We start from the raw sequence: 144179 nt of genomic DNA on the forward strand, positions 1-144179 counted from the left end.
GATAGTGACGTCGGATATCCGAGGTCGAATCGGATATTCGATTAACTCGAATATCGAACTTCGATTGAATTCGGATAGTTTACTATCCAAATTCGACCAAACTTGAATAGGATAATGGAGGTATCCGATCAACACTGCACTACACTACAACCAACAGTATTCAGACTTACAGTACATTAATACTTAAACACTATACTATCCTTAAAGAGTAATCAAATATTGTATATACTGATCAGCTATCTAAATAATTTAATTCTATAATTTTTTTTTTTATGAAGAAATCATTAATTTTATAGACTTATAAAAGATTACAAAGAACCACCAGATGGCAGTGTACTATTATGCATTAAGTGTAATAGATAGCGGAGATACCACCGCAGAGACAAGCAGCATGGTGGCTATCTCCGCGTATCAGCCAGCGACCTCTGCCACGCAGTTACATGCTGATGCTTTGCCTGGTCCTTCTATCACTCATAGACTTAGGGCTATGCGCGCACGAGCCGAGCGACAGGACCTTTATGCATCTAGAAGGGGAGTCAGCTGATCATTCAGTCAGCTGACTCCAGCTATGGTCCAGATTGGCTGAGTGACTGGGGCGGCGCTGTGAGCGCGTTTAGTATATATAGGACAGGCCTGTCAGGGCCTATTATGTCTCGCTGCCTGCCCTCCTGCCTGCTGCCAAATGCCAGTCTGCCACACACTCATCCTCCTCACGCTGCCTGCTGTTGTATTTCCTCCTGCTGGCTGTATGTTTCCACTGCCAGGGAACACATTACAAGGTGCTGCTGCCCATGCGCCACCAGCTATTACGCTCAAAAATAGCTGCCTCACTGCCTGCATTATTTGGAAAAAAATATTGTAATTTTAGAGGTGTCCGGGTTGACTTATGCAATGCGTAGCGGGCAAAATTTGTCTAAAAGGTCGATGGTAGCATACTGTTATAAATTAGAAGCTTTTATGAATATTTTCAGCGAATGCCTTTGTTCTTCAGATTAATAGGCGTTTGAGCAAAGTAATCTTTTAGTGAGGTTTATTGTTTCAGATAATACAAATATAAAGTCCATAGTACACATTTTCTAAGTGAAATAAAGAGTTATTAAGGATCTTAAATAAAATAAGAATTAGTTTATTTGTCTTGAAATGTCTGTGAGAGTAACAGGACTTAAATATGTGTGCTTGAGTTTTTAGTCCCTCTGTGAATATCCAGCGTGTGTGACTCAACTTCCCTCCTCCTTTATTTAAATAACAACTGAGCTTCTGATGTCTCAGGCTCCCAGCTGCCTTCTGATTGGTTGATTCAAATGATACTAACTCCTATCTGCTAACATACTCAAACTCATATACTAAACAAATTTACTTATTAAAATCTATCTACTCATTACTATATATATATATATATATATATATATATATATATATATATATATATATATATATATATATATATATATATATATATATATATATATATATATATATATATATTCACATGCATTACACTAACCTAAAAATGTTATAGTATTTCAAATACAGTCCTATTAGAATTCCTATATACCTTTAATACAGTCGTTCAAAAGAGCATTTTACAAGCTGCTTTGTCCAGTCTTGGCTAAAGGAATTTCCCTCCCCCCAACTCTCCATAATAGAAGCCAGATGGCTTGGCTATCTTGTGGGGGAGAAGATATCTCATGTTACTATGGGGGCAGGGTGGCAAGCACTTCTCTTCCAAGTAGCTTTTAAGACAGAGGAATGGTGGTCAAAGACTTTTGTACTATAATAGAAGCAAAACCGCATCTCCATAAATCCCTAGCTCACCTTCCAATATTTCCAAATGGGAGATTACTTCCACTAATTTAACAACCTCAGACAAGTCTAATCAACAGGATCCTTGTCAATTAAACTTTATCAAAATATATTATTTCATATCTCCCCCTTGAAAATATTATAATATTTTTATTATAAAATCATTCACAAATCACATTCACGTCACATTCGTATCCATTCATACTGGTCTATGAAGATTTGGTAAAGCTCCCCTATCTCCAAAATCTCTGTCCACATTAATCAATTGTCTTAATTTCCTTTGAATCATAGTTCTGATATATAATTCCATTTCCCTAATTTCTATTTTGATTAATCTATAAAATTTCCTAATTCTAAATGCTAAAAGTATTTGACATATAATACAAAATATTATTATAAACAAAAGGAAAATAGGATGTAATAATTTTCCTGCAGCTGATAAAATTGAAGATTTTCCTAAAGTTCTTATCGATTTTTTTCAAACTATTCCAAAAAGACGTACTAGAAAATGTGATAAAATCATGTTCTACATTTTCCAATATTCCTTGCTGATGGTTAAATCTAATCTCTGCTGCATGCAACTCTTTAGTTAGGGTTAACAACAATCCTTTGTCTTTAATTATTTCTTGTGTCCATTTATCCCAGGGAAATTCATTTATTTGTGAAACATTATATTGTATAGGGAGACTATCAACATCTTCAGATATCAAAGATGTGATATTGATTCTTAAATTATTTAAACTAACTGCATTTATGTCCCCTTCTATACAGTACAAACCTCTAACTTTTCTGAATGAACACATGATTTAAAATGCCCTTTAACCATTTCTTCACTGGACATTACTTGCAAACATATCTTTCTTTGTTCTACGTGTGTAATTAGATCAGTGTAAGTGTTAACCCTTTCAATCCTTTTGGTGCACAGACTTTGATTGTGATAACATGAATGATAAATAGGTTTTCCCTGATTAGGCAGACAAATAACCTTTGATTGAAAATGTAAACACGATGATAAATCTAATTGATCAACATTACTTTCTTCATCCATGGCAAAATCATTATAAAACATTTGATAATACAATAATTGTGTATCACTCACTGGAACCCCTAATATAGTCACAGGCACTATAATTTGTTCTTTACCCGCTATTGGTATCATTGATGTACTAATGCATTTATTCTGATTACATCCGTACCATTTATTAATCCACAAATCTATATGATTCAATGCATATTTATATTTCTTAGGTAAATTTCGCAATCTTCCTAGAGGTGTTATTCCTCCTTGGAAAGCCTGTGCTATAATTTTAAAATTTGTTGAATATTCAGTTTGGGTTTCCAAACATATCCTTGCCAACTGTGATTTTTGTTCACTATCAATCAACATTAAGGCTATATCTTGCAAATGTGATACAGAAGGACCTAAAACAGATGCAGTTTGTATTATCATATGCTCCATCAATTGGTTTGTATTCCTTTGCACCTTTTAATCCTTTACCTCCTAACAAACCAACTGTTTCTAAATCAGAAGTTTTTACATCCAAGCTGTTAGTTATGGCACCAATGGTTCCTGCACCTCCTAAAATACCCTCGCTAATGCCTCGTTTGTTCCTAGGGAAAGTTTCAAAACTATTTTCAAACCATTGTTCCATTCCATGTATCGAATTTGCAAGATAATTTTGGCATATCGGATATCTTGTGGAAATTTTCCAACTTAAAAATATTAAACTTCCAAACAATTATCACAAATCTACCTTCTCTTAACAGTGGTTTGGTCTGGAAATGATTGAATTGAAAAGGACTTGCCTTGTAGAATTTTTTATCATTACAAATGGTCCTTTCAGGAGATTTGACTGTGATTTGAGTCATATCACATTTAGTAGGGAATCCTTGTAAACTAATACAACATTTATAAATTCTATTATCTTCCATAGCCACTTCATTTTAAATAATAAATCAGGTTAGACTCTTCCATTTTACACTCCCTTTAGCACCTTGATTAATTACCTTTGTAAAAATTTCCTAGAAATTCATTATATTTACTCCATGTTAAAGTCGCATTTGGAGGTAACAATACACTAGTATTGCATATCAATTGTATATCCTTATATCCTTTTCTGATTTCTAAAGAATGTGGCATAACTTTAATCTCTGGATACTCTATTTGTCACGGTCAAATTAATTTTTATATTTGCTACTACATCTCCTTTGGATATTTGAAATTTCCAAAATCTATTAATATCTCCTTCAGCATCACTTTTAATGGCATTACTATCAGGAAATAAGAATACCATTACACCTTTGGACAATAAAACATCCTTTTCCCCCTTTCCCCCTTTCTTATATTCACTTCCAGTTCCTTTGGTAAAATTTCCAGACCAAACTGCTGAGTCATTGCCCTTGATTTGTACATAACAGAAATTAAATTCAGTTAAACTACAACTTATATTTCCTGTTATTTCATTATGGATATATTGTCCTGTCAATTTAGTGAATACATTTCTTGATTCTATCACTGCTTGGACACCTATATTTGTATTATGTTGGAAAAACAATTGTAAACAACAATCATTATCTGAACCTAGGCAAAAACATCCTACAATGTCATTTGTGGTATCTACAGTACTTTCTTTAAAAAATTCTTCATAAGAATAGCCTTTTCCTCTGGATAGTGTATTTTCCTTTATCGAAACTTCAGAATTTAAATTTGTTTCTTCAGCTTGCACTGTCACTGTTAAACAATGGATCACTGAAGTAATCAAAGTCACATAAAAAATAAACATCAATAAAACGTCTGTTGCTTTGTCTTTCAAGGTATCCCCCTTTAATCCATTCTTTGGATTAATCTTCTTCCATTTGGATTTATTCCCAGACATGATGCCTGCAAAACAAATGCAGCATCATTATTTTGTAACTTACAATTTGCATTGATCTACATGAACCCACATTTCTTGCTGCCTACGAACATTTTTAGTAGAGATTTGAGGTCTCTTAATTTTAATCATCACTTGGCCCAGCGTATCAATAATTTCAAAAGGACCTTCCCAATTACTATGCCATGGTCCTGGTTTTTTAAATATTTTGACCATCACTAATGCCCCTTTCACAAATTTTGAATTATGAGGTGGCACCATTTTCTGCATATGAGATGCAGCATGTGGCAAAATTGCATTCAAATTTTCCTGCAACAACTGTAACCATTTAGTTTTTCTATAGCCTCTCTCTGTGGAGTAGACAACCTTGGTTCCTGAGGAAATAAAAGTGGCATTTTCCTTCCTGTCATCAACTCAAAAGGAGTGTATTTAGTAGTTGCATTAGGAGTGCTCCTAATACCCATCAAAACAAAAGGAATGGCATCTACCCAAGTATTTCCTTTCTCCATTAGCATTTTAGCAATTCTTTGTTTAATTGTCCTATTCATCCTTTTCACAATGCCTGCTGACTGTGGGTGATAAGGCACATGAAATTGTTGCTGAATTCCCAAAACGTTACACATTGCTTGCATTACTTTTCCTGTAAAATGTGTTCCTCTATCACTAGATACATTTTGTGGAATTACCCATGTTGCAAACACATGACTGACTAGAGCCCTAGCAGTACTCAATGCATCATCTTTTCTCAAGGGAATAACTTCTACCCATTTTGAAAAAAACCTCAACCACCACCAATGCATATCTCAAGCCTTGTTTACCCATAGGTAATAGACCTATAAAATCAATTTGCAATGTAGACCAAGGAACATCTGCGGGCGGAGTTCTCTGCAAAGGTGGTTTCTGTCCTTTTGGCCTGGGATTTATCTGTGCACAAATCAAACATGATTGAACTACATTCTGCACTGTTTCTTCCATTTTCTCCCAATAGAACTTCTCCTTCAAAACTTCTAACAACTTTTCCTGGCCCAAATGTCCTAAACTATTATGATTGAATTTAACAAATTCCACTTGCAAATGTTTAGGAATTACTGGATACAGAATTCCTCTCAGTTCGTAAAACAACATTTGATCTTTGCAAACAAAAGGAGATTTAGGATCTGTCATTTGAGCTACTAAAGAAGGATCTTTAGCCTGCTCTTCTGCAAAAGATACCTTTGTGACATCATCATCTCTTCTGGCAGCTGCGACAATCAATTTAGACTTTTCCTGTTCTATCTCTACACCTCTCATCGCTGCATCTTTGGCCAACATATCTGCCAAATTATTACCTTCAGACAACTCTCTATCATCTTTTCTGTGAGCGGGAACCTTTATAATCGCATAAGCTAAAGGATTTCTTTCTGCAATTTCAATAATCGATTGTAACATATCTTTATACACAAGAGCCTTGTTAGATGAATCTACAAAACCTCTTCTCTTCCAAATTGGCAAATAGTCTAGCAATGAACGTGTCAACCAAGAACAATCAGTGTAAATCACCTAAAGGATTCTTATTCTCCTTTTCATCCAATTCCAGCACTGTTTTGACAGCTTGCAATTCTGCTCTTTGTGCTGAGTAATGACCAGGTAATTTATGCTGTATCGCATAACCTCTCTTAGGATACCAGATCGCATAGCCTGTACAATACTTCCCATCAACTTGATGTCTAGAACCATCTACAAACACTGGTTCATCAGACCTTTGCTCCTCCCGCCGGAAGAAAGAAGGAAAAGTTTCTGAACCCTCACGGACATACATGTTCTTGCCCTTGATAATCCATAAGTTGAGGAAGAATGTACTTAGCATTGTGATCTACCTGGATTTGTTTTGTCGACAAAGCTAATAACCACTGATTGAATCTTTGGTTAGTCACGCCTGGCAAATTCCTCTCTAGCAAACGTTTCAAAGTAGAATGGGGAGTCTGCAAAATGATGTTATTAAATCCCACAATATGTTCAGTTGCTTTCACTGCATAATAAACTCCCAGCAGATGTCTGACACAAACATCAAATCCCTTTTCCACCGGTGTCAACAATCTAGAGAAATATCCCAATATTCTCCAATTTCCAATTTGTTTTTGCAAAAGAACCACTGAAATGGACACATCAGAAACATGCACTTGAATAGCAAAACTAGCTTCTGGTGACTTATCAATTGTTGCTAGTGCTGGTGCATTTTGCAAAGCCTTTTTCAAATTTTCAAATGCCTGCATATGTCGATCTTCCCATGGGCCAAAACAATCTTTACTTTCTCCATGCAACAACTCATACAAGACCGCTGCTTTTTCAGCAAATCCTTCTATGAATTCTGGCGAGTAATTTACAAGACCAAGGAATTGTCTCAGTGCTTTGTAATTGGTTGGAATGGGAAGTGACATGACAGCTTTAACCCTTTCTTGCAATGGCTGTCTTACACCATGGGCTATTTTCACTCCCAAGAATTCCACTTCAGTTTTCAAAAGTTTTACCTTGCTGGTATTTAATTTCAGACCTGCTTCTGACAAAATCATGAACAATTCATCTAGCAATTGCAAATGCTCACTGAAAAGTAAAATATCATCGATGTACGATATAATACAATCTGGCCTCGAGAATTTTGATAAAACCTTTGTCATAGCTTGACAGAAAATTGAACTTGAAGAATGAAAACCTTGAGGCAGACGTGTAAATATAAATTGTTCATTGTTGTAGGTAAAAGCGAATTTGTATTGACAACTTCTTGCCAATTTAATAGAGAAGTATCCATTGGCTATGCCCAGACTTGAAAAATATTTGGCATTAGCTGACAATTTTGACATGACATCTGGCGTGCTGGAAACTATTGTCGTAATGTTTGGAGTATATTTATTAATCATACAGAAGTCCAGCAAAAATCGATACGTTTGATCGCGTTTGATAATACTCCAAATTGGCGCATTACATACAGAATTTGCCTTTCTTATAACGCCTTGATCTAATAAATCTTTAATTAGTTTTCCGATCGGTTCAATCGCATCTGGCGGCAATTTGTACTGTTTTTGAGGGGGAGGGTCTTTGCCCTCAATGTTGACTACAACATCTTTCATAGTCCCCACTTCACTTCGAAACTGAGCCCATAACTGAGGATACCTTTGTATGACAGCTGTCAAACTTGGATTGTCATCAACCTCAGGCCATTTATGACAGGTGTTTTTGACTTCTGTCATGCAAATGCTTCCCACTTCATGGAAATCGTTAGGATCTATCAACACTGGTTTACGATTGATAGAATCTTTCCAAATTACTGCATTGCCCAGGTCCAAAACCCAGCCTCTTTTCGTCATTTCATTTGAACCAATTATCGACTCCGCCCCTTTGTAATGCCAAATATCAATTTCAGTCTGCAAATAACCTGGAATTTCAAAAGACACATTTTTGCACAAAGTAGCTCTGTTTCCTGTCTTCCCGTCAAAGCCCACAACTGCGCATGTATTTGCCCCAGGCTGTAATGGCAAATCTTTTGTTGTGACACTGATCTGAGCGCCTGTGTCTAACAAAAATAAAAACTCCTCTCCCTGTAAAATAGCTTTTACAAATGGCCTTCCGCAATTGTCTAAAAACAAAGGTGCTACAAATTCCAAGTTCCTGATTGGTTTAACCTCTGCTAGTCATGGAGTTTGTAACAGCCCCACTGACTGAAACCTGTCATTATCATCATTACCATCATAGCTGATCTTGATTTCATGTAACTGTTTGATCAGAGGTGCATATGGTGAAGATGCATGAACTTCTACCTCTGCAGCTGGTGCAGAAGGTTTGGATTGAAAATTGACCAATCCATTTTCTTTGCCGAAATTCTTCCTCATTTGCACATCATTCAAAAACCTATAACATTTCCATTTAGTGTGTCCAGGCTTATTGCAATAATAACAAACCATTGGAGATCTCTTGTATGCCTGCTTCTCCTGCTCATTCCTGCAGGGGGCAGCATCAGCTGGTTTTGTAAAAGAGACCTTACCCAAGTCTCCTCCCTGCATTTCAACATTTTTATTAGCAGAAATTTTAGCTTTGATATTCTTAGTTCTGATCTGCCTGCGGATTTTGTCAATGAACGCAGCTATTTGATTCAGATTCTCTTTTTCTACAGCGATAGTAGCTGAGATAGGATCCAAATACTGAAATTTCTTAACAAAAGCTTTTTTTAAAGCCGAATCTGACTCATCCTCTACTGTAAACAACATGTTATATATCTTTAAGAATTTTTGTTTGAACTCAAAAGGATCAGTTTCAAGAGTAGCCTTTAATGACTCTAACAAATCCAAATTTGGAACTTCATCTCCTGTCATGAACTTTAATAACTGTCTTAGTCTATCGTCCTCAGTGTGGTGTCTTTCGTCACCTCCAGCTGATAAAATAACACTTGGTTCTAAACGTTTACTCATGTGACTAGGTAACCACAAACGGAACACAGTATTTTTCTGTAATTGGGGCAAATTGAGCCTGTCCGTGAAATCTTCAAATATTGTAATCAATTCAACGGCATCCAAACTTTTATTAAAAGGTGGAAGCATCTTACATATCTTCATCAACTGATCATGTATTTTTAATTTTAATTTTCTAGCTCTATCTAGCATTTCTTTTTTAATTAGTTCCCTGGGCGTAAGTGCTTCTTCTTCTTCATCCTCTTTATTTTCAGCGTTCATGCTGCTGTCACCCTCAACACATGTCAGTGGATCTGGAAATACATGCTGTTTACTAGGACAACCACTAGGTGGAGCCCTTAATGGAGAAATGCCTGTATCTGTCCCAGATTTCGTTACCACAGAAATCAAAATTTTTTTCTGCATTTCTAGCATTTGTTGTGTTCTAAATTCTAATTGCTTCTCCAATTCTTCTAAGTATGCTGCTAAAATGTCACAATTTGGACAACCCTCTGACTCCTGCTGAACCGTACAAATCTGAGATGCAGATTGCACGTCTATGGTAACTTGTGACTCATTTGCCTCACCAATAATCAAAGAATTAAACATCTGTACTAACTTCATTACATTTTTCGTCTTCTTTTTAATCTTACACAAAGTAAATCTAGAAGAATCTATTTCTTCATTAGCAGCCATGCACTGGCTATACATAGAAATCCACAACTCAGAATCTTTAGTAAATTTCCCTAAATCCTTAAACATCAAATCACTCTTCTCTGCGGAAAAATTAATAAAATCCATACTTATCAGACTCTAGTCGGTGGACTTCTCAACCGCCTCTGGAAAACGACACTCCTTTGCGACCGTTACTTTAAGCTTCAATAGATTCTCTTGGAAAACCTCCAACACTTTCAGAGATAGGAAGATTTTTTCCCGCCAAAATCAAAGTTCAAAAATGAATAAAAATTCTTCAAAATATCAACCTTCCCCCGTGATGAAAGTGAAAATATCGTTTTTCCAATCCGTTTCTGGCTCGCCAATTGTTATAAATTAGAAGCTTTTATGAATATTTTCAGCGAATGTCTTTGTTCTTCAGATTAATAGGCGTTGAGCAAAAGTAATCTTTTAGTGAGGTTTATTGTTTCAGATTATAAAAAAATAATGTCCATAGTACACATTTTCTAAATAAAATAAAGAGTTATTAAGGATCTTAAATAAAATAAGAATTAAAGTTTCTTTGTCTTGAAATGTCTGTGAGTAACAGGACTTAAATATGTGCTTGAGTTTTTAGTCCCTCTGTGAATATCCAGCATGTGTGACTCAACTTCCCTCCTCCTTTATTTAAATAACAACTGAGCTTCTGACGTCTCAGGCTCCCAGCTGCCTTCTGATTGGTTGATTCAAATGATACTAACTCCTATCTGCTAACATACTCAAACTCATATACTAAACAAATTTACTTATTAATATTAAAATCTATCTACGCATTAATGTATATATATATATATATATATATATATATATATATATATATATATATATATATATATATATATATATATATATATATATATATATATATATATATATATATATATATATATATATATATATATTTTCACATGCATTACACTAACCTAAAAATGTTATAGTATTTTTTCAAAAACAGTCCAATTAGAATTCCTATATACCTTTAATACAGTCGTTCAAAAGAGCATTTTACAAGCTGCTTTGTCCAGTCTTGGCTAAAGGAATTTCCCTCCCCCTAACTCTCCATAATAGAAGCCAGATGGCTTGGCTATCTTGTGGGGGAGAAGATATCTCATGTTACTATGGGGGCAGGGTGGCAAGCACTTCTCTTCCAAGTAGCTTTTAAGACAGAGGAATGGTGGTCAAAGACTTTTGTACTATAATAGAAGCAAAACCGCATCTCCATAAATCCCTAGCTCACCTTCCAATATTTCCAAATGGGAGATTACTTCCACTAATTTAACCTCAGACAAGTCTAATCAACAGGATCCTTGTCAATTAAACTTTATCAAAATATAATATTTCATACATACCATTCAGTGTATTGAAACGGTTTCATCAAGTCTTGTATTTCTGGATCAGTAAAGTGAAAGCTGATAAAGTTGTTCCTGCAAAGTTGTTTGATGAAAGCTTGAACTTCTTTCCAGTATGTTTTAATAACATGGCAGTCCCAAATGCAGTGGTAGAGATTGGCCGAGGGAGCCAGGCATTTTGGGCACTGTGGCTGATAGTGTTGAAGTGGTAACTTATATTTAATGTCAAAGGCGTATTTGGCTTTATGAATGAGCTTTAGATGAGATTCTCTCCAGGTTTTGTTTTTTATTATTTGTCTGAAAATAGCGTTTCCAGAAATTATATGCTTAGGTATGTCTTGGTCCTCAAAAACTTTAGTCCATGTTTTAATGTTGCTTTGTGCTAGAGGTTCTAGTCTTTGGCTGCTAAGTTGCCGTTGAATGTCCGACAGAGGGAGCTTGATGATTCCAGGTTTTAGAAATTGGTCGAAGGAGTTGATAGTTTGCTCCTGGGATAAATCTCTTAGAGTTTTTGAGACCTATGATTTCACCTGCGCAAAATACAGAAAGTGCTGTCTCGGTAAGTTGTATTCTTGTCTGAGCTTTTGAAAAGATTTCCATTTGGCTGATTTCAGATCAAAAAGCTGACCTAACTTAGTAAGGCCTGCATCTTCCTATACTCCGAAACCTGCATGTGAGATGCTAGCAGGAAATTCAGGGTGACCCCAGAGCGGCATGTATTTTGATATGTGCATGGGTAAGTTTATATTTTTTTCGAATTTCCTTCCATGCCACCCATGTATCTATAACTTTGCTTTGTTTTATTTTTTGAGGTAGAGAGGAATATTTAGTATGGAGAATTGCTGAAAGAGACCAGGGTGCAGTAAGGGCCGATTCTAGTGTTGTGTTGGAAAATGTCTGTGTGTTGCATAGCCAGTCTCTGGCATGTCAGATTATAATTTCTTATGCTAGGAATGCCTATCCCTGCCCATTCCTTGGGGAGTTTCAGTTTTGCCAGGGCTATCCGTGGTTTTCTGCCTGCCCAGATAAATGTAGTCATGGCTTTCTCTATTTCTTTAATGTCTTTGTGTCTGATCAGTAGTGGAATCGTTTGAAGTGGATATACTAGTCTGCCAAATGTGACAGATTTTAATAATGCTGCCCTGCCCATGATGTTTAAGGGGAGAGATTCCCAATGGCCCAATTGTTGTTTGAGGGATTGGAATAGGGGTCCATAATTGAGGGAGTAAGTGAGGGGTCTCTAGACATATTGGTGCCCAGGTATCTGACTTTGGTACTTATCTTAATTCCAATACCTCCTGGGGAGGTAAGCGGATTTGTTAGTGGAGATAGCCATAAAAGTTCACTCTTATTTTTGTTGATTTTAAACCCGCTAAGTTCTCCTATTTCCCCCAATAGTTTAAATACTGAGGGAAGTTGAGATTGGGGGTGAGATAAAAATAGCAGCACATCGTCAGCAAACATGGTGTGCACCAAATTTTCTGAGCCTATAGGTATTCCCTTTATTCTGAGAGGGATTAGCCTGGCCAGGGGCTCCACTGCAAGATCAAATAGTAAGGGGGACAGAGGGCACCCTTGTCTGGTACCCTTTGACAGGGCCATACGGGGAGATAGGAAGCCTTGTGTGAAAACTTGTGCTGTAGGAGCTGTTTGTAGGGCTTTTAATAAGAGCATAAATGCCTCTGAAAATTTTTTGACAGAGGACCGCCTGTATCCGTTTCCAGCTTACATTATCGAATGCCTTCTCGGCGTCAAGTAATAATAATGCATAGTTCTTGGCTGTTATGGGATATAATTTGGCATAATCCAGGGTCAAAAGAACTTTTCTGATGTTTGCCACTGCTGATCTATTTTTAATAAAACCTGTTTGGTGGGGACCTATTATGGTGGGTAGTATTGTGGCTAACCGGTCAGCCATGATTTTAGTAAATAATTTAAGATCCTGATTTAACAGGGATATAGGTCTGTATGACTCAGGTAGTAGCGAGTCTTTGCCTGCTTTTGGTAACACTTTGATATGTGCATTATTTGCTGTATCTGGAAGGTTGCCTGTTTGTAGGATGGTATTAAAAAGTTTTTGCAGATGTAGGGTAAGTTCTGAGCAAAGTATTTTATAATATTCGGCACTAAGGCCGTCTGGGCCTGTGGCCTTACCATTTGAAAGCTGTTTTATGGAATAGGTAATTTCTTCAGGAGTTATCTCAGAATTAAGGAGGGCCAGGTCTGCTTCTGTAAGTTGTGGGAGGGCTTCCTCAGTCAACAGTGACCAAAGTTTGTGAGGATCTAGGGGATTAGAGGGGTCTTGGTATAGTTGAGAATAGAACTTATGAAAAATATTTATCTGTTTTGGATCATGTATCAGATGACCCTCCTTGTCTTTAAGGGTGGGTATGTCTATTATTTGTCTGGAGCCCCTAACCAGGCCGCTAAGCATTTTCCCCATTTTATTAACAAACTTATGAAATTTTTATTTGCAGTAGGTATGGTTTAGTCTCTTTCTGTCTAAGCACATTTTCTAGTTCTGCTTTGGCTATTTGCCATTCTTTACAATTTTCTGATAAGTGTGCTTGAAATTTAGTTTTGATTAGTCTTAATTTAGTGGCACTTTCCATGTATTGTTGTTGTGCTTGCTTTTTCTTTCCAGCTAGGTAAGAAATGAGTCTCCCCTCATGACAGGTTTAGATGTCTCCCAGAACAGGAAGCATTGACTGAGATGTGACTTGTTGTCCGAAGAGTACTCCATCCACCATTGCTGCATTAATGATTTAAATTCATCATCATCGTATAGCTGAGTAGGGAAGCGCCATAGTATATCATTGCCTCTTGGATTTGTTTCAAGGATATCTACGAGGATTGGTGTGTGGTCTGTAATAACCATATCACAGATGTCTGCCATCGTGATTCTGCTAAGAAGGGCAGATGAGGCTAAGAAAAAATCGATTCTTGTCCAAATATCATGGGGTGGGGAATAAGTATACTGATGTTCACATGGATGGAGTATTCTCCAGACATCTTCCAAGTGCAGGTTATCTCTAAATGATTGGGTTTGGGCGATTTTTTCTTTTTGTATAGGGCACTAAGATTTTTACCTTTTTTGTTCGATCTTCAGCTAAATCTAGAATGGAGTTGTAATCCCCTCCCACTATGCACTTGTCATTGGAAGAGGTGATTAGGAGATTGCTTAGTGACTGCAGGAATTTCAAGTTGTCATCGTTTGGGGCATAGAGATTAATGATATCCAGTGTATCAAAGGCCTGTTTTAGTCTCACTCTGACCCAGCGTCCTTCCCCATCATGACTGGATTGTACTATTCTTGAGGCAATTATTTTGTGTACTAATGTGATGACTCCCGCTTTTTTATTCTGTGCAGGCGAGCAATATACTGCACCAACCCACCATTTTTTTAGATACTTTGCCTGTAATGCGTTTTAAATGTGTCTCCTGTAGGAGTACTATATCAGCCTTCAGTTTAAGTGTCTGTGTAGCCCTTTAATGTTCCAAGATAAAATCCGGATTGTCATGATGTGATATTATGGTGGGTCAAAGTGAGAGATATTTTCATCACAACAACTGTAAGAGAGAAAAAGCAGACCGGCAGAGCAAACCTAATTGTAAAACCCTCCCCCCCCCCCCCCCTAGGAATCACACACCCAACAGAGCATACAGTGTAATAGAAAGAAAAATATAGGCATATAGATGCCAAACATATTAAACACAGAACATTGAACACCAGCATAGTTTACTTAGCTATGCGACCTCGCTTCTTCCCTGACTTTATGTTCAGAGAACATAAAGCACACGCTAAGTGGGCCAAGCCTTTCCTCTCGACTGCTTAGGGCCTAAATATAGGTTAGTTTGCTTTTTATAAAAGTGTGTAGCACCTACCAATAACTCTAATAAGATGAATCAGGTTGTTTCTTCTGCTTCTTCTTCAGCTCCCTCTGTGGAATCTTCTGCAGCGTGTTGTGAGAGGAAACGTTCTGCATCTTTGGCATCTCTAAATGAATGCTGTTTCCCCTTTGAATCTGTGAGCCGGAGGGTTGCAGGGTATGCTAGCGTAAACTTCCAATGAGTAGTCATTAAAAAGTTTAAGATTAGAACCTTGGTACTCCAATGGCTGCTTATCTGGTGAAAAGCTCTGATTATTTGTTCTTTTTCAAAATATTCTAGGTATTTGATCATTATTACTCGTGGGGGCTTGTCTGAGTCCGCGGGTTGCGGGGGGCCCACCCTGTGAGCGCGTTCCACTTTGACGGGTGATGGAAGACCCAGAAGCTGGGGTAGAACTGTGGAGCTGAAATGGTGTAAAGTGGAAGCAGCATGAGATTCAGGAAGGCCTACCACTCTGACATTGCTTCTGCGGGATCTGTTTTCCAGATCCTGGAGTTTGTTATACATGGTGGAATTCTCCATTTCCAGTCTCCCCTCTTTCAGTTTGCATTGGGTATGTTCATCTTCTACATTGGAGATTCTCTTCTCAGCCTGCTGTATGCGGCGGGTGTGAGCCTGCACCTCTTTTTGTATTTGTTTTAAGGACTGCGTCATGGCAGCCTGTATCATGGCCTGTAATTGTGGTGTTAGCTTTTTGACTACTGCTGTGGCCAGTTTATTTAGGTCTATAGGATCTGTGGAGGCATTACACTCACTGTGGGTATCAGCATGGTCTTCTCCCTCTGGACCCCAGTCCTGTGCGTGCTGTTCATTTGATTTCCAGGAGCGCAGAGAGCCCTCTGTGTCATCCTGGCTATGGGAGGCCACGGCCATCTTAGTTTTATGCGCCCGATCTCTTCTCCCCTTTTTGACTCTGAGTGAGTCAAATACCGGTCCATGCTACTGTGAGGGTGTAGCGGAGGTGTAGCGGCTTCTCCCTTGCACTTTCTCAGTCAGCGGTAGGTGCTTTAGTTGAGCTGGCAGTCGGATATCTTGGCCGTCCTAGCGGAGCTAGAGGATTACCGTCCGCTCATCTAGGCGCCGGAACCGGAAGTCCATACAGGTTCTCTTTAAGTTAAAATGCATCTCTGGTGTACATAAAACAAAAAAAGTTATGCGAATGCCTAAAAGTTAGTGTCTCAACACACTGCAACAAGATTCACTGGAACCATGCATCAGCTGGGTTCTGGTGCATAGATCTGCCCCCTTGCAGAAAATGGCCCTGTTCTTTTCAATATCAGATATAGAAAAAAAGTAGAGGTCTTTCTGTCAGGTAGCAGGCAGACATGCTGGAAAATGGTTGATATGGGGCTCCAGTGAATCTTATAGGACAACATATCGGGCATTCACATTGACATTTGACAATGTCAGGGTAAAGTGTCAGCTTCCTGGCCAGGAGCTTTTTTTTTTCCCCAAAAGCAGATGCCACCTTAGAGACTGAAATCTCATTTTTTACCAGTTTTTAGTGAAATCATAGCATTATAGCCTAAGTTGAATCACTGCAACACCGCCGCAAAATAAGTGTTACTTCCAGGGATGTGGAGTCAGAGTAATTTTTTTTTTCGCCTCCAGGTACCCAAAAATTGCTCTGACTCCTATTGAATTTAAACTAATTAAAATAGAAAATATGATACAATGTACTATTTCTCAGATAAGGTCCAAAAAAAACAAAGCTAGATCCTCACAAAGACCGCACTACACAAAGTATTAGCAAAAATATTCAAATGAGCTTTATTATCATATTAAATTACACAAGAATAAAAACAAAACCAGAGATGTCCGGGTATCACACACTGAATGAATCAGCTGGTGTGCGTGGCCACGTTCACAGAAGAAGGGCGCCACACTCACTTGGAGCACAGCGCTCCGTCCCTTAAAGAATGTCACAATTCAGGTTGGGGCGCCATCATAGTAACCTAATACAACTATGTAAAGCGCAATTGCGCTAGCACAAATGCATGAGGTAGGAGAGGATCAGAAGAAAATCTGAAACTATCTAGCAATGGGAAATCTTAACAGGAGTGCCAGAGCATGACACCAAATACAATTATATATGAAATAGATACATGAATATGCAAAAAGATTGAATAGACATTAAAAATGAATATCATTCAGAAATGGATGCTATGCAGACAAATGAGTACAGGCAGAGGGAGCCATCTAGTGGTCAAAAGACAATTCTACAACACAATAAATAGATAATTGATAGGATGCATTCAGATCCCACCGAATCCGGAGTCACAATCAGACGGCAATCTCATAAAGGTAGTCAACAACGTCATAGGAAGGAAGTACACATTACTAAAAGAAAACAAAAAAGACAACAAGTGTGAGTCAAACAAATACCAAACCTCACCTAATGTCTGCAGGGCTGGAAGCAGCAATAGCCATTTGACCTTGTTGCACTGGTGCTTGCCCATTTTTGAGGTATAACTATTTCTCAGATAAATCATAAATACATTTATATACAGCAAAGCTCTGCTTAGTCGACAAAAATGAAATCAATCAAAATAGTTACTTGTGCTGCTTCAATAAAGCAGTCCCCGTATTTTTTAAAGTGAGATATACAGATCTGATTGTGACTGTATATATATGATGTGTACACTGGAATCTCATATATACTAAATAACACCTATGCTGTAAGTATAAAGCCTGATAGCGCCGCAGAGACAAGCGGCATGGCGGCTATCTCCGCGTATCAGCCAGCGGCCTCTGCCACGCAGTTACATGCTGATGCTTTGCCTGGTCCTTCTATCGCTCATAGACTTAGGGCTACGCGCGCACGAGCTGAGCGACAGGACCTTTATGCATCTAGAAGGGGAGTCAGCTGATCATTCAGTCAGCTGACTCCAGCTATGGTCCAGATTGGCTGAGTGACTGGGGCGGCGCTATGAGCGCGTTTAGTATATATAGGACAGGCCTGTCAGGGCCTATTATGTCTCGCTGCCTGCCCTCTTGCCTGCTGCCAAATGCCAGTCTGCCACATACTCATCCTCCTTAGGCTGCCTGCTGCTGTATTTCCTCCTGTTGGCTGTATGTTTCCTTTGCCAGGGAACACATTACAAGGTGCTGCTGCCCATGCGCCACCAGCTATTAAGCTCAAAAATAGCTGCCTCACTGCCTGCATTATTTTGAAAAAAAAAATGTAATTTAGAGGTGTCCGGGTTGACTTATGCAATGCGTAGCGGGCAAAATTTGTCTAAAGGTCCATGGTAGCATACCATTCAGTGTATTGAAACGGTTTCATCAAGTCTTGTATTTCTGGATCAGTAAAGTGAAAGCTGATAAAATGTTTCCATTTTTTGAAAAAGGAATTTGTTTTTTGACCTTTATGCATCAGGGAGTCAGTTCTATCTAGATTTAATAGGTGAAGCAATTATTGTTGCAGATCCCAAGTAGTTGATGCGGATGGGTATATCCATTTATTATAAATGACACTTCTGGCTGCAGCTATAATGAGATGACAAATAGGTGAAGGAGAGTTGTTAGGATTATATTCTCCAGGGTTGTCCGTGGGGACTACAGCATTGAATAGGTATAGAGAAGGAGTAATCGGAAGTTCTTTCCTGCAAAGTTGTTTGATGAAAGCTTGAACTTCTTTCCAGTATGTTTTAATAACATGGCAGTCCCAAATGCAGTGGTAGAGACTGGCCGAGGGAGCCAGGCATTTTGAGCACTGTGGCTGATAGTGTTGAGGTGGTAACTTATATTTAATGTCAAATGGCAAACAGATCCTGCTTGTTTCCCTCTACGCTCCCTCCACCAAAAATGGGGCGTTTTATGCGGAGATACTAGAACGGATCAGGAAATTTAAAGCTAATAATATACTAGTAGCAGGTGATATGAACACTGCTAGTTACCCACAAAAGGACTGTAGTAATAGAGGGGGACAAAAGACCAGACCCGCACCACGTAAATCCTTCTTCAGTTTGTGGAGAGAGCTGAACTTGGTGGATACGTGGAGAGAAGCTCACCCCAATGAAATAGATTTTACCTTCTTTTCCCATCCCCATCTAAGTTCTTCAAGAATTGATTATATATTTGCCTCAAGAGCTCTCATAACAGGGATGGTAAATTCCAAGATTTGCCACTCCCCTCTATCAGATCACTCCATGGTATCCACCACATTCTCATCTCTCCGCAACACTACTCACAACAAGCTAAGATGGAGATTACCTCCTCATATACTAACCCACCTCAACAATGTGGAAATTTTAGAACACCACATCAAAGAATACTTTTCTTTAAATACAAAAGGAGATAACCTCTACGAGTACCAGATGGGAGGCACATAAAACATGTATAAGAGGACATATAATATCCCTTAATGCTCAAATCAAAAAGGATAAAAACAGAACTAGGGAAAACCTAGAACGAACCCTACACAGACTATACACTGATCACGCCCAAAATATGACTAAGAATATTCTGAGACAGAGAAGTCAGATTAAGGAACAAATAGATGCTATGCTAACGGAAGAAGTGGCACGTACATTCAGATGGCTGGGACAAAAGCACTACTACTTAGCTAAAAAAGCTAGTGCTACCTTGGCAAACTAGCAAACAAACAGAGAGCACAAAGATTTCACCCCCTGAAACTCCCTAATGGTGGGCTCACACACAACCCCAAAAGGATCACGAACATGTTTAAAGTATTCTATGAAAAGCTATACAGCAACAACGGATCGTCTACAGAAGAGAACATCACAAATGTTTTAAACAACATACATCTCCCACAAATTTCCCAGAACCAAAATAATAGTATGAATGCCCCCATAACAGAAGATGAAGTCAATAGGACTATAAAAAATCTGAAACACTCCAAGGCCCCGGGCCCGGACGGCCTTCCCTCCTCCTATTATAAATCCTTCAGAAATATTCTTACCCCACATTTAGTCCAATATTTTGAATCTATTAGAGAGGGTAATAAAATACAATTGGAATCTAACAAGGCTACAATAGTAGTGTTGGCAAAAGAAAACAGGGATGTAAATATATGCAAAAAGTACAGGCCCATATCATTGATAAATGTCGACCATAAGATTCTAACAAAAATATTAGCTGATAGAATCAACAAATTCCTGCCCCAAATAATAAACTCAGACCAAGTAGGTTTTATTAGAAACCGCCAAGGGCCAGATAATATTAGAAAAATGTGTAACTTAATATGGAGGGCTCAGCACTACAAAAAACCACTACTATTGTTAGCAGTGGATATCGAAAAAGCTTTCAACTCCTTGAATTGGTCATACCTGTATGCAACATTGCATAGATTTGGATTCCATGGAGATTTTGTCAACACACTAAGGAACCTATACTCAAATCCCTCTGCCTCCATTTTAGCAGCGGGATTTGAATCCGAAAATGTTCAGATAAAAAGGGGAACAAGACAGGGGTGTCCTCTATCACCAGCCCTTTTCTCTTTGGCTTTTGAACCCCTTCTGGAATCAATAAGATCTAATACTTCAGTTAAAGGCCCGACAATTAAAGGTTTGGAATTCAAGTGTTCTGCTTTTGCAGACGATCTGTTGCTGACTTTGGAAGACCCCTTCATCTCAGTACCGAATGTTCTTAAAACTCTGGGTAATTTTGCAACAGACTCAGGATTAAAAACTAACCAAGACAAGACAGAAGCTCTTCCAATATTGTTTCCCTCTATAGAGGAAGAAAGATTGAAGGAAAATTTTCCCTTTTATATGGAAAAAAATATACTTTAAAATACCTGGGAATTTAGATCACTAACTCCATAGATTCCTTATATAAACATAACCACTTACCATTAATAAATCAGATAAAGTCATACCTAATCAGATGGGATAAATTAAAAATATCCTGGATAGGAAGAATAAACACGGTAAAAATGGTAGTATTACCCAAATTATTATACCTATTTAGATCAATCCCAACTTTAATTCCCAAAGCACAAATTAAAGCCCTACAGAAGGAATGTTTAAGATTTATATGGCTCTATAAAAAGCCCAGAATCAAGGCCAGGATAATGTAGTATCACAAAAAAAGGGAGGGATGGGAGTACCGAATCTCAATAGATATCTAGAGGCCACAAGGACCTCTCAGCTTTTTGGAGCTTCATTTAGAGAATATGACGCAAAATGGAGAGTACTGGAAAATGCCCTCCTACACCCTTATAAAATTCAAGATATGGTATGGTGGACAAGCATCCCAAAAGATATAATCAATAACGGGTCTCTTATCACCCAGGAAGCATTTAAACTCTGGAACCAATTAAAATACAAATTCAAATTAATCAACCAACCCTCTATTTTATCTCCCTTCTACCATAACCCCTCCTTTAAGCCGGGGGAAACGGAGAGAAACTATGTATGGCGGATAAACAATGGGTTCAACAGACCTTCAGATATGATATCAGGGGGACATATTCTTTCATGGCAAGATCTAATTGAAAGTTGGGACATTCCTAGGAATGAATTTTTTAGATACATGCAGTTAAGAGCCTATATCATAAAGAATTGGGGACAATTTCCTTTAACGCATAGACACACGACCTTGGAGAGAGCATATAAGAACCACAATCTCTTTGGGAAAGCCATATCCGTAGTGTATTCTCTACTACAGGTAGACGAGACAACCTACAAACATAAATACCAGCTGGATTGGGAGAAGGACTTGGGTCTGACTATCTCAAGGGAGGAATGGGAAAAAAATTTTGGGATAAAACTTCGAGATGCTCTAGAAACATATCACTTACGGAAGCTTCTTTAAAAATCCTATTTAGAACATATCTTACTCCTGAGAGAATTGCCAAATTCTCCAAGTCCTCCTCCCCTACCTGCTTCAGAGATTGTGGCTCATCAGGTTCCTTCTACCATATTTGGTGGAAATGTAACATAGTATCTAAATGGTGGGATAAGATTTATGCACTAGGATCGGAAATAATAGGTAAACCCTTACATAAAACACCCCAAAACGCACTCTTAGATATGTTCTTGCCTTTACTCACAAACAAAGAAAATAAACTCCTGCAAAAAATTCTAACAGCTGCAAGACTACAGGTGGCAAAGAACTGGAAGAAGGATAGGATTGATTGGGATACTCTTTTGAACAAAGTTAACAATATTTGTCTAAACAAGTATTTGACAGATCTCTTGCAGGAAAACACACAACAATTTCTGGAGATTTGGAACCCATGGTTACAATCTAAATATGGCATCCACCTCCTAACAAACATCAAGGGTAGGAAGGAGATCAAATAGGAGCTGACAGATATGCTAAAAATGTCCAAGCGATATTTTGAATCTCCTGTAGGGAAGTATAGTTATTATCAAGAATTTACAATAGGAAAAATGGAAGGATGTATTAGGTTTAATGTTTCTGTTGATGTTAATTCTGAGTTTTTTAAAATGAATATAGATTAGACCACCAACAGGTCAGAAGGAGGACTCACACTTTTTCCTAATGGACCAGATTAGTGACTGGCTCTAATGGACACAGAGAGCATTCTACCATTATGGTAAAATCGAGCCCAATATATGGGCAATCTAAAAGTATGTTTAAATCTGTATTCAAGCTAAGAGCAAATTTGCAGCACAATTTACATACAGAATAGGTGTATAATTAGCTCAGACTATATAAACATGTCTAAGTATTCCTGTTTAGCTTTATGTATAACTTGTACTGCAATTTATACTTTTCTCAATAAAACTCTTTTGAAAGTAAAAAAAAAAAAATAAAAAAAAAAATATGGTGGTCAGTTATATAAACTGTGGTCCTTGGTAAAGAGGAGACTATGTACTTTATTCTATAGTATAGAAAAAAGTAGTTTGGATGGAGTCTAAATAGTATTTGTAGTTTTCCAAATGGCAGCATTTTCCCTTCATGGAGTATTTCACTTAACCAGTTAATTCCATTGTCATTCTACAGAGAGGTATTTAATCCTGGGCTGAACATTGATAAAGTAGATAATGGCACTTAGCGCTGTTGAGTTGGTTTTGTTTGGGGGGAACTTCAAATAGTGTTTCCATGCTTTAAGCATGGCATTGACAGGTGGATAAATTGAGGGTGGAAGTTTGTGGCCTAATGCCATGGCTAATAAAACTTCCCTTGGGTGCCTAGTAGTGATCTTAGATTCAATTTTTTACCCATGTTTTTTGTTGAGTATTACTCCACCAGAATTTTAGAGGTTCTAGGTTTGCTGCTAGGTAGTAAGACCATATACATGGGGCTCCGATACCTCTTTTTTTTGGGGGGGGGGGGGGGGGGTCGTCAAAGACTGTTTAGATAGTCTAGGCTTCTTCCCCTGCCATATAAAGTTATTTATTATTTTTGTGATATCCAGAAAGAAGCTTTTCTTTACAGGTATTTGTACTGTCCTAAAGAGGTATAAGATTTGGGGGATTATGAACATCTTTAGTGCAGCAATTCTACCTGTCCAAGATAGCATGTTTTTAGAAATTTTGGAGCATTAATTTTTTGATTTTTGTTAGTAAAGGGATATCATTAAGTTGGAATAGATTGCGGGAGTTTGCAGCAAGTTGAATTCCCAGATACTGTATTGATCCGTCAGACCATGTGAATGGGACTTTAGAGCTGATCTCATTCTTAACATAAGTTGGTAAGTTTAAACCCATTAGGATTGATTTGGATTGATTGAGTTTATATAATGAAACCTCAGAAAATTCTTGTAGTTTTCTGGAGTGAGTTGATAGGATCTTCTAGGGAGAGAATGACGTCATCCGCAAACATGCTTATTAGAAATGTCTGTACCTATTGAAGTTCCTTTAATAGCTGGTGTGCTTCTTAATTTTTCCGCTACTGCCTCCATGATTAAGGTAAAAATTACCGGTGACAGGGGGCGACCCTGATGTGTCCCGTATGTTACCGTATATACTCGCAAGTAAGCCGAATTTTTGACCCCCCCCCAAAAGTGGACCAAAAGTTGGGGGGTTGGCTTGCTTGTTGGTCCTTGGTTTGGTTGGTTTCTTTCCTGCTTTATTAGAATAAGCGTAATGACTTCCGGTTCCGGCGCCCCATGTGAATGGACGTGTGAGCGGGAGCTCCGGTCCTCACTTTTTCTCCACACATCTCTGATCCTCCATCCCCGTCCAGCATAAGCTTCAGAGGATCCTTACCAGCACCGGAAACAATCCCGCCGCCTGCCAAAAGTAAGTGCAGACCTCCGCGCCACACAAGCCCCAAACTCGGCCGCCAAGTCTACGCGAGATCCCGGCTCCTCCTGGCATATAGGCCTGAAAAGCCGCGCACAGTACTCTGCGTCACGGACCTCGGGACGCGAGCGAATGGGAGCTCTAACCCTCGCCCCACTCACGCCCATCCACTGGCTCTCATCCCTGTTCAATACAAGCCTTTAAGGGCCCCCAACAATCCGGACTATAAACCCATTTCAAGTTAGAGCGGACTTCCGCGCCAGCCGCGCGCTGAATCTGGCCACAGCATCTACGTGAGCCTCCGGCTTCTCTGAGCGCTCAGGCCTCAAAAGACGATATAATACATATCGATCACGGAACACTAGATCCACTTCAGTCCGGTTCAGCTACTACAGACACCAGACATGGATAAATTTATTGCCAAGGCCCAGCGCGCCAAAAGATCTCCTCTACGACCTAAAGGTCGCAATGGCCTTAAAGCTAAAAGCGTTCCGGCCTCAGACATGGAATCAGCAAGTGACAACGATACCCCAATCGTTCGCCAGGGCAAGTCATTTTCTATTAACTATAAGAAGCTGGCAGCGGAGGTTGCATTACATCTGCAGCATGACTTATCAGCAATAATTTCTAATGCACTTGCGGCACAAATGGCCCCCATCATGACACAGCTTAAGGAGCATACAGATCGTTTGCAGCAAGCTGAAACACGCATTAGCAAGGTGGAAGATACACTCGTGCAAGTACAGAATCAATCTGATCTATCTGACAAAAAGCAATTCATCCTAGCGGACCGCATAGATGATTTAGAAAATAGATCAAGACGCAACAACCTAAAGTTCGTAGGCATACCCGAATCGTTTAAACCGGATACACTACTGGAACTTTGCACAGAGGTCATCCCTGACAATCTAGGTCTTATGGGCCCACTAAAGGTTGAACGAGCTCATCGTTTAGGTCCATTAAAACCAAACGCCACCAGACCAAGAGTTGTAATCGCGAGGTACTTGGACTATACAGACAGAAATAAAATCTTACAAGCTTTTCGCTCCCGAAAAGATCTTAAAGTCGATGGCAATAAAGTTTTGATTTTTGCGGACTTTTCAGCAGAAGTTTCCAAGGCCCAGAAAGAATTTTCCCCAGCATGCCAACTCTTAATACGAAAGAAGATCCGTTTTGCTCTCGTCTATCCAGCAGTCCTTAGGATCTTTCACTCGGACTCCTCTGTTAAAACATTCACTGATGCCTCTGAAGCTCTTAAATATGTCCAAAAACTGCAGGCTCCAGAATCACCACCAAGCTCACCAGTTGCGAGAGGACATATTTCTACCATGGCAGATGACTTCATCGAAGCCCCACCAATTAAATCTCCACGGATACAAGATGACTCTTTGCAACAGAACAACTCAGGGGATGACACACTTCCATGCGACACAATATAATCTCCTAGTAACACTAAGCATGTTGTAGCTGTAACATACTGAGGGCGAAGAGAACACAGGGGGGTAAAGGGAAAAAGGAATGGGGCGAAGGGACGAGGCGAAAGTGTGTGTGTGTGTGGGGGGGGGGGGGGGGGGAAGGGGGAAAAAAAAGGGGTGATGGAGGTTATTAACATCAATAATAATCTTTTGCTAATATTGAGGCAAGCATTTATATCTTTGGGGTTAAAGTCTCTTTGAGATTATCCACCTCAAGATATACCAAAAATAATACAATACTTTTGTCTTTCATTGTGTGGAGAAAAAAAAATTACTGTTATTACTGACATTTTGCTTGTTTTTCAGCTATAGCTCCTACAAGGACCGGAGCAAGTCACGCATCTATTATGTTATGATGAGAACTACTGAGGTTGGCAAATGCACCGGACGTGGCTATGGGTGCTCCCCCTCAGCGGTTTCTGCTGAGGGGGATCACTCCGGTTTGCTCTGCGGAATATTTTTTCTTGCCAATGGTCTGTTTTCTCTAGTTCACAGGGGGAAAAAAGGGAGTGAAATGAGAAGCATTTACTTGCTGACATTGTATATAGTTTATTCTTGTTACTTGGTTAATGAGTTAATTTCCATCGCATCCTGTCCATTTAAGATCACACAATATAAACACGGGAAGTGACTGCGCTCTGCTGGGACGCAGCCCTCCCATCCTATCACATTAATAACCTTATGAGTAAACTATTTTCTATGCCTTCCTCCCTGAAATAAATTGCATTTCATGGAATGTCAAAGGCCTTAGAACTGGCGAGAAAAGAATAAAGGTTTTAAGACATTTACAGAGGCTGAAGGCAGACGTTGCTCTACTCCAGGAGACCCATTTAAGACCTGATGAATACAAAATGATGCAAAAAATGTGGGTGGGAACAGTTATTGGGGCACCGGCCAAAGGAAGAAAATCAGGGACATTGATTCTTGTCCATAAATCTTTACAGTGTCAAATTCTACATCACAAATCAGATATGCAAGAAGGTAGATGGATTCAACTAGACTTAAGGCAGCCATACACTGGTCGATGTGCCATCAGATCGACCAGCTGACAGATCCCTATCTGATCGAATCTGATCAGAGAGGGATCGTATGGCTGCCTTTCCTGCAAACAGATTGTGAATCGATTTCAGCCTGAAACCGATCACAATCTGTTTTGGTGGTGCTGCCGCCGCTCCCCCCGCCGGTATACATTACCTGAGGCTGGCTCCAGGGCGTGATGTCCCCGTCATGTGGCACCTCCGGCTCCGGCATCCGCATAGAACTTAAGCTATCACACCAGTGACAGCGGAAGTTCAAATAGAGCGCCCTCTAGTTGTACTTCCGCTGTCACTGTCATGACAGCGGAAGTTATACGAGGATGCCAGAGGTGCCATGACGGGAGCAGTGACGGACGGGATGCCCGGGAGCCAGCCTCAGGTAATGTATACCTGATCGGATCGGCCGCCGCTAGCGACGCGCTCCCTACCCGCGGGCGATCGAGGGTAATTTCCCGCACGGCGCGATCGACGGACCGATCCGATGTCGGGAGGAAATCGGATCGGCGGGTGCGTGTTGCGCGAACGATTGGCAGCAGATTCGATCCCAGTGATCGAATCTGCTATCGAAACTGCCGCAAATCGGGCCAGTGTATGGCCACCTTTAGAGATAAGAGGGGCACTCCTATCCATTTTTAATCTATACGGTCCTAATAATAACAATGGGCCTTTCCTGGCTGAGATCACGTCTCTTTTGTCCACTGTAAATCCAGCTGATCTTTGCATACTAGGTGGAGATGGGAACGCTGTTCTTAATCCAACAGAAGACAGAAAAAAATCAATAAATATGCCCCCCAAAGATTCAAATGATGATGACAAAAGAGTTGCTACATTTGCGGACTCTCTAAACCTAACAGATGTATGGCGTTTCCTGAACCCTCTGCAACGCGATTTCTCTTTTTACTCACCTGTCCACAAGTCACTTTCCCGTATTGACATGTTCCTGGTCACGGCTAATACCATGAGCGCAATTAATAAGGTCAATATTGCAGAAATTGTTATATCTGATCATGCCCCAATATCTCTAATGGTATATTTACCGGGCAAAACCCAAAATCGGTTTAAACAATGGAGATTCCCATCATTCTTATCTAATGATGAATATTTTTTAAATCAGCTGCAGTTATGGTGGCTCGACTATGCACGCAATAATGCTGAGCATTTAAATGACCCAATACTGTTTTGGGAATCAGGTAAAGCAGTCATTCGAGGTGAAATATTAGCATACGTTAGTAGACGAAAAAAAAAAAACATTTTTGAGTATTCACAGGCAAATATTACAGCAAGGAACACCTACAACGATTATACAAAAACAATGTCTGAAATAGCTAGGAAAAAATGGCTGGATGCCAAGGAAACCCTAGATCTACTATACAATAGATATGCAAATGTTCTGGAGGGCCCAGACAGACTGGTCCTTCTTCAAATTTGGCAATAAGGCCGGTAAGCTTTTAGCGAACATCGCACATGGAAAACGTAAAATGCAGCACATCACCCATATTAGAGACAAAAACGACAAAATTCTTACTGACCCAGCCAGTATTGCTAGAGTATTCCATGAATACTATCAAAAACTATATGAATCTCCCCTGGGACCGAAGCCAGGAGCCTTGACATTTCTTAATAAATTAAACCTCCCTCGTCTTTCGAAGGACGATGTTGATATACTTAATGCTTCAGTCACTGATGTAGAGATGCACTCGGTTCTTAAGGAGGTTCCCAGTGGCAAAGCCCCGGGCCCAGATGGGTTCTCATTTGAATTTTTTTTAAAAATCTAAAGAAAGCTATCGTCCCCTATTTAGGTAAAGTATATAATACTATCCTAAAAAAAAAAAAGAAATACCATTAACAAGCCGAGAAGCTTTTATCAAAATCCTACCCAAAAAAAACAAAGACCTCTTGGATCCGGGCTCCTACCGCCCGATATCTCTTCTAAATTGTGATATTAAACTGCTATCTAAAATCATGTCACAGCGCCTTGCCATTCTGCTTCCTAACCTAATCAAAGACTCTCAAGTGGGTTTTGTACAAGGCAGAGCAGCTGTGTTCAATATTAGAAGGGCTATAACTATCCTGGAACATAAAAGAATGGGTGAACCTTCTCGGCGCTGGGGGGCCATTTTGTCCTTAGACGCCAAGAAGGCCTTTGATAACATTAGGTGGGATTGGCTGGACCAGGTCATGACCAGAATGGGGTTCGAGGGGGATTTCCTGACATATGTCCACTCCATATACGAATCCCCAACGGCCAAAATAATAGTGGAGGGAGTTGCTTCTTCTGCCAGGGCTGCCCTCTCTCCCCACTATTATTCAATTTAGCTATTGAACCGCTGGCAGAAATGCTCAGAACGGGACACATTTTTCAGGGTATTATGTTAGGAAATAAACTTCTTCACTGCTCTTTATTCGCAGACGACATATTGGTATTTATAGAAGACCCCAAACAAGATCTTATAAAAATCTTTGATCTTTTAGAATATTTTGGGGGATTCTCAGGCCTTCGCATAAAAACAAAATCAGAAATAATGTTTGGATCCTTCCGCCCTTATCCCAGCAACTAAAAGGATAGTGACATCTCTGGGGATACAAATAACTACAGAGTTTATAAACTATCTGGGGATAAAATTAGCCAGGGATACAACAAAATTATATCACTTAAATTTTACCCCTATCATTACTAAAGTCATTACAGAACTAGGACAATGGAAACAACTTCCACTATCCTTATTGGGAAAATGCCATCTCATAAAGATGATTAGCTTTGGAAGGCTATTATACCCTCTTCAGACTCTACCACTGCTACTAAAACATAAAGACGTACACGCACTAACTCATGCCTTCAAAATAGTCTTGTGGAAAGGTAAAAGAGCCAGGATACCAATGAGACTTCTCCAGGCACCAAAAGAAGCTGCTGGAGCCAACTTTCCTAACATAAGGGCTTATAATTTAGTTTCAATCCTACGACATGTCAGGGACTGGCTGGGTCAAACACATTTTTACACAAACACTGACTTAGAACAAGAACTGTGTTCCCCCTGGTCCCTAACTGGTATTCTCCATTCAAAGAATACCAATCTACCACAACACATAAAGAATATCCTACTGCGCGACACCTGTTTGGCATTCAGAGAATTCCGCAAATTTATCTCACTTCCGGGACATGTTTCCCCATCTATGCCGCTCTGGTCATCCCCAGATTTCCCGGGGGGCCGGGGCACAATTTTATCTAGAGCATGGAAAGAAAAAGGGATAAAAACTCTTGAAGATATTTTGGACTCAAACAATGCTCTCTTAAGTTTCTCCACCATACAGAAAAAATACAAGATCCCATCAAACTCTGTTATGATATACCATCAATTAAAACATTATATCACCTCAGTTTTAGGCCCAAGAGCATCACTCTCCTCGCATAATAGATTTTATGAAATATTAAACCCTAAAACTGAAAAGAAATCAATATCAGACCTCTATAGAGACCTGCGCTACTTTAAGCTTGATAAACTACCCCCTAGACATATATCTTACTGGGCAAAAATGCTCTCTACTACTACAGAGGTACTTGAGCCAACAATCAAAAAGGGATGGGCGGAAGTCTGCTCAGTTATAACAGCAGAAACATGGAGGGAAATGCAACTTAAAATTATTCACAAAGGCTATTATGCATTTAACTTTAAGCAAATCAAAGACAACCCTAACTATTTAACATCCTGTCCTAAATGTGCATTTCCATTCCCAGATTTATTCCATCTTCTCTGGTCCTGCCCAATAATTCAAAAATTCTAGCTAACAGCGTATAATATGTGCTTTCGTTTAACTTTCATAAAGAGAGACATTAATCCCTTGGATTCCCTTTTCCATGCTCCAGATATGTCCATAACCCCACTTGAAACACCTCTGAAACCCATTGAACATCTGGTATTTCTTGCAGCTAAAAAGTGCATATTGACACAATGGGTCTTCTCCTCTCCACCAACATCCAAAAACCTAATTGATGTCATGAACAAACTTATGTTTATAAATTCGACGCGGAACAACGTAAATCTATAAATACAGCCAATTTTTTTAAACTATGGACTCCTTTTATTAAATTCTATGTCCCCAGATCCAATCTCATAGATTTCATGGAGCCATTCAAATATACCAAATGGTATCTTAACAAGCACATAGCTGGCACGATAGGGTTTCTGGATGTTGGAATATAAAAGATCGATTCGTACACTCTGACTCCTTCACTCTGACAGGAAGGCAATAGATTTTCACTACATTCTTTTCTTAAGTAACTGGAATATTAGGCAATATTTCAATATGTGTGACCAATGAATAATCTATGGTTAAAAAATAAAGGTAGGATGCGAATGGAAAAGTTCCTGAAATTATAGTGTTAGATTCTGTTACCGATAGGAATGCTTAGTACACAGGCAATCAGTTCTCCTCCGGGGAAGGAGACTCATGTTGTGATAGGTTGCCTGGTAAGCCTAGTGTTTATGTATCAATATATTTAGAGAGACAAGCACAATACATTCTGAGTGATATATTACCAAAGAAATGAGATTATTCGAAAAGTTTAATCTTATAGAGAAGTTTAAAGCAAATCTCTTCTTTATGTGTTTCTAAGAACTTACAAGTCAAATTATGTTTCTCCTCTATTTTTGACCTAATCGGTGTTTGTATGAAAAAAAAAAAAGTTTAAAAATGTATAGAGCAAATTCAAGACTGCTGTTTTCCATTCATAACACATGTATTCTAGACTATCATATCTTACAATAACGAAAATATGATGTGAAAAATCTGTCTCTTTATATTTTTATGTACTCTCTTGAATGCTCTATAATAAAAAATTATTTAAAAAAAAAAAAGAATAAGCGTAATGAGTAATTATTTTTTTGCAGTAGTAGGTCAAATTCATTGGTAAGGAGGTTTTTTGCTTTCAGTCTAAGGGCAAACAGCTTTTTTCCTGTCTCCCTATTCGGATTTAGTTCGTGAGCTTTTTCTAATGTCTTGATGTTGTCCAAAATTTTGTTATATTCATCAGTTTTTTTTTTTTCTTTTTGAATGCTCCCAGTTTGATCAGAAGGCCTCTTATGAATGCCTTATGGGAGGCCCGAACCATGGAAATATTGATTTCCTCAGTTTGGTTGACCTTGAAGTCAGATAATTCCTTGTTCAGATAGGAGATATCCTCTGGGTCTGCAAGCAAGGAGTTATTTAGTCTCCATTGTCGGTTGGGAGATCTAGGAGAAAGTGTTGCAATTTTTATCTGTATTGGGGCATGGTCTGACCAAAGGATATTTCCAATATCTGACATTACAACCCGCTGCAGCAAACTTCTGTCTACATAGTTACATAGTTACATAGTTATTTTGGTTGAAAAAAGACATACGTCCATCGAGTTCAACCAGTACAAAGTACAGTATAGATTACCAGGAAGAAATCTATTCTGGAGTACAATCCATGTACTGAAGAATAGAATGTATAATCCCTTTTGTGGGCCGTGCAAAATTCCCCAGGGGTCGAATAAATCATTCCAATTGAGGAGAGGTTGTAAGTAGTGTTGGGCGAACATCCAGATGTTCGGGTTCGCGAACGTTCGGCCGGTGTCCCGATGTTCGGTGCGTTCGTGCCGAATCCCGAACATAATGGAAGTCAATGGGGACCCGAACATTCCTGCTTTGCAAAGCCTCCTTACATGTAACATACACCAAATTTTCAGGGTATGTGGACAGGGGGGGGGGGGGGGGGGTGGGTATAAGAGGAAAACATTTTTTTTCAAAAAGACCTTATAGTTTTTGAGAAAATCAATTTTTAAATTTCAAAGGAAAAAATGTCTTTTAAATGCGTAAAATGTCAGTTTTTTTGGCACATGTAACAACAATCTTGTAGTATTTTAAAAGCAAAGCATTTTGTCGCCACGCAGTGATAAATATAATAGAAATGAGATATTCCGGAAAGTGGCAATGCTAACCCATCACAGATGTTCATGGTCCTTGGTCGGGGAGTGTTGCATAGTCGTTTCCAATCCACGATAGATTCATTTTAATTTGTGTCACACGGTCTGCATTTGCTGTGGAGAGGCGGATACGCCGATCTGTAACGATGCCTCCAGCAGCACTTAAACAGCGTTTGGACATAACGCTGGCTGCAGGACAAGCCAGCACCTCTATTGCGTACATTGCCAGTTTGTGCCAGGTGTCTAGCTTAGAGACCCAATATTTGAAGGGTGCAGATGGATTGTTCAACATGGCTATGCCATCTGACATGTAGTCCTTGACCATCTTCTGCAGGCGATCGGTGTTGGAGGTGGAACTGCACAATTGCTGTTCTCTGGGCTGCTGCATGGGAGTCAGAAAATTTTGCCACTCCAAGGACACTGCCGATACCATTCCCTTGTGGGCACTAGCTGCAGCTTGTGTTCTTTGTTCCCCTCCTCGTCCTGGGTTTGCGGAAGTCAGGTTGTCGGCGTGGAACTGGCTGGAGGAGGAGGAGGTGGAGGAGGAGGAGGATGTCAATCTCCTCTCTAATGTCTCCACAAGGGCCTGCTGGTATTCTTCTATTTTGACCTGTCTGACACTTTGTCCAATCAGTTTAGGAACATTGTCTTTGTACCGTGGATCCAGAAGGGTATAAACCCAGTAATCCACGTCGTCCAGAATTCGAAGAACGCGTGGGTTGCGTTCAATGCAGTCTAGCATGAATTGAGCCATGTCTGCCACAGTCCTAACAGAATCCTCATCATGTTCTGCTTGATTGTTGTGATGCACCATCATCATCACCAGCATCACGCCGTCGCCCACCTTCTTCCTCGTCTTCTTCTGCTGTCCATTCCCGCTGAATCGTGGAAGTCCAGCATGCATCGCTCTGTCCCTTGGCAGTGGGGGCATCCAAGTCCTGCTCCAACTCCAGCTGTTACTCGTCCTCTTCTTCAGCATAGCTGGGACCAGCGTTTCCTGAGGCAGATTGCCTGATGTTGGTATCATCATCACGTTGATTGTTGTCCTCTTGAGATTCCCCCACTTGCATCCTGACTGCGGCTTCCTTGATCTGCAACATTGATTTCTTCAGTAAACACAGCAGTGGTATTGTAATGCTGACTGAGGAGTTGTCACCGTTCACAAGCAACGTGGATTGCTCGAAATTTTGAAGGACTTCAGATCCACAGAAGCTTGGTAGCTGTCCGGATGTGCCTCGGTACCGCGCCGTCATGTACTGGACCACTGCACTCTTCTGCTCGCAAAAGCGTGCTAGCATGTGCAGCGTAGAATTCCATCGCGTGGTACATCACACACCAAGCGATGGTTCGGTAGATTGAACCGCTCCTGCATCTTGGCAAGTCCCTCCAAAGCGGTACTGGACTTTCAGAAATATTTGGCCACTCGTTGCACCTTTAGCAGAAGATCTGCCATGCCTGGGTATGTCCTCAGGAACCGCTGAACAACTAGGTTCATAACGTGGGCCAGGCAAGGGATGTGTCTCACCTTAGCCAACTTTAAAGCGCGAATGAGATTGCTCCCATTGATATACACAACCATGCCTGGTTTCAGGTCCAGTGGTGCCAGCCACAAATCGGTCTGTTCCAAATTTCTTCACCTGTGTGCTGCTTATCTCCATGGCAGATCAGCTTCAGTTAGGCTTGCTGACGCATGGCAACAGCTGTGCTGCACTGCTTCCACGATCCTATTGCTGGGTTACCGATGCCGGATGAGGTACAGCTTTGAGAGGCATTGGAGGAGGAGTCAGAGAGGTAGGTGCTGTCATCGACTCTGAGGGACGCCAGTCCAGCAGTTTGTGGCGTGGTCAACACCCTCGCCATAGCCGGTGAGGAGTCGCTGCCAGGCTCCACAAGGTTCACCCAGTGTGCCGTAAGGGAGATGTATCGACCCTGGACAAACGCACTCGTCCAGGTGTCAGTGGTGAGTTGAACCTTGCAGGCAACTGCATTTTTCAAGCTTCGGGTTATTTTGCTAACCACGTGCTCATGTAATGCTGGCACTGCACACCGCGCAAAAAAGAGTAGCGGCTGGGAACCAAATAACGTGGGATGGCCAGCGCCATCATGCACTTAAAGCTGCTTGAGTCCACCACTCGATATGGCAGCATTTTGCAGGCCAGAAACTTGGCTATGCTGGCTGTTAGTGCCATGGCCCGGGGGTCATTTGCTGGTAATTTTCTCTTGCGCTCAAACATCTCCAGGACAGACAACTGAACTGTAGGATCACACACTGAAGGGCAGTTGTTGTTGTCGTCGTTGTTGAAGTCTGGGAAACGTCAAGAGCACTGTTGCGGAAACTGACATCGTCGTCTACTATGGATGTTTGTGCACCACGTAATGGCTGGGCTGCTGCTGAGGAGGGTCTGGTGACCACAACGGAGGCAGTGTTGCTGGGGGCTGGAAGCGAGCCGGTACCCTGACCTTGCGCGTTTGACCACAGAGTGCTATGTTTGGCTAGCATGTGGCGGCGCATGCTGGTGGTGGAGAGGTTATTTTTCCCCCTGCTCAGTCGGGTCCTGCACACCTTGGAAATCACCATGGTAACATCCTCCCTGCAGTCTTCAAAGAAAGCCAAGAGTTTGGAGCTCCTGCTTTGCTGGCGAGTTTGGTCCGTGCCTCTTTTGCGTCTCACTTCTACGCTTGTTGTGTCCAAAATTCCCCGCCTACTTTGTGGCACACGGCAAACTCTTGCAGCAGTGGGTTCTTCAGCAGACTCCTCTGTACTGCTATCCCAACAGCGAGGTTCTACTTGATAATCCGGGTCTTTGTCCACATTGTCCAAAACCTCCTCTTCCATCTCCTCATCTGTGACTGTGTCTGTGTGCAGTGGACTAGAGCTTCCCAGAACACCCTCTGCGCACCTCTCTCCCATGTCTTCAAGATGTTCTCGTTAGACCTCCTGCAATTCCACTTCCTGCACACATTGCTCAGGGATTTAGGTGTCTTTGTCCTCGCTTTGCATTTCAGTGAGTGGTGAATTTTCCTCAGACAATGGTTGTGAATCCAGGCTCAACATTTCTGGCTGTTCCATTGAACTTTCACAGGTGGAAGTTTGTGGGGGTGGGAATAGCTCCTCCGAATAGCCCATTGTGTCCTGAAATAATTGTTCGGACTGGTTATTCGGCCATTGTATGCATGGTGTAGCTGCTGGTTGTGTCACCTTTGTGTCCACTGGCTCCTTGTAACTGGCAGAGGACCTCGTGCGTGACAAGGATGTGCTGGTGCTGCTGCTGCTTAACCCGCTGCTGGACGCTTGAGAGGTCATGCAATTAATTATCCGGTCCTGCTCTTGTGGATTAGTGAGGGTTGTTTGGCTGACACACATGGGTGATATTGAGTGGGTTTTCTTAGGTGCTCCACTGCGGCCTCTACGTGAACCATCAGGGGAAACACCTCTTCCCTTGCCCCTCCCTCTTTCACTAGATTTCTTCATTATGGTTGTACTGATCCCAGCAGTACATGCACGCTGACTGGCAGTACAGTGGCAATAGACAATGTTATATACTGGTGGCGGAAGTACTACTGATCCCAGCAGTACACGCTGACTGGCAGTACAGTGGTAATAGACAATGCTATATACTGGTGGCTGAAGTACTACTGATCCCAGCAGTACTCGCACCCTGACTGGTACAGTGGCAAATACACTATGAGGCTGGGGGGCCCTGGCTAGCCTGGCTGGTGAGTCCTAACCTGCCTGCCTGCCTACCCAAAGCTAAACCCAAACACAAGTGGAAGGACAGCACTCTCTTCTGTATCTCAAGCAGTAATGGGAATCTCCCCAGCTCAGTTCGGCAGGCATTGTTTGAGGTACTCTGATGGACATGGAGAAGGTGTTTGCAGAACTCAAGGTGGAATATGTCTGTTGGGTTGGATTCCCATTTGTTAATGTTTGGTTAAAAAGGTTCAATAAAGTTTATGAAAGTTAATGTTAATGCATTTCTTGCATTGCTGCTTGCTTTTTTTTTTTTTTTTCTTCTCTTTCCATCCTTTACCCTTCCAGGTGGACAGAGACCGGAACGACTGATCGACCAACCAGCTGCAGCACTGATGGTGCATCCTGACAGAAGCATTGCGCATCTGTCAGATTACACATGTCGGTGCATGCAGCACTGCAGGACAAGATTTCTCCTCTGCAGTAAGATATGTTTGCCAAGGCATATGAGCTGAGGGGGCGGTGTTGGAGTTTCTACGCTTTGGCAAGCAATTTGTATCAAAACTGGCAAAGATTTGTTTCATCCACATCGATCAATGTGAATGGATTAAATTGGGTTTGCCAGGGCATAGGAGCAAAGTGGGTTTGGAAAATTTTGTGGGCGGTGCTCCTATGTCCTGGCAAACGCCATGCCTCCCCCCCTCTTTTCACATATTTTGGCAGATATTTTTTCATCCACATTGATCAATGCAAATGCGAGAATCTTTGCCGTTCATTTCTCCTTTTATGGAAAAAAAAAAGTGCATCACCCATATGCCCAATATAAGGATTATAGCAGAAGCTCCGAATACTGGCCATACGTGTAATGATTGCAGAGAAAAAAAATTCCACTACCTTGTGACAAAAAAAAATCTGTTATGAACTCACCATACCCCTCACAGAATACCTTGGGGTGTCTTCTTTCCAGAATGGGGCCACTTTTGGGGTTCCTATACTGCCCTGGCATTTTAGGGGCCCTAAACCATGAGGAATAGTCTGAAAACCAAATGAGTAAAATTGACCTGTGAAATCTTGAAGGTACTCATTGGACTTTGGGCCCCTTTGCACAGCTGGGCTGCAAAAAAGGGTCACACATGTGGTACCGCCATACTCGGGAGAAGTAGTATCATGTGTTTTGGGGTGTATTTTTACACATGCCCATGCTGGGTGGTAGAAATATCTCTGGACAATTTAGTGTAAACAAAATAAAAAAGTTGTCCTTTACAGAGCTATTTCTCCCACCCAGCATTGATATGTGTGAAGACACCCCAAAACACATTATACTACTTTTCCTGAATACGGCGATACCACGTGTGACACTTTTTTGCTGCCTAGCTGCACAAAGGGGCCCAATGAGCACCCCATAGGGCTGGTGCACACCGAGCGGCTTTTTGGGCGTTTTCAGATCCGCTTGCGGCTGCGGATCTGCTTGGTCAATGTATCTCAATGGGGTGGTGCACACCAGAGCGGGAGGCGTTTTGCAGAAACGAAAAATGCCTGGGTGAGGCATTTTTTGGATTTCGGATGCGTTTCTGCCTCAATGTTAAGTATAGGAAAAACGCAAACCGCTCTGAAAAACGCCTGTTCAGAGCGGTTTTGCAGGCGTTTTTGTTACAGAAGCTGTTCAGTAACAGCTTTACTGTAACAATATATGAAATCTACTATACTGAAATCCGCAGCAGCAATCCGCAAAACGCTAGCAAAACGCCTCATAAAAATAAAAAAAAGCGTTTAAAAATCTGCTAGCATTTTGCGGATCTGCTAGCGGGTTTTGGTGTGCACCAGCCCATACAGAGGAGAATGTTTCTCCTCTGTATGTCAGTGTATACAAGCTGTGTTTTTCAGTTTTGTTCAGGAACCAGTCCGACGAAGGCTTTCTATAAGTCGAGGAAAACATTTTTTTTCAAAAAGACCTTATAGTTTTTGAGAAAATCAATTTTTAAATTTCAAAGGAAAAAATGTCTTTTAAATGCGTAAAATGTCAGTTTTTTTGGCACATGTAACAACAATCTTGTAGTATTTTAAAAGCAAAGCATTTTGTCGCCACGCAGTGATAAATATAATAGAAATGAGATATTCCGGAAAGTGGCAATGCTAACCCATCACAGATGTTCATGGTCCTTGGTCGGGGAGTGTTGCATAGTCGTTTCCAATCCACGATAGATTCATTTTAATTTGTGTCACACGGTCTGCATTTGCTGTGGAGAGGCGGATACGCCGATCTGTAACGATGCCTCCAGCAGCACTTAAACAGCGTTTGGACATAACGCTGGCTGCAGGACAAGCCAGCACCTCTATTGCGTACATTGCCAGTTTGTGCCAGGTGTCTAGCTTAGAGACCCAATATTTGAAGGGTGCAGATGGATTGTTCAACATGGCTATGCCATCTGACATGTAGTCCTTGACCATCTTCTGCAGGCGATCGGTGTTGGAGGTGGAACTGCACAATTGCTGTTCTCTGGGCTGCTGCATGGGAGTCAGAAAATTTTGCCACTCCAAGGACACTGCCGATACCATTCCCTTGTGGGCACTAGCTGCAGCTTGTGTTCTTTGTTCCCCTCCTCGTCCTGGGTTTGCGGAAGTCAGGTTGTCGGCGTGGAACTGGCTGGAGGAGGAGGAGGTGGAGGAGGAGGAGGATGTCAATCTCCTCTCTAATGTCTCCACAAGGGCCTGCTGGTATTCTTCTATTTTGACCTGTCTGACACTTTGTCCAATCAGTTTAGGAACATTGTCTTTGTACCGTGGATCCAGAAGGGTATAAACCCAGTAATCCACGTCGTCCAGAATTCGAAGAACGCGTGGGTTGCGTTCAATGCAGTCTAGCATGAATTGAGCCATGTCTGCCACAGTCCTAACAGAATCCTCATCATGTTCTGCTTGATTGTTGTGATGCACCATCATCATCACCAGCATCACGCCGTCGCCCACCTTCTTCCTCGTCTTCTTCTGCTGTCCATTCCCGCTGAATCGTGGAAGTCCAGCATGCATCGCTCTGTCCCTTGGCAGTGGGGGCATCCAAGTCCTGCTCCAACTCCAGCTGTTACTCGTCCTCTTCTTCAGCATAGCTGGGACCAGCGTTTCCTGAGGCAGATTGCCTGATGTTGGTATCATCATCACGTTGATTGTTGTCCTCTTGAGATTCCCCCACTTGCATCCTGACTGCGGCTTCCTTGATCTGCAACATTGATTTCTTCAGTAAACACAGCAGTGGTATTGTAATGCTGACTGAGGAGTTGTCACCGTTCACAAGCAACGTGGATTGCTCGAAATTTTGAAGGACTTCAGATCCACAGAAGCTTGGTAGCTGTCCGGATGTGCCTCGGTACCGCGCCGTCATGTACTGGACCACTGCACTCTTCTGCTCGCAAAAGCGTGCTAGCATGTGCAGCGTAGAATTCCATCGCGTGGTACATCACACACCAAGCGATGGTTCGGTAGATTGAACCGCTCCTGCATCTTGGCAAGTCCCTCCAAAGCGGTACTGGACTTTCAGAAATATTTGGCCACTCGTTGCACCTTTAGCAGAAGATCTGCCATGCCTGGGTATGTCCTCAGGAACCGCTGAACAACTAGGTTCATAACGTGGGCCAGGCAAGGGATGTGTCTCACCTTAGCCAACTTTAAAGCGCGAATGAGATTGCTCCCATTGATATACACAACCATGCCTGGTTTCAGGTCCAGTGGTGCCAGCCACAAATCGGTCTGTTCCAAATTTCTTCACCTGTGTGCTGCTTATCTCCATGGCAGATCAGCTTCAGTTAGGCTTGCTGACGCATGGCAACAGCTGTGCTGCACTGCTTCCACGATCCTATTGCTGGGTTACCGATGCCGGATGAGGTACAGCTTTGAGAGGCATTGGAGGAGGAGTCAGAGAGGTAGGTGCTGTCATCGACTCTGAGGGACGCCAGTCCAGCAGTTTGTGGCGTGGTCAACACCCTCGCCATAGCCGGTGAGGAGTCGCTGCCAGGCTCCACAAGGTTCACCCAGTGTGCCGTAAGGGAGATGTATCGACCCTGGACAAACGCACTCGTCCAGGTGTCAGTGGTGAGTTGAACCTTGCAGGCAACTGCATTTTTCAAGCTTCGGGTTATTTTGCTAACCACGTGCTCATGTAATGCTGGCACTGCACACCGCGCAAAAAAGAGTAGCGGCTGGGAACCAAATAACGTGGGATGGCCAGCGCCATCATGCACTTAAAGCTGCTTGAGTCCACCACTCGATATGGCAGCATTTTGCAGGCCAGAAACTTGGCTATGCTGGCTGTTAGTGCCATGGCCCGGGGGTCATTTGCTGGTAATTTTCTCTTGCGCTCAAACATCTCCAGGACAGACAACTGAACTGTAGGATCACACACTGAAGGGCAGTTGTTGTTGTCGTCGTTGTTGAAGTCTGGGAAACGTCAAGAGCACTGTTGCGGAAACTGACATCGTCGTCTACTATGGATGTTTGTGCACCACGTAATGGCTGGGCTGCTGCTGAGGAGGGTCTGGTGACCACAACGGAGGCAGTGTTGCTGGGGGCTGGAAGCGAGCCGGTACCCTGACCTTGCGCGTTTGACCACAGAGTGCTATGTTTGGCTAGCATGTGGCGGCGCATGCTGGTGGTGGAGAGGTTATTTTTCCCCCTGCTCAGTCGGGTCCTGCACACCTTGGAAATCACCATGGTAACATCCTCCCTGCAGTCTTCAAAGAAAGCCAAGAGTTTGGAGCTCCTGCTTTGCTGGCGAGTTTGGTCCGTGCCTCTTTTGCGTCTCACTTCTACGCTTGTTGTGTCCAAAATTCCCCGCCTACTTTGTGGCACACGGCAAACTCTTGCAGCAGTGGGTTCTTCAGCAGACTCCTCTGTACTGCTATCCCAACAGCGAGGTTCTACTTGATAATCCGGGTCTTTGTCCACATTGTCCAAAACCTCCTCTTCCATCTCCTCATCTGTGACTGTGTCTGTGTGCAGTGGACTAGAGCTTCCCAGAACACCCTCTGCGCACCTCTCTCCCATGTCTTCAAGATGTTCTCGTTAGACCTCCTGCAATTCCACTTCCTGCACACATTGCTCAGGGATTTAGGTGTCTTTGTCCTCGCTTTGCATTTCAGTGAGTGGTGAATTTTCCTCAGACAATGGTTGTGAATCCAGGCTCAACATTTCTGGCTGTTCCATTGAACTTTCACAGGTGGAAGTTTGTGGGGGTGGGAATAGCTCCTCCGAATAGCCCATTGTGTCCTGAAATAATTGTTCGGACTGGTTATTCGGCCATTGTATGCATGGTGTAGCTGCTGGTTGTGTCACCTTTGTGTCCACTGGCTCCTTGTAACTGGCAGAGGACCTCGTGCGTGACAAGGATGTGCTGGTGCTGCTGCTGCTTAACCCGCTGCTGGACGCTTGAGAGGTCATGCAATTAATTATCCGGTCCTGCTCTTGTGGATTAGTGAGGGTTGTTTGGCTGACACACATGGGTGATATTGAGTGGGTTTTCTTAGGTGCTCCACTGCGGCCTCTACGTGAACCATCAGGGGAAACACCTCTTCCCTTGCCCCTCCCTCTTTCACTAGATTTCTTCATTATGGTTGTACTGATCCCAGCAGTACATGCACGCTGACTGGCAGTACAGTGGCAATAGACAATGTTATATACTGGTGGCGGAAGTACTACTGATCCCAGCAGTACACGCTGACTGGCAGTACAGTGGTAATAGACAATGCTATATACTGGTGGCTGAAGTACTACTGATCCCAGCAGTACTCGCACCCTGACTGGTACAGTGGCAAATACACTATGAGGCTGGGGGGCCCTGGCTAGCCTGGCTGGTGAGTCCTAACCTGCCTGCCTGCCTACCCAAAGCTAAACCCAAACACAAGTGGAAGGACAGCACTCTCTTCTGTATCTCAAGCAGTAATGGGAATCTCCCCAGCTCAGTTCGGCAGGCATTGTTTGAGGTACTCTGATGGACATGGAGAAGGTGTTTGCAGAACTCAAGGTGGAATATGTCTGTTGGGTTGGATTCCCATTTGTTAATGTTTGGTTAAAAAGGTTCAATAAAGTTTATGAAAGTTAATGTTAATGCATTTCTTGCATTGCTGCTTGCTTTTTTTTTTTTTTTTCTTCTCTTTCCATCCTTTACCCTTCCAGGTGGACAGAGACCGGAACGACTGATCGACCAACCAGCTGCAGCACTGATGGTGCATCCTGACAGAAGCATTGCGCATCTGTCAGATTACACATGTCGGTGCATGCAGCACTGCAGGACAAGATTTCTCCTCTGCAGTAAGATATGTTTGCCAAGGCATATGAGCAGAGGGGGCGGTGTTGGAGTTTCTACGCTTTGGCAAGCAATTTGTATCAAAACTGGCAAAGATTTGTTTCATCCACATCGATCAATGTGAATGGATTAAATTGGGTTTGCCAGGGCATAGGAGCAAAGTGGGTTTGGAAAATTTTGTGGGCGGTGCTCCTATGTCCTGGCAAACGCCATGCCTCCCCCCCTCTTTTCACATATTTTGGCAGATATTTTTTCATCCACATTGATCAATGCAAATGCGAGAATCTTTGCCGTTCATTTCTCCTTTTATGGAAAAAAAAAAGTGCATCACCCATATGCCCAATATAAGGATTATAGCAGAAGCTCCGAATACTGGCCATACGTGTAATGATTGCAGAGAAAAAAAATTCCACTACCTTGTGACAAAAAAAAATCTGTTATGAACTCACCATACCCCTCACAGAATACCTTGGGGTGTCTTCTTTCCAGAATGGGGCCACTTTTGGGGTTCCTATACTGCCCTGGCATTTTAGGGGCCCTAAACCATGAGGAATAGTCTGAAAACCAAATGAGTAAAATTGACCTGTGAAATCTTGAAGGTACTCATTGGACTTTGGGCCCCTTTGCACAGCTGGGCTGCAAAAAAGGGTCACACATGTGGTACCGCCATACTCGGGAGAAGTAGTATCATGTGTTTTGGGGTGTATTTTTACACATGCCCATGCTGGGTGGTAGAAATATCTCTGGACAATTTAGTGTAAACAAAATAAAAAAGTTGTCCTTTACAGAGCTATTTCTCCCACCCAGCATTGATATGTGTGAAGACACCCCAAAACACATTATACTACTTTTCCTGAATACGGCGATACCACGTGTGACACTTTTTTGCTGCCTAGCTGCACAAAGGGGCCCAATGAGCACCCCATAGGGCTGGTGCACACCGAGCGGCTTTTTGGGCGTTTTCAGATCCGCTTGCGGCTGCGGATCTGCTTGGTCAATGTATCTCAATGGGGTGGTGCACACCAGAGCGGGAGGCGTTTTGCAGAAACGAAAAATGCCTGGGTGAGGCATTTTTTGGATTTCGGATGCGTTTCTGCCTCAATGTTAAGTATAGGAAAAACGCAAACCGCTCTGAAAAACGCCTGTTCAGAGCGGTTTTGCAGGCGTTTTTGTTACAGAAGCTGTTCAGTAACAGCTTTACTGTAACAATATATGAAATCTACTATACTGAAATCCGCAGCAGCAATCCGCAAAACGCTAGCAAAACGCCTCATAAAAATAAAAAAAAGCGTTTAAAAATCTGCTAGCATTTTGCGGATCTGCTAGCGGGTTTTGGTGTGCACCAGCCCATACAGAGGAGAATGTTTCTCCTCTGTATGTCAGTGTATACAAGCTGTGTTTTTCAGTTTTGTTCAGGAACCAGTCCGACGAAGGCTTTCTATAAGTCGAAAGCTCACTGTTTATCCATCTCTAAGTTAGCCAATAAATGGTATCATCCTGATTCAAAACTTGTTGCTTTTACTCATGGCTAACACGGTACAACACTTTACTGCTTCTACTTATTGGAAAAAGACATACAAATTTTAAAAGAACTTTAAGGCAGGACAGTCCACTGTTTCGGGCTCCTGCCCATCTTCATGCTGCCTAGTTCTGAAGTAACATACAAAAACACCAACATATATACAGAAAAACAACCAATCACTGAGTGTATACTAATTAGAGGACCTGATGGGAAACAGCCTATATACATATCTAGTCACACCTCCAACTCCCCCATTGGTGGATCTGAGCAAGATTTAAACATTCAAACAATAAGTCAATAATGGCTGAATAAAATATCAGGCATGCCTCTAAGATGTATTGGCAAAATATCAGCCATGGTGGAATATGCTGAATAGCAGAAAAAAGAAAAAAAATCCAAAAAGTAACATTTTATTAAAGAAAAAAAAACATCAAAATCCGCATGGAAATGACGCATAAACGCGTCAATAAGACGCGACGCCATACCCGCATATGCATACAGATGACGCAATAATGCATATCCTCTATCTAGACTACTGATGACCAAAAATACGCATCTGTGCCGGACGTATAAACGCATGAGACAAGCGCTCAAAAAAATGACGCATGAACGCATCAAAAATTATGCATCAATAAAACCACCTGGAAAGTGCCACATGAACGCGTCCTAACTATACGCAATCTTTGCGACTAAAAATACATGTCAAAATTAACCAAACACCAAAAAATGTCAGCCAAAAAAATGCTCCAAAAATGTCAAATGTCAAACAAATGCCATAAAAATGCCATATATGAAAAAATCAATTCAGCAATTTCCACCCATGGTATACAAAATCAGATGATTGGTAGTATAATAAAAAATATCCAATAAAAGAAAGAAAGCTAATAAGGCCTATAAATATAGATCTATGAGTTTATCAGTATCACCAATCTAGTCTCAAATCATACTCTTTATTTAACGCACTATTCACAGTGTCAAGTTCTCTGATCCCTTTAGATTCTAACCTTAATAATCTAGACAATCTATCACCCCCTTTATTATCCTGTTTAACCCCATCGATGACACAAACCCTAAGCTGACTAACATTGTGCCCAAAGGTAGTAAAATGCTCTGAAACGGCCTGATCCATATTCTTTTTGCGAATGGTAGATTTGTGCGAGGCCAAACGATCTTTCAATCTCTGTCGTTTGGCCAACATAGCACTTACCACATGGGCATTTGAGCATATAAACCACCCAACGAGAATCATAAGTGTATCTATCTCGTATGGCATATCGTTTACCACTCATAGGGTGAAAAAAGGTATCACCCTTAATGAGGTTATTACAAATATGACATTTTAAACAGGGAAAAATGACACATTGCTTTGGTTGTTTATTAATACTGATATCAGAATGAACCAATTTACTCCTAAGGGAGGGTGCTCTTTTGTAACAGAACATAGGGGGGGGCAATTAAATTCCTTAATATAAGGTAATGAATCCCTAAGAATATTCCAGTGTCGTCTAATACAACGTTCCACTTGACTACTGACTACACTATAAGTGGAAACAAATGCAAACCTATCTTGTTTGTCTTGTCTACCAGAGCCTCTCCTTCTCCTACCCCCACCTGGTCTATTATCAAGTTGGTTAAGAAGTAATTTGGTAGGGTAAAAGATACATGACATCAAAACAGATGAAGGTTACATAAATGTCTACAGGTGAGGCAGACCTTTGTATCCCTCTGCTTGCACAGCTCATCCTTCTCTTTGGTCAAATACCACATGGGCATATTGGGCATATTCCAGTAGTGGAAGCTTCAGTTTCTTCCTCTTCAAGAAGTTCCTCAGCTTCCTGCTGGAATATGGTAAATAGAACATTACACACTGGCTATGTAAAGAGCACAATCTCTGCATGTAAGACAAGCTACTGTTCCACTATGTAGTGTTTACCAGACCGACTTCCAACCACCGCAGGGTAATGCTGAAGACTTTTTTTCCCCAGCAGAAGACTGCATCTGAACTCTTACAAAACCTCCCTGTAAATGAGCTTACCTTCCAGAAGCAGGTCCTGCGGTGTCTCTGGCATGGTCCGGGTGAGCGGCGGGGCTTCTGCACTGGAACCTTCTGGCGGCATCCCCGGATTCCCTCAACTTGCAAGTGCACGGTGCGACCTTTGAGTTGCGCGCGAGTTCTGATAAGCCTTATAGGCTTAGGAGGAGGATTTAGGGGTGACATCACCAGGTGGGAGTGGTTTCCGATAGGGCATTCTTGTATTTAAGGCAAGAGCATTCATTGCTCAGCGACCTTGATACTAATCAGTTTGCTGGTTCTAGGTCTAGCTAGCTACTTTGAGCTACATTGATATATTGTGTAGACGCACACTATATATGTACTCCAGTTAGTCAGTCGTTTGTTATTTTTGTATATCGTCTTATGTTCTTATTGAACATCTGTTTGTATATTATTCTGTGTACCGACCTCTTGCTTGCCTTTTTGACCTCGCTCCTCTCTAGCTCCTCTGTACCGCTGCCATCTAATTTACGTTGCCGACTCGGCCTGTCCCTGACTTTGTTTCTGCCTGATCCACTCAATACGACTGACATCTGATTTACGTTTATAACTTTGCTCAATTATTGACTACAATTTAGCATATGGACTCTGTACTTTGATATAGTGGCTTGCAAAAGTATTCAGCCCCCTTGAAGTTTTCCACATTTTGTCATATTACTGCCACAAACATGAATCAATTTTATTGGAATTCCATGTGAAAGACCAATACAAAGTGGTGTACACATGAAAAGTGGAATGAAAATCAAACATGATTCCAAACACTTTTTACAAATAACTGCAAAGTGGAGTGTGCACAATTATTCAGTCCCCTTTGGTCTGAGTACAGCCAGTTGCCCTAAGACATTGCCTGATGAGAGCTGATGACTAAATAGAGTGCACCTGTGTGTAATCTAATGTCCGTACAGATAAAGCTGCTCTGTGACGGCCTCAGAGGTTGTCTAAGAGAATCTTGGGTGCAACAACACCATGAAGTCCAAAGAACACACCAGACAGGTCAGGGATAAGGTTATTGAGAAATTTAACCACTTAACATCTCAGTCGTTTTCAGCTTATGCATCCGAGCAATGTTCACCTCCCATTCATTAGCCTATAACTTTATCACTACTTATCACAATGAACTGATCTATAGCTTGTTTTTTCCGCCACCAATTAGGCTTTCTTTGGGGGGTACATTTTGCTAAGAGCCACTTTACTGTAAATGCATTTTAACAGGAAGAATAAGAAAAAAAATGAAAAAAATCATTATTTGTCAGTTTTCGGCCATTATAGTTTTAAAATAATACATGCCTCCATAATTAAAACCCACGTATTGTTATTGCCCATTTGTCACGGTTATTTCACCATTTAAATTATGTCCCTATCACAATGTATCGCGACAATATTTTATTTGGAAATAAAAGAGCATTTTTTCCGTTTTGCATACATCACTATTTACAAGCTTATAAAAAAAAAATAGAGAGAAATATTTCATCTTTACATAGATATTTAAAAAGTTTAGACCCTTAGGTAAATATTTATGTGTTTTTTTTTTTTTTATAGTAATGTTTTTTTTGTTTTTTTTATTAAACATTTTATGTGGGCATTTTTGGGAGGGTGGGTTTTAAAAGTGTTTTATTTGGGGAAATATTGGTGTATTGTAATGTTTTTGGGCATTTACATGTAGTTTTACATTTTGGCCACAAGATGGCAATCTCAATTTTTTTTTACATGACGTCACTCTAAGCGTACAATGTACGCTTAGAGGGACACAGCTTCAGAAAGAGCGAAGCTTCCGAGAAAAGCTGTCGCTTTTTCAGCGGGGGAGAGGAATCAATGATCGGGCTCCCCAGCCCGATACATTGATTCCGTGGCTACCGACTCCGCAGCCGGGAGTGCGCGTGCACGCGCGCGATCGGCCTCGGGAGCGCGCCTGTCCTCCTTGACGTTTTTATACGTCAAGGAGGACAAAGTGGTTAAAGCAGGCTTAGGCTACAAAAAGATTTCCAAAGCCTTGAACATCCCACGGAGCACTGTTCAAGCGATCATTAAGAAATGGAAGGAGTATGGCACAACTGTAAACCTACCAAGACAAGGCTGTCCACCTAAACTCACAGGTAGAGATGGGCCAAACGTGTTTGCCGGCGAACCCAGGGTGGTTCGCCTTCGCCGGCGAAGGCGAACTTTCCCGGGAGTTCGATTCACCCCATAATGCTCTGAGGGTCAACTTTGACCCTCTGCATCACAGTCAGCAGGCACATTGTAGCCAATCCGGCTATACTTAGCCCTGGAGCCCCACCCACCCTTATATAAGGCAGGCTCCGGCGGTCATTAGTGTGCCTGCTATAGACAGACTAGGGACAGCTGCTGCAGACTTGTTCTCCTAGAGACAGATTTGTCAGGCTCTTGCCTTCTTAGCTTGCTCCTAGCTGAATCTTATTGCTGTAATAGCACCAAGAACAGCTCTGTTCAGAGCTCATCCTGCTCGTGTGATCAATTTTTTTTCTGTGTTTAAAACTGACACTTGTGTTGCTTAGACAGCATTGCTAATTCATACTGTGTCCCACTGCCAGCAGCAGCAGCACATTCAGTGACTACCTGTGTGTGTGAGACACTTGTGTTGCAGCATTGCTAATTCATACTGTGTGTCCCCCACTGCCAGTAGCCCACCAGCACCAGCATCAGCAACACATTCAGTGACTACCTGTGTGTGTGACAGGGAGCTGCACATTGTACTACCGACCCAGTACTGCATTTACCTACTACTAGTACCTGTTGTGTTTAGTTAACCCACCTCATCACTGCATACACCTACGTTTGTGTTGAGTGAACCCACCTTGCTGCACATACCTACCTTTTCTGTTGAGTGAACTCACCTCACTGCATATATAACTACCTTTGGGTTGAGTGAACTCACCTCACTGCATATACCTAGCTTCCCCCCGAGATGGACAAAATGGAAAAACCAGGTAGAGGAAGAGGTAGAGGCAGACCCAGAGGAAGGCCACCTGGCACTGGAAGGTCTGTGCGAGGTGTTGTTGCTGTGATTTTCGTGCGGACCTGGCCCAAAGTACAGTGCTCAGAAGAAGGCACGTGCCATCACTTTTCAAAATTGTGAGGACGTGCTTGAGTATTTTACACAGAACACCTTATCTCCCGCAGCCACCAGCGCTACAACAAGCACAACATCCGCTGCATTTGACACTTCGCAGGAGTTATTTGGTGGTGGTGGTGGTGAAATCACTGATTCACAGCCACTACTGCAACAACAAGAAGGCGCAGGTACACCACCTCATACGTCTGAGTTAGGTGGCAATAGTATGGACGTAACGTGTGAGGAGGGGTATGATGAACCACCTGAAGTTGGTGCAGTTGTGGAGTTGTCTGAGGAAAGCGAAGCTGGGCAGGAGGATTATGATGACGATTATACGAATGGCACGTATGTTCCCAATAGAGGAGATTACCAGGGGGACAGTTCAGAGGGGGAGCCAGAGAGGAGTAGGAGGAGACGACTCCATGATAGAAGCAGAGGGAGCTCGTCCTCAGAAACAGCTGGGGTCAGTGTCCGGCGCCATGTATTGCCAGCTATGGCCAGCCAGCCAACATGCCCTTCAAGGTCAGCTGTTGATGCCACCGTAGTGCCATCACCCCAGGGGGGCTCAGCGGTTTGAAAATATTTTAACGTGTGTGCCTCAGATAGGAGCAAAACCATCTGTTCTGTCTGCCTCCGAAAATTGAGCCGTGGAAAGGCCAACACTCACGTAGGGACAAGTGCCTTACGAAGGCACCTGGAGAAAAAGCACAAACAGCTATGGGAAGAATACCTGAGGAAAAGCAGCACCCCTCAAAAGTCAAGCCACCCTCCTTCTCCTCTTCCTCCTTTAGGTGCATCATCTTCATCCGCTTTCTCCCTTGATCCTTCACAGCCGCCCTCCTTCACACCGCCTCTGCCCTTGAGCGGTTCCTTCTCCTCTGCCCACAGCAGTAGCCAGGTGTCAGTGAAGGAAGTCTTTGAGCGGAAGAAGCCAATTTCGGCCAGTCACCTTCTTGCCTAGCGTCTGACAGCTGGTGTGGCGGAACTATTAGCTCGCCAGCTATTACCATACAAGCTGGTGGAGTCAGAGGCTTTCCGTAAATTTGTGGCCATTGGGACACCACAGTGGAAGATATGAGGCCACACTTATTTTTCGCTATGAAAGGCCATACCCAAACTGTACCGTGCAGTTCAGAGGCAAGTGGTGTCATCTATTGCGAAGAGCGTTGGGTCAAGGGTCCACCTGACCACAGATGCCTGGTCTGCCAAGCACGGGCAGGGCTGCTACATTACGTACACAGCCCATTGGGTCAACCTGGTGACCGATGGCAGCAAGCAGGGAGTACGTGGCTGCGCAGCGGACCGACTTGTGACACCTCCACGGCTTGCAGGCAGGCCTCCTGCCACCTCCTCTCCTTCTCCAGCTACATCCTCTTCGCTGTCAATCTCCTCCTCCTCAGCTGAGTGTCAGTTGAACTCTAGCGGTGCTGCCATCTCCTCTTCCTCTCCAGCTACACAGCCCCATCTCCCCAGAGCCTACGCTGCATGCCAGGTACGACAGTGTCACGCAATTTTAGACATGTCTTGCCTCAAAGCGGAGAGTCACACTGGAGCAGCTCTCCTGGCTGCTCTTAACAAACAGGTGGAGCAATGGCTGACCCTGCACCAGCTGGAGATCGGCAACGTGGTGTGTGATAACGGCAGCAATCTCCTTTCCGCTTTGAATTTGGGAAAGCTGACACATGTACCCTGCATGGCACATGTGCTGAATCTGGTCGTGCAAAGATTTGTCTCAAAGTACCCAGGCTTAGAGGACGTCCTGAAGCAGACCAGGAAGTTGTGTGGGCATTTTAGGCGGTCTTATACGGCCATGGCACGCTTTGCGGACATTCAGCGGAAAAACAACTTGCCGGTAAGATGCTTGATATGCGATAGCCCAACTCGCTGGAATTCCACCCTGCCCAGCTTCGCTTGCCTCAGACAAATACAAACTTGCACCATCAGTAGGTCCTTCATCCTCCTGACACGTTACATCCATAGTGTTGCCGCGTAACTCAGACATATGAACTGGTGAAAATTCATCTGGCTGTAACAACAATGGCTGTGCATCAGTGATTTCACCACTAAATAATTCTTGCGAAGTGTCAAATGCAGCGGAAGTGGTGCTAGTAGTAGCGCTGGTGGCTGAGCAAGATGAGGTGTTCTGTGTCGCTAAATACTCAACCACATCCTGACAATCTTGGGAGGTGATGGGACGTGCCTTCTTCCGAGCACTGTACTGTGGGCCAGGTCCACACGAAATTACATTTACACGACCTCGCGCAGACCTGCCGGGTGGCCTTCCTCTGGCTCTGGCACTACCTCTTCCTCTACCTGTTTTGTCCATATCGGGTATGCACGGAGTGGTATATCACACTGCGTGCACTCACGTAGGTAGGTGGGTTCACTTAACTGCACAGGTATGCGCACTGATGCGGTGGGTTCACTGAACAGAACAGGTATACAGTGGCGGGTTCACAGAACAGGTATGCAGTGGCGGGTTCACTAAACAGAACAGGTATACAGCAGTGCTGGGCCGAAATTACGCATTAGCGTAATTACGCATCGTAATTCACTACAAATGCACCGTAAGCGTTACGTGTAAGGCTACGGTATTACACGTAATTAATTACGCATAGACCGTTGGGTTACGTTTTACGCGTAACAAATTACGCGTAAGACAGTAAACTCCCATTGAAATTACACAGTGTGCCGTAATCGCGTAATATTACGCTCCCGTATAATATAAAAAAGCCGCCGACTTTAAGGGTTAATAGCAAAGCCCCCTTAAGTGCTAAGAGCCTCAAATTTGGAGAATATATTAAGGAGATCAGAAGGAATAAGAGGAAAAAATTTTTTTTCAAAAAGACCTTATAGTTTTTGAGAAAATCGATTTTTAAGTTTCAAGGGCGAAAATGTCTTTTAAATGCGGAAAATGTCAGTTTTTTTTGCACAGGTAACAATAGTGTTTTATTTTCATAGATTCCCCCAAGTGGGAAGAGTTTTACTTACTTCGTTCTGAGTGTGGGAAATATAAAAAAAAAACGACGTGGGGTCCCCCCTCCCAGACCTCTTTAACCCCTTGTCCCCCATGCAGACTGGGATAGCCAGAATGCGGAGCACCGGCCGCGTGGGGCTCCGCACCCTGACTATACCAGCCCGCATGGTCCATGGATTGGGGGGTCTCGGAAGGGGAGGGGCAGCCAAGCTTTCCCCTCCCCCTCCGAGCCCTTGTCCAATCCAAGGACAAGGGGCTCTTCTCCACCTCCGATGGGCGGTGGAGGTGGAGGCCGCGATTTCCTGGGGAGGGGTTCATGGTGGCATCTGGGAGTCCCCTTTAAAAAGGGGTCCCCCAGATGCCCACCCCCCTCCCAGGAGAAATGAGTATAGAGGTACTTGTAGTACCCCTTACCCATTTCCTTTAAGAGTTAAAAGTAAATAAACACACAAACACATAGAAAAAGTATTTTAATTGAACAAAAAACATAACCACGAAAAAAGTCCTTTAATATTCTTAATTAACCATTAATACTTACCTGTCCCTTTAAAAGCCAGTTCCCACGCAATATCCTCGGAAATATACTAATCAGTTACAATGTAACAACTTTGTTACTTTGTAACACCACCGCACCCGACGTCACTCGCCGCTCACCCGCCGGCCGCCGCATACACGCTAGTCCCCGCCGGCTCCCGCCGTCCACTCCGCCCACACCTGTCACTCATATACATGCTGGCACCCATGGGTGCCAGCATGTATATATGTGACATGTGGGAGAGGCGGGGAGGGCAGCGGAGCCGGCGGGGACTTAGCGTCCCTTCACCCGACAGAGCTCTGAGCTATATTAGCTCAGAGCTCTCGAAAGCATCTTTGTATTTGGGCTCCAAGGAGCCCCATTGGTCCTTAGCAGACCAATGGGGTTCCTTCAAATCAGAAGGAACCCCATTGGTCTGCTAAGGACCAATGGGGCTCCTTGGAGCCCAAATACAAAGATGCTTAGAGAGCTCTGAGCTATAGCTCAGAGCTCTGTCGGTCCGTGCAGCGCAGACGCGGTGGTGGCGGCGGCGGTGAGTGACGTCGGGTGCGGCGTAGTTACAATGTAACAAAGTTGTTACATTGTAATAACTTTGTTACATTGTAACTGATTAGTATATTTCCGAGGATATTGCGTGGGAACTGGCTTTTAAAGGGACAGGTAAGTATTAATGGTTAATTAAGAATATTAAAGGACTTTTTTCGTGGTTATGTTTTTTGTTCAATTAAAATACTTTTTCTATGTGTTTGTGTGTTTATTTACTTTTAACTCTTAAAAGAAATGGGTAAGGGGTACTACAAGTACCTCTATACTCATTTCTCCTGGGAGGGGGGTGGGCATCTGGGGGACCCCTTTTTAAAGGGGACTCCCAGATGCCACCATGAACCCCTCCCCAGGAAATCGCGGCCTCCACCTCCACCGCCCATCGGAGGTGGAGAAGAGCCCCTTGTCCTTGGATTGGTCAAGGGCTCGGAGGGGGGGGGAAAGCTTGGCTGCCCCTCCCCTTCCGAGACCCCCCAATCCATGGACCATGTGGGCTGGTATAGTCAGGGTGCGGAGCCCCACGCGGCCGGTGCTCCGCATTCTGGCTATCCCAGTCTGCATGGGGGACAAGGGGTTAAAGAGGTCTGGGAGGGGGGACCCCACGTCGTTTTTTTTTTATATTTCCCACACTCAGAACGAAGTAAGTAAAACTCTTCCCACTTGGGGGAATCTATGAAAATAAAACACTATTGTTACCTGTGCAAAAAAAACTGACATTTTCCGCATTTAAAAGACATTTTCGCCCTTGAAACTTAAAAATCGATTTTCTCAAAAACTATAAGGTCTTTTTGAAAAAAAAAATTTTCCTCTTATTCCCACTGATCCCCTTAATATACCCTGTGAATTTGGTGTTCCTAAATTTTAAGCAGGCTTTGCTATTAACCGTTAAAGTCGGCGGGTTTTTAAATGTATATATTTTTCCTTTGAAACTTTAACATCGATTTTCTCAAAAACTATAAGGTCTTTTTGAAAAAAATTTTTTTCCTCTTATTCCTTCTGATCTCCTTAATATATTCTCCAAATTTGAGGCTCTTAGCACTTAAGGGGGCTTTGCTATTAACCCTTAAAGTCGGCGGCTACCTAACATTGATCCATGCGTCAACTTTTCCGCTTGGCAGCATGACCTTACGCATTAATTGCTAGTAGGATTTTACGCATAAACCTATATCGTAATAACCTGAATTACGGTACACTTACGCGTAATTGCGTAAGTGCTATGCGTAATTATAGACATGTACCGAAATTGACTGTCTATGCCGTAAGCGTAATTTCGTAATGCGTAATAGCGTAAAATTACGCGTAATGATCCGTAAGCGTAGCTTTCTCCATTACGACCAGCACTGGTATACAGTGGCGGGTTCACTAAACAGAACAGGTATACAGTGGCGGGTTCACAGAACAGGTATGCAGTAGCAGGTTCACTGAACACAACAGGTATGCAGTGGCGGGTTCACTGAACAGGTATACAGTGGCGGGTCCACTGAACAGAACAGGTATGCAGTGGCGGGTTCACTAAACAGAACAGGTATACAATGGCGGGTTCACTAAACAGAACAGGTATACAGTGGCGGGTTCACAGAACAGGTATGCAGTGGCAGGTTCACTGAACACAACAGGTATGCAGTGGCAGGTTCACTGAACAGGTATACAGTGGCGGGTCCACTGAACAGAACAGGTATGCAGTGGCGGGTTCACTAAACAGAACAGGTATACAGTGGCGGGTTCACTAAACAGAACAGGTATACAGTGGCGGGTTCACTGAACAGGTATGCAGTGGCAGGTTCACTGAACACAACAGGTATGCAGTGGCGGGTTCACTGAACAGGTATACAGTGGCGGGTCCACTGAACAGAACAGGTATGCAGTGGCGGGTTCACTAAACAGAACAGGTATACAATGGCGGGTTCACTAAACAGAACAGGTATACAGTGGCGGGTTCACAGAACAGGTATGCAGTGGCAGGTTCACTGAACACAACAGGTATGCAGTGGCAGGTTCACTGAAAAGGTATACAGTGGCGGGTCCACTGAACAGAACAGGTATGCAGTGGCGGGTTCACTGAACAGGTATACAGTGGCGGGTCCACTGAACAGAACAGGTATGCAGTGGCGGGTTCACTGAACAGGTATGCAGTGGTGGGTTCACAGAACAGGTATGCAGTGGTGGGTTCACAGCACAGGTATGCAGTGGTGGGTTCAATGAACAGGTATACAGTGGCGGGTCCACTGAACAGAACAGGTATGCAGTGGCAGGTTCACAGCACAGGTATGCAGTGGTGGGTTCACAGCACAGGTATGCAGTGGTGGGTTCACAGCACAGGTATGCAGTGGTGGGTTCACAGCACAGGTATGCAGTGGTGGGTTCACAGAACAGGTATGCAGCCAGACAGGAACAAGTTAAGCCTAACTAATCTTTCCCTGAGAGACAGTCTGCAGCAGCTCGCCCTACTCTCACTAACGCAGGCAGAACACGAGTGACCGTAATGGCCGCCGCTGCCTGCCTTATATAAGGGGGGGTGGGGCTCCAGGGGCTAGTGTAGCCCAATTGGCTACACTGGGCCTGCTGACTGTGATGTAGAGGGTCAAAGTTGACCCTCCATGTGCATTATGGGGCGAACCGAACTTCCGCAAAGGTTCGCCTGCGGGACGCGAACGCGAACCACGGAAGTTTGCATGGAACCGTTCGCAGGCGAACCGTTCGGCCCAACTCTACCTCTGGGCATTGAAGTTCACCCCTCCCATGTTGACATTATATTCGTGGAGGACAAGGGGCTTTTCAATGACCTCAGTTGCCTATTGAATTTGGACTGTCGTGTCTGTGTGAATGGTGGACAGAAAGTAAACATCCCTCTACTTCACCGCGAGCAGGTCGCCAGTATGCAAGGCGGCCCTCTGCCCCCGTTCAAGTTTGGTGGTAACAAGCCGTTGGGGGAAGCCCTGGCGACTAGGCCGTGCAGTTCCAAAGCATCGGATTCCTTCTAACTTTAAGTGCTGATAGAGGGCCACACTTGTGTAATAGTTGTCCACATAAAGATGGTACCCCTTCTGGAACAAGGGTGACACCAAGTCCCACACCACCTTTCCACTGCTCCCCAGGTAGTCAGGGCATCCGACCGGCTCCAATTTTGAGTCTTTTCCCTCATAGACCCTAAAACTACATGTATAGCCTGTGGCCCTTTCACAGAGCTTATACAGTTTCACCCCATACCGGGCGCGCTTGCTTGGGATATACTGTTTGATGCCAAGGCGCCTGGTAAAGCGTAAGAGGGACTAGTCTACGCAGATGTTCTGTTCAGTGGTATAAACATCTGCAAATGTTGACAGGTGGTCTACGAGGGGCCGAATTTTGTGGAGCCGGTCATAAGCAGGGTGGTCCTTTTTATGACAGGTTCTTTCGTCATTGAAGTGCAGGAAGCGCATGATGGACTCAAATCGTGTCCTGGACATGGCAGCAGGGTACAAGGGAACATGTACTGGGTTTGTAGACCAATACGACCGCAATACATTCTGTTTCATTAGTCCCAAGTGAAGGATAAGGGCCAAAAAGATTTTAAGTTCGGAAACTTGGACTGGTTTCCACTGGAAAGGCTGGGCATAGCTGCTATCCGGGTTCTCGGTAATGAATTATGTGGCTTTACGGTTGGTCTCAACCACAAGTCCAAGAGAACCTGGGTGATGAACAGCTGCAAAAAGTCTTGGTGGGTGGGAAGTGGGGTCTCAGAGGCAATCAAACAATCACGGGACAATCGAAGCAGATCACGGGACAATCAAATACAAGTGCAGCACAATCGAATACAATCACAGCACAGTCAAATACAATGCACTCGGAAGGTGATTAGGGGGGGTCTGAGGGCGATTTGAGGGGGTGGGGGGTTGATCAGGAGCCCGCACGGGGCAGACTGAGTCCTGATCTGATGAGAGGCAGACACAGGGGGTTACTGATCGAAGATCAGTTAGTGATTGCTGGGGAGGACAGATAAAAACAATGCACAGGGGATGTAATCAGGAGGGGGGTCTGAGGGTAATCGAGGGAGGGTCTGGGCAGATGATCGGTTGCCCTTGCGGGGCAGTTAGGGACTGCTCTGATGGGTGGGGGTGCTGAGGGGTGATGGACAGGTGTTAGACAGGTGATCAGAAGGGGATCAGGAGGTAAGCTAGCTGTAAACAGATGTATACAGTATACAGGGGGGTAGTCTGGGGGTGATCTAAAGGTAGGGGGGGGGATCAGGGGTGATTAGGAGGCAGTTAGGGATCTAATCTAGGAGATAGCATTGATAGTTAGTGACGGGGAGGGGTTTAGAGGGGTGCAAGGGTGCTGGCAGGGGTCTGCTGGGGTGATCAGGGGGGGGGTCTGAAGGCTGGGGTGGGAGATCAGGGGGGCTGTGTGGGAAAGTGTGGTGTATACTTACTAGTGCTTCCTCCTCGCTGGTGGTCTCTGGAACAAAGAGACCATGAGGCGAGGAGGAAGCGTGAATAAAGCACTTTGTTTACCTAACAAAGTGCCTTATACACTTTAATTGGCGGAATTTGTGTATTCCTCCGCCCGCCGGCGCTGCTAATTGGTTGGGGGGCTGGAGTCTAAGTGCCCGGCCATCGATCCCCGGCGGAGGATCGTGTCACGGATGACGCGATCGCTCCGCCCATGCCCCTAAAAGGACCGCCGCCTCTGTGCGTTAGCCGGTCCTTAGGCCTTCCACTTTCTGACCGCCCCTGTGCAGTGGGTGGTCGTTAAGTGGTTAATGCAGTGTACAGAAATTTAACTTTAATATTAAAACTTAATGAAGCTAGAACGTCACACCATAACAGTTAAATTTAACATTATAAGTGGCATATATTCCCAGAGACCGCGACTGCTTATGTAAATGTGGTAAACATCTTCTCCGAGTAGGAGCACTATAATGAATTGCAATTGCAGACCTCTCCTCTTCTGCACTGTTCTTAACTATACATGGGCAGTGAAAGGAGGGCAGAGAGGTGGACAAACAGGGCACAGGAAGACATGAGGGGGACAAAAGTGGCACAGAAAGACAAGGGCAGAGTGGGGGACACAAGAGGGCAGAGGGGGGAAATCAGGCACAGGAAGACACAGGATGGCAGAGAGGGGGAAAAGCGGGGTACAGAGATACACAGGGGGGCAGACAAGGACAAGGTAACCAACCAGGGCACGGAGGACAACTGGGATGCAGGAGGTACAAGGGGAACACAGTAATTGGGGGGAGAACATCTACAAGATGCTCCTGGACCATGGAAGCACCAGGTTTAGTATTTTTCCCCTTGTTGTTTGCCCTCTAAACCCAGGTGCATGTTTTAGTTCAGAGCATCTTATATTCCCGAAAAAATTACAGTAAGTAATATTTATTCACCCCCCCCCCCCCCCTTAATATGAACACCCTTTATGTGGAGATTTTTTTTTTCTTTCTTGTTTTAAATGAAACTGTGCGGCGCAGGTCACTTAAGGGATGTTTTATACCAGGCTTTCTCAACAAGGGTTCCCTGGACCCCCAGGGCTCCTTCAGTAATCTGCAGGGGTTCCTTGGCATTCCCCCCATCAAGCATGTCGAGGGGAGGGGGAAGTATAATAGAGCACATTATAATAGGGGGTACTGTACAAATAAGCACTAAATTATGTCTCAAAGTAATAATGGGCCCTTTAATAAAAAGCACTAGGATAAGGAGGCAGTATAATAGGGGGGTAGTGAAATAAACAGCCTCACCTAGACCACGCCTCCTGCAAAATAAATGCAGGGTTCCTTGAGATCCAAAAGTTACTTGCAGGGTTCCTCCAGGGTAAAAAGGGTGAGAAAGGCTGGTTTACACTGTACACACATCGCTCTAATTTTCAGATCACACGCATTTTGCCAATTGCTAAGGACACTAGTAAGATAATTGAAATTACAGCGCCTATTTTTCACTTGTGTATTTGGAATCTGTGATAAGACAATGAAAAAACAAGCCTTTGCAGTTTATTATTGCCTTTAATTTTCCATTAAGTGCTACTGAATCAGATATGTACCTGCACTGTAAAACTGCATGGCATTGCAAAGAAAAGACAAAAACCAGTTGCTTGCATGTGAGATTTATAGCATAATACAGCCCGAGCTGTTACACATGATGTATACTGTACTGGGCAGAAATTGAAAGCTACACTTGTTAGCCTATACAGTAGCAATGGCAAATTCTAAATCTGCATTTATAGGAGGGGGGGGGGGGGTGAAAACCTGGGTTGTAGGGGTGAAAACCATGGATGTAGGTCTTTTTTTCAACCTAAATAACTAACCTACTGCCAAAAATGCTCACCTTGATTCTCTTTTTACTTTTCTTTGCAGCCTCTGCTTTCATGGCTGTGGTAACCCTGAGAATGATCAGTCTTCCGTGAGGTGATGGCACGATCTCCTGCAGAAGCATCTTTGGTGTGCCCCCTTTGCCCTTTAACCTCTTACCCTGAATGCCATATTCCTCATCTTTCTTCTGCTCATGTTCAACACGTTGCCCAGGGCCGGATTTACCATAAGGCACTGTAGGCACGTGCCTACAGGCGCCTGATTGGACAAAGGCGGGGTTTAATAACGTCCCCGCAAAATGAAAAACCTTAAGAAGTGATCCTCCATTACAGTGCCGATCGCCCCGCCCACTCGCGTCATGATCCTGCGGCCGCAACTACAGTGAGGGACGGGGTGGCTATTCACAAGTGGTCATTCTATCCTGCTCTACCCGCCCACCGGCGCCGTATTCATGCCTGCCTGCACGCAGCTGTGAAACATGCAAGTGAGCAGGAGCTGCGTGCATAGGCGGCGGGGGCGGAGCGCTTGTCTCTCTTTGCTGGCCGCTGAACTGGGACTCAGGAAACCACATGGGTGGCCAGAGCGAGGCAGGGATCGCTAACCAGGTGCAATTGATTCAGGCCAAGGAAACATTACGGATCGGGTGTTTAGTCATTCAGTGCCGCTATAGAGCTGTGTTCCTCGGCAGGGGACTTTGTTTTCTTATGTAAATTACTGGATGTTTGATCTCGCAGCCATGTGAGAATAGTCACAGCTCCTGTAGTGCAGGATTGCTCCCTCTCCCTACATCTAAACTCCTCTCTGGCTCTGACACAGTGACACTCCAGCACTGTCTAAGTAATCTGATACATTCCCTCTGCACTCCTAACCTGGCTGGGCTCCGTGATAACAAGACAGCAGTACTGAATTGGAATATGAAGTATGCAAACTAGGTACTTTTTCTTTCCTATATTCTGCCTCTGTTGGCACCCCAAATCTCCCCCAGCGCCTGTGCACATACATGCTTGATGTTCCTCAGAGCTAACACTCTGCACAATGGTCACTGTTCCCTCTGTGAGTCAGGTGATCTCTGCCTGCATTTCAGCTCCGGGCCTGACCAGCTCTCTGCACACACTGATGCAGGGTGCCTTGTGCGTAATGATGTAACTAATGCTGGGTACACACGTGGCAGATTTACTGCTTGATCCGCGGTATCGATTATTTTGACATGTTCGGGTTTCGATCGATACAACCGTCAATTTTGCATGTTAAGTATGCAAAATTGACGGCTGTATAGATCGAAACCCGAACATGTTGGAAATAATCGCTCCCATGGATTGAGCGATGAATCACAACGTGTGTACCCAGCATAAGCCCAAGAGGGGCTCTGCTGCAGTGACCCCCTAACTTATCAATGCATGGATGTTGATTTGTCAGCTAGCTGCAGAGGAGATGGCTATAACTGGCTATAAAACGTGTGGCACTACAAGTGACAGCATGCCCTGTCAATGATGTAGCATAGGGTGTTCGGTAACTTCTGGATTTCTCAGTTAAAAGAAGAAAAAGTTCAGCATTCCCTGTCCTGTCCTCTGTAACTTGCTATATTGCCTAAACTACTGGTCTCAGCATGCCCTGTGTTCTGTCAGTTTTAGCTACCCTTTCAGTTTTGATAAAACATAGTCAGTGCATGCTGTAGTCCAGTCTATGTTCATAGGACACCTTATTCATTTGACTTTTTCTGCTAGACCATTTTTTTTTTAATAATCTCTATACTTTTCAGCAATTTGCAACGCCTGGCATGGGGTGAAAAAGTCAGCTTTGACTTACATAGTGCTTCTTGCAGCCCCCTTTTGTCTTAAAGGTCCCTCAATGTCCTCGTGGTCCCCTCCACTGATCCTCGCTCAGCCCCAGTTAAGTCTGTGATTCATCTGGGTCATGCACTATGGCGCATGTGCACCGGCTTAAAGCTGTTACTGCAGCTGGGAGCACATGTGCACATGCTCAGTTATGAGTCTTGACAAACTGCCTGTGCACAAAATGCTCCTGGTCATGGATACGTGATCAAGGAGGTGCGCTGCTGGATCAGCACATGTGCATTAGTGTGCAGCCCAGCTGACTTGTGGACTTTACCAGGACGGACACCAGCACAATGAAGGGGACTCCACGGACACAGAGGGACCTCCAAGACTACGGAGGGCTCAAATTAAAAGCCAACGTTTTACACCCTGCCTAAGGATTCTATTAAAAGGTGTTTTATTGAGAAGAATTTGCATTATGTTGGGCCCACTCTAGACCACCAGGGAAGCTATATTGGAGGTGGAGACCAAGAACACCAGGGAGGCCATATGGGGAAGGTAGGGGGAAAGCATTAAACACTGGGGAACTGTGTAGGGGAGGGTGGGGGCCTGGGAACTCTATAAGGGAAGAAGGGGGCCAGTAGACTTTGAGGTTGGTCTGCGACTAAGTGTCAGTGTACAATTTTGGCCCACTTTGTATTTGAGTTTGACACCCCTGACCTAGGAGGAAACACAGGATAAAAAATTAATTGAATAGGGGAAGGATGGCCTTTTGTTTTACCCACCATTATGCTGGGAATACACAATGAGCTTTTTCGACAGATTTACTAGCTGATCATTTTTCAGATCGTTTTTCTGATTGGTTTTCATTCACTTCTATGACCAAATCGAACAGAAAAATGATGGAAACCAGATTGGACCTGTCAGAAATTATCTAGCGATCTGCTGAAGAAACTCATGGTCTATTCCCAGCATCAGTCTCCACAGTTGTGCAGCACCAAAAACTCCTAGCGGCTCCTATTACAAAGTTTTTCACTGCACTCTAGCAGTACTATAAGTCACAGCATGTCTTATCACAGCAGTATGTATGAGGCTCCAAGATCCAATGTTGTCTTTCCACATCTTACACAGCCTTCATCATTAGCTTGACAACTGTTGCACTTCAGGTATCAGCATACCCTTCAGCCACTGACCCAGGTTACCTTTGTGTATCAATGCAGACATTTTTTTGCAACATGTAATGAGTGATTCTGATTGGGGTTGTGTACCAGTTCCTCATTAGCAGTAGAGCATGCAGTCATTCTATACAGTGAAAGTTAGTCTGCAATGTGTGCAGCCTCAATATGCAGACCATATGCTGTACTGAGCCCTGGTCTGCCTGACAACATAGAACACTAGAAGTCCTTGGGCTATACTGTACCTGCCTATGGTTTGTAGTTGAGCTATGTGAGGCCTGATATATTTAATGTGTGTTTTCTCAGTTGCACAATATAGAATGTTGGTTCCAGAGAGAAATGGGAGGGATTTAGGAGTTGAAAGACTTGCATTGCATGTGTTAGAGGTAACGCATCTGCCACCTTTTCTGGGGGGAGAGAGGCATCTTCTACCAAAACTGGAGGCCAATCTGATACTGGGGCACATCTGGCTTCCTGTACTGGGGGAGGGGGCATATCTGCTGCTGAAAGCGTTACTTAATACTTGGGGGTGTGGCCTGTGTTGAGGGGCGGGGTTTAGGGGGCGCCAGAACGCCTGTGCCTACAGGCTCCTGAGCTGTAAATCCGTCCCTGACGCTGCCATAAACAGACAAAGTAATTCACCCATCACAGTAATCAAGATTACAACAGACCTTCCAGTCAGTAGGAGACACTCACTGGGGCTAGCTGAGCCCTTGAGCAGTGAAAAGTACTTTAATCACTTCCAGACCTTGATGACTTAAATGAACGCCTTGTCTGGGTGCGGCTATCCTTGCCAGGGCGTAGATGTCAATCAGCCATGTCACTCAGTCTTGTCACACTTTCTGTTCTGTTGCTGAAGCCCGCTCACATCTGCTGTCACAGTGACAGCAGAGCTTCTGCATCTAGGTCAGGAACCAATTTCAATGGCTCCTGACCTTGACATTACAGTGAACCAATCACAGTAATGATGTAGCAAAACAGTGAAAAGGACTGCTCTGGACCTTATAGCAGACCTGAACACAGAACTTCCTCTCTGCTCTTAAAGATAAGCAAAAGTAAAATAACCTTTGAAGAAAAACATTTATTTTTGTAAAGCTGACAAATACACTGCAACAAATCTGCAGTGTGTTTACTTCCTGCTTTCATGAATCAGACAGTATTAAGATCCTGTGTTTACAAATTAGCTGCTCTGCTGAGGCAGCCAGCTGACAGCTGAGAGATCAATTAACACCTGTGATTAATCACAGATGAGAGGGAATTATACAGGCTAGACTTTCTAAATACATACTGGGTGCCTTCCTCCATGTTTTCCTTCTATCCTGTGCAAGAGTTCAGCTCCACCTAAGGGCTAGATTCATTCGGTATGGAAAGGGTAAACTAAGGGTTGGCAATGAAATTACACACGTCTAGTGACTTACCTCCAACTCTGCAATAAAGGCATCAAGGTCCTGATTCCACAAGTCACATGGCGTTTTCTTCTTAATATCTTCCAGCTCTGCAAGCTAAAATAGAGAATTGAAGCCTCAAAATGTTGCTTAAAACCAGATGCAAAAGACCCAACATAGTGCGACAAGTTCAAAAATAATAGCAAACTGAAGTTACTAAATTCAAAATCTGAGAAGAGAACACCAAGAGCCCAATATAGTGCAGTACGTACTGGTAATGGGAGATTTATAGAGCAATTCAAATTGTAATAGTCACAAACCAGGGTTACCATTAGGCAACGACTGTCAAGGCAGGTGGGGAGATTGTCCTGACCCCACTCAGCATCAAGAAGTCGCTCTCTGTAGTAGTTTAAGGAAGGGTACAACCCTCCACCTAGGGTGGACTCAATGTAGCAATAAGATAACAGAGGCGCCAAAAGGATACAAGGGACTAAATGAGCTTAAAAACCAATTTGGTAATAGAGGAAGCAGTGGTGGACTTACCCCCTCCAAGCAGAACACACGACTGTAGATTTTCAGTCAAAAACCGTTTATTGGGTACTCCAAACTAAAGTGCAACGGGTTTCGCAGGTTCCTCAGGCAATACAGATAGGAGTAAAAAAGCATCTGCTAGTAACATCAAAGCTGAGCGCCTCCGTCCAACAGCGCCTCTGTTATCTGATTGCTAAATTCAAAATCTGTTCCTGTTGAATTTTTTTTCCAAGTTGCTCCAAATGAAGTAGGGGCATAGCAATAGCCATAGCAGCTGATATGAGGGCCCTGGAGCAGAGGGAACCCAGTGGGTATTTAATGTATTCATCACTTTTTTGTGTTTCTCCACTGTAACACCTGGTGTAGCAAACAGGAGTCTGATTATTGGTGATACTGCAGATCACACGATAATCAGACACTATACCTGATTATATGGTGATCTGCAGAATCACCAATAATGCAAGTATAGCTAACAAGGTAATAGCAAGTGTTTGGTGCTTGGTGCAACAGTAATACTGATAGTTTTGGCTGAACCTCACCAGAGGAGCTGGTGGGCACTATCAGTAATGAACCTCACCAGTGACAAGGGCTCACTGGTGATTGGAGTAGTCAGACAGATCGGTTCGGCAACAGACAGGAAGATACAGTACTAAATAGGCAGGCAAAAGGATAGAGATATTTCAGGCAGAGTCAGCAACAGGATTAGATGGGTTAAAGTACAGAATCGTAATCGTAGAGATAGTCAGAGGATAGCCAGAGTCATACACAGGTAATCAAGCAATAATAACAATAGTAATAATATATCCTAGTCTTGTGTGAAATCCCTGGTTTTCTCCCAGATGAAAGCACACCGGATCTATCTAAGGTCTGAGTGCTCACACAAAGCATTCACAACAGCAGACTGTTTGCAAGTGATACTTAGCGGCTTAAGAAGTGGAGGATGTCACAGACCGTAAGGCCGGTCTGCGGATGGGGTAAATCGATCAGCGTCAGAAATCCTCTCACACGGTCATTTGTTCATCACGAAGGGTAACCCGCGTTCGCAATTTGATGAACTGACTCGCGAAGGGAGCGTTCTGATACCAACCGATTCACCACACACATACAATTCAAAGATCTGCCACCAAGCAAGTTACACAGCCCGCTACTGTAATTTTACTAGGACTTCGAGAACGCTCTATTAACCCTTAGCAGTATGCAAGAATCTGGGTCAGATCGTTATGTCTGGGCCGGGTTCTCGCATACGGGTTATAAGTGTATACTTCTATTAAACACAGGGTAGCGATTTCAGGAGAATAGGTACGATTGTGTATGTTCAGCAACAGGTCATAACCGCTAAACGATTTTTAAAACATTTAATAACAAAAATGCATTACATGTGTCTCCTGTAGGAGTACTATATCAGCCTTCAGTTTTTTTTTAAGTGTCTCAAGATCATAGACCGCTTTGTAGGGGTGTGTAGCCCTTTAATGTTCCAAGATATAATCCGGATTGTCATGATGTGATATTATGGTGGGTCAAAGTGAGAGATATTTTCATCACAACAACTGTTTGTAAGAGAGAAAAAGCAGACCAGCAGAGCAAACCTAATTGTAAAACCCTCCCACCCCCCCTAGGAATCACACACCCAACAGAGCATACAGTGTAATAGAAAGAAAAATATAGGCATATAGATGCCAAACATATTAAACACAGAACATTGAACACCAGCATAGTTTACTTAGCTATGCAACCTCGCTTCTTCCCTGACTTTATGTTCAGAGAACATAAAGCACACGCTAAGTGGGCCAAGCCTTTCCTCTCGACTGCTTAGGGCCTAAATTATAGGTTAGTTTGCTTTTTATAAAAGTGTGTAGCACCTACCAATAACTCTAATAAGATGAATCAGGTTGTTTCTTCTGCTTCTTCTTCTTCAGCTCCCTCTGTGGAATCTTCTGCAGCATGTTGTGAGAGGAAACGTTCTGCATCTTTGGCATCTCTAAATGAATGCCGTTTCCCCTTTGAATCTGTGAGCCGGAGGGTTGCAGGGTATGCTAGCGTAAACTTCCATTTTTTTGTGACGCAGGTGGAGCAGGCTTTGTTAAAACCTTGGTACTCCAATGGCTGCTTTATCTGGCGAAAAGCTCTGATTATTTGTTCTTTTTCAAAATAATCTAGGTATTTGATCATTATTACTCGTGGGGGCTTGTCTGAGTCCGCGGGTTGCGGGGGGCCCACCCTGTGAGCGCGTTCCACTTTGACGGGTGATGGAAGACCCAGAAGTTGGGGTAGAACTGTGGAGCTGAAATGGTGTAAAGTGGAAGCAGCATGAGATTCAGGAAGGCCTACCACTCTGACATTGCTTCTGCGGGATCTGTTTTCCAGATCCTGGAGTTTGTTTTACATGGTGGAATTCTCCATTTCCAGTCTCCCCTCTTTCAGTTTGCATTGGGTATGTTCATCTTCTACATTGGAGATTCTCTTCTCAGCCTGCTGTATGCGGCGGGTGTGAGCCTGCACCTCTTTTTGTATTTGTTTTAAGGACTGCGTCATGGCAGCCTGTATCATGGCCTGTAATTGTGGTGTTAGCTTTTTGACTACTGCTGTGGCCAGTTCATTTAGATCTATAGGATCTGTGGAGGCATTACACTCACTGTGGGTATCAGCATGGTCTTCTCCCTCTGGACCCCAGTCCTGTGCGTGCTGTTCGTTTGATTTCCAGGAGTGCGGAGAGCCCTCTGTCATCCTGGCTATGGGAGGCCGCGGCCATCTTAGTTTTATGCGCCCAATCTCAGTCTCCCCTTTTTGACTCTGAGCGAGTCAAATACCGGTCCATGCTACTGTGAATGGGTAGCGGAGGTGTAGCGGCTTCTCCCTTGCACTTTCTCAGTCAGCGGTAGGTGCTTTAGTTGAGCTGGCAGTCGGATATCTTGGCCGTCCTAGCGGAGCTAGAGGATTACCGTCCGCTCATCCAGGCACCGGAACCGGAAGTCCATACAGGTTCTCTTTAAGTTAAAATGCATCTCTGGTGTACATAAAACAAAAAAAGTTATGCTAATGCCTAAAAGTTAGTGTCTCAACACATTGCAACAAGATTCACTGGAACCATGCATCAGCTGGGTTCTGGTGCATAGATCTGCCTCCTTGCAGAAAATGGCCCTGTTCTTTCCATTATCAGATATAGAAAAAAAGTAGAGGTCTTTCTGCCAGGTAGCAGGCAGACATGCTGGAAAATGGCTGATATGGGGCTCCAGTGAATCTTATAGGACAACATATCGGGCATTCACATTGACATTTGACAATGTCAGGGTAAAGTGTCAGCTTCCTGGCCAGGAGCTTTTTTTTCCCCCCAAAAGCAGATGCCACCTTAAAGAGACCGAAATCTCATTTTTTACCAGTTTTTTTAGTGAAATCCTAGCATTATAGCCTAAGTTGAATCGCTTCAACACCGCCGCAAAATAAGTGTTTCTTCCAGGGATGTGGAGTCAGAGTAATTGTTTTTTTTTCCGCCTCCAGGTACCCAAAAATTGCTCTGACTCCTATTGAATTTAAACTAATTAAAATAGAAAATATGATACAATGTACTATTTCTCAGATAAGGTCCAAAAAAAACAAAGCTAGATCCTCACAAAGACCGCACTACACAAAGTATTAGCAAAAATATTCAAATGAGCTTTATTATCATATTAAATTACACAAGAAGAATAAAAACAAAACCAGAGATGTCCGGGTATCGCACATAATGAATGAATCAGCTGGTGTGCGTGGCCACGTTCACAGAAGAAGGGCGCCACGCTCACTTGGAGCACAGCGCTCCGTCCCCTAAAGAATGTCACAATTCAGGTTGGGGCGCCATCATAGTAACCTAATACAACTATGTAAAGCGCAATTGCGCTAGCACAAATGCATGAGGGAGGAGAGGATCAGAAGAAAAACTGAAACTATCTAGCAATGGGAAATCTTAACAGGAGTGCCAGAGCATGACACCAAATACAATTATATATGAAATAGATACATGAATATGCAAAAAGATTGAATAGACATTAAAAATGAATATCATTCAGAAATTGATGCTAGGCAGACAAATGAGTACAGGCAGAGGGAGCCATCTAGTGGTCAAAAGACAATTCTACAACACAATAAATAGATAATTGATAGGATGCATTCAGATCCCGCCGAATCCGGAGTCACAATCAGATGGCAATCCAATAAAGGTAGTCAACAACGTCATAGGAAGGAAGTACACATTACTAAAAGAAATAAAAAAAAACAAGTGTGAGTCAAACAAATAAATACCAAACTGTAAGGATCGGTGAAGCACAGAGAGGATCTGATTACCGGTGATCTGCAGTATCACTGGGAATACAGATGTATACCAGATTATAAGTGATCTGCAGTATCACCGATAATCCGATATACTAGCTAACCTCTGTTCACCTGAGTAGAGTGTAGTGTTTGGTGTAACAGTAACAATAAGAGGACTAGGCCTCAGTGCAGCAAGGAGTACTGCACAGATTCCTTCCGCAGACCTGGGCTCTCCAAGACGGGAGGAGTCAGACTGACAGTTGGAAGGATGTCTGAAAGTGACACTAAGGAGGAGATGTCACTGACAGGACAGGGAACCGCCTCCAAGGGTAAGGTCGGTTCTCGAGGTTGGACAAGCCAGGTCGTACACACACGGACAGACAAAGTACAAGATCATAAAGCAGAGGCGGAGTCTAGGTACAGGCAGAGTTCGGCAACAGAGTATCACAAATATCGAGGTACAAGATCAGGAGGCAGAAACAGTCTAAGGACGAGCCGGGGTTCAGCAACAGAGTATCAGAAATATCGAGGTACAAGGTCAGAGTTCAGGATAGTCAGGCAGGCAAAAAGTCATAACAGATAATCACAATCAAACTAGTACTTTAGCTATCAACAGAATCTAGCTAAGTGTAGGATTACAGCTCCAGCTGGTCCCGGCACACTAACGGATCTGACTACGGATCTGGGTGCTCCCACATATGTGATCGCACACCAGACAATGAGCAAGTGAACAACCAGTGGTATATATACACAGGTATCCCCCCAGCACCTCCCTAAGTGCTGGGCCAATGACAAGTGGAGTCAGAGTCAGCTGACCAGCCTGGTCAGCTGACTCCATTCTGGCTGCCATAAATTCCCTTCCTGAGTGCGCGCGCGCACGTCACTCTGAAGCTAGAGGGACTATGAGTCCCAGCCACAACAGCCCCGCTCTGCGGTGTCTCCGCAGCGGGGGTATGCGCGCTAACCGCCGCATCCAACGCGGTGGTTTTTCCGCGCTCCGCTGAGCCCTGCACGGAGACAGCCGCCTCATACCGAGAGGAGGTGGCTGCCTCTCCGTGTGCAGGCTCACTATGCGCGGAAGGAGCCGCCTGCCGCTGGCTCATGGCGGCGGCTCTTCCACGCTTTCTCACACAAACCTCATATAATGTCTGCAGGGCTGGAAGCAGCAATAGCCATTTGACCTTGTTGCACTGGTGCTTGCCCATTTTTGAGGTATAACTATTTCTCAGATAAATCATAAATACATTTATAGACAGCAAAGCTCTGCTTAGTCGACAAAAATGAAATCAATCAAAAATAGTTACTTGTGCTGCTTCAATAAAGCAGTCCCCTTATTTTTTAAAGTCAGATATACAGATCTGATTGTGACTGTGTATATGATGTGTACACTGGAATCTCATATATACTAAATAACATCTATGCTATACGTATAAAGCCTGATGTGTAGCCGTGTCACTAATAGAGATGGTCAATGAGATGCTAATAATTCTGCGTTGATGCTGGTTTATGCAAATTTATGCACTCCCTTTGCTCATGAAATCAAATAATTTGATATGTTAAAATGTATTTTGACTACAAATTAAAGGGTACCCTAGGGCCTGATAGATGTTCTTTGTTCCGGCCTGTACCTTTTACAAGTACTCTAACCAAGGACTAGTTTTAGGCCCTGTTTCCACTGTTGCAGAAAAAAATCTGTCTGAAAATTCGCTTACGATTTTTCTGATCCGCGAAAATTCGCATAGAAATTTCTATGCGAATTTTATGCGAAAAATCGCACACGAAATTTCTGACATCTTTTTTTGCCTAGCAACATCGGATGTAGTGACAATGTCCTGGATGATGACAACTTCCTGCTTTTTTTACCCCTTCTTTGTTGGTTGTAGTAGTCGAGAGAGAGAAGAGGTGTTTTGTGCTGTCGTGTTTGAAAATGAATCCTTTGATTCCTTTCTTAGCTTTTGAGGAGGTTTTGGTAGTAGGAATGCTAGGTATGCTAATGATGCGGCTGCAAAATATGAGGAGGAGAAGAAGGATTTCACGTAGACAGCACAGATACTGGGTGCATCCGATCCTTATTGAGAGGCCTCTCAAAGGGCAATTTTCAATGCTGTACCGAGACCTGAGAGTCCATCCTGAGAAGTTCTTCTTGTACACTGGCATGTCTATTCCAATGTAAGTACCATTGTGTGTAGTACTTTTAAATACTGTATTTAATATGTAATTAGATAGTTTTGAAAAAAAAATGTTTTTTTTTTTTGTCTAAGGTTTGATAAACTGCTCCACATTGTCGGTGTCGATCTGAAGAAGCAGGACACCTATTTCCGCCTTGCTATCTCTCCTGAGGAGCAGCTATTGGTGACTTTAAGGTAATATAACCATACATTGAACCTAAGTATATATATATATATATATATATATATATATATATATATATATATATATATATATATATATATATATATATATATATATATATATATATATATATATATATATACATACACACACAAATCTCTCTCTCTCTCTATATATAAATATATATTTATGTGTAATGGTAGCAAGGGAAGGTCAGGAGCACTGTAGACACATCATGAGTGGAGTAGTTGATGGGTGACTTACCTGTGTTTAGAAATTCAGCTCATCATCTGTAGATGGTGGCCCTTGACCCAGGCTTTTTATGTTTATTTGGTAATTTGTGAAAGGTGCTACCAGGACCAACTTTGTAGGCGGGGGAACAAAACTCACTATGTTCTAAGGTTAATACTGTGCTGTAAAGTAGAGAGAATTAACACAAAGGGGAATAGTTTGTTGGATCTTCTAGTTATATGAGCACATTGTGTGCACTTGTGTGTCTTTACATAGATGAAATGGACAGCTATGCAGTGTTTTGTGCTTTTTTTGTTGTAAAAACTGGAAATGACAAGTGACATTAGTTTTGAGACAATAAGCTACAATATAGAAGTAACACAATTTTTTTTTATTTTTCTTTGCCAAATAACGCCTTTTTGTGGTTATTTCCATGACCAACCAAATTTAAGCAGACTTGAACTCACAAACATCAGATCGCTCAAATGTTGTACTAAACTTTCTATTATCCAATAGGCAACAATAATTGAAAAGGACAGGTGTCACAAGAGCCCTTGTGGCTGACCGCACTTAGCCTTCTAAACGGTGCCAGCGCACAGATCGTGCGAACTCTGGTCGCAGTCAATGCGCAGGAACCGTTAAGAATTAGCCGCAGACAACTCAGAAGGGAGCCTGTGAGACACGGGTAATTACAACGTCACCTACTGGTTCAGAGTAAACTGCCACCACCGCGGTTACTATGGGACCATGGGGCCCACTAACTGACTGACTAATCCTGCGAATAAAATGGTTAAACACACGATATTCTGTCTAGCCAACAACAAACAAACAGTAGCGTATCTTCAGAGACCCGGGATCATTTCTGTGTGTGCTGATAAGCAGGGTAGCGAAACAGTGAATGACTTGGGGAAAGTCGTTTATTCACGCAATATAAATAATTAATATATACAGACAATTATGAAAATCAACAATTATTAAAACAGTAATAGCCAGTATGAAAAATAAAAGAAGGGAGAAAAATACTTAGTTCCTGGAAAGATGTCCTTATTGTGGGAAGAATCATAAAGTTCTTGGTTTCAAAGTCCAGAGTTCAGAGTTCAGACCAGGTGGATGCCAGCATATCCTCAAGCTGGCATCTGATGAGTGCAAGATGGTTCAGTGTGGAGGACACTGAGTTTGGGTCCTCAGCCATTCTTATGCCCCTGTTTCAGTAGGAGGGAGTGAGGGCGGGGAGCCATACACCCCCTTAGAAGATGAGATGAGCCCTCCCCTTATCCTGGGGGCTAGAAATCATATCTACCCATATATGGGCTCTATCTCACAGAACCGTACAGGTCAGGGCAGATTTATTAACATTTTCAGGTCTGTCTCGATTTACCCAGCGCCCTGATACCAGACATGAGGGGTGGGACCCCTGTGGTATCATCAGGGCCTTTTCAAACTGCCTAACTGGCAGTCCTTACCTCAGAATGTTCTGAAACTTCCTCAGAACCAGCACCGGGGCTCATGCTACACTTCCCCCACGTTTGGTGAAGCTGCCATCTCAGGAACCCCAGAAATATGACAGATCTGGGAAGTTATGGATTTGCTATGAGACTCAGGTTATTCCCAGGCAAAGGCTCTTTGAAGTTTGGAGCAGCCAGCGAGGTGTCGCCTCCCCTGCTGGGAATGAGCCAGTGGGTCTGGCTTCCCCCCAACTAGATTGCTCCTGCCATGGTGCTTGTCACCTTATACCTGATGGATGGGCCATCAGCACAGCTTGAAGCCAGGGACTCTCTGGGGCAGATTAGGCTCAGGCTCATTAGCATATCAAAAGAGCCATCCAGCCTTTGGAATGGTGCTCTCTTTGCTAAGAAAAGGACTTCAGCTGTCCCTACACACTCAACCCAGATTGTACCGTTTTGAAGCGCAATCGATGCAGGAATCGAGTGCGATCGTTCTTTTCTTCACGGGCGGTTCCAGGACGCGCCTGCGTCCCCGCAATCGTCCGTGACAGCCCTCCCCCTTGTCCGTGGCTTAGCCACTCATCCGCAAGATGTGTGGCGGCGCCGCTAACCTGGCTGACGGGCCTCGAGTTGCCGGTGCGGCGGGAAAACCTATTGGAGCCTGTGGCTCGGTTTCCCTGGACCGGGCGCGGTCTGCTACCCTCAGGGTTGACCCAACATGGACCGTTCTGGACAGGGCGTTTGCGCCACTGCAGTCGGACGTGGTGTCTGCCGGGACTGCTGACAACGGGCAGTGGGTTGGTTAGGTCAACAGCCAGCCCACGCAGGGTTCCCCTGCTGAGTGGCTGTGGACCTAAGGGAACCCCGCGGGAATCCCTGGACCTTCCCAGCTCCTGACAGACGGCACATGCCCTGCAGTAGTTGGCTACATCCCTGTTCATCCGGGGCCAATAAAACTGTTTCCGAATACCGGCGAGTGTCTTGCGGACACCCGAGTGCCCTGTCAGAGGATTACCATGTGCGGATTTCAGCACATGTCCCCTGAACGCACTCGGGACCACAAGCCACTTGGTATCCGCGTGGGATCTACCTGTAGGGGGCTGTACAGACTCACTGTACAGTCTCCCACCTTCCCAGTACACCTTGAAAGCGGCCCCGTCTGCGAGGGGCTCAGCGGCTTGCTGCCTGAGCACCTCCAGGCTTGGGTCACTTTGTAGTGCGGCTGAGAATATGGCGCTGTCAGTTTCAGCCAACTGGCTCATGTCACACGAGGCCAGCGGCTGAAAGGTCTCATCCCTGCGGTCAGAGGAGGGGGAGGAGGCCGGAACCCCCTCCACCTGTTCTGAGCTCGGGTTCTGAGCAGTGCAGCTGCGCGGTACTGCTAGCACAGGTACACTGTCAGAATGGCACAGACGGGCATTACTCAGATCATCATTGCATGCAGTAATGACATTGACAGGTATAGACATTTTTTCATTACAGACAGGTTGTACAAGAAACTCAGGTACAGTTACAGCATCATCACAACAGACAGCCTGTACATCAAACTCAGGTGCCTTTGAAGCAGGCACTATTGAACCTGGTACCCTTGAACTGGGCACATTCAACCCACCTCCCCCTGGTGCTCCCCCAAGTGTATAAAGTACCTGGTGGTGGGTGGAGAGTCCGTCTCCTTCCGTGAGCGACAAGGCGGTCGTGGCAGGTTCATAGTAGGACACAAGCTTGCCCAAATCAGTCCCCAGCAACACAGGGACTGGGAGATCCTTCATAACCCCAACAACCCTTTTGTGGACCCCTCCCACTCCCCAATCCAGCTTCACTCTTGCGTGGGCTATGTGGAAAAGGGTGCCCTCTACTCCAGTAAGGGCAAGGGATCGGCTGGAGCTGATGCTCTCCTTTGGCACAAGATGTGAGTGAACTAACGTGATGTCAGCTCCGGTGTCTCGAAATCCGGTGACAACTTTGCCGTTCACTCTAACAAGTTGCTGCTGGTTGGTTCGGTCGCGGATTTCCTGTCCGCGTGCAAACAGGACAAAATCTGATGATCCAGGCTGTGGTTCGCTGGCGGGTTGCCTCTGCTGTGGGTGAGGTGCAGGTGATGCAGATGATCCAGGTGCTGGTGGTGTCTGTCTCCGCTCCGGACAGTCGAATTTCATGTGTCCGGGCTGGCGGCAGTAGTGACAGGTGACCTCTCCAGGCGCTGCAGGCCTGGGTGCAGCAGCTGCGCTGGGTGGCCTCTGTGGCGGACGGCTCACAGGGGCAGGAGGGTCTGCCGAGGTATTGGGCTGACCTCCTCTCCAGCTGGATGGGACAGTTCTGCGGGTATCAGCCACCCGGGTAGTTGCAAAAGTCTCAGCAAGGTCTGCAGCGACAGTGGCTGAAGCCGGCCTGCGTTCTAACACAAACTGTCGTACATCAGCAGGGCAAATGTTCAGAAATTGTTCGAGGACTATCAAGTCCTCCAGGACGCCATAAGACCCTTTGGTGAGGCCTAGCGTCCACTGGCGGAGTGTGGTGAGCAAGCTGCTGGCCACATCTCGGTACGAATCAGAAGACTTTTTCTGCCAGGCCCTAAACTTTTTCCGATAGGCTTCTGGCGTCAGCTGGTACTTAGTAATGATAGCGTCTTTTATAGCAGCATAATCATTATCCTTTTCCGCAGGCAATTCTGCGAAAGCATCAAGCGCTTTGTAGCGCAGCAAAGGTGTCAGATGTCTGGCCCACTGGTCTTGGGACAGATGATACTGACGGCATGCTTTTTCGAAAGATCGCAAAAACAAGTCAATGTCTGTGTCTTTCTCGATATTAGCAAATTTAAATTTTTCACTTACGGGTGCTGCAGCTCCTTCAGCAGGGAGGCTGGGCGGTGAACTCTGGCTGGCCTGTTGCACTTTTGCCATGTTTAGCTCATGCTGTCGTTGGCGCTCCCGTTCTCGCTCAGCGGCATCCCTCTCCGCGTGGCGTTCTGCAGCAGCAGCAGCAGCCTTGCGTTCTGCAGATTGGCGTTCCCGCTCCTCGCGGGCTTCCATGTACTGCACAGTGGTGCTCAGCAGAGCTCGAATATTCGAGTAGCTCGAATATTCGAGCTCTTTTTCAGCTATTCGAGCTCGGTATTCGAGCTCCGAATAGCTGGAGCTATTCGAATGGGCTATCCGAGTACACTCGAATAGCCCATTCACTATTCGAGCTATTCGAGCAACCCGGCGCTATTCGAGCTCGGTACCGAGCTCGAATAGCGTCATAGCCCAGATTGATGTCCTTAGAGCCAATCAGAGGGCTCCCAGGCCCTCTGACGGCAGCCAATCACAGAGGGGGACCCTGGCCAGCCCCTACCCTATAAATAGCGGCCGCCATGTTACGTTTCTCCGTGCTTGCCTGAGACTTGTACAGAGAGAGAGTTGCTCCTTTGTGCTTTGGCTTAGCAAGAGCTCTATTGTGGTCATTTACCTAGCGTTTTTGCTCACATACACCTCCTATACACACCTATATTGTTGTTAGTTATTTAGACATTGTATTTTAGTTAGTAGCTTGTGTGTTACATTAGAGACAGGCAGCTGCTGCAAGCTTACAGGTTTAGGCCTCAGGGGGGCCTTGCCTCTGTGGGCAGCTGTCCTCTGTTTATTTCTCTCATCTATACCAGTATTTCTGCTGTCCTTTACTAATAGTATTGTAGTTATACTGTACTAGGAGTAGGACACTCACTGACTGTCACTGTTTATAGGCTACTAGCTAGCTCCTGCGTGTGTGCACTCACTCACTGTCTGTGTGTACACACACTCTATTTCCTTCTGATTACTGATAGATTATTGTTAGTTAGTTGTACTTACTTACTACTTAGTACTTACTCTTACTGTACCCATAGGGACACTCACTGTCACTGTTCATATAGGCTACTAGCTCCTGCGTGTGCGCACTGCACTCACTGTCTGAGTGTACACACACAACACACACTCTATGTCCTTCTGATCGCTGATTGATTATCGTAATTAGTTAGTTGTACTTACTGTTACTACTTACTCTTACTGTACTAGGAGTCTAGGACACTCAGTCACTGTCCATAGGCTACTAGCTCCTGCGTGCGTGCACTCACTGTCTGAGTGTACACACACCACCCACACTCTATTTCCTTCTGATCGCTGATTGATTATTGTAATTAGTTAGTTCTACTTACTGTTACTACTTACTCTTACTGTACTAGGAGTCTAGGACACTCAGTCACTGTGTTCATAGGCTACTAGCTCCTGCGTGCGTGCACTCACTGTCTGAGTGTACACACACCCACACTCCATTTCCTTCTGATCGCTGATTGATTATCGTAATTAGTTAGTTGTACTTACTGTTACTACTTACTCTTACTGTACTAGGAGTCTAGGACACTCAGTCACTGTCCATAGGCTACTAGCTCCTGCGTGCGTGCACTCACTGTCTGAGTGTACACACACCACCCACACTCTATTTCCTTCTGATCGCTGATTGATTATTGTAATTAGTTAGTTCTACTTACTGTTACTACTTACTCTTACTGTACTAGGAGTCTAGGACACTCAGTCACTGTGTTCATAGGCTACTAGCTCCTGCGTGCGTGCACTCACTGTCTGAGTGTACACACACCCACACTCCATTTCCTTCTGATCGCTGATTCATTATCGTAATTAGTTAGTTGTACTTACTGTTACTACTTACTCTTACTGTACTAGGAGTCTAGGACACTCAGTCACTGTCCATAGGCTACTAGCTCCTGCGTGCGTGCACTCACTGTCTGAGTGTACACACACCCACACTCCATTTCCTTCTGATCGCTGATTGATTATTGTAATTAGTTAGTTCTACTTACTGTTACTACTTACTCTTACTGTACTAGGAGTCTAGGACACTCAGTCACTGTGTTCATAGGCTACTAGCTCCTGCGTGCGTGCACTCACTGTCTGAGTGTACACACACTAAATTTACTTGTGATTACTACTGATTATTGTAACTGCTAGTTGTACTTCCTGACTGTTGCTACTTACTTACTGTACTAGGGGACACTCACTCAGTCACCTCACCAACCAACCCACTCCATTAAAGTACCCCACTTTTCACCCGCCCTTTTAAAAAACTTTTGTCTATACGCCCAAAACATTGAAGATGTCTGGAAGTGGCAGCCAGCGCGGTTTGGGCAAGGGCAAGGGCAGCAAGGGAATCAGGAGGAGAGGGAGCAGCATTGTGGCAAGCCGCGGCCGCGGGCGCGCCACCATGCACAGTTCCGCAGCAGCAGCAGCAGCGTCAGTGGCTAACATTCCTCCCATAGCCACTGGCCGTGGACGCCTTGGGCGCCGCCCAGCAGGAGCATCTGCAACTCACGCTGCAGAGACACAGCAGCAGCAGCGTGTAGCACCTGCTCCCATTTTCCTCCAGCCGGGTCGGAAACGTCCCATTGAGGAAAAGGATGCAGACACTGTGGTGCAACTCATGACGGAGGATGAGCAGCCCGCCATCAGCTCTGCATCCGAGGCCTCCACCCTCACCACCACCACCACCACCACCACCACCACCCCTGTTCGCAGCAGCCGCCCAGCAGGGCCTGGGGAGGAGGCCAGTTCACCGTCAGTTGGCGACCTGTCATTCAGCAGTCTTTTGACCCCAGGCATCATGAGTCAATTGTCTGCTGTTGTTGGCGATTTTGAGAAGGAGATGCTGATGGGCACTTTGGGGGATGAGGGATTGGACAGCAAGACTGTGGCGACAGTCAAGCAGCCCATCCATGCATCAGGAGAGGAGTTTGGGGGGTCCTCATCCCAGCAGGACATGTTTCAGGAGGGGGAGGATGATGATGACCCGGTGACAGACAGAGACTGGGTGCCACCACCTCCAGGGGATGTCGTCCTCAGCAGCTCTGAGGAGGAGGAGGAGGATGCTCTTGTGGGCCTTGCAAGGAGGCGCATCATTGCAAGCATTGGCAGCAGCAGTAGGCAGGTCCCACAGCCTGCTGGTGTCTCAGGCTCAGCAGCAGCAGCAGCAGCATCTGCCAGTACCACCACCAGCCGCACCCAAGCCCCCCAAGCCCCCCCCCCAACCACCACAGGGAGACAGGCAGCAGCGCTTCCATGCCGTAGGGGGATGTTTAAGTCACCAATCTGGCGATATTTCACCATGCCCACTGTGTACAGCAAGTACGCCACTTGCAACCACTGTCAGCGGAAGTTGAGCAGAGGTGCAGACCCCTTAAAGTTCTGCACCAGCTCGCTCATCAACCACCTTGCGGCTAAACATTTCCACCAGCATGAGGAGTTCCAGAGGCTGAAGGCATCTGGTGCTGGCAGTGGCACCACACCCATCACTGCACAGCCTTCAGCAGCAGCAACAGCAGCCACCCGCCCTCCTGCTCCTCCAGCAGCACCAGCAGGAGTGCGGAAACGCACTGCTCCTCCCCCCTCTGCAACTCCTGCCGCCGACACTGAGGCCTGTTCTGGCAGCCAGTCCTCAGTGGCCTCCTCTGCTGTGTCTGCTGATTCCCGTGTCAGCAAAAGGCCACGCCAGAGCCTTTTGAGCGAGTCCTTCCAGGGGGTGGTTAGGGCTCTGCCTCCCAGCAGCCGTCGCGTGCGGCAGCTGAACGGCTTGCTGGCACGGGCCATGTGCTCCCAACTCCTGCCGTACACGCTCGTGCAGGAGGGGAGCGACATTCGTGCGCTGCTTGCTTGCGCAGCCCCAGACTGGCAGCTCCCCAGCAGACACTTCTTTGCCCGCAAGGCCATTCCTGCACTGCACCGCTTTGTGATGGCCAATGTGGAGCGAGGGCTGGAGCACGCGGTTGGTGAAAGGGTCCACGTCACCATGGACTCCTGGAGCAGCCGCTTCGGGACAGGCCGCTACCTGTCCTTCACTGTCCACTGGGTCAGCTTGGTGGAAGGGGGTGAGGATGGGAGAGCAGCAGCGGGCACAGCAGCAGCAGCAACACAGTGGGTGGTGCCACCCCGCAGGGTCAGGGGAACTGCAGCAGGTTCCTCCGATCCTCTGCCATCCTCCGGCACACCTGGCCAACCCCCCCGCCTCAGCAGCAGCGTGAAGGCCCGCCACTGCCAAGCGCTGCTGCACTTGGTCAGCCTTGGGAAGACCAAGCTGACGGCAACCCATGTGTTGGCCAAACTCCAGGAGCAGGAGAGGATTTGGCTGACCCCCAGAGGCCTCAGAGTCGGAGAGGTGGTGGCCGACAATGGGGCCAATCTGGTTGCCGCAATAGACAGGGGAAACCTGACCCACATCCCCTGTCTTGCCCACGTGCTGAACCTGGTGGTGCAGAAGTTCCTGCGCACCTACCAGGGGATGGGCGAACTGCTGGAATCGGCAAGGAATGTTGTGCGTCACTTCCGGCGCTCGGCTGCAGCCTGTGCGAGCCTGGAAGACGTGCAAAAGGAGCTGGATCTGCCACGCCATCGGCTGATCCTTGACGTTCCGACTCGCTGGAACTCCACCCTGGCGATGTTGGAGCGTCTGGTTGAACAGAAGCGCGCTGTCAAACAGTACCTTGCCCTGGCCACTGTTTCCGCCGCTCAGAGAAGGGACAAGACCAGCAACATCCCGTCCATCGTCCCCGATGATGACTGGAGGCACATGCAGCAGGTGTGCTTTGTGCTGGCTCCCTTCCTGCAGGCCACAAACATGGTGAGCAGGGACCATGCTATGGTCTGCGAGTGGGTGCCCCTGGTTTCTCTGCTGAACAGGGCCCTCGATGCTTTGCTGGAACAGGGAGCGGCAGCCTTGGACCAGCAGGAGCGGCAACCAGCTGCGCAGTCCACCTCTGAGGGGGAGGAGGAGGAGGACTTGGTGGAGTTCCCTGACCTGGCTGCTGATGAGGGGGATCAGCACAGCGCAGCTGAGTTGGTGCGGGGGTGGAGAGAGGATGAGGCGGCAGAGGAGGAGGATGAGGACAGCACTGACGTCGATGTGCCAGCAGACGTGGCCCGCCTCTTCCCAATGGCAGCGCACATGCTGACGTGCCTGCGCAGGGACCCCAGGGTGATCCAGATGAAGCAGAGGGAGGACATCTGGATCAGCATGATGTTGGACCCACGCCTCAAGGGGAAGTTGAGCCAGTTCCTGCCGCCTGCAGGAGGAGACCCAGCGCAACAAATAAGGAGCTTGCAGCAGGCCCTTGTTGAGCGCTTGGAGGAAGCCTTCCCCCAGCCTTCCACCCCCACTGTCCAGCAGCCAGCACAGAGGCAGCAGCAGGTGCCTGCATCCAGCAGCAGCAAGCGCCCCACAGACCTGCTGTCTCTCAGCCACGAGCTCTACAGGACTGTAGAGGCTCCGGCAGCAGTGACTAGAGAGGAGATGCATGCAGCAGCATCCTCCTCCGGTCACAGCCAGCGCCTGACCCGCATGGTGGCTGACTACATGGGGTCGTACAGCGGGCTTGACAGCGATGCCCCTGTTGATCCCATGGAGTATTGGGTCAAGCGCATGGAGATCTGGAGCGAGCTGGCGCAGTACGCCCTGGAAGTGCTGTCCTGCCCCCCTTCCAGCGTGCTGTCCGAGCGCTGCTTCAGTGCAGCTGGTGGCGTGGTCACCGAGAAACGCTCACGTCTGTCTCACAAGTCTGTGGACAGACTGACGTTTCTCAAGATGAACCAGGCGTGGGTGGAAGGCGAGTTCCTGGCCCCTGTTGTCGGCGAGAGGGGGACATGAACTGGCTGCCGGAACCATCGTTAATGTGCCTTACCACCCTTTACCACCTCCTGGCTCCTGCTCACTAAGCCAGCCTGGTTCACTTTGACTATTACGTCGCCTGCAGCCACACATTTTACACCTACAGTGGGCTGCTGTGTACTGCCCTTCTGCTGTCTGTCTGTGTTTCCCACTGCCAGGGTACACAGAATTACCTTCTTCTGCTGCCACTCTGCCACCAGCTATTACGTCAAACAATAGCTATATTGGTTGTAAAACCAAAAACCAAAAAACCATAAAAAAAAAAAAAAGGTTTAATTTTTCTGAGGTGCCCGGGTTGAAAACTGTGTTGTCCCAGTTGTGTATTGGACACAATGTGGGCTGCACGACCGCTGTCTGGGACCTCCTGTTGTGTTTATTTACAGCCCTGGTATCACCGCTAGGTACCAGGGCTATTATGTCACGCTGCCTACCTGCTGCCACACTCACACTGCTCCTCCATACCTCCTCCTGCTGCTGCTGCTGCTGTCTGTCTGTGTTTCCCACTGCCAGGGTACACAGATGATTTACCTTCTGCTGCCACTCTGCCACCAGCTATTACGTCAAACAATAGCTGCTTGCATTACTCCTCCATTCCTCCTGCTGCTGTTGCTGTCTGTCTGTGTTTCCCACTGCCAGGGTACACAGAATTACCTTCTGCTGCCACTCTGCCACCAGCTATTACGTCAAACAATAGCTATATTGGTTGCAAAACCAAAACCAAACAAACCATTAAAAAAAAAAAAAAAGGTTTAATTTTTCTGAGGTGCCCGGGTTGAAAACTGTGTTGTCCCAGTTGTGTATTGGACACAATGTGGGCTGCACGACCGCTGTCTGGGACCTCCTGTTGTGTTTATTTACAGCCCTGGTATCACCGCTAGGTACCAGGGCTATTATGTCACGGCGAGCTGCCTGCCTCATTGACTGCCTGCTGCCACACACTCATCCTCCTCCTCCTGCTGCTGAATTTACCTCCTGCTGTCTTTGTGTTTCCACTGCCAGGGAGCACATACAATGGCGCTTCCAACATGCGTGCGCCCACCAGCTATTTGTTACGCTCAAAAATAGCTGCATTTCTTTAAAAAAAAAAATTGAAAAGAGAAATACGTGAAGATGATGAAGAAGAAGATGATGAAGAAGAAGAAGATGATGAAGAAGAAGAAGAAGAAGATGAAGAAGATGAAGAAGAAGAAGAAGAAGATGAAGAAGAAGAAGATGATGAAGAAGAAGAAGAAGATGATGAAGAAGAAGAAGAAGAAGATGATGAAGAAGAAGATGATGAAGAAGAAGAAGATGATGAAGAAGAAGAAGAAGATGATGAAGAAGAAGAAGAAGAAGATGAAGAAGAAGATGAAGAAGATGAAGAAGAAGATGAAGAAGAAGAAGAAGAAGATGAAGAAGAAGATGATGAAGAAGAAGAAGAAGAAGATGATGAAGAAGAAGAAGAAGAAGAAGATGAAGAAGAAGAAGAAGAAGATGATGAAGAAGAAGAAGAAGAAGAAGAAGAAGAAGATGATGAAGAAGATGAAGAAGATGAAGAAGATGAAGAAGATGAAGATGATGAAGAAGATGAAGAAGATGAAGAAGATGAAGATGATGAAGAAGATGAAGATGAAGATGAAGATGAAGATGAAGATGAAGATGAAGATGAAGATGAAGATGAAGATGAAGATGAAGATGAAGATGAAGATGAAGATGATGAAGAAGATGAAGATGAAGATGAAGATGAAGATGAAGATGATGAAGAAGATGAAGATGAAGAAGATGAAGAAGATGAAGAAGATGAAGATGATGAAGAAGATGAAGATGATGAAGAAGATGATGAAGAAGATGAAGATGAAGATGAAGATGAAGATGAAGATGATGAAGATGATGAAGATGATGAAGAAGATGAAGATGAAGAAGATGAAGAAGATGAAGATGAAGATGAAGAAGATGATGAAGATGAAGATGAAGATGAAGATGAAGATGAAGATGAAGATGAAGATGAAGATGAAGATGAAGAAGATGAAGATGATGAAGAAGATGAAGATGATGAAGAAGATGAAGAAGATGAAGAAGATGAAGATGATGAAGAAGATGAAGATGAAGATGAAGATGAAGATGAAGATGAAGATGAAGATGAAGATGAAGAAGATGAAGATGATGAAGATGATGAAGAAGATGAAGAAGATGAAGAAGATGAAGAAGATGAAGAAGATGAAGATGAAGATGAAGATGAAGATGAAGATGAAGATGAAGATGAAGATGAAGAAGAAGATGAAGATGAAGATGAAGAAGAAGATGAAGAAGATGAAGAAGATGAAGATGAAGATGAAGATGAAGATGAAGATGAAGAAGATGAAGAAGATGAAGAAGATGAAGATGAAGATGAAGATGAAGATGAAGATGAAGATGATGAAGATGAAGAAGATGATGAAGATGATGAAGAAGATGAAGAAGATGAAGAAGATGAAGAAGATGAAGAAGATGAAGATGAAGATGAAGATGAAGATGAAGATGAAGATGAAGATGAAGAAGAAGATGAAGATGAAGATGAAGATGAAGATGAAGATGAAGATGAAGATGAAGATGAAGATGAAGATGAAGAAGATGAAGAAGATGAAGAAGATGAAGATGATGAAGAAGATGAAGATGAAGATGAAGATGAAGATGAAGATGAAGATGAAGATGAAGATGAAGATGAAGATGATGATGAAGATGATGATGATGAAGATGATGAAGATGAAGATGAAGATGAAGATGAAGATGAAGATGAAGATGAAGATGAAGATGAAGATGAAGATGAAGATGAAGATGAAGATGAAGATGAAGATGAAGATGAAGATGAAGATGAAGAAGAAGAAGAAGAAGAAGAAGAAGAAGAAGAAGAAGAAGAAGAAGAAGAAGAATATACAGTAACACTACTGAACAAAATTAAGGACACAACTTCTCTTTCCACATTTTTTTTTAAAGGAACATCCCCACATAATCACTTGCTGTTGTTACTTGGAAAAAAAGATGTTTCTTGCATCATTCACCCTCAAAACAAGTGTTGGAAGCTATTTAAGGCCAATTCGAATAGTCAGCTCGAATAGTGAGCTCGAATACCGACTCGAATAGTGAGCTCAAAGTCCGAGGTCGAATCGAATAGTAAAAATTATTCGACTCGAATATTCGACTGACCTCGAATAATTTACTATTCGAATTCGACCTAACTCGAATTTTGAAAAGGGGTATTTGAGCATCACTAGTACTGCATGTACTTGTCCAGGTCAGTCTCCATCAGCTTTTGTAATGCCTGCTGCATTACCGGGTCAGCACCCCTGGACAGTCCAGTACTGGCCAGTTCCGGGCGAGTATTTTCAGAAACTTTGGGGTTGGGGTCCACACTGACATTCTCCTGCGTAACTGTTGATGCAGGGCCCTCAGGATGCACAACCTCTGTACGGTCAGGAGTTTCAGTCTCTGGTTCCCCTTGCCTTGAGTCAGATGGGTCAGCGTCTACCTCAGCAGACACATCCAGCTCCTGCAGTTGCTGGGTATCCCATTGAAACAATTCCGTTACCAAGTCCCCTTGTTTCTTGCGGCCGACATCAATGCCTCTCTCTTGGCAAAGATTTTGCAGGTCCGCCAGGCACATTTTCTTGTAGTTCCCGGACATTTCCACGCCAAATAAAATAAAACTTTTGGGGAGGGGTACTGGCTACACAGTCTCTCTGTATATATAAAAAATATATTGCCTTCCAGCTACACCAACGAATTAGTTCGTTTCTCGATAGCGCTAGCGCTATCGCAGATACTTTCAGCACAACACAGGTCCCAACCGCTGCCTAACACTGTCACAAGAGCCCTTGTGGCTGACCGCACTTAACCTTCTAAACGGTGCCAGCGCACAGATCGTGCGAACTCTGGTCGCAGTCAATGCACAGGAACCGTTAAGAATTAGCCGCAGACAACTCAGAAGGGAGCCTGTGAGACACGGGTAATTACAACGTCACCTACTGGTTCAGAGTAAACTGCCACCACCGCGGTTACTATGGGACCGTGGGGCCCACTAACTGACTGACTAATCCTGCGAATAAAACGGTTAAACACACGATATTCTGTCTAGCCAACAACAAACAAACAGTAGCGTATCTTCAGAGACCCGGGATCATTTCTGTGTGTGCTGATAAGCAGGGTAGCGAAACAGTGAATGACTTGGGGAAAGTCGTTTATTCACGCAATATAAATAATTAATATATACAGACAATTATGAAAATCAACAATTATTAAAACAGTAATAGCCAGTATGAAAAATAAAAGAAGGGAGAAAAATACTTAGTTCCTGGAAAGATGTCCTTATTGTGGGAAGAATCATAAAGTTCTTGGTTTCAAAGTCCAGAGTTCAGAGTTCAGACCAGGTGGATGCCAGCATATCCTCAAGCTGGCATCTGATGAGTGCAAGATGGTTCAGTGTGGAGGACACTGAGTTTGGGTCCTCAGCCATTCTTATGCCCCTGCTTCAGTAGGAGGGAGTGAGGGCGGGGAGCCATACACCCCCTTCAAAGATGAGATGAGCCCTCCCCTTGTACTGGGGCTAGAAATCATATCTACCCATATATGGGCTCTATCTCACAGAACCGTACAGGTCAGGGCAGATTTATTAACATTTTCAGGTCTGTCTCGATTTACCCAGCGCCCTGATACCAGACATGAGGGGTGGGACCCCTGTGGTATCATCAGGGCCTTTTTAAACTGCCTAACTGGCAGTCCTTACCTCAGAATGTTCTGAAACTTCCTCAGAACCAGCACCGGGGCTCATGCTACACTTCCCCCACGTTTGGTGAAGCTGCCATCTCAGGAACCCCAGAAATATGACAGATCTGGGAAGTTATGGATTTGCTATGAGACTCAGGTTATTCCCAGGCAAAGGCTCTTTGAAGTTTGGAGCAGCCAGCGAGGTGTCGCCTCCCCTGCTGGGAATGAGCCAGTGGGTCTGGCTTTTAGCCCAACTAGATTGCTTCTGCCATGGTGCTTGTCACCTTATACCTGATGGATGGGCCATCAGCACAGCTTGAAGCCAGGGACTCTCTGGGGCAGATTAGGCTCAGGCTCATTAGCATATCAAAAGAGCCATCCAGCCTACACACTCAACCCAGATTGTACCGTTTTGAAGCGCAATCGATGCAGGAATCGAGTGCGATCGTTCTTTTCTTCACGGGCGGTTCCAGGACGCGCCTGCGTCCCCGCAATCGTCCGTGACAACAGGTGTAAATTTTTTTCCAAAAATTACACCTATGAAAATGTAGAGAACGTCATAGGTCTTGTCTAGAGAACCGGAAACGGGGTTCTTCCATCTCAATCTCTATACAGAGGCTGGGTCTGCCTATAGAGCCCAGCCTCTGTCGCTAGTTACTTTCCTCCAAAGATCCCACCTGTGCGCTGTCAGACCCCATAAATCAACCCCATAAATCACAACCGCCTGTAGAATAACATTAGTATGTTCTTTTTGTATAAAAAAACATTAAAAAAAAGCAGAAAATGTTTAACTCGAAAGTGGAAAAACCTTCTGGATCATAACGATTCTCCCTACGTTCCCTCTGTAAAAAAAACATTATATTTTACAAAATAGTAACCCCAAACTAAAACATTTGGCGATCCAAAACATTGTTACAGGTAAATGATTTTTATCTCACTCATCCTTATCATCAAAGCCAAATAAAGACTGTGTGAAGGAAGGTTCAGATTGCATGTAATCTGAACGTTGAGCAGGTTGCAAAGTATGATATGTTGGGTTTGGTAGGGTGGTGGCACCCATACCGTTTACAGATTGGGTTTGTGGGTTGGTGTTTGATTGGTTTGTACGATAAGGTTGGGCAGGTGGTCTGTACAACTCTTGCTGCATTTGACCATATTTATTCGCATCGTTACCTAGTGCCCGTTGTTTTTTGGTCTGAGTTTTAGTGACATATTTTCTGCACAAATTAATCAGATCGGCATGAAATTCAGGGAAATATTCGGGATCAATTTTTTTGAGATGAGGAATGGCTGACTTCACTATGACATAGGAATCACTTTCCTCCCTCTCCATGTATTGCATCTGCTTGTCTTTGTTGTCCTTAAAGTATTCCAGTAGTCCTTGGAATGGAGCATTGTCCCCCAAATCTTTCTCAGCTTGGACTACTTTTCTTGAGCTTGTCACTTTAGTTTTCTTTGCTGCTGTCACACTCTCACTACTACTAGTTGATTTCAGAGGCCTACGAGTGGTTGCCGCTTGTTCATCAGAATTTGTCATGGTGTTCTGGTCACTTGCATCTCCGGATGAATTTATGCTCATTTGAGTATTATCGACATCATCATCCACATTAATCGTTTGCGGAGTTAGGGGGAAGCTATCCTCTGTGCTAAAATTGGAAAAAATATGTATTAATGACTATAGAGTTATACAGTACAGACCACTAGTTTGGACACACCTTCTCAATCAAATAGTTTTCTTATTTTTCATAACTATGAACATTGATTGAACGTAAAGTGAAGGCAAAAGGGCCAACAAGTGCTAAGTATCTCTGGGAACTCCGTCAAGAATGTTGGAAAACCATTTCAGGTGACTACCGCATGAAACTCTTCAAGAGAATGTCAAGAGTGTGCAAAGTAGTAATCAAAGCATAGTTTCTGTTTCACAATTTTTGGTTATGTACTCTACTTCCACATGTGAAAATTCATAGTGTGCTTGCTTGTAAATGTACAACGTTAATAATCATGGAACTAAAGAAAACTCTCTGAATGATAAGGTGTTTCCAAACTTTTGGTCTGTACTGTACATACAGAAGAGTAGTATATGGATGCCTTGTAACTTACCTTCTAGCCTCAAAGCATGGTATAAGAAAGGTGAGCAAGTCATAATGGCGGTATTTGGGCTTGAAATGAGCACCAGATCCACTACGTTCCATTTTTTTCTGTTTTTCAAGTTCCTTTTTGAATGTGTCCTTGAGGGATCTCCACTTCATTTTCACTTCCTCTACTGTTGTAAAATAAACAAAACATTTTTTTTTAATGTCATGTGTAAAACATATATAGAAATATGATCTTTGTATAACATCAAATACATTTCATTTTCATTTTTTTTTTTTTTTACAGATTTCTGGCTACAGGAAATTCATATGCTTCTTTGCATTTCGCCTTTCGCTTAGGCAAGACCACTATATCGAACATAGTGAAGAACACGTGCAAAGTTTTGTGGCAAAAACTACATGCCACCTACATGCCTGTTCCAGACACAACAATGTGGGAGGATATTGCTCAAAAATTCTGGAAAAACTGTAGTTTTCCAAACTGTGTAGGCGCTATTGACGGTAAACATATTAGACTTGTGATGCCTCCTGCAAGTGGTACTAAGTACTTTAACTATAAAAAATATTTCTCTATTGTTTTAATGGCTGTAGCCGATTCTGAGTACCGCTTTATTTATATCGATGTAGGTGCGTATGGTAGTTCAAGTGATTCTTTTGTTTTTAGACATACAAATTTCCATTACGCTCTGGAGGATGGATCACTGAACTTACCAACTCCTAAACCATTACCGCGCACCACTTCACCTCCGTGCCCATACGTTTTTGTCGCTGATGAGGCCTTCGCCCTCTCTACTCATGTCATGAGGCCATACGGATGCAGAGGCTTAAGTGATGTGAAAAGAAATTTTAACACTCGCCTAACGTATGCAAGAAGGATGGTAGAATGTGCCTTTGGCATCTTAAGCAACAAATGGCGAGTGCTCCACACTGCTATAAATTTAAAAACCGATACTGCTGTAGCAGTGGTCAAGGCAGCATGTATCATTACATAGTTACATAGTTATTTTGGCTGAAAAAAAGACATACGTCCATCAAGTTCAACCAGTACAAAGTACAACTCCAGCCCGTCCCCCACATACCCCTGTTGATCCAGAGGAAGGCGAAAAAAACCCCACCAGGCATGGTCCAATTAGCCCCAATCTTACATATCTTACAATCTTACTTATCTTACATAACTATCTGAGGTACCATGAACCCTGTACCATGGATGATGTTGATACAATACCCCTCCATGATGTGTCAACTGGCGATCATGGCAGGTCTGCAAATCAGGCCCTATTTTTTCGTGAACACCTAGCCAATTATTTTAATTCTCCTGAAGGTGTGATGTTCAATGAGGAAGATACCATGTAAAATGTAAAAAATTGATTGCACAATAGACAATGTGTACACCTTATTGTTACCATTCAAATTATAAAAAAAAACCTACATTTAACATTTAAAAAATGAAATGTAAACATTAATAAAACATTTTTTTTTATTGTTTGCAATGTATGGCATTGTTTTTATTTTTTATTTAAGCACAACGATTGTCTGCCACTATTTGCACACATAACAGGCCCTATTGGGCCCTCTGCTGCACCTGGGGTCCGGGTGTGGTCACGGCATAAGCACCCACTATTGCTGCAATACTACTACTAGGGATTGCACACATAACAGGCCCTATTGGGCCCTCTGCTGCACCTGGGGTCCGGGTGTGGTCACGGCATAAGCACCGACTATTGCTGCAATACTACTACTAGGGATTGCACACATAACAGGCCCTATTGGGCCATCTGCTGCACCTGGGGCCCGGGTGTGGTCACGGCATAAGCACCGACTATTGCTGCAATACTACTACTAGGGATTGCACACATAACAGGCCCTATTGGGCCCTCTGCTGCACCTGGGGTCCGGGTGTGGTCACGGCATAAGCACCGACTATTGCTGCAATACTACTAGGGATTGCACACATAACAGGCCCTATTGGGCCCTCTGCTGCACCTGGGGCCCGGGTGTGGTCATGGCATAAGCACCCACTATTGCTGCAATACTACTACTAGGGATTGCACACATAACAGGCCCTATTGGGCCCTCTGCTGCACCTGGGGTCCGGGTGTGGTCACGGCATAAGCACCCACTATTGCTGCAATACTACTACTAGGGATTGCACACATAACAGGCCCTATTGGGCCCTCTGCTGCACCTGGGGTCCGGGTGTGGTCACGGCATAAGCACCCACTATTGCTGCAATACTACTACTAGGGATTGCACACATAACAGGCCCTATTGGGCCCTCTGCTGCACCTGGGGTCCGGGTGTGGTCACGGCATAAGCACCCACTATTGCTGCAATACTACTACTAGGGATTGCACACATAAAAGGCCCTATTGGGCCCTCTGCTGCACCTGGGGTCCGGGTGTGGTCACGGCATAAGCACCCACTATTGCTGCAATACTACTACTAGGGATTGCACACATAACAGGCCCTATTGGGCCCTCTGCTGCACCTGGGGTCCGGGTGTGGTCATGGCATAAGCACCCACTATTACTACTATTGCTGCAACACTACTACACATAATAAATAGCCATTTCACTTACTTTTTAGATTCTGCTGTTTTGGTGTCATTTCACTCCAATTGCTGAAAAAAGAGGATGCAATCTCTTCCCAAAGTCTTCTGGCCAGATGAATGTCTTTGTAATCTTTGTGTCCCTTATCATACAGACAGGGGTGCGCCTGTATCTGAGCTACCAGCTCCTCTATGTCATACACACTCCTCTGCATGTTGACAGCTTGCTTTCTCTTTCTCTCTCGATTGGAGGAAACAGGAAGAGGAAATACATCATCATCAGAATGCTGGGTAGAAAGGTCCGATTCACTTCAACTACGCGAAATATCGCATAGTTAAGCGATGCCATTGAAAACTATTACACGCGATTCGCGGACGAATCGCGCAAAACAGCCGAAAAATTGATGCAGGGTCTCAGATTTTTTTCCGCATGCCGACGCGTCAGAAAATCCGCATAGAGTGGAAACAGCTCCATCCACTACTATTGGTTTTAAAATCTATGCGTTTTTTCTGACCAGAAAAACTGACAACAAACGCACAAGTGGAAACCTAGCCTTAGTCTATGGCTAAAAGCATTAGAGGCAGAAGACCCGCTGGATATCCATGTAACTGGTATTATTTTAAAGGGACTATGAGCAGTAACAAAAATCAAAATCTGAACTTACCTGTGGCTTTCTCCAGCCCACCGTAGGTCGGGAGGTCCCTCGGCTTCCATCTGGCTCTTCTCCAAGGCCCTGGTCAGAAATAGCTCCCCAGCGGCTCCCGGCGACACTGGGCCCGAGTGTTGGGCTCCTTCTTCCTGAATGATGACGTCAGTCACCAAGCCGGCCCGCCTCGCGTCATCACGGCATCCGGCGTAACAGTACTGCGCATGCGTGTTTACACCGCGCATGTGCAGTACTGTTACACCGGCCACCGTGATGATGACTGACATCACCTTTCAGGAAGGAGCCCAACACTCGGGCCCAGTGTCGCTGGGAGCCATTTCTGACCAGGGCCTGGGAGAAGAACCAGATGGATGCCAAGGGACCTCCCAACCTATGGTGGGCTGGAGAAAGCCCCAGGTAAGTTCAGATTTAGATTTGTTACTGCTTGGAGTCCCTTTAAAGGGAATAAACATGTCAGCCTCCATATCCCTCACTTCAGTTGTCTTAAAATTACTAAGCGTTGGCAGTTGAGATGCATTTCATGTTACATACTTGCAAACAAGATTGTAATATGCAAATTAGAGGGGTCGGAAGTCGAGGAATCCTAACCGGAGGAGTCCAAGTCGGTGGATTTTTGCACCGACTCCACCACCCTGGTTGCTTCATGGAGAAAAAGCCCTGCAAAGCTCCAGGGCTTTACTTCCTTGAAGAGGCAGAGCTTTACACTGTAGCTCTGCCTCCTCTGCAGTCAATCTCTACCGACCGCTGCCTCCTTCTGCCCCCTCGGTCTTATTTCACTGAGAGGGGCAGTGAGGAGACAAGAGATCCGCAGAGATTGACTGCGGAGGAGGCAGCGCTACAGCTTAAAGCTCTGCAACCTGCAAAGTCATAGAACTTTCCAGGTAGTTTTCTATATGAAAAAACTCGTTTTATGGCGGGATTGCGGCGATTCAACTGAGGCTATAATGCTAAATGTGCTTACATTTAAAGGAAAAAAAAAAAAAACTTCAGAGCTTCTATGGAAGATGCTGAATGGAGCTGCTGACTTTGAGAAAAAGTCGCCCTGTGTAATACAATGTAACTATGGAAAGATGGATATCATTTTAAAGCTCTTTCTCCTCTTTCTGACGACCCCTAAATCATCACCCTACACCTTTTCGTTTTCTCTATTTTCGCAATCGAAATCGCGGCCGCTGCAATTTCAATCGCGAAAACAGCGAAAATGTATATATCGCGAAAGCAGCCAGTTTATATATCATTGGAAAGAGGAGAAAGAGAGCTTTAAAATGATATGCATCTTTCCATAGTTTTTGCACTGCTCCGAGTCCCTTTAAAGATCCTGTGTACTGGCTGGGCCAGAAGCGCGGTTTGCTGATCCTGAGAAGGTCAGCCCTAATATCTGGTGAGTGTATAGTGTAACTATTTACCACAGGAAGATTGGGATAAGTTTCTCATACCCAAGGACTTTGGAAGGAATTTTATGTGGACTTTGGGAATGTTTAATGATTCTTCTGTATTTTACTGTAGAGCGCCATGTTCTTACCCACCATATTTTATCTAAGAGTTGTACCACCTGGGGAGAAACATTACCTGCCTATACAGTGAGGGAGGAGTTTAGTATTCAGATTAAATTGCCATATTGGCACTTTGCAAAAATAAGTGAGTTTAGGTTGCAGTTTGGGAATGGTCTCAAAGGTTTCCCATTGCAATTGAAGATATTGCCATTATATTGTTTCTGATTTCAAATGATTGGTATACACTAAAGAAGAATTGTACCATCCACCTAAGTGAACACTGATCACCTGCACTTTAGAGATTTATATCCTGAGAAATGTTGAGGGGGCGACTATCAGAAGCTGGCAGCAAAATTAGCCCTGAGATTAAAAAAAAAAAAAAAAAAAAGTCCTGGCAGGGAATTATAATGTCAGGAGAAAAGGACCAGTCTAATATGCATTGTAGACTGGATACCGGCTATAAAAGAACACCCGAGGTGAAAATAAACTAATGAATCAATGTATCTATCATCCTAAAAAATCTCTTTGCTGCTCTCAGAAGCCATTTTCTGCTCAGAAAGTGTTTTTTATAGTTGGAATTTCTTATTCGTTACATACCACTTACATACTTGATTAACTCAAGCAGAAAAAAAAAAAAAAAACTACATAGTTGTGCTAGGCACTGCACGCACGCACGCACGCACGCACGCACGCACGCACGCACACACACACACACACACACACACACACACACACACACACACACCTACCTACCACCTCAGGTATCCTTTTAAAGTGAACCTGAAGCTAGTAAAATTATTTAAAAACAAACATGATGTAGCTGCAAATGAATATTACATACTAACCTCGCCATCAGTTCCTCTCAGAAGCTCACCATTTTCGTCTTACAGTGATCCCTTCCAGTTCTGACAATATTGCTGTCAGTTATATATCAGCAGTTGTAAGTTACAACTGAATGTGCAAGGTAATGTCCATGATTCCCTATTGCTCAAGTGGGCGATATTACAGTTTAAGCTATAAACCCGCAGAGCTAATGACCCTTTGAACTTCCCTGCAGTAAAATCCTAGCTGAAGTTACCTTTCACTGTTTTTGATGTGCAAGTGCTCTAGAAAAGAGCAGTGCTGACTAATGCTGGGCATACACAGCTCGATTTTGCAGGCGATTCTCTTATCTCCCGCTCGATTATCTTTTTCCATTGTCCGGAATGCAGAATTGAGCGGCGAAACAATCGGGCAGGAGATCGGACTTGTCGGAAATGATCCAGCCATCTAAATGGCTCAAAATCGAGCTGTGCAGATTTTAGGATTTGTATCACCTGCAACAAAGAAATGTTTGTTTAACCTGCCTGGTGTTCAATTTCCCCAGGATTGGTGCAACAAGTAATCCAATTAATTTTCATAACCTTTTTTCCTGTAACTTGCCAAAATGTGCCCAGCAAAGGTCTAGTATACAGTGCAGGAGAGTATTGACATGTATGGATAACACTGTTCACAGCATGTTTTGTATGGCTATGTATAACCGGCAATACCACTAGGGAGGTTAGGTTATGCTGTTGTGTATTTTTTCTTAGAGCAGAGGGGATGTTCTAAGTTCAGGTCCACTGTAAAGCCTCATCTACACAGTACAAGTTTCCATCAGATAGACTGATTAGAGAGATCTAATAAACGCCATCGTGTGTACACATCCAAATTGTTTCAGATAGATTTTACAATAGATTTTGGGTACTTGTCAAAGCAAAATCTATCGCAAAATTGAACACAATCCAATTGGACCGGTTGGAAATAGATCCGATCTGACAGAAAATTGTACTGTGTAGATAAGGCTTTACTCTTCCTGTACAGGAAACAATATGAGACTCATCTTTGCTACTAATGATCTATTTCTTAGGCCCGGTTCACATTAGCGGTCACCGTCCAGAATCGCCGTGCCGGAGCCGGACCGCATGCAGAACGGACGGAACGGACGCACGGCATAGCAATGAAAGCCTATGCGTCCGTTCACATGCGTCCGTTTCGTCCGGACCGGATCCGGACTCCGGCATAAGACCCAACATGCGCTATTTTTTGGTCCGGCTCCTCCGGCAACCGTATCCGGAGAGAAGCCGGACTGCACCATCCGGCCAATACAAACCAATGAGAACCGGAGAGCGCACAACACACTGGCTAAAAATCCGGATGTTCTACCCCACTTCCTATGCGTATTGAAGTGGCAATTTTGGATGGGGACACATGGGCAAGCATTTTGGAGTGGAGCAGCAGTGATTTTAAACGTGCTGGAGATGTTGGCAGTATGTCGGAGGTGGAGGTGAGTGCTAAACAGCGGAGGGCCTGATTCCACAGGTCCACCTTCTGCTGACCTCCCAGACCCCAACATTTTTATTCCTTTTCTACTATCTTTTGCCAAACGGATCCGGATCGCATCCTGATGAACACCTGATGCAAACTGACCGGATCCGGTTCGGATCCGGATCGGGTCATCTGGTCCGTTTGGCAGAGAACCGCAAGTGTGAACGGGGCCTTAACTGTATTGCACATCAAGGTTGCTCATCCGGATTCGGAATACTCGAACTACCGTGATACCTGAACTGGTTTTCGATACTCAAATTCAAATACTGATTCCGGATAGCTGAGTGCACTATTCGAGTGAACTTGAACTAGGTATCCGGCTGGATACCTAATACATATTCAAGTACCTGGATCTAGATAGCGTAACCACGGAGATGACGTCCACTAACATTGAGCCAGAGGGCTCCCAGCCGAGGCCCTAGCAACCGATCACAGAGGGGAACCCTGGCCAGCCCCTCCTCTATATAAGGTGGGTGCCATTTGCAAAAGCTAGTCCTTGCTTTTTTTTTTTTTTTTTTTTTATTTCAATAGATTTTTAATTGAGTTTTTGTTAACAAATTGCAGAACATACAACATAGATAACAACATAGGTATCATCTGCCTTGTCTTCTCCAATTGGCATGGCCTCTCTGGGCTTGGAGGACAGGCTTGTGGAGAGTTCTTGTGCTTGGTAACGAGTACAGTTTTAGTAGAAGGTACACTTTTATATCAATAGCAGTTCACAAAAAACAGAACTATCAACAGGAGAATATACATAAACTTAAAATTATACACTCAGGTAATTTGGTAATTGGTACTACGAGCAGGTTGAGACTATTGATGGGGGTATAGTTTACGGTTATTGGCACTATTTTAGTTTTGTTGGAGGGTCAGCATACATTGAAAGAAGTGAGATGGTTCAGTTTTCCTGTTCAGCAAACTGAACTAGCCCTTCACAGGGAATGTGGAATTCATCATTTCCCGTGGATAGTCTATTGCATATGCATTTCTCCACAGTAATGTTTTGCCCCACCGTGGTGAGTAGTTGGTTGATAGGGATAGGATCAGGAGACTTCCAGAGCGAGGTTATTAGTTGTAGGGCAGAAATATGAATGATTGGTTTCTGAGGTAAGTCTAGTGCTGAAATATCATAATAGTAAGGCTAGTTGAGGGGTTAGGTGGAGGGTAGGAGAGATTAAATGCTTCAGAAGATTCTCAGCCTTGATCCAAAACGTCTTAACTTTTGAGCATTCCCATAGCATGTGGTATAATGTACCTATGTGCTTATTCCAGCATAAGTTTGAGATTTTGGGGGGAAATTATGCCATTTTTCTCAGTGTCAAGTACCACCTGGTTATTATTTTTTGTATTTTTTCCAATGGGCATTACATCTAGATGCTTTTAGAAGAAATTTAATTGACCTTAATAGCTTGTCGGGACAGATTTCTATACTTAGGTCAAGCGCCCAAATTTTACAATATTTTTTTGAGATGTTCTTTATGATCAGGAAGTAATTTGTTGTACCATAGGGAGATTGCCCCTTTGTAATTAATTTTGCTGTTAAGAAATAAGATATGGTCAGTTATGGGCGCATGCGCGGCGTGTGATGAGATAGTCACTCATTTTGTGTGCTCCGCTCCGGGGAGAAGCCATATGCGGAAAAACACTTAGTTCCAGCAGAGCGAGGGGAGATAAAAACAGCAGAGAGGATAACTGAGGCGCAGGATGCAGCAAAACCCATCCAAAGGCAGAGAGAGTGCGGTGAAGGCTTTGGATTTCTTCCGCCCACGAGAGAGTAAGACTTCCAAGATGGCGACGGCCAAAGCGGCAGAGAACAAGAGCGCTACAGAGGCCGTACCCGAAGGGACTCAAAAGGGCCGAGTTTTCATTGAACGACGTTCCAAATCTGATTGCTGACCTGAAGGAGGATCTCTGGAGCGAAATCAGATCAGCAACATTTAACTTATCATCCCAAATAGACGAGCTGGGTTCTTGGATACACTCTCTGGAGGTAAGAGCCGACGGCACGGCAGATGCCATTACGGCTATACAAAGTAAACAATCAGAGCAAGATGAAAAACAACAAGAGACGGAGGCCTGGTTAGAAGATATGGACAATAGAGAGAGAAGGGACAATTTGAGAATAAGAGCAGTACCGGATTCAATTATTGACATAAAAGGATATACTGTCGCACTATTTAAGGCCTTACTACCGGAGACTACAGATGAACTATTTAGATTTGACAGGATCCATAGAGCGCTGAGGGCTCCATGCAATAGTGAACTTTCCAAAGACAATCTTAAAAGTGCACTACCACGAGACTAAAGAAGAGAACCTAAAGGCTGCGAGAGAAATGGGGTCACATGGAATAGGGGAGCACAAAGTGCAGATCTTTCCAGATATATCACCTCTAATGTTGACCAAACGTAGATCCCTAAAACCGATCACTACGATATTGCAAAAAAAGGCTATCTTATACAAATGGAGGTTCCCCTTCGCCTTGTCTTTTAAGCTGGGATCCAATAGAGTCCAAATAACCAATCTACAGGAAGGCCTGAAGTAATTAAAGGAACATGGGTTGCTGGACCAAGGAGACGTTACATCGATGGACATTTCTAAAACTACCAAAAGGCTGCAAAGAGACTGGCAGAAAGTACAGCACCCTTCTTCTAAAAAATCCAAAGAAAAACCTATCACCCCCTCCAAGAACCCTACCTCGACGAAAAATACAGGCCCAGTGAAATGAAAAATGGCTGGATGATATCAGAAAAACTGTCTCCACACGATACGTCTCCAATGTGAGATAAGTAAGCTATGTTCGAGCAAAGGAATGGATATACCTTCTCTTCACATTAGCACATGGGTTAAGCATAATGTACACTTCCCCTCCCTACTAGTCATTAAACAGTGGTCAGATATATCCTGACCACTCATTTATATTTAGGTATTCTGCTGTTACTAAGATTAGAGTTAAGATAACGACAATATATAAAAAGTAAGGCCATCCCCGGCAATTTGCTGCCACAACAAGTTCTCCATCCAAGATGTCTCCTAGTAAAGAAATTATCCATTCACTGGGGGGTCATCTATGTAAGGATGATTTCCGTAAGATTGGTAAATGACATTGCAATGTAATTCTGTTTTATGTTTGTGTGTCTGTTTTTATGTTTAATTACGTTTATACATCCTTCCCAATTAAGACATTTTTTTCTTAAAATACTTCTCTCAGGATATTTCGGTACCATAAGCGATCTAATCCGTATCCAAATGTATGAAAGTTCTCACCCATAATGCACAAGGGCTTAATAGCCCCCAAAAGAGACTTAAATGCCTCAACTTCTACAGAAATAACAACCCGGATGTGATAATGATCCAGGAAACACATGGAAATATTTGGGGATATTTTTATTCGTAAAGATTATCCCTCATGCTACTTTTCCTGTCACCCAAGTGCCAAAAAGAATGGAGTAGCTATTCTTATCAATAAAAACTCCCCATTTATTCTGAAAGATAAGTACTCAGATAAGGATGGATATTAATGATTATGGGAGAAATATTTGGCAAAGAGATCCTGCTTGTTTCCCTTTACGCTCCCTCCACCAAAAATGGGGCGTTTTATGCGGAGATACTAGAGCGGATCAGGAAATGTAAAGCTCATAATATAATAGTAGCAGGTGATATGTACACTGCTAGTTACCCACCAAAGGACTGTAGTAATAGAGGGGGACAAAAGACCAGACGCGCACCACGTAAATCCTTCTTCAGTTTGTGGAGAGAGCTGAACTTGGTGGATATGTGGAGAGAAGCTCACCCCAATAAAATAGATGGGGATGGGAAAAGGAGGTAAAATCTAAGTTCTTCAAGAATTGATTATATATTTGCCTCAAGAGCTCTCATAACAGGGATGGTAAATTCCAAGATTTGCCACTCCCCTCTATCAGATCACTCCATGGTATCCACCACATTCTCATCTCTCCGCAACACTACTCACAACAAGCTAAGATGGAGATTACCTCCTCATATACTAACCCACCCCAACAATGTGGAAATTTTAGAACACCACATCAAAGAATACTTTTCTTTAAATAAAAATAGGAGATAACCTCTACGAGTAATATATGGGAGGCACATAAAACCTGTATAAAAGGACATATAATATCCTTTAATGCTCAAATCAAAAAGGATAAAAACAGAACTAGGGAAAACCTAGAACGAACCCTAAACAGGCTATACACTGATCACGCCCAAAATATGACTAAGAATATTCTGAGACAGATAAGTCAGATTAAGGAACAAATAGATGCTATTCTAACGGAAGAAGTGGCACGTACATTCAGATGGCTGGGACAAAAGCACTACTACTTAGCTAAAAAAGCTAGTGCTACCTTGGCAAACAAACTAGCAAACAAACAGAGAGCACAAAGATTTCACCCCCTGAAACTCCCTAATGGTGGGCTCACACACAACCCCAAAAAGATCACGAACATGTTTAAAATATTCTATGAAAAGCTATACAGCAACAACGGATCGTCTACAGAAGAGAACATCACATATTTATTAAACATACATCCCTCACAAATTTCCCCGGAACAAAATAATAGTATGAATGCCCCCATAACAGAAGATGAAGTCAATAGGACTATAAAAAATCTGAAACACTCCAAGGCCCCGGGCCCGGACGGCCTTCCCTCCTCCTATTATAAATCCTTCAGAAAAATTCTTACCCCACATTTAGTCCAATATTTTGAATCTATTAGAGGGTAATAAAATACAATTGGAATCTAACAAGGCTACAATAGTAGTGTTGGCAAAAGAAAACAGGGATGTAAATATATGCAAAAACTACAGGCCCATATCATTGATAATTGTCGACCATAAGATTCTAACAAAAATATTAGCTGATAGAATCAACAAATTCCTGCCCCAAATAATAAACTCAGACCAAGTAGGTTTTATTAGAAACCACCAAGGGCCAGATAATATTAGAAAAATGTGTAACTTAATATGGAGGGCTCAGCACTACAAAAAAACACTACTATTGTTAGCAGTGGATATTGAAAAAGCTTTCGACTCCTTGAATTGGTCATACCTGTATGCAACATCGCATAGATTTGGATTCCACTGAGACTTTGTCAACACACTAAGGAACCTATACTCAAATCCCTCTGCCTCCATTTTAGCAGCGGGATTTGAATCTGAAAATTTCCAGATAAAAAGGGGAACAAGACAGGGGTGTCCTCTATCACCAGCCCTTTTCGCTTTGGCTTTTGAACCCCTTCTGGAATCAATAAGATCTAATACTTCAGTTAAAGACCCGACAATTAAAGGTTTGGAATTCAAGTGTTCTGCTTTTGCAGACGATCTGTTGCTGACTTTGGAAGACCCCTTCATCTCAGTACCGAATGTTCTTAAAACTCTGGGTAATTTTGCAACAGACTCAGGATTAAAAACTAACCAAGACAAGACAGAAGCTCTTCCAATATTGTTTCCCTCTTTAGAGGAAGAAAGATTGAAGAAAAATTTTCCCTTTTATATGGAAAAAAATATATTTTAAAATACCTGGGAATTCAGATCACTAACTCCATAGATTCCTTATATAAACATAACCACTTACCATTAATAAATCAGATAAAGTCGGACCTAATCAGATGGGATAAATTAAAAATATCCTGGATAGGAAGAATAAACACGGTAAAAATGGTAGTATTACCCAAATTATTATACCTATTTAGATCAATCCCAACTTTAATTCCCAAAGCACAAATTAAAGCCCTACAGAAGGAATGTTTAAGATTTATATGGCTCTATAAGAAGCCCAGAATCAAGGCCAGGATAATGCAGTATCACAAAAAAAAAGGGAGGGATGGGAGCACCGAATCTCAATAGATATCTAGAGGCCGCAAGGACCTCTCAGCTTTTTGGAGCTTCATTTAGAGAATATGACGCGAAATGGAGAGTACTGGAAAATGTCCTCCTACACCCTTATAAAATTCAAGATATGGTATGGTGGACAAGCATCCCAAAAGATATATAATCAATAACGGGTCTCTTATCACCCAGGAAGCATTTAAACTCTGGAACCAATTAAAATACAAATTCAAATGAATCAACCAACCCTTTATTTTATCTCCCTTCTACCATAACCCCTCCTTTAAGCCGGGGGAAACTGAGAGAAACTATGTATGGTGGATAAACAATGGGTTCAACAGACCTTCAGATATATCAGGGGGACATATTCTTTCATGGCAAGATCTAATTGAAAATTGGGACATTCCTAGGAATGAATTCTTTAGATACATGCAGTTAAGAGCCTATATCATAAAGAATTGGGGACAATTTCCTTTAACGCATAGACACACGACCTTGGAGAGAGCATATAAGAACCACAATCTCTTTGGGAAAGCCATATCCGTAGTGTATTCTCTACTACAGGTAGACGAGACCGCCTACAAACATAAATACCAGCTGGATTGGGAGAAGGACTTGGGTCTGACTATCTCAAGGGAAGAATGGGAAAAATTTTTTCGGATAAAACTTCGAGATGCTCTAGAAACATATGACTTACGGAGACTTCTTTAAAAATCCTATTTAGAACATATCTTACTCCTGAGAGAATTGCCAAATTCTCCAAGTCCTCCTCCCCTACCTGCTTCAGAGATTGTGGCTCATCAGGTTCTCTCTACCATATTTGGTGGAAATGTAACAGTATCTAAATGGTGGGATAAGATTTATGCACTAGGATCGGAAATAATAGGTAAACCCTTACATAAAACACCCCAAAAACGCACTCTTAGATATGTTCTTGCCTTTACTCACAAACAAAGAAAATATACTCCTGCAAAAAATTCTAACAGCTGCAAGACTACAGGTGGCAAAGAACTGGAAGAAGGATAGGATTGATTGGGATACTCTTTTGAACAAAGTTAGCAATATTTGTCTAAACGAGTATTTGACAGATCTCTTGCAGGAAAACACACAACAATTTCTGGAGATTTGGAACCCATGGTTACAATCTAAATATGGCATCCACCTCCTAACACACATCAAGGGTAGGAAGGAGATCAAATAGGAACTGACAGATATACTAAAAATGTCCAAGCAATATTTTGAATCTCCTGTAGGGAAGTATAGTTATTATCAAGAATTTTACAATAGGAAAAATGGAAGGATGTATTAGGTTTAATGTTTCCGTTGATGTTAATTTCGAGTTTTTTTTAAAATGAATATAGATTAGACCACCAACCGGTCAGAAGGAGGACTCTCACTTTTTCCTAATGGGCCAGTGACTGGCTCTAATGGACACAGAGAGCATTCTACCATTTATGGTAAAATTGAGCCCAATATATGGGCAATCTAAAAGTATGTATAAATCTGTATTCAAGCTAAGAGCAAATTTGCAGCACGATTTACATACAGAATAGGTGTATAATTAGCTCAGACTATATGAACATGTCTATAAGTATTCCTGTTTAGCTTTATGTATAACTTGTACTTCAATTTATACTTTTCTCAATAAAACTCTTTTGAAAGTAAAAAAAAAAAAGATATGGTGGTCAGTTATATAAACTGTGGTCCTTGGTAAAGAGGAGACTATGTACTTTATTCTATAGTATAGAAAAAAGTAGTTTGGATGGAGTCTAAATAGTATTTGCAGTTTTCCAAATGGCAGCATTTTCCTTTCATGGAGTATTTCAGTTAACCAGTTAATTCCATTGTCATTCCACAGAGAGGTATTTAATCCTGGGCTGAACATTGATAAAGTAGATCATGGCACTCTTAGCGCTGCTGAGTTGGTTTTGTTTGGGGGGGGGGGGGACTTCAAATAGTGTTTCCATGCTTTATGCATGGCGTTGACCGGTGGATAAATTGAGGGTGGAGGTTAGTGGCCTAATGCCATGGCTAATAAAACTTCCCTTGGGTGCCTAGTAGTGATCTTAGATTCAATTTTTTACCCATGTTTTTTGTTGAGTATTATTTCACCAGAATTTTAGAGGTTCTAGGTTGGCTGCTAGGTAGTAAGACCATATACATGAGGCTCCAATACCTCCTTTTTTTTGGGGGGGGGGGGGGGGTCGTCAAAGACTGTTTAGATAGTCTAGGCTTCTTCCCCTGCCATATAAAGTTATTTATTATTTTTGTGATATCCAGAAAGAAGCTTTTCTTTACAGGTATTTGTACTGTCCTAAAGAGGTATAAGATTTGGGTTATTATGAACATCTTTAGTGCAGCAATTCTACCTGTCCAAGATAGCATGTTTTTAGAAATTTTGGAGCATTCATTTTTTGATTTTTGTTAGTAAAGGGATATCATTAAGTTGGAATAGATTGCGGGAGTTTGCAGCAAGTTGAATTCCCAGATACTGTATTGATCCGTCAGACCATGTGAATGGGACTTTAGAGCTGATCTCATTCTTAACATAAGTTGGTAAGTTTAAACCCATTAGGATTGATTTGGATTTATTGAGTTTATATAATGAAACCTCAGACAATTCTTGTAGTACTTCTATAGTTTTCTGGAGTGAGTTGATAGGATCTTCTAGGGAGAGAATGACGTCATCCGCAAACATGCTTATTAGAAATGTGTCTGTACCTATTGAAGTTCCTTTAATAGCTGGTGTGCTTCTTAATTTTCCGCTACTGCCTCCATGATTAACCACTTCAGGACCACAGTCTTTTCGCCCCTTAAGGACCAGAGCCTTTTTCTCCATTCAGACCACTGCAGCTTTCACGGTTTATTGCTCGGTCATACAACCTACCACCTAAATGAATTTTACCTCCTTTTCTTGTCACTAATACAGCTTTCTTTTGCTGCTATTTGATTGCTGCTGCGAGTTTTAGTTTTTATTATATGCATCAAAAAATACATGAATTTTGGCAAAAAAATGACTTTTTTAACTTTCTGTGCTGACATTTTTCAAATAAAGTAAAATTTCCTATACATTTGAGCGCGAAAGTTATTCTGCTACATGTCTTTGATAAAAAAAAAACATTCAGTGTATATTTATTGGATTGGGTAAAAGTTATAGCGTTTACAAACTATGGTGCCAAAAGTGAATTTTCCCATTTTCAAGCATCTCTGACTGTTCTGCGCACCTGTCAGGGGCTAAAATTCCAGGATAGTACAAATACCCCCCAAATGACCCCATTTTGGAAAGAAGACATCCCAAAGTATTCAGTGAGAGGCATGGTGAGTTCATAGAAGATTTTATTTTTTGTCACAAGTTAGCGGAAAATGACACTTTGACAAAAAAAAGAAAAAAAAAGTTTCCATTTCTTCTAACTTGCGACAAAAAAAATGAAATCTGCCACGGACTCACTATGCTCCTCTCTGAATACCGTGAAGTGTCTACTTTCCAAAATGGGGTCATTTGTGGGGTGTGTTCACTGTCCTGGCATTTTGGGGGGTGCCTAATTGTAAGCACCCCTGTAAAGCCTAAAGATGCTCATTGGACTTTTGGCCCCTTAGCGCAGTTAGGCTGCAAAAAAGTGCCACACATGTGGTATTGCCGTACTCAGGAGAAGTAGTATAATGTGTTTTGGGGTGTATTTTTACACATACCCATGCTGGGTGGGAGAAATATCTCCGTAAATGACAATTGTTTTATTTTTTTTTACACACAATTGTCTATTTATAGAGATATAGAGATATTTCTCCCACTCAGCATGGGTATGTGGAAAAATACACCCCAAAACACATTATACTACTTCTCCTGAGTACGGCGATACCACATGTGTGGCACTTTTTTGCACCCTAACTGCGCTAAGGGGCCCAAAATTCAATGAGTACCTTTAGGATTTCACAGGTCATTTTGCGACATTTGGTTTCAAGACTACTCCTCACGGTTTAGGGCCCCTAAAATGCCAGGAGAGTATAGGAACCCCACAAATTACCCCATTTTAGAAAGAAGACACCCCAAGGTATTCCGTTAGGAGGATGGTGAGTTCATAGAAGATTTTTTTTTTTGTCACAAGTTAGCGGAAATTGATTTTAATTGTTTTTTTTCACAAAGTGTCATTTTCCGCTAACTTGTGACAAAAAATAAAATCTTCTATGAACTCACCATACTCCTAACGGAATACCTTGGGGTGTCTTCTTTCTAAAATGGGGTCATTTGTGGGGTTCCTATACTGCCCTGGCATTTTAGGGGCCCTAAACCGTGAGGAGTAGTCTTGAAACCAAATGTCGCAAAATGACCTGTGAAATCCTAAAGGTACTCATTGGACTTTGGGCCTCTTAGCGTACTTAGGGTGCAAAAAAGTGCCACACATGTGGTACCGCCGTACTCAGGAGAAGTAGTATAATGTGTTTTGGGGTGTATTTTTACACATACCCATGCTGGGTGGGAGAAATATCTCTGTAAATGACAATTGTTTGATTTTTTTTACACACAATTGTCCTTTTACAGAGATATTTCTCCCACCCAGCATGGGTATGTGTAAAAATACACCCCAAAACACATTATACTACTTCTCCTGAGTATGGCGATACCACATGTGTGACACTTTTTTGCAGCCTGGGTGCGCTAAGGGGCCCAACGTCCTATTCACAGGTCATTTTGAGGCATTTGTTTTCTAGACTACTCCTCACGGTTTAGGGTCCCTAAAATGCCAGGGCAGTATAGGAACCCCACAAGTGACCCCATTTTAGAAAGAAGACACCCCAAGGTATTCCGTTAGGGGTATGGTGAGTTCATAGAAGATTTTATTTTTTGTCACAAGTTAGTGAAAAATGACACTTTGTGAAAAAAACAATAAAAATCTAATTTCCGCTAACTTTTGACAAAAAATAAAATCTTATATGAACTCATCATAAACCTTACAGAATACCTTGGGGTGTCTTCTTTCTAAAATGGGGTCACTTGTGGGGTTCCTATACTGCCCTGGCATTTTACGGGCCCAAAACTGTGAGTAGTCTGGAAACCAAATTTCTCAAAATGACTGATCAGGGGTATAAGCATCTGCAAATTTTGTATACATTACAAAGCCTATTATACAATGTAAATGCGGCGATCCGGGTGCTAGTAACCCGCCGGCGCTTCCGAACGGCCGGCGGGTTACTACGAGCGGTGGGCGGAGCCAGTCCCCGGCGGCTGATCGCGTCACGAATGACGCGATCGCCGCATAGCCACTCCCGCAGCTGCCCCCGCCGATGGGCGTATTGCGGTCGTTTGGGCCCAGTCTTTGCCGCCGCCCATCGGCTGGGGGCGGTCGGCAAGTGGTTAAGGTAAAAATAACCGGTGACAGGGGGCGACCCCGATGGGTCCCGTTTGTTACCGTATCTACTTGCAAGTAAGCCGAATTTTTGACCCCCCCCCCAAAAGTGGGCCAAAAGTTGGGGGGTTGGCTTGCTTGCGAGTCATGTTGGTCCAAGTAGGCAACCTCCCCCCCCCCCCCCCCGCTGCTATTAGCTTACCCGGCGGCTTCCAATATTCCCCTCTCCATCTCTTGCACGGGCATGTAAATAATTCACAGCAGCTCGCCCCACGGTGGCTGCTGTGTGATGAGGGAGGAAGCTGTAGGGAGAGTGGTTTCCATAGTAACGGCGATACACATTGCCACTACAGGAAGCCACTCTCTCTAGGCTTCCTCAGTCATCACACAGCAGCCGCCGTGGGGCGAGCTGCTGTGAATTTACATGCCCGTGCTGGAGACTGAGAGGGGAATATTTGAAGCCGCCGGGTAAGCTAATAGCAGCGGTGGGGATGGGTGGACACTACCTACACATACTGGGGCGCTATACTGGGCACTATCTACCTATGCTGAGCACTATACTAGCTATACTGGGGCACTATACTAGCTATACTGGGCACTATACTAGCTATACTGAGGCACTACCTACCCATACTGGGCACTATACTAGCTATACTGGGACACACTGGGGGGGGGGATCATGCTGCCAGCATTTCCTACCCCCGGCTTATATGAGGGTCAATCATTTTTTCCTGGTTTTTCAGGTAAGAGTGTGTGTGTGTGTGTGTGTGTGTGTGTGTGTGTGTGTGTGTGTGTGTGTGGGGGGGGGGGGGGGGGTGTCGGGTAATATGCGGGTCGGCTTGCTTGCGAGTATATATGGTATATTAAAGCTACTTGATAGAAAGCATTTACCTTTGCCGAAGGAGAGGTATATAATGATAGGATGGCGTTTATTCTTCCCTGAAACCCAAATTTATTGAGTATTGCTTCTAAAAAAGCCCAATGTACTCTGTCGAAGGCCTTCTCTGCATCCAGTGATAGGAGCAGAGAAGGCCTTCCACCGAGTTCTAAGTGTTTGATTATGTTAATCATCCTTCTAGTGCCATCCGTCGCTTGGTGGCCTGGGGTGAAGCCTACTTGGTCGTTTGCTAAGATAGTTGAAGAAATCTTCATAATCCTAGAAGCTAATATTTTTGAGTAAAGTTTGATGTCCACATTAAGCAGCGATATTGGGCAATAGTTGGCCGTTAATTCTGGGTTTTTCCCAGGTTTTGGTATAATAGATATGTTTGCGGATAAAAACTCTGGCAAAATGGGATTTGAATTGGGGAAACTATTAAATAGGCTGTTCTAAATTGGCACTAATGTGAGGTGGAAGGATTTTAAGTATTCATTTGTCAAGCCATCTGTGCCTGGGGCTTTGTTATTTTGAAGGCCTAAAATGGTTGATGTAATTTCTTCAGAGGTAAAGGGACTATTTAGGGTCTCCAGTTGGTCCATTGTTAGCCTGGGGAGTTTGAGTCAAGGAAGGTTGAGATTGAAAGGGGATTGGGTTGTATAGTGTGCTTGTCCTGCTAAAGGTTATATAGTTGGTTATAAAAATCTCTAAAAGCATTGGCAATTTTTGTGGGGTCAGTCATTCTTTCCCCGGAAAGAGGGTGTATAACCGAGGCTATTCTGGTTTTACTAAGTTTACTTTTAATAGTATTAGCCAGTTTTGTTCCTGCTTTATTAGAATAAGCGTAATGAGTAATTATTTTTTTGCAGTAGTAGGTCAAATTCATTGGTAAGGAGGTTTTTTGCTTTCAGTCTAAGGGCAAACAGCTTTTTCCTGTCTCCCTATTCAGATTTAGTTCGTGAGCTTTTTCTAATGTTTTGATGTGTCCAAAATTTTGTTATTCATCAGTTTTTTTTTTTCTTTTTGAATGCTCCCAGTTTGATCAGAAGGCCTCTTATGAACGCCGTATGGTAGGCCCAAACCATGGAAATATTGATTTCCTCAGTTTGGTTGACCTTGAAGAAGTCAGATAATTCCTTGTTCAGATAGGAGATATCCTCTGGGTCTGCAAGCAAGGAGTTATTGAGTCTCCATTGTCGGTTGGGAGATCTAGGAGAAAGTGTTGCAATTTTTATCTGTATTGGGGCATGGTCTGACCAAAGGATATTTCCGATATCTGACATTACAACCCGCTGCTGCAAACTTCTGTCTACCAGGAAGAAATCTATTCTGGAGTACGATCCATGTACTGAAGAATAGAATGTATAATCCCTTTGTGGGCCGTGCAAAATTCCCCAGGGGTCGAATAAATCATTCCAATTGAGGAGAGGTTGTAAGTAGTGTTGGGCTAACATCCAGATGTTCGGGTTCGCAAACATTCGGCCGAACGGTGTCCCGATGTTCGGTACGTTCGTGACGAATCCCGAACATAATGGAAGTCAATGAGGACCCGAACATTCCTGCTTTGCAAAGCCTCCTTACATGCAACATACACCAAAATTTCAGGGTATGTGGACAGGGGGGATGGGGGGGTGGGTATAAGAGGAAAATATTTTTTTCAAAAAGACCTTATAGTTTTTGAGAAAATCGATTTTAAAGTTTCAAAGGAAAAAAATGTCTAAAATGCGTAAAATGTCAGGTTTTTTTGGCACAGGTAACAACAATCTTGTAGTATTTTCAAAGCAAAGCATTTTGTCACCATGCAGTGATAAATATAATAGAAATGAGATATTCCGGAAAGTGGCAATGCTAACCCATCACAGATGTTCATAGTCCTTGGTCGGGGAGTGTTGCGTAGTCGTTTCCAATCCACAATTGATTCATTTTCATTTGTGTCAGATGGTCTGCATTTGCTGTGGAGAGGCGGATACGCCGATCTGTAACGATGCCTCCAGCAGCACTTAAACAGCGTTTGGACATAAAGCTGGCTGCAGGACAAGCCAGCACCTCTATTGCGTACATTGCCAGTTCATGCCAGGTGTCTAATTTAGAGACCCAATAATTGAAGGGTGCAGATGGATTGTTCAACACGGCTACGCCATCTGACATGTAGTCCTTGACCATCTTCTGCAGGCGATCGGTGTTGGAGGCGGAACTGCACAATTGCTGTTCTGTGGGCTGCTGCATGGGTGTCAGAAAATTTTGCCACTCCAAGGACACTGCCAATACCATTCCCTTGTGGGCACTAGCTGCAGCTTGTGTTCTTTGTTCCCCTCCTCGTCCTGGGTTTGCGGAAGTCAGGCTGTCGGTGTGGAACTGGCTAGAGGAGGAGGAGGAGGAGGAGGAGGATGTCAATCTCCTCTCTAATGTTTCCACAAGGGCCTGCTGGTATTCTTCTATTTTGACCTGTCTGACACTTTGTCCAATCAGTTTAGGAACATTGTCTTTTGTACCGTGGATCTAGAAGGGTATAAACCCAGTAATCCACGTCGTCTAGAATTCGAAGAACGCGCGGGTTGCATTCAATGCAGTCTAGCATGAATTGAGCCATGTCTGCCACAGTCCTAACAGAATCCTCATGTTCTTCTGAGCTTGATTGTTGTGATGCACCATCATCATCACCAGCATCACGCTGTCGCCTACTTACTTCCTCGTCTTCTTCTGCTGTCCATTCCCGCTGAATCATGGAAGTCCAGCGTGCACCGCTCTGTCCCTCGGCAGTGGGGGCATCCAAGTCCTGCTCCAACTCCAGCTGTTCCTCGTCTTCTTCTTCAGCATAGCTGGGACCAGCGTTTCCTGAGGCAGATTGCCTGATGTTGGTATCATCATCACGCTGATAGTTGTCCTCTTGAGATTCGCCCACTTGCATCCTGACTGCGGCTTCCTTGATCTGCAACATTGATTTCTTCAGTAAACACAGCAGTGGTATTGTAATGCTGACTGAAGAGTTGTCACCGCTCACAAGCAACGTGGATTGCTCGAAATTTTGGAGGACTTGGCAGAGGTCCAACATGGTGGCCCAATCAGATGCACAGAAGCTTGGTAGCTGTCCGGATGTGCCTCGGTACCACGCCGTCATGTACTGGACCACTGCACTCTTCTGCTCACAAAAGCGTGCTAGCATGTGCAGCGTAGAATTTCATCGTGTGGTACATCACACACCAAGCGATGGTTCGGTAGATTGAACCGCTCCTGCATCTTGGCAAGTCCCTCCGAAGTGGTACTGGACTTTCAGAAATATTTGGCCACTCGTCGCACCTTCAGCAGAAGATCTGCCATGCCTGGGTATGTCCTCAGGAACCGCTGAACAACTAGGTTCATAACGTGGGCCAGGCAAGGGATGTGTCTCAGCTTAGCCAACTTTAAAGCACAAATGAGATTGCTCCCATTGTCATACACAACCATGCCTGGTTTCAGGTCCAGCGGTGCCAGCCACAAATCGGTCTGTTCCTTGATTCCCTTCCAAATTTCTTCACCTGTGTGCTGCTTATCTCCATGGCAGATCAGCTTCAGTAAGGCTTGCTGATGCATGGCAACAGCTGTGTTGCACAGCTTCCACGATCCTATTGCTGGGTTACCAATGCCGGATGAGGTACAGCTTTGAGAGGCGTTGGAGGAGAAGGAGTCAGAGAGGTAGGTGCTGTCATCGACTCTGAGGGACGCCGGTCCAGCAGTTTGTGGCGTGGTCAACACCCGCACCGTAGCCGGTGAGGAGGAGTCACTGCCAGGCTCCACAAGGTTCACCCAGTGTGCCGTAAGGGAGATGTATCGACCCTGGCCAAACGCACTCGTCCAGGTGTCAGTGGTGAGGTGAACCTTGCAGGCAACTGCATTTTTCAAGCTTCGGGTTATTTTGCTAACCACGTGCTCATGTAATGCTGGCACTGCACACCGCGCAAAAAAGAGTAGCGGCTGGGAACCACATAACGTGGGATGGCCAGCGCCATCATGCACTTAAAGCTGCTTGTCTCCACCACTCAATATGGCAGCATTTCACAGGCCAGAAACTTGGCTATGCGGGCTGTTAGTGCCACGGCCCGGGGGTCATTTTCTGGCAATTTTCTCTTGCGCTCAAACATCTCCAGGACAGACAACTGAACCGTAGGATCGCACACTGAAGGGAAGTTGGTTGTTGTCGTCGTTGTTGAAGACTGGGAAACATCAAGAGCACTGTTGTGTAAACTGAAATTGTCGTCTACTACGGATGTTTGTGTACCACGTAATGGCTGGGCTGCTGCTGAGGAGGGTCTGGTGACCACAACGGAGGCAGTGTTGCTGGGGGCTGGAAGCGAGCCGGTACCCTGGCCTTGCGCGTTTGACCACAGAGTGCTATGTTTGGCTAGCATGAGGCGGCGCATGCTGGTGGTGGAGAGGTTGTTGATATTTTTCCCCCTGCTCAGTCGGGTCCTGCACACCTTGCAAATCACCATGGTAACATCCTCCCTGCAGTCTTCAAAGAAAGCCCAGACTTTGGAGCTCCTGCTTTGCTGGCGAGTTTGGTTTGTGCCTCTTTTGCGTCTCACTTCTACGCTTGTTGTGTCCGAAATTCCCCGCCTACTTTGTGGCACACGGCAAACTCTTGCAGCAGTGGGTTCTTCAGCAGACTCATCTGTACTGCTATCCCGACGCCGAGGTTCTACTTGATAATCCGGGTCTGTGTCCACATTGTCCAAAACCTCCTCTTCCATCTCCTCATCTGTGACTGTGTGCAGTGGAGTAGAGCTCCCCAGAACACCCTCTGCGCACCTCTCTCCCATGTCTTCAAGATGTTCTCGTTAGACCTCCTGCAATTCCACTTCCTGCGCACATTGCTCAGGGATTTAGGTGTCTTCGTCCTCGCTTTGCATTTCAGTGAGTGGTGAATTTTCCTCAGACAATGGTTGTGAATCCGGGCACAACATTTCTGGCTGTTCCATTGAACTTTCACAGGTGGAAGTTTGTGGGGGTGGGAATAGCTCCTCCGAATAGCCCATTGTGTACTGAAATAATTGTTCGGACTGGTTATTCGGCCATTGTATGCATGGTGTAGCTGCTGGTTGTGTCACCTTTGTGCCCACTGGCAGAGGACCTTGTGCGTGACAAGGATGTGCTGGTGCTGCTGCTGCTTAACCCGCTGCTGGATGCTTGAGAGGTCATCCAATTAATTATCCGGTCCTGCTCTTGTGGATTAGTGAGGGTTGTTTGGCTGGCACACATGGGTGATATTGAGTGGGTTTTCTTAGGTGCTTCACTGCGGCCTCTACGTGAACCGTCAGGGGAAACACCTCTTCCCTTGCCCCTCCCTCTTTCACTGGATTTCTTCATTATGGTTGTACTGATCCCAGCAGTACACGCACGCTGACTGGCAGTACAGTGGCAATAGACAATGTTATATACTGGTGGCAGAAGTACTACTGATCCCAGCAGTACACGCTGACTGGCAGAATGGCAATAGACAATGCTATATACTGGTGGCGGAAGTACTACTGATCCCAGCAGTACATGCACGCTGACTGGTACAGTGGCAAATACACTATGAGGCTGGGGGGCCCTGGCTAGCCTGGCTGGTGAGAGAGTCTAACCTGCCTACCTACCCAAAGTTAAACCCAAACACAAGTGTATTTATTTACCTGAACCACGTGACCCGCTTGGCCAATCGCAGCGCGAGCCGCGTGTTTGTGTCCGAACCACGTGACCAGCTTTTGTGACGGTTTTATTTCACTCCTCCATTTTTCCACATAGTCTTCTTTGCTCTTAGCTGTGGTGTGCTTTATCTGGACTTTTGTTATGACCTGTGGGTCGGGGGTTGGAGGGAGTATAGCGCTGACCACGACTTTCAGTGCTCACAGCTTTTCTTGGTCTTCATTATGCAGCATGGCTTTGTAGTGGGGTGAGTCGGGGCTGCTGCTCTGTAGGTGGGCCCAGAAGGACAACACTCTTTTCTGTATCTCAAGCAGTAATGGGAATCTCCCCAGCTCAGCTCGGCAGGCATTGTTTGAGGTACTCTGATGGACATGGAGAAGGTGTTTGCAGAACTCAAGGTGGAATATTTCTGTTGGGTTGGATTCCCATTTGTTAATGTTTGGTTAAAAAGGTTCAATAAAGTTTATGAAAGTTAATGTTAATGAATTTCTTGCATTGCTGCTTGCTTTTTTTCTTTTTTTTCTTCTCTGTCCACCTGGAAGGGTAAAGGATGGAAAGAGACCGGAACGACTGATCGACCAACCAGCTGCAGCACTGATGGTGCATCCTGACAGAAGCATTGCGCATCTGTCAGATTACACATGTCGGTGCATGCAGCACTGCAGGACGAGATTTCTCCTCTGCAATAAGATACGTTTGCCAAGGCATATGAGCTGAGGGGCGGTGTTGGAGTTTCTACGCTTTGGCAAGCACTTTGTATCAAAACTGGCAAAGATTTGTTTCATCCACATCGATCAATGTGAATGGATTAAATTGGGTTTGCCAGGGCATAGGAGTAAAGTGGGTTTGGAAAATTTTGTGGGCGGTGCTCCTATGTCCTGGCAAATGCCATGCCCAACCCCTCTTTTCACATATTTTGGCAGATATTTTTTCATCCATATTGATCAATGCAAATGCGAGAATGTTTGCCGTTCATTTTTCCTTTTATGGAAAAAAAAGTGCATCACCCATATGCCCAATATAAGGAGTATAGCAGAAGCTCTGAATACTGGCCATACGTGTAATGATTGCAGAGACCCCACAATGCCAGGACAGACCCCACAAGTGACCACATTCTGGAAAGAAGACACCCAAGGGTATTCCATGAGGGGTATGGTGAGTTCATAGAATTTATTTTTTGTCACAAGTTAGTGGAAAATGACACTGTGAAAAAAAAATTCCACTACCTTGTGACCAAAAAAAATCTTTTATGAACTCACTATACCCTCACAGAATACCTTGGGGTGTCTTCTTTCCAGAATGGGGTCACTTTTGGGGTTCCTATACTGCCCTGGCATTTTAGGGGCCCTAAACCATGAGGAATAGTCTGAAAACCAAATGAGTAAAATTGACCTGTGAAATCTTGAAGGTACTCATTGGACTTTGGGCCCCTTTGCACAGCTGGGCTGCAAAAAAGGGTCACACATGTGGTACCGCCATACTCAGGAGAAGTAGTATCATGTGTTTTGGGGTGTATTTTTACACATACCCATGCTGGGTGGTAGAAATATCTCTGGACAATTTAGTGTAAACAAAATTAAAAAGTTGTCCTTTATAGAGCTATTTCTCCCACCCAGCATTGATATGTGTGAAGACACCCCAAAACACATTATACTACTTTTCCTGAATACGGCGATACCACATGTGACACTTTTTTGCTGCCTAGCTGCGCAAAGGGGCCCAAAGTCCAATGAGCACCTTTAGGCTTTACAGGGGTACTCAGAATTTAGCCCCCCCCCCAAAAAAAAAAATGCCAGGGCAGTATAAGTACCCCACAAGTGACCCAATTTTGGAAAGTAGACACCCCAAGGTATTCACTGAGGGGCATGGTGAGTCCGTGGCAGGTTTTTTTTTTTTTGTCACAATTTAGCAGAAATGGAAACACTTTAAAAAAAATTGTCACAAAGTGTCATTTTCTGCTAACTTGTGTTTTATTGGAAAAATACATACAAATTTAAAAAGAACTTTAAGGCAGGACAGTCCACTGTTTCGGGCTCCTGCCCATCTTCATGCTGCCTAGTTCTGAAGTAACATACAAAAACACCAACATATATACAGAAAAACAAGCAATCACTGAGTGTATACTAATTATATCCCATCGCTCCACCACGGCAGATCCCCTCCTAGAATCCCTCCACTGGCTTCCTATCCAGTCCAGAATCAGATTCAAGATACTGGGCTCGATTCACAAAAGTGTGCAAACCCAGTTTGCGCGCGCCCTAACGGTTGCGCGCGGACATGCGTGTGCCGAGCCCCGCGATATGCGGACTCGCGTGCAAAATTTGTGCTCGCGCGCTATATTGCACACGCGCGCAGAGCGTTGTGGTTCGCGTGAAGTGCGCATATTCACGCGAAGTACCGCTCTTCGCACGATGTGTATACAGTGTTAAAAACCTGTGTAGCTGGCGCGTGCGTGCGCTCGCCATTTTCGCGCGAAAATGTGTGCGCGCAACATGCAATTGCATTTAATTAAGTGTATTGCTGATTTCAATTGAGCTATTTAGTGTGTGTATTAAAGGATTAGTTTGAGGCTGTTTTTTGTGGGTTGACATGGATCAAAGCAGGAGCCAGGAAGTGAGGAGAAGCTTGCGCCTATCTGCATCTTCACAGGTGCAGTCGCCCACCCCTGATCGACATGGCCGTAGTGGCCGATCAGATTGCCCAGGCTATACTGGCAGCCATTGCTATGAGCGCCATCGCAGCCATAGTCCCCGTCACAGGAGTCCCAGAGGTGGCAGTTACAGCCACCGCAGTCCCAGCCCCCGTCCTGGAAGCTCCGGCAGTCATAGGACATCACAACAGACCAGCAGCCAAGAGACCCGGAGAAGGGGGATCAGGTTCTCGGATGCGGAGAACTTGGTGCTCTGTGAGGAGGTGGTGCTCCGTTTTGCGGATTTATATGGGCAAAATTCTGGCAAGACTAATGTTGCCACCAAGAACAGGCTTTGGCGCAGCATTTGGTCCAATGTTTGCGATGTAGATAAGCGTAATCGCACTGAGCAGCAATGCCGCAAAGGCTTTGCCAATGTAAAGTTGAGGTTGCGGAAGAAATTGAGCAAGCTGCATCAATATGCATAAGTTTTGTAAGCATGTATATTTTTAAAATTAATGTTATTTAACCTCCTTAGCGGTAACCCCATGCTGGACACGGGGTAAGTTGCCGGAGGGTGCTGCTCAGGCCCTGCTGGGCCGATTTTCATATTTTTTTTTTTGCTGGACGCAGCTAGCACTTTGCTAGCTGCGCCAGCACTCTGATCGCCGCTGGCCCCCGCCCGATCGCCGCTATCTGTTGCGGTGCGCGCCCCCCCCAAACCCTGTGCGCTGCCTGGCCAATCAGTGCCAGGCAGCGCCGAGGGGTGGTTCGGGACTCCCAATGACGTCCCTGATGTCATCCCGCCCCGTCGCCATGGCAACGGGGGAAGCCCTCCAGGAAATCCCGTTCTTTGACTGGGATTTCCTGATCAGAGATCGCCGAAGGCGATCGAAGCAAGCGGGGGGATGCCGCTGAGCAGCGGCTATCATGTAGCGAGCCCTGGGCTCGCTACATGATTTAAAAAAAAAAAAAAAAAACTGCTGCGCTGCCCCCTGGCGGAATTTTTCATACCGCCAGGGGGGTTAAATAAGCATTTGCTAAACTACAATAATGCTCAATTGAATTGGTGGCATGTATATTATTTGTCTTCCACAACTGAAGCAACAAATATTTAGTAGTGTAATTGATGGTGGCCATACATGGTTTAATTAAGGTTGATCCAATCTTAACCGTTTATATGTAGTATAATGGTAAATGCAATGCATAAACACAATTTTTTCTTGAGGCCTAGCGCACACCAAAACCTGCTATCAGATCCGCAAAATGCTAACATATCTTTATAAAATTTCGTTCCTCTCTGGTTCCCTTTAAAGTAAAAGCTTTGATATACACCTGGGGTGTTTAAGCCCCATAAGCCTGGATTGCTCTCACCAGTATTGCCAACTCATCCCTTAATTACTGACACATCTAAGTTATACAGGTTCTGGGGCTATTTGGACATAATCAGTGCCTTAACTGCGTCTACCTAGCCCCAAAACCAGAATAATTCATGTGTCATTAATTAAAGGGATGAGTTGCCAACACTGGCTCCCACGGCACCATCCTCCGCTTCCTGGATCGGCGGTACCGGGTCCTGTCACTTCTGGTGGACGCGGCCAATTGTCCGCATCACAGGGGCGCCCTCCATACCCGATCGCATGCGGCTGCGCAGTAAGCTGCCTCATGTCTACGGATATGGAGGGCGCCCCGTGTGATGTGGACAATTGTCCGCATCACAGGGGCGCCCTCCATACCCGATCGCATGCGGCTGCGCAGTAAGCTGCCTCATGTCTATGGATATGGAGGGCGCCCCGTGTGATGTGGACAATTGGCCGCATCTGTCGGCCGACTGGCGGCCATGACGGGCCCTTGTACCGGCGGATCCAAGCAGCAAAGGACAGCGGTGTGGGAGTGATCCGTGTGTATGGGGCTGGAAGTTATGTATAGAATCTGTTTCTGGGGCCTCTGGTTCCCTTTAATTGCTTTTTGTTATGTTTTCTGTAGCGGTTCACCTAGCGTTTTGTGTTTTTGGGAAGAGTCTTTGTTGTAGTAGATTTCAGATATTGTTAAAGGGCCCAATCTCAGCTGAGCGGGAATTGCACAATTTGCACTCACGGCAAACCTCTAGCGGTTTACCAAAAGCCGCTACACAATGTAGCGAGTGGCAGTGGTCACACTGCTGCAGTTGCGTTTTCCGATAAACGCTGCGGCTTGGTGGCGATGAGTGTTCCTCAAGTAGCGATTGTGATTAGTGTGCAAAAAAACGCTAATTGCGATTGATCCAAAACCGTGTGACATGATGTTTGTGTCGTAATGGCGGCCAAATCACTCCCGCAAAAGGCCACCGATAATGTGCGGCGTTTTGCAATTATAAGTGTGAACGAGCCCAGTTTTTGTAACAAAAACTTAGAAAAAATGAGTGGTTTGTTTTTTTAACATACTTTTTGGGCTCTTTTCCACTATGAAATGCGATTGCCAATCACAATCGCATTTCAATTTACACTATGCAATTGCGATTGAGCTACTATACTCATAGTACAGCTCAATCGCATACAAAACGCTGCAGGACGCCGATTGCGCTTTTACCAAAATTGGATCGTACTAAGGACCTTTTTCCACTAGCCTGCGATTTGCATTCTGATTGCAAATCGCAAGGTACATTAAACTAATGGAAACTGCAGCATTCGGGCCCTTTTCCACTAGCAATCGCTAGTGTTCACGCTGAATGCTAGTTAATGCTAAATCACAAATGTGCAGGAAAGTTACGGCGTTTGCGTTCACCATTTTGTTATGCTGTAGTGCATAGCAAAATCGCGACAAATATCGCTCTGCGGCACAATCACGTTTGAGGCAAAAACGAATCGTGGTAGTGGAAATAATTGACCGTGATTCCTATGTTATTTAGCAAACCCTAGTGATTGTAACCTCCCTAGCGGTTTTGGATTTTGCTATTCAGCTACCGCAAACGCGCTAGTGGAAAACGGCCCTAAGTGTGATCCGATTGCGATGCGATTTTGGTAAAAGCACAATAGTCGTCCTGCCGCGTTTTGTATGCGATTGAGCTGTACTATAATGAGTATAGTAGCTCAATCGCAATCGCATAGTGTAAATTGAAACGCAATCACATTTCATAGTGGAAAAGAGCCCTTGGAAATTGCTGCTGCAGTTTCAATTTGTTTAATGTACCTTGCGATTTGCAATCAGAAGCAAATCGCAGGCTAGTGGAAAAAGGCCCTAAGTGTTGTGACCCACCCCATTGAGATACATTGACCAAGCGTATCTGCATCCGCAAGCGGCTGCAGAAACGCTAAAAAAGCCGCTTGGTGTGCACCAGCCCTTTCGCAGTTCCCTTTTATACGACATGCAATTGTAAGCCACACATGTCAAGATGGATAAATAAGTGAATGGTATTTTGCAGTGTTGATTTTGCATTGTATGGTTGAAATGTTTATTGCTTCATGGCCTGCACCAGCATGCATCAAGGTTTGATGATATGTTATATTGTTGTGTTTAGTGGCTGCATGCTTGTTGGTGGTGTGATTGTTATATATGTACATAAGGGCAGTCTGTAATGTATGAATTGTTACAAGGCACAATTATATAGAAGTAGAGATGAGCGTAATGGAGTAATTATGATTTCGCGAAATTTCACGTAATTAGTGTAATTACGTTTTTGGCCGTAAGTACATAATCGTAATGAAGAAGGATTTCGTGAAATTTCGCGTAACCGTAATTTTCGCGTAATTTTCGCATTGGAACTGTTATTACGAAATTAATGCGTATGGTCATGCTCCCGAAGCGGAAAAGTTGACGCATGTATCAATGTTAGGTAGCCGCCGACTTTAAGGGTTAATAGCAAAGCCCCCTTAAATGCTAAGAGCCTCAAATTTGGAGAATATATTAAGGAGATCAGGAGGAATAAGAGGAAATTTTTTTTTTCAAAAAGACCTTATAGTTTTTGAGAAAATCGATGTTAAAGTTTCAAAGGAAAAATGTAAACATTTAAAAACCCGCCGACTTTAACGGTTAATAGCAAAGCCTGCTTAAAGTTTAGGAACACCAAATTCCCAGGGTATATTAAGGGGATCAGTGGGAATAAGAGGAAAAAAAATTATTCAAAAAGACCTTATAGTTTTTGAGAAAATCGATTTTTAAGTTTCAAGGGCGAAAATGTCTTTTAAATGCAGAAAATGTCAGTTTTTTTTGCACAGGTAACAATAGTGTATTATTTTCATAGATTCCCCCAAGTGGGAAGAGTTTTACTTACTTTGTTCTGAGTGTGGGAAATATAAACCGACGTGGGGTCCCCCCTCCTAGACCTCTTTAACCCCTTGTCCCCCATGCAGACTGGGATAGCCAGAATGCGGAGCACCGGCCGTGTGGGGCTCCGCACCCTGACTATACCAGCCCGCATGGTCCATGGATTGGGGGGTCTCGGAAGGGGAGGGGCAGCCAAGCTTTCCCCTCCCCCTCCGAGCCCTTGTCCAATCCAAGGACAAGGGGCTCTTCTCCACCTCCGATGGGCGGTGGAGGTGGAGGCCGCGATTTCCTGGGGAGGGGTTCATGGTGGCATCTGGGAGTCCCCTTTAAAAAGGGGTCCCCCAGATGCCCACCCCCCCGTCCAGGAGAAATGAGTATAGAGGTACTTGTAGTACCCCTTACCCATTTCCTTTAAGAGTTAAAAGTAAATACACACACAAACACATAGAAAAAGTATTTTAATTGAACAAAAAAACATAACCACGAAAAAAGTCCTTTAATATTCTTAATTAACCATTAATACTTACCTGTCCCTTTAAATAAATGATCCCTCGGAAAAGTTCTGTTACAATGTAACAAAGTTATTACAATGTAACAACTTTGTTACATTGTAACTACGCCGCACCCGACGTCACTCGCCGCTCAGCCGCCGCAGCAATTACGCGTCCGTGCAGGACGCTAAGTCCCCGCAGCTCCCGCTGTCCACCCCGCCCACATCTGTCACCCACATGTCACCCACATGTGGGTGACATGTGGGAGAGGCGGGGAGGGCAGCAGAGCCGGCGGGGACTTAGCGTCCTGCACGGACCCGACAGAGCTCTGAGCTATATAGCTCAGAGCTCTGAGAAGCATCTTTGTATTTTGGCTCCAAGGAGCCCCATTGGTCCTTAGCAGACCAATGGGGTTCCTTCAAATCAGAAGGAACCCCATTGGTCTGCTAAGGACCAATGGGGCTCCTTGGAGCCAAAATACAAAGATGCTTCTCAGAGCTCTGAGCTATATAGCTCAGAGCTCTGTCGGGTCCTGCAGCACAGACGCGGAGGCGGCGGTGAGTGACGTCGGGTGCGGCGTAGTTACAATGTAACAAAGTTGTTACATTGTAATAACTTTGTTACATTGTAACTGATAGAACATTTCCGAGGATATTGCGTGGGATCATTTATTTAAAGGGACAGGTAAGTATTAATGGTTAATTAAGAATATTAAAGGACTTTTTTCGTGGTTATGTTTTTTGTTCAATTAAAATACTTTTTCTAAGTGTTTGTGTGTTTATTTACTTTTAACTCTTAAAGGAAATGGGTACGGGGTACAAGTACCTCTATACTCATTTCTCCTGGGAGGGGGGGTGGGCATCTGGGGGACCCCTTTTTAAAGGGGACTCCCAGATTCCACCATGAACCTCCCCCCCAGGAAATCGCGGCCTCCACCGCCCATCGGAGGTGGAGAAGAGCCCCTTGTCCTTGGATTGGACAAGGGCTCGGAGGGGGAGGGGAAAGCTTGGCTGCCCCTTCCGAGACCCCCCCAATCCATGGACCATGCGGGCTGGTATAGTCAGGGTGCGGAGCCCCACGCGGCCGGTGCTCCGCATTCTGGCTATCCCAGTCTGCATGGGGGACAAGGGGTTAAAGAGGTCTGGGAGGGGGGACCCCACGTCGTTTTTTTTTATATTTCCCACACTCAGAACGAAGTAAGTAAAACTCTTCCCACTTGGGGGAATCTATGAAAATAATACACTATTGTTACCTGTGCAAAAAAAACTGACATTTTCTGCATTTAAAAGACATTTTCGCCCTTGAAACTTAAAAATCGATTTTCTCAAAAACTATAAGGTCTTTTTGAATATTTTTTTTTCCTCTTATTCCCACTGATCCCCTTAATATACCCTGGGAATTTGGTGTTCCTAAACTTTAAGCAGGCTTTGCTATTAACCGTTAAAGTCGGCGGGTTTTTAAATGTTTACATTTTTCCTTTGAAACTTTAACATCGATTTTCTCAAAAACTATAAGGTCTTTTTGAAAAAAAATTTTTTCCTCTTATTCCTCCTGATCTCCTTAATATATTCTCCAAATTTGAGGCTCTTAGCATTTAAGGGGGCTTTGCTATTAACCCTTAAAGTCGGCAGCTTTTTTATATTATACGGAGCGTTACGGTTTAACGCGAAATTACGGTAGCGTTTAATGCGAAATTACGGCATGAACGAAACGCGAAATTACGCGTTGAAAATTACGCTTACGGTATTTTCAATTACGATTTTAATGGCAATTACGCTACTGTAATTTCGCATCGTAATCGCAAATTTCGCATGCGTAATTTTAGTAATGCGAAATTTCGAAAATGTCAGCTCATCTCTATATAGTAGCGTTGAATTTGGAAAAGGTGATGTTTTATGTTTAAACCCGCTAATGTATTTTTCTAGATGTGTAGGCGGCCATATGTGTAAGCTTCTATGCAATACCACTTGCCTGGTTTTGCTGGTGATCATTTGCCTATGCTACTTGGACACAGGCACTGAGCAAGCATGCATGAGTGCATGGATTTGTGTGAATAATTTGGTGTCCCTTTATGTTTTTGTGTGTTTTAACAGTATAACTAATTGATACATATGCATCAGCAGGGCAGGTGTGCTGCTGGTATTTTTGACAAGGTCTTAAAAATGGCATTCAAAAGATCACTCAGTTGATTACTTCACCTTTTTAAAGTGAGGCTGTACACTGAGAGATTGTAATGTTTTGGTATTACCACAAACCCAGTGAAGCTACAGGGAGGCTGGCAGAATTGTTGCTATTACAATAGCACAAAATGGCTGCCTATCATGCTTTAGTGACTGTAATGATTTGAAACATAGGCCTAAACCACGGGGCCACATAACCACTGGTATTGTGTTTGTTATTTAAATTGGATTCTAGTTGTATGGTAGAAGTGGACACACATCCCTGCTTGCTTATGGTATGTAGCAAACATGAATGCATCCAAAACGTTGCTTCCAAAAGTGTCCCTTTCATAAAATCCCGATCAATGCCATGCTCCATTTTGTTTTCAGGTAACAAGGAGTCCTTTGCACAACCATTTTATGATGACTCCTGCTGAAGAGTAAAGGTGGCTACACATGGCAGATAAAAGTCTTTGGCAAATGAAAGCTCTCAGACCAATTTTACCCCCTTCCATGTAGTATGAGAGCCATACTCAACACGGTCTCATCTATGGAGCGGAACTCCCCATCAGACAGAAATCTTTGCAAGATGCTGCACACACAGATGCTGTACACATGCAAAATATCATTTCCAGCAAAATATCAGTTCCTGCTAAAGATCTGTTGCTGCAAAATACATTCAAAATCGATATCTGCAGATCTCATACACACCTTGTTGAACGGACAATTATCTGCAGATCAGTTCCACCAGGTTGGATCTTCAGATTGGCAGATAATTGTCTGATCTGCAGATGATGGTCCATTAAACAAGGTGTGTATGAGATCTGCAGATGTCATAGACTATGAATGCATTGTGCAGGAACGGATCTTTTGCAGATACTGATCTGTTGCATGTGTACCGCATCTTTGTGTCCAGCATCTTGCAAAGATTTTTTATCTGAGGTGGAGTTCAGCTCCATAGAAAAGACTGAAGGTATGTCTCTCATTCTACATGGGAGGGGGTAAAATTGGTCTGTGAGCTTTCATTTGCCCAACACTTTTAACTGACGTGTGTACCCACATTAAGGCTGCAGTAGTGTGTGAATTCAACATTACAAAGGCACATGCAGTATGTGTAGTGTTTAAATACTAGCACGTGGATCACAGTCACACAGACAGGATTAACAGGATAGTGAAGACAGTTTAGTAGTAGCGGTATAATTTTTGTTTTGTTGTTTTTATATTTTACAGAGCATTGGTACAGGTGGTGGTCCCCCGGCATCCCTTCAATTAACGGATTATGAACAGGTGGTGCAGCCCTATCTGAGGACAGAGGCCCTGCATGGCATACGGGGTGGCTACGATGCCGACTTGCCCAGCTCTGCAGCTTCGGACGATGGTAATTCATGATGCAGTTTTCCTGGAAAGTGCACACGTGTTTGACTATGCTTATCACATTTATAATGTTTTATTCACTTGTCAAAAACCTGAGCGGTTTTTGCCTTTTTCATGATTGCCAACTCAGTAAAGGACCAGCCCTTAAAGCGTTGCTATCATATAAATCCGGCATAGTGGGGTCTGCACCCTCTATAACAGTAATTATAGATTGACGGTATACCTTGAAATGAATCAGAGCACTCAGTATATGATTTTATATAAAAAAATGTATTTGCTTATCATACAGCATATATACAAAATATGAACAGTTCCAAGTAGTGTTTCCTTATAACAGTATTCCATCTCATCAAGGCTTTATAGCCAAGCAATTATCAATCTTCTAAGTACATTCAAAAAATAATATAACAGTTGTGTTATGTAGAATAAGATCAAAAGTAGTCTCATCTATATCAATAGCTATGTATCTAGTAGCTGTGTAAAACTTGTAGTAATTTTCTTAAAGAAATAGCATAAAAAATTTCTTGCTAACATCTTAATAAAACTTAATGCTGAAAAATTAATAAAGTAAATCACCAGAATATTAAGCATATTACCCCTTCTCTGACATCTCTTCAGCATCTAGAACCACTTGTGGGAAGGTAGCTTCTGCCTCATGTGTCTTCTCAGGAGATTGCTGGGCTTCTGCAAACTATGAGCTTTCAGGCCCTACTTTTATAGGGGTTGGAGGCAATATGGCTGCCTTATCTGGACTTTCCCTGAATCCCAGGCTCTGATTGGCTAAAGCTTTCGTGTGTCAATGCTTTATCATGTTTTGATTACCTAAGTCACAATATTATTGTTTATAAATTCTTAATTACCTTATCTTGTGGGAATTAACGTCATTTGGAGTGCTTGACATTTTGTTTAGGTCATTTGACGCACGTAATTAAAAATGGACGTCAACAGCCATCTTGTCTGTTGGCTGACCCAGACATGGAGACTAAACAATGTCATTCATGACGCATTTCTGATAAAGTGTTCGCTGCTAATTATGTTGGAATGTCTTGGTACTTCCCCAGACATGAGATTGGTCAGGTTGACACTGTAACCAGACCTGTGAAAGCCTTCAGCAATTTAAGGCTTATTGAAACATACAGGGCTTCTAATATACTTATTTAAATATAAAGCTTATTATATAATTCTTCTTAAAACAATTAATCATATAATAAATAATTACATATTAAATCTTAATATAAAATCATTTTCCATATATTTGTCTTTCTGATGAAGAAATAAATATCTAATTTCATCCGGCAGAGGTCAGCCTTTCATAACAAATAACAAACAGTATTAATAATGTTGATTTCATAAGACCGCCAGGTGGCATCATGGAATGATCTTTAACTAATTGGGAAAACAACTTCTTTGTTTAATATTTATATAACTTGTTCCCAAAACATCATGTGTTATCAGCTTTCTGAGACTAGAGCATGTCAACAATTCTTCCAGAACCATAACAATCTCACGAGAATGTCTTACTGTCTTATCTTTCACGGGTAGAATACAGCTTACATGTTTCAAAGTAATAGATTCTATTATTTAGGGTTTTACAATAACTATTTCTTTCTTTAGAAGGACTGTATTGATCATTAATATTTAGATTAATAATATCTGTGTGTAATAAGTATGTGCATTTATAATTACTGCAGTAATGTGAGTTTAATTTGCTTTTCTGTCTTCACACAGAAGCCTCTTTAAATATTAAGGCCACGCACTAGCATAAACAAGAATGCTCTGACTTTTTGTAACTAGAATAATCTTATAGGCCTCACAGCCTGGAATATGTTATGTCACAGAGCAATATAAAGTACTCTAACTTTTCACTTTACAATGAAATTTTGTATAGAACATTAAAGCTTAAACCATACACTTATGACAGCTTTTTCCTGCATAAATAAAACCGCTAGAATTCTGACACACTGACAATATTGTAGGTGATGCTGTGTCTGGGTTTAGGGGTGATGTAGGAGTGTCAGCTAACATCCCCCAATCATTTGAGGGCCCATTCCATTCTGCACAAAATCCTGGTGAGTTTCATGTGTATTTGGAAACTGCTGCACAACAAGGCACCTGCTGAGACGGCTGTGCTGGGTAGTATACTAACCTTTTTGTTCCTAATCCTTTTGTGTAGGTGATGTTATTTCTGCCTCCAGTGCTGATGCCGGACTGCATTCAGACCCATCCCAATATGAGGACTCATCACATGCAAGAGCAAGTGCTGGTGAGTTTTATGTGTTAGCATATGTCCTTGAAGCAAAGGGATATGAAGAGAGGGATTTGCTGGATAGCATATCTTCCGTCTTCAAACACTGTAACAGTTTACCATCTGGCCTGTGGAGAGCTGTGTGGGTAATGTTCAGAGTCAATACATATCAAAGCATGCAGCTAATCTGCACAAAAGGACCATTCAATGGCTCATGAATGCAAAGTTACACATGGTTGTTGAGGGGGTGATTTAAAATGACCATATACACCTTTGTTTAGGATTTGCCATTGCCTGAGTTCATTCATTGTTTGTATGATCTTGAATGCCCATGTCCAAGAACACCCACATGGCATTTTGCATTGACTAACAATTTTGACAAATAGTTATGGTGAAATTGGAGGTAACATGTTGTACTCATTAACATATAAACAATGAATCTCACAATCCCGACATTCATCCTCTACATGGGTTTTGAGTTTGTTTAAGATATGTTGTTGGTATGCTGAAATGTAAACAGACATCATTCACTAATAAGTTACAACAATGCAGTGGTAGTGACCTTGGGTGGGTGAAGCCTCAACAGCCTTAAGAGGTTTTCCATGTTTTCCTCTGTCGGTGGTGCTGGGCAGGGAACCCAGAGGTGACAATTTGTTTTTTTTTGGACAATATTACCCTTTTGGCCCTCCAGTGGGGGCACTTTATTGCCTGTTCTAATTGTGATTGTTGTGAATAGGCAATTTCCGTGATTCGAACTGTAGTGTGCTGGCCACTTGTGTCTGAGCATTATAGTTGCTGGATGGCGATTGCCTATTCTAGGCAATTTCTGGAAAGAGGACCAGTACTGTGCCTGTGCTAGGTTCCTATGTAAATTGCCATTGTTTGGAGGATAGTGTCCACCACCATGGGAAGGAGGAGGAGGGGGGGGGGGGGGGGGGGGAACGGTTAATAGGATCTGAAGCCTTGATACACCACAGGTGAGTACCCCCCCCCCCCATGGTAATGTTTTGCCAAGACTAGTTCACTGTAACCACTATGGAGGCTGTCCATGTACTTTACAGTGAGAAGCACATACAGACAAAATGCATATCTAATTTGTATGTGCTTCTCACTGTAAAGTCCATGGACAGCCTCCACGGTGGTTACAGTGAACCAGTATATATTTGTCGATGTCTCCAATCAAGCTAATTGTTAAGATAATTGTACCATGTACCTGAGTCTGCAATGCTTACATTAAAAGGGTGCCAAAAGTAAAGGCTGGCATATTTGATATCACATCCAACCAACAGATCACTCAGGGATCAAATTTGATCAGAGAGGGATTGTATGGCTGGCTTGACTGCAAACAGATTGTGATTCTATTTCAGTATGAAACAGCTCAATATCTGGAGATGCTGCCACTGCCTTGTGGTTTCCACAGACCCCCCCCCTCATACATTACCTGCTCTGGCCAGCGGTAGTCCCCCTCTGTCCCTGTTGCTTCTTCTCTGCGCTGGCCTCCAGCTGCACTTATTGCTGGGTGAAGTTTAAACAGAGGGTGGTGTACTGTTTAAAATTTGTGTGGAGACAGGAAGTTATATGAAGCTGCAGTCAAGTGCAGCAAAAAAGCTGCGGGGACAGAGGGTGACTTGCGCTGGCCAGAGCCGGGAATGTATTGCTGCTCCCGTCAGCCATTCGAGTGCCACTATAGAGCCATTCCCAAGGCCCCGTCAATCTAGAAAATCTTATGCATGGATTGATTGAAACTAAAGATTTCACTCCAACAACAATTGTTTAGTCAGCGTTTGGCCACTTATTTCACAACATATTCCATCACACTGAGGAATTTAGCTGTATATTACCGGCACAATAGTGGTGTTTTGGGCCCTTCAAAAGTGAATAGCATTTCCTTTAGAAATTAACAGTTGCATGACTTTGCTGTTCGTGTGTCCCTAATATTTTGTGGCACAGCCCCTGAACAAGCATGTAGATCATGTGCTGTGAGGAAAGTTAGAAAGGATTTTAGACATGTCATTTGACCATGAAGACAGGCAAATACATCAGCACTGTCAAGCAACTGTTATGGTTTACAAGGAAACATCCATATTAGTCCATATCCCTCTCAATGTGGTTTCCCTTTAAAGCCACATCACATGTTTTGATTTTAATGCAGTCCATTAACTTCAGGTAAAATAAATGTGTATATTTTTATTACATTGTGGCCCATTTTGACAGTATGCAAAGTCAACATGTAATTGTTTTTTTTTTCCTTTAATTTTAAACTATAGCTCACAGTGACTCTGATGTTGTACTTGTCTTGGAGTCTGTGCATGATGACCAAACATAACAAAAAAAATAAATAAATAAATAACTCACCAGAACAGGTTTGTGTTTATTTTGTTTTGGTTGTTCAAAACTTCTAGTTTTCAAATATTTTCTCTTACCTTCCTAGGTGAGGAAGCATCACTTCATAGTGCTACAGATCTTATGCAGGAATGTCAAGGCCCGAACCTAAACCTCCATTTGTCGACAGAATCACACAGCACTATCCCAATTCCATCGCCAACATCCAAGCTTGCAAGCTCAGTACCATCCTCTCCTTCACAAACTTACTCCCGTTCCGATTATAAATTAATCGCTGACATTCACGCTAGTTTCTGCAGGCCCAAACGGAGTACCGGGGCCTAATGGAGGAACACATGACCCAGTTCCATCAGGACTTCACAGAATTAAATCGGAGTGCAAGGGACATAGGGGGAAGTTTAAAGAGAGTGGGCAATGTAGGAGTGTGGCAAGAGACAATCCTAATCCGATTGGCAGATGGGCTAGATCGTCAAAATTTAATTCTGAGCAGAATGGCTCGTGTTGGGGCAACTCACAATTTAGTATTAGGTAGATTGGCTGATGGGGTAGACCGGCAAAATGTCACTCAGTCCAGAATGGCTGAAGCCATGGAAAGGCAAAACCAAATCATGGAAAGGCAGAATGATTTGTTAAACCAAGTGTTGAATAAATGATTTTTTTTTTTTTTTGACACATTGCAGTTCCATGTAATATTTGTTGGGGGTATACCTTATTAAGAATGTTAATCTTGAAAAAAAAAGCATGCATCTTAGTAGTTTAACAATACATAGTGTCCTTTGAAGAGTACTTTATTGGTTAAAAGAAAAAAAAAAAATTATACTGAGGTATGCCCAACAATAGATTAGTTGACATTGTGTAAGCCTATTTTTTGAAAAAAAAATCTTTGTAAAAGTTTGCCTATGTACTTAGTTACACATTGGCTATTGGAATATTATACTGATGTCTGAGTGTGAACTTCTCAGCCATCATTGTAGTTGGGCGATTGCTACTGTGACCATGACAATAGGTTATCTATAACAAGTTGACCACACAGTGCAGAAAGCATGTCCCGAAGGGCCAAAAACAGTGAAATGTATTGGATGTAAACAAAAATCATTCACAGTTTACTGCATATTGCCAATATTTATGTATGTAGAATGAAAATACACATGCACTGTTGGTGGCCCTTGTGTCGAGGGATGTTGAACTGGGCGTTAGGGGTTTTTCAAAAGTTAATGAGGGCAGTAATGTCACCAGAATATCCTAATCATGTTTACTTAATTAAACAACTTAGGCTTCAACTATATAAGACAAACAATGATGACTGAAAGTATAGATTTAAACCCATGTATATTTTGTTTCTATTGCAATATGCAAGATAAAAAAACCACACACGTTCAAAAATAAAGTCACTATTTACAATCAAAACTATATACACTACTCGGAGTCCGAGTCCAACAGGGCCCCCTGCAAGTAAGCAGCCAGTTGGGCTAATTGCCTCGCTATGGCTGCCAATTCTGAACATCCTTAAAAAAAAAAAACAAAGTTAGTCAAAAAACAATATGCATGTAAACTTTCTGGAAGTAATAATGGGTAAACTTACTGTTGCATCTTCACCCATGTTGTCGGGCTGCAGCTGGTGCTGGGGGGCCTTCCGGGACCACAATCACTTCCTGGGGGGCTTCCAGGGGTTCAGCCTGAAGAGCTAGTGGCCCAACATCAGGTGGCTGGTCTGATGGACCACCTTCTTCACCCACATCCAATGGAGGTGGTTGGTCGTGAGCCTCGTCTGAGTCCTGATTTCCTGCATCCCCGCGGTGTCGGCGGGGTGGCATTTGTGCATCTATACAGACAGAAATAAAAACATATGTATTTAAGGGCCATGCAACATTAAAGGTACTCCCTCTTTTTTTGCCTAATGGTTACCAGGCCTTATATAGAAAAGTCTCAGCGCTGCAGCCATTCACAACGCTCCCCCCTAATAGTGGCTCTCAAAGCAGCCATGTGGCAGCTATGTACAGCTATGTACAGCTATTAGTAATGATTCCCTCTTCCTGTAGGTACCTTCTCAGATCCTTAAGGGGGCAGAGACCACTGGTACTTAAGTGGTTAAGCCACTTAAGGGTGATCAGCACTGTGTAACACAACACAATTCTTATACCTCTTTATTCTGTAAATAAGTGTATTGCTAACTAGATGTAACATTACACAATGCTTACCAAATGTACTATCACATTTTGCACAATGTAGTATAAGGCTAATTGATTCAATGAATAATGTAGGCAGTTCCCTTATATTAGTTTGAAATTGTTGGAGTGACAGAAAATGATTGAATCATCAGTGGGGCCCATTACAATAATTATAAGCCATCAATCAAACCTGGCCTATAATGTTGATCACTGTTACTTTGCTTTATAAATGCACATGGATGTGTGTGAAGTAATTTGTATCTTCCGACAAAGCAAGTTATGGGTTGAGAATGATGCTGCAGAGAACACACCTGTAGTACTGGTGTATGGCCAATCACACAAACACTCCCTGCTATATCTGTAGGGCAATTTAATGGGTAAATGCAATGGTGTGTACAAGCCATGAAGGTATCTGCTTGCCCTATAAAGAATATTCACCATTGTTTACACAACAGTCTACAAAAGAATAGGTTTCAAGATCACTTTAATGCTAATAGAGATGCATGCTCGTTCCCGTGCTGTAGGTAATGAACCCACATAAAACCTACTTAAGCCACCCCTGCGATATGCATTGTGGCTCCTTAGGGCCAAAATTTGGTGCACATAACACACCAAGCATGACACGCACAATAATTACATAAGGACATGTAAATTACATCTTTATATTGCCACCCCCCATCCCTCATAATGCAGATCGTTTATATACATTACTTACCAGGCACGTGCTCCCGGCGGACTTCTTGGACGAAGCTCCGCTCCCTCCTCTTCATGTCGGACCACCTCCGTTGGATCTGGGTTATGGTGTGGTGACCCCGGAAGTGCTGGCAGAGCTCACTTTGAAGCTCCTCTATGATACGCCTTTTTGTGTACATATCAGTGAGCCTGTCATAGTTTGTACGGAGGAGGGTCTGTAAGAAATTCACATTTCAAATTAAAGTATACCCGAAGTAGTGTTGGGCGAACACCTGGATGTTCGGGTTAGTTCGCCGAACATGACCGCGATGTTCGGCATGTTCGGGCCGAACCCCGAACATCCCGCTTTTGGGGGCCCTATGGGGTCGCAGGCATAAGGGGGGGGGAGCATGCCCGGATCGCAGGGGGGGGGGGGGTCGGAAATTCCCCCCACCCCCTCCGCTAGCACTCCCCCCTCTGCCCGCTTCCCCATACAAAAGTTTAAGGAAAGTACCGGTGGTAGTGGATGGCCTGGCAGTGGCACTGTGGAGTGAGGAGGAGGAGTCCAGAGAGTGACGCGTTGAGGGAGGCCGGGCAGCGGGCGGTTCAGCGGTAGTACCCTTGTGGTACTTCTGCCCTTTCTCTGACCTCACGCCCGCTGCCCGGCCTCCCTCAACGCGTCACTCTCTGGACTCCTCCTGCTCACTCCACAGTGCCACTGCCAGGCCATCCACTACCACCGGTACTTTCCTTAAACTTTTGTATGGGGAAGCGGGCAGAGGTGGGGGGAGCGCTAGCAGGGGGGGGGGGGGGCGCTAGCGGAGGGGGTGGGCGGAATTTTCGCGCCCCCCCCGCGATCAGGGCATGCTCCCCCTTATGCCTACGACCCCATAGGGAGGCCGTATTCGGCCGAACAGGGCCCTGTTCGGCCGAACAGGGGCCCTGTTCGGCCAGGAATTGAGCCGTTCGGGCGAACGCGAACAGTTTGGCTGAACACCACCAGGTATTCGGCCAAACTCGAACATCACCCGAACAGGGTGATGTTCTGCAGAACCCGAACAGTGGCGAACACTGTTCACCCAACACTAACCCGAAGTGAGATGCTGAGATAGACATGTGTATGTACAGTGGGTAGCACACAAATAACTATGCTGTGTTACTTATCGCTTTCTGTGTCTGAAAGAGTTAAATATGTGGTATCTTAAGTGGCTAACTCACTCCTGAGTGTGTACTGACAGTGAGTTCATTGTTAATAGAATTTATTCACTTTTTTAAATCCATTATCTGGTTTGTAAGTACTTTATTATTAGTTTTCGTTGCAGTGAGGCTCACACTCTACTCCCTGTCTGAGTCAGGAATGAGTGAGCCACTTACCAAGCAAAAAATGTTTCAAGCACAGAATGAGAAAATAGAACACAGCATTGTTCTGTGTATGCTAGACACTGTACATTACACAGCATTGTTCTGTGTATGCTAGACACTGTACATTACACAGCATTGTTCTGTGTATGCTAGACACTGTACATTACACAGCATTGTTCTGTGTATGCTAGACACTGTACATTACACAGCATTGTTCTGTGTATGCTAGACACTGTACATTACACAGCATTGTTCTGTGTATGCTAGACACTGTACATTACACAGCATTGTAATGCGTATGCTAGACACTGTACATTACACAGCATTGTAATGCGTATGCTAGACACTGTACATTACACAGCATTGTTCTGCGTATGCTAGACACTGTACATTACACAGCATTGTTCTGCGTATGCTAGACACTGTACATTACACAGCATTGTTCTGCGTATGCTAGACACTGTACATTACACAGCATTGTTCTGTGTATGCTAGACACTGTACATTACACAGCATTGTTCTGTGTATGCTAGACACTGTACATTACACAGCATTGTTCTGTGTATGCTAGACACTGTACATTACACAGCATTGTTCTGTGTATGCTAGACACTGTACATTACACAGCATTGTTCTGTGTATGCTAGACACTGTACATTACACAGCATTGTTCTGTGTATGCTAGACACTGTACATTACACAGCATTGTTCTGTGTATGCTGGACACTGTACATTACACAGCATTGTTCTGTGTATGCTGGACACTGTACATTACACAGCATTGTTCTGTGTATGCTGGACACTGTACATTACACAGCATTGTTCTGTGTATGCTGGACACTGTACATTACACAGCATTGTTCTGTGTATGCTGGACACTGTACATTACACAGCATTGTTCTGTGTATGCTGGACACTGTACATTACACAGCATTGTTCTGTGTATGCTGGACACTGTACATTACACAGCATTGTTCTGTGTATGCTGGACACTGTACATTACACAGCATTGTTCTGTGTATGCTGGACACTGTACATTACACAGCATTGTTCTGTGTATGCTGGACACTCTACATTACACAGCATTGTTCTGTGTATGCTAGACACTGTACATTACACAGGTTTATCTCATGTCACTTTGGGGATCGTTTACGTTTGAAAATAATGTATTACCTTCACAGATTAACATTATTTGCATTTGCAAACAGTCACCCGGTCAGTTTGAGAAAAGAGTTAAAGTTTTGTTAAGTTACACACAACCGCTATCACACATTAACCACAAACAACCAATTACTCATATTTAATTGAGGACCTTTTGTCAGTGTAAGCTTGCCAGTGATATAGTAACCTAGATAAGGAGTTATGTTGCCTGGTGCAAGCGTGCCATTACCAGCACCCACACCCAATACATATCAACTATTACTGGCTAAATAACACTTCACTAATACAACCCAAGTCATCAGTACAAGGAGGGTATGGTGATCTGTCGGCACAGTATTAATACAATCAGGCTACTAGTCACAAACATCATTACAAACACAGGACACCAAGGGAGAATAGGTTTGTGGTGGGGCCCTCAGTGACTTAATTGCCTAAGTGGCCTCAAGACCTTCTCACACACACACATACCTCGAAAGGTCTCTACAGGGGCAGGAGTATTAATGAAATGGTTTTGAAACCCTTCCCTTCAACTCGGCAGACCATGGTGTTGAAATGGTCAAACATTTTACAATGGCACAGACACCAAGTTGTTGACACATCCTTACAGTGTTTTCAAACTACCCAGCTACATTGCATTCCTGCATCAACAATGTCAGCAGGTAATTAACCACTTCACCCCCAGGCGTACGGATTTTTCCGGCCCTTTTTCCATCCTTTCACCAACAGGGATGGAGAAATCCGTACTTCCCGCGCTCCCAGGCGCTCATGCGAACACTCACACCGCCTGTTGAGCTGGGGATCAATGAACGTGCAAAACTATTCCCGTTCGTTGATCTAAACCTTGCAATGATGCGCTGCTTCTATGAGAAGCAGTGCGATCATTGTGACAAAACCAAAACTATCACAGACTCGTACTACTTCCTGCAAGCGTCCTTATGGACGCTTGCAGGTCGCATCAACCAAAAGTTACTGTGGGCATCTTGTGGGCAAATAGTAAAACCACACCCTAAATCATTTTTCACATACAAATACATTATTTTTTCACACAAACATTAACTCATTACCTCCCACACTTCCCCAAATTTTATGATTTCATACGCAAAAAAAAAAAAAAAAAAAAAAAAAATACTACCTTAGGGACTGAACTTTGTACATTCTAAAGTAACAGTGTTATACCCTCTTGACATTAAAAAGTATGCACTTGGAATTAGGGATGGAGGCCAAACGGGAAAAAAATTCACCTCAATTACCAAATGGAATATTTGGGTCAAAAATTGTGATAAAGCCCAAAATTTCATTGGTTTATAGCCGGGACAAATGGGCACATACATTTCAGGGGTTTTAATTACAGTACCATGCATTATTGAACAACTATATTTGGCCTAATCAGCCCCCCAAAAATTGTAAACACATTTTGGCCGATTTTCCCATTACAACATATTTCACAAACAATTATTGCCATAATGTCACACCTCAAGAAAGCCTAATTGCTGGCAAAAAAACAAGATATAGTTCATTTCATTGCAATAAGATAAAGTTGTAAACGATTGAATGGAAGGAGCGCAGAAAGGTGAAAATTGCTCTGGTGCTCAAGGGGTAAAACCACTCATGGGAACAAACCATTTCACAAAGAACAAACCATTAACCACTTACACATAATTAGCCTTTCAATAAAACACATTTCCTCAAACCTTACGTACTGTGCACTGGCCCTTTAAGGACTAAAAATAACATTGTTAAAAGAAGCTTCGGCTTCCACAATGCCACATAACTGCACAACACTTTTTTCATCATTAGCACATGACAACTTCATAAACCAAAACATTTATAATGCTGGGAGAAATAACATGCTGCTGGAATTGACACTGATCAAAATGTACAATGCAGACAGTCAATATCAATCAGATCTAGAGAGATGCAGGGCAGTTTCTAGGCTAAAATGCACCCAGTGCGAGAGTGTAAAAATTGCGCCCCCCCCCCCCCCCGTGCCGGAGCCAGGTATAGGTGCCTGCAGTATAGGTTAGCTAGGTCTAGTTGCACTCAGTATAGGTAGTGGGCTATAGGTCCCCCCAATATAGGTAGCCAGGCATAGGTGCCCCAGTATAATTGCCCCGAGTATAGATTAGCCAGGTAGGTGTCTCCAGTATAGGTATCCAGTATAGTTCAGGGGCGGACTGGCCAGGGGGGCAGGGGAGAAATCTCCCCCAAGGCCACCTTTCATTCAGTGATTTAGGGTAGGTTTGGTGTATGGTGTATTGGGGTTTGTTGTAAGGCAATGCTAGCTGATAAAAGTGCAATCAGAGGACAGGCAAGCTGGTAAATATACACAGCATGATGCAGAGCTTGCCTGGAGGGTCCGTGTGCAAACATCTGTCTGGTCTCTCCCCATTGTTATTATGACTGCATGTGTGGATAAGGTGTTTTACAAGTTAAAGTTTTTGACAGTCCCTAGAATCCAGGAGGGCTACTTTCTGACTTGTGTGAGAGACTGGCAGGGACAGGAGTCCTATTACAGGCAAGTAGCCTCTGTGTGATGTGCAATACAGATAAGCTCTCTGCTCCATCTCAGGCTATTCTCAATTTCTCTCCACTCCTCCTCTCTCTGGGCTAGTGCACACCAAAATTGCAATAGCAATCGCTAGCAATTTGTGAGTGTGATTTTGTGAAACGATTTTCAGAGCGTTTTTTTTTAATGAATTGCTCCAAAAAATGCTACATGCAGTGTGTAGCATTTTTTGGAGCAATTCATTAAAAATAGCTCTGAAAATCGCTTCACAAAATCACACTCACAAATTGCTAGCGATTGCTATTGCGATTTTTGCGTGCACTAGCCCAGAGGAGTGGAGAGAAATTGAGAGTAGCCTGAGATGGAGCAGAGAGCTTATCTGTATTGCACATCACACAGAGACTACTTGCCTATCATAGGACTCCTGTCCCTGACAGTCCCTCACACAAGTCAGAAAGCAGCCCTCCTGGAGTCTAGGGACTGTCAAAAACGTTTCAACTTGTATAACACCTTACCCACACATGCAGTCATAATAACAATGGGGAGAGACCAGACAGATGTTTGCCCACAGACCCTTCAGACAAGCTCTGCATCATTCATGCTGTGTATATTTACCAGCTTGCCTGTCTTCTGATTGCACTTTTATCAGCTAGCCTCAAGTTTCACATTGCCTTACAACAAACCCAAATACACCAGACACCAGACCTGCCCTAAATCACTGAATGAAAGGTGGCCTGGGGGGAGATTGCCCCCCTTCCCCCCTGGCCAGTCAGTGTAGCTGTATACAGTGCTTTCCTGAACTAATTACTTTGCAGTCCCCTGGGGAGAGGGAGGGAGAGTTCACAGCGCCCTTTGGCTGTCTGCGCTCAGGGCTGCCGCACGGCTGCACGGCCCCTAGAAACGGGTCTGGAGAGATGTCAACATTTCCCAAAACAACAGTCTGTGATAAAGCCAGGTTGGAACCACACCCTGATATACAGTAATGAACAAACAACAAAAAACAACTACATACAGACATATACATACAGGCAAAACAGATACATGTAATACACAGGCACAAACTCAGATACTCAGTTGCCAAATACACTCTCAAATCACTTGGGGGTGCAAATCACTTGTGTGCTGTGTTATGCAGCCCTGCAGCTTGGCCTTAAAGGAACTCCGAGCAGTGGCAAAAGTCTTGAAAGATCCATACCATTTTGAAGCTCTCTTTATCCCCTTTCCAACAACACCTAAAGCGCCACCATACGCCTTTTATTTTTCGTTAGGTTAGCTATTGAATTTGTGTTTGCCCTGACTTCAATTGCGCAAATAGCAAAAACTATAAGGCGTAGGGTGGCAGTTTATATATCGTTGGAAAGAGGAGAAAGAACTTCAAAATGGTATGCAACTTTCCATAGTTTATGCACTGCTTGGAGTCCCTTTATAGCTGCAGTGGTCTTTTTTTTACTACAAATCGCCTGCTCACTAGGGGGATTTAGCACTGCGGTCCTCAAGAAGTTAAGACACAGCAAATGAGTAAAGGTGGCCATACACTGGTCGAATTGCCATTAGATCGACCAACTGACAGATCCCTATCTGATTGAATCTGATCAGAGAGGGATCCTATGGCTGCCTTTACTGCAAACAGATTGTGAATCAATTTCAGCCTGCAACCAATCACAATCTGTTGAGCTGCTCCTGCTGCCTGCCCCCCCTCCCCCGGATACATTACCTGAAGCTGTCTCCGGGTCCTCTTCTCCGCGCTGCACCACATCCCAACGTACACTGTGTCACTCCGTGACCAGGAAGTTCAAATAGAGCGCCCTCGATTTTAACTTCCTGCTCACTGGAGTGACACAGGAAGTTAATGTACGGTGGGATGGAGCAGGAACAGAGCGGTCCAGTGCACATAAGATGCACGGGAGCCAGTGTCAGGTAATGTATACCTGTATTGGATTACCCGCCACTAGCGACGCGCTCCCTACCCACGGCCGATCGACATAAAATTCCCGCACGCCGCAATAGACGCACCGAAAAAATTTCCGGCCGCAAAATGGATTGCCAGCTGCGTTTAGCGCAAACTATTGCCAGCAGAATCAATCCCAGTGATCGCACAGTTGGACACATGCAATGGCATGCACAGTGAAAATGACATCCATTATGCAGTAGTTTTTGCTAAATACACGTGTAGGCCACAATATACATGGACAACAGCATTGCAAGGCTATGTCCACCGTAATATTGATAGGCCAAAACTTTACTCTACGCTGCATCATGGATTTTAATAAAAAAAAAAAGGGAGCACAAAAAAAAACAAAAAAAAAATTATTCAAAAAAAAAAAAAAAAGTCTACAATGACCCTTGCACGCACTACATTGCCAGCCTCATCTGGCTCCTCGACAAAGTCATCCGATTGCACAGATAAGGGTGTGTGTGGAAGCCTGTAGCCAGGGAGGTTGTGTTTAATGTTATGTAACACAGCAGGCCACTATAATGTCAATGACCTTCTGTGGTTTGTATAACAACGCACCTCCACTGTTGTCAAGGCAGCGGAAATGAGATTTTAAGTGCCCAAAACAACGCTCTATAACAGAACGGGTACGAACATGTGCTTTGTTATAGGCCTCTTCCGCATGATTGCTTGGATGGCCAAGAGGGGTCAGAAGCCAGGGCAGGCAAGGATATCCTGCATCACCTTGAATGTAATAAAAACAAAACAAATTATTAGGGAAACATTACACATACATATATAATCTATGACAAATGGGGGGGGGGGGGGAAACTTACCAGGCAACCAGCCGCCTTCATGATAAAAACGCATGAATTTTTTTTTAAAAAGGCCATATTCACGCAAAATATGGGCATCATGACACGAACCAGTGAATTTAGCGATAGAGAATACTTCCATGTCAGGGCCACACACTACTTGGACATTCAATGAATGGCCAAACTTCCGGTTCCGATACATGTATTCATCTGCACTTGGAGGAACAAGTGCAACATGGGTGCAGTCAATGGCCCCGATGACATTGGGCATTTGGGCAAGATGGTAAAATGCCACTTTGACTGCATCCCATTGGGGACGGGACCTAGGAAAGTGGATAAATTGTCTGCTTATCCACCGCATGCCCATCAGGAACTGGGATAGAACCCTGCTCATCGTGGACTGGGACATACGGGTAATGCACTCTGGGTTGAAAGGAAAAATGAACGGCAAACATACCTTGCTCCATATCAATGGCAGTGATAACCTCAGGAGAGAGAGACACACCGTGCCACCCTGCACTCAGGGTGAGCCACCAACTTATGTGACTGGGCCTCAGAACTTTAGTATACAGAATTATGCCTGTAGTATACAGCAATATGCCTGCCAATATAGATGACTCTGGGCCTATGATGATACTTTAATGCCACACAAAGTAAATCACATAAACCGGGGGTGTCCACACTCAAGGGAAATTCAAACATGCTGTCTTATATCACCAACCCAGCACAGATCAGCAATATCAAGCATGGAAACCAATCCTTCTTCCGACTTTTATGCTTACCTGTTTGGTTTTCAAGCTTACCTCTCCTCCCCCTGGGACAATGTGCGAAATACCACTGAGTGTGTGCCTACTCCTGTGTCTGGAGTTCCTTAGGTTCTAATAGTGTACCTGCTCATGGTACCTCTCAGAACACTCCCCTAGGCATAGGCCAGGCTGGTCAGGACATTTGGGACAAAAACTGGTGTCAGTCCTTCTAGCACTGCTGCAGACACGACAACGTTTTCTTCGGATGTGTTGACCTGGGGTACTCGGAAGCTGATAGGCGTAATGCCTTCCATGCAGTCGGCTAGTTGCATTTGGGGAGGGGGGGCTTGCACCTCCTGGATACAGGAGGTCCAGAACGATCTGTTCCTGAAATTGAAGGAAAGATCCAGTTCTCCCAGCCTTACTGTAGAGAACAAAGCTGTTGTAAACTGTCAATTGAATCAGATAAAAAGACACTTTCTTGTACCAGCGTCTTGTTTTCCAGGAAATTAAATAGGGCGCTAACCTCTGGTCATTGAAGTCCACCCCTCCCATGTTGACATTATATTTGTGGACGACAAGGGGCTTTTCAATGACCTCAGTTGCCCGTTGAATTTGGACTGTCGTGTCTGTGTGAATGGTGGACAGAAAGTAAACGTCCCTCTTGTCCCTCCATTTCACCGCAAGCAGGTCATCAGTATGCAAGGTGGCCCTCTGCCCCCGTTCAAGTCTGGTGGTAATGAGCCATTGGGGGAAGCCCTGGCGACTAGGCCGCGCAGTGCCACAGCATTGGATTCCTTCTAACTAAGTGCTGATAGAAGGCCACACTTGTGTAATAGTTGTCCACATAAAGATGGTACCCCTTCTGGAACAAGGGTGACACCAAGTCCCACACAACCTTTCCAGTGCTCCCCAGGTATTCAGGGCATCCGACCAGCTCCAATTTTGAGTCTTTTCCCTCATAGACCCTAAAACGACATGTATAGCCTGTGGCCCTTTCACAGAGCTTATACAGTTTCACCCCATACCGGGCGCGCTTGCTTGGGATATACTGTTGATGCCAAGGCGCCCAGTAAAGCGTAAGAGGGACTCATCTACGCAGATGTTCTGTTCAGGGGTATAAGCATCTGCAAATGTTGAGGACAGGTGGTCTATGAGGGGCCGAATTTTGTGGAGATGGTCATAAGCAGGGTGGTCCTTTTTAAGACAGGTTTTGTCGTCATTGAAGTGCAGGAAGCGCCCGATGGACTCAAATCGTGTCCTGGACATGGCAGCAGGGTACAAGGGAACATGATGTACTGGGTTTGTAGACCAATACGACCGCAATACATTCTGTTTCATTAGTCCCAAGTGAAGGATACGGGCCAAAAAGATTTTAAGTTCGGAAACTTGGACTGGTTTCCACCGGAAAGGCTGGGGATAGCTGCTATCCGGGTTCTCGGTGATGAATTGTGTGGCTTTACGGTTGGTCTCAACGACATGGGGTCTGGTACGCCTGGCTCTAGCCAGGACCAAAGCCTCGTCATCACTGTCGGTCAGAGAACCACTGCTTTCCACAGGTTCAAATTCGGACCCGAATGATTCGTCGGCTGAGTCTTCCCAAACACTCTCATCCGACTGGTCCATGTGCCTGTATACCTCCTCATCGGAAATCCCCCTTCTTGGCATTGTGGACTGCTAAAGTTATGGGGTTTTCCTCCGAGACTACCCAGAAAAAAAAAAAGAGCACCTACGTAGCAAAAGGGAGTATTTGAGAGGTAGAAAGCTGTGGTCACTGAGTTTTGATAAAAAAAAAAAAAAAAAAAAAAAAAATACATCAAAACTGATCTTCACAGCACCACAGCTAGTGTACAGTGTTTTTGCAGTGATCAGAAAAAAAAAAATCTGTCACTACAGTGGGGCGGCTGAACGCAAGTGCGGGCAAACAATCAGGCCTGATCGGGTAAACACTGCATTTTTAGTGGAGCCTACACTAAGGTGACCCTAATGTACTGCTATAGATCTGTCTGCGATCAGGAATGATCACTAGATGCTATATAGTACCAATGCTGATTAGCGACAGTGATGGCGCTAATCGATGACTAATCAGTGAATGTGGTGCAGTGGGCTGGGCACTAACTGACCCCAACAAAGGGGCCTAGCTAACTGGCCTAACTGCTAACACTAGTGATACTAAAAAAGGGTCAGTTTTCACTGATCACTGTTTTTAGATCACTAGGATAGTAACAGGGGGATGATCTGGGGTGGGGGTTTGGGGGTGGTGGCGAGTGGGGTCTCAAGAGGCAATCAAACAATCACGGGACAATCAAATACAAGTGCAGCACAATCAAATACAATGCACTCGGAAGGTGATAAGGGGGGGTCCGAGGGTGATTAGAGGGGTGGGGGGTTGATCAGGAGCCTGCACGGGGCAGACTGAGTCCTGATCTGATGAGAGGCAGACACGGGGTTACTGATCGAAGATCAATTAGTGATTGCTGGGGAGGCCAGATGTAAACAATGCGCAGGGGATGTAATCAGGAGGGGGGGGGGGGTCTGAGGGCAATCAAGGGTCTGGGCAGGTGATCGGTTGAACCCGTGGGGTAGTTAGGGTCTGCTCTGATGGGTGGGGGTGCTGAGGGGTGATAGACAGGTGATAGACAGGTGATCAGAGGGGTAAGCTAGCTGTATACAGTATACAGGGGGGGGGGGGGGGGGGGGGGGGGGGGGGAGTCTTGGATGGGGTCTGGGGGTGATCTAAAAGGTAGGGGGGGAATCAGGGGTGATTAGGAGGCAGTTAGGGACCTAGTCTAGGGGATAGCGTCAATAGTGACAGGGGGGGGGGGTTTAGAGGGTGCAAGGGTGCTGGCAGGGGTCTGCTGGGGTGATCAGGGGGGAGGGGGGGGTCTGAAGGCTGAGGTGGGAGATCAGGGGGGCTGTGTGGGGAAAAAAAGTGTGTGGTGTATACTTACTAGTGCTTCCTCCTCGCTGGTGGTCTCTGGAAGAAAGAGACCACGAGGCAAGGAGGAAGCATGTATTAAGCACTTTGTTTACCTGACAAAGTGCCTTATACACTTTAATTGGCGGAATTTGTGTATTCCTCCACCCGCCGGCGCTGCTAATTGGCTGGGGGGCTGGAGTCTAAGTGCCCGGCCATCAATCCCCGGCGGAGGATCGCGTCACGGATTAAGCGATCGCTCCGCCCATGCCCCTATAAGGACCGCCGCCTCTGTGCATTAGCCAGTCCTTAGGGCTTCCACTTTCCGACCGCCCCTGTGCGGTGGGCGGTCATTAAGTGGTTAATGCAGTGTATAGAAATTTAACCTTAATATTAAAAATTAATGAAGCTAGAACGTCACACCATAACAGTTAAATTTAACATTATAAGCGGCATATATTCCCAGAGACCGCGACTGCTTATGTAAATGTGGTAAACATCTTCTCCGAGTAGGAGCACTATAATGAATTGCGTTTGCAGACCTCTCCTCTTCTGCACTGTTCTTAACTATACATGGGCAGTGACAGGAGGGCAGAGAGGTGGACAAACAGGGCACAGGAAGACATGAGGGGGACAAAAGTGGCACAGAAAGACAAGGGCAGAGTGGGGGACACAAGAGGGCAGAGGGGGGGGGGGAAATCAGGCACAGGAAGACACAGGATGGCAGAGAGGGGGAAAAGCGGGGTACAGAGAGACACAGGGGGGCAGACAAGGACAAGGTAACCAACCAGGGCACAGAGGACAACTGGGATGCAGGAGGTACAAGGGGAACACAGTAATTGGTGGGAGAACATCTACAAGATGCTCCTGGACCATGGAGGCACCAGGTTTAGTATTTTTCCCCTTGTTTGCCCTCTAAACCCAGGTGCATGTTTTAGTTCAGAGCATCTTATATTCCCCCAAAAAAATATTACAGTAAGTATTTATTCACTCCCCCCCCCCCCCCCCCCCTTAATACGAACACCCTTTATGTAGAGATTTTTTTTTTCTTTCTTGTTTCAAATGAAACTGTGCGGCGCAGGTCACTTAAGGGATGTTTTATACCAGGCTTTCTCAACAAGGGTTCCCTGCAACCCTAGGGCTCCTTCAGTAATCTGCAGGGGTTCCTTGGCATTCCCCCCCCCCCCCCCCCCATCAAGCATGGCGGGGGGAGGGGGAAGTATAATAGAGCACATTATAATAGGGGGTACTGTACAAATAAGCACTAAATTATGTCTCAAAATAATAATGGGCCCTTTAATAAAAAGCA

The 144179-nt window shown here is 44.1% G+C and overlaps 1 long non-coding RNA gene across 1 annotated transcript; it reads left to right on the forward strand.

Moving 5' to 3' along the window:
* The first annotated feature begins 123864 nt into the window (after nt 1–123864).
* On the forward strand, nt 123865–126259 carry LOC137541409 (uncharacterized). The gene is made up of 3 exons (XR_011025157.1): nt 123865–124006; nt 125979–126071; nt 126176–126259. It is a non-coding gene; the product is annotated as an uncharacterized lncRNA (long non-coding RNA).
* Nucleotides 126260–144179: the final 17920 nt, after the last annotated feature.

The sequence above is a fragment of the Hyperolius riggenbachi genome, chromosome 12 (genome assembly GCF_040937935.1).
Source record: "Hyperolius riggenbachi isolate aHypRig1 chromosome 12, aHypRig1.pri, whole genome shotgun sequence".
Taxonomy (NCBI): domain Eukaryota; kingdom Metazoa; phylum Chordata; class Amphibia; order Anura; family Hyperoliidae; genus Hyperolius; species Hyperolius riggenbachi.